This window comes from Miniopterus schreibersii (assembly GCF_964146895.1).
Source record: "Miniopterus schreibersii genome assembly, chromosome: 11".
Taxonomy (NCBI): Eukaryota; Metazoa; Chordata; class Mammalia; order Chiroptera; family Miniopteridae; genus Miniopterus; species Miniopterus schreibersii.
In genome coordinates, this window is record NC_138111.1 from 26607640 (window position 1) to 26735946 (window position 128307).

General features: G+C 39.6%; 1 protein-coding gene and 1 pseudogene across 8 annotated transcripts; both read left to right on the forward strand.

Moving 5' to 3' along the window:
* Window positions 1-3873: 3873 nt before the first annotated feature.
* RNF38 (ring finger protein 38) lies at window positions 3874-107787 on the forward strand. 7 transcript variants are annotated; one of them, XM_081152284.1, is made up of 13 exons: window positions 3874-4186; window positions 45129-45199; window positions 69720-69869; window positions 76715-76908; window positions 83796-84009; window positions 88852-89019; window positions 90367-90537; window positions 92786-92947; window positions 93265-93371; window positions 95491-95575; window positions 98704-98825; window positions 102820-102919; window positions 104295-107787. In XM_081152284.1, exons 1-13 carry the CDS (start codon window positions 3940-3942, stop codon window positions 104355-104357), a joined length of 1854 nt encoding a protein of 617 aa, XP_081008410.1. In that variant the 5' UTR covers window positions 3874-3939; the 3' UTR covers window positions 104358-107787. The 7 variants fall into 7 exon arrangements, with proteins under 7 accessions (XP_081008410.1, XP_081008411.1, XP_081008412.1 ...); XM_081152285.1 differs by lacking the exon at window positions 69720-69869; XM_081152286.1 differs by lacking the exon at window positions 3874-4186 and having other exon boundaries at window positions 69720-69767.
* A 3532-nt stretch (window positions 107788-111319) lies between these two features.
* On the forward strand, window positions 111320-113407 carry LOC308564282 (small ribosomal subunit protein uS2 pseudogene; annotated as a pseudogene). Its single transcript has one exon. The product of its transcript is annotated as a small ribosomal subunit protein uS2 pseudogene (transcript).
* The last annotated feature ends 14900 nt before the right edge of the window (window positions 113408-128307 follow it).

Here is a 128307-nt window from a genome sequence, read left to right on the forward strand (position 1 = left end):
TTCAGTATTTCCTTATAATCTCTCTTCTCTAACCCCCACCCCCTCCACCAACAAATTGCAAACCATGCTGGAAGACAAATACATGTGATAGGTATGCTGGGCTTGAAAGTGAAATGAGAAATGCAAATCAAAACCACAATGTGATACCACTTCACAACCAACAGACTTGCTAATATAAAAAAATAAAAAGAAGTTGATGAGGATGTGGAGAAATTGAAGCCCTGTGCATTGCTGGTGGGAATGGAAAATGGTGCAGCCACTATGGAAAATTGGTGGTTCCTCTAAAAGTTAAGCACAGAATTACCACATGATGCAGCAATTCCACTTGTCAGTGGAATTCAAAAGAACTGAAAGCAGGGACTTGAAAAAATACTTGTACCCCAATGTTCATAGCAATATTATTCACAACAGCCAAAAGGTGGAAGCAGCGTAAAAGTCCATGGATAGGTGGATGGATAAACAAAATATGGTATATACATACAATGGAACGTTACTCAGCTTTGAAAAGGAATGAAATTCCGGTGCATGCTACAACACGGTTAAACCTCGAAAACATTACCCTAAGTGAAATAAGCCAGACGCAAAAAGACAAATATTGTATGATTCCATTTGTATGAGGTACCTAAATAGGCAAATTTGTAGAGATAGAAAGTGGAATAGAGGTACTGAGGGCTTGGGGGAAGGGGAGAACGAGAGTTATATAATGGGTACACAGTTTTTGTCTGGGATGATGAAAAAGTTCAGAAAATGGATGGTGGTGATGGTGGAATAGCATTGTAAATGTAGTTGCTATGAACTGAATTGTGTGTCCCGTCCCCTCCCCCCATTCACATGTTGAAGTCCTACTCAGTAATGTGATAGTATTTGGAAATGAAGCCTTTGGAAAATAATTAAGTTTTGAGGTCATAAAAGTGGGGTCCTCAAGATGAGATTAGTCCCCTTATTAAGTAGAGACACCATAGAGCTTGCTCTCTTTCTCTCCCTACCATGTGAGCATGCAGTGAGAATTTGGCCATCTACAAGCCAGGAAGAAACCTCTCGCCAGAAACCAACCATTTTGGCACCTTGGTCTTGGACGTCTAGCCTCCAGAACTGCGAGAAAATAAATTTCTGTTGTTTCAACCAGCAGCCCATGGTATTTTGTTATGGCAGCCTGAGCTAAAGCAGTAGTTAATGCCACTGAATTACATACTTGCAAATGGTTAAAAATGATAAAATCGTGTTATGTATATTTTAATCACAATTAGAAAGGAAACAAAATGTGAAATGGGCAATTCTGCTCTCTTGCCTCTCCTCTATAAATCTCTGGATGCCAATCTCAGAAGGACATTAGTAACTGTACAGTAGTTACTCTAGTCCAATTCCCTCAGTCCTTCTGCCTTATATGGATGAGGAGGGTGAGGGTCACAGAAATGAACTGGTTTAACTGGGATCACAGTTCTCTGTTCCTCTCCTGTATGCCCCATCTTTAGAAACGGCACTGCTATCAGCCAGCTGCTTGAGCCCCAAATCTTTGCTATCCTCGATTCTCTCTCATATTCCTCAACAGCTACATGTCTTGGTGATTCTGCCACCTTCTTGTTTCTCTATTCCTACCATCTTTGCCTCAGTTTGGATCCCTTTCATCCCTTGCCTAATAACTTTTTAACCAGTTTTATTGCTTCTCTTCTTGTTCCCCTTCAATCCACAGCAGCCAGAGATCTTTCCAGAATCCAATCTGATGGTGTCATTCTCTCCCTAAACGCTTTAATAGCTTCCTTTACTAACTTGGGTTAAGTTCAAACATCTCAACATGGCATTCAAGACTTTTCATGGTCATCTGCTCTCCTGTTAACTCTCCAGTCTGATCTCTTCTCCCCACTCATCACCCAGGCTGTACTCCAGCCCCATTAAACGTGTGGTTTCCTAAACACATCATACCCATCTCTTTTCCTGACCATTGCTGGAGGGTGAAAATTTTCAGAGCTAAAGGTCACAGTCCACATGGACATGGTCCATTCTTTCTTTTGCAGCCCTTAATTGGCAAGATGAGGTGGCCCAGGGCCTGGCCTGGCCTGGCTCTCCCCTTTATTTCTTCCTGGCCTGCAAGGCAGCTTCAGAGGACTCCTTTGGTTACTGAATAAAACTGCTTGCTTGCCCCTTTTCTTCTAGGGCTGGTGGGCAAGGCATCTGACTAAATTAGAGTTGTTAAGAGCTGAAACTGGGGTTTGAGCTTTGGGGTGGCAATAGAGCCGATTTTGTTCAAGGCTGCTGAGACCTGTCCACGGATTGAAAAATGCCACAGTTTACGGGTATTCTACAGTGGACTGAAGCCCCAAGTAGTAATATGATGTTACCTCTGTGACCAGAAAGTCAAGGATGGGATTCAGGAAATACTAGGTTCCTTGGCCAATAATAACCTTAATATCCTCACAGCCCATTTCCCCCCAACCTGTTGCTCTACCTGGTAAACTCTTATTCATCCTTAAGTTCTTATCTTCTAAGAATATATCTCACCATTATCCTCCAAGGAGATTGTAAACTCTTTGAATGCCTGGGTTATGTATCTTCGCCATTGTATCCCCCACGGCCTAGCACTGCTGATGACTGTCTGAGTGAAAGATCGTGCACTTAGGAAATGTCAGGGTACAGTTTGAAATGTTTGTTGCCGAAGATTCACCTACACTTCTCTCTCATGGGGCCAGCCTACTACTGTAGCACTTTGCCTTGTCAACTTGTAACTCACTGTCTGCTCAGTCCCCAGCTGGTGGCTGCATGTAGGGAAAGGCTGAGGATAATACTTTAGTGAAATGATCTCGTCAGCAGTTTAGCTGCACCCTCACCCACGTGGCTGTACTTACAGGCACTCCTAGCACATGGTTGAGTTTGTGTTTTTTTCTCTCTCTCCTCTATGGCTTTGATATGAGAGTCAGGGAAACATGAAAAGGAAATGGGTTCAGTGACCAACATCACATCCAAGAAGAAGAGGGCTGCCAAGGGGGTCATGAATCTGCAGAATTCTCTCATAGGAAAACTGTCAGCACAGCTCAAAAGCCTTTCCTCACCTCACAGCCTCTCCCTCTTGAGAGTAGGCCCAGCTGGGTCGGATGGTTTCCTGTAAGTCTTAACGAGGGCGTTTAAACAAGTAAGAAAAAGGAAGGGAAAGTCAGAGAAAGGGGCGAGGGGCCCGGGCTGAGCCAGGCGGGCCTCTGCTCGTAATTCAGGATGGTTTCTAGACTGAGACAAGGCACCTCCAGCCGGTCCGCTCTGCCTCTGCTGTCCTCTCGGGGTCCGCAGGGACTGATTTATCACTGAGACGGAGCCTAAGAAGGGAAGAGAGAGTTTCTCCCCGAAGTGTCTGAAAGGGGGAAACTTTGAGGAAACAGGCAAGAGCCCGCGAGGAGGCTGTGCCCACGGTGTGGGGAGGACGAGGAGAGGCGGGAGGCAGAGGCAGCACGATCGTGGAGCGGAGGCCGGCGAGCGGGCGTGCCCGCGAACCGCAACTCCCCGCCGAAACCCGGCAAACTCGCCGCACGCACCCCGGCGCCGGGGAAGCGGCGCGGCCAGGCCTGGGTCGCCCGACGCTCGGCTCCGGAGGCCAGCGGCCGCGCCCGGGAGGCGGAGCAGCCCCCGGAGCCGGGCTCTCGGGGCCGGCGGACCTCAGCCTCCCCGCCTCCGCGAGCGGCCGCCGCAGACGAAGCCCCAGCGCACCGCCCGGCCGGCCCCGGAGCCGCCGCCGCCGAGGAGCACGCCGCTCATTGGCGGCGGCTGCGCGGCGTCCCCGCCCCCTCCGTGTCCCCGCCCCCTCCGCCGCCGCCGCCGCTTCCCGGCTCCACCTCCTTCCCCTCCGGGAGCCGCCTCCGTCGCCGCCACCGTCGCCGCTGCCGCCGGCCCGGGCCCAGCCAGCGCCCGCCGCGCCGGAGTCGAGTCGCAGCCGGAGCCGCTGCCCGCGGCCCCGCCATGAGCGGAAGCGCCGCCGCCGCGGTCGCTGCCGCCTCAGCAGCCGCGGCCGCCGCGCACTTCCAGCCCCAGTCGTCGTCTCCCAGGCCGGGCCCCGCGGAGCTCGGGCCCCCGCGCCGCCCGCGCCCCCCACCGCCGCCGCCCCGGCCCGAGCCCGCCGCCGCCGGCCGCCTCAGCCCTCCGGGCCACGGGCCTCTCCGGGCGGGCGCCCAGGGTGGCGGCGCCTGCGGCCGAGCGCCGGGAGCAGGTACGGGGTCCAGGAGCGGGCCGGGCGGGGAGGGGCGTGGGTTCGTCCCCGGGGTGGGGGGGCCCGAAGGCGGGCGGTCCAGCCGGTCGGCCCCGCGGAGGGGGTGGAGCGTGGTCCGGGTCAGCTTTGTCCGGCCCGGAGCCCCAGGGAGCCCTGCGTCCCCGCCGCGCGGCTCACAAAGCGTTTTCCCACCCGGTGGGGAGCCCCCACGCCGGTGGCGGCCAGGGCAGGACCCCTCGAGGTCTCCTCTAGGCGGAGGAGGAAACTGAGGCTTACCGAGGGAAGTGACTTGCCCAAGGTCACATAGCCGCCGGGAGTCGTATCCTGGCCGGGACCCAGGGCCACCCTGGGCCGGCGCGGGCCCCGAGCTGGGGGGGCTGGGAAGAGGAAGAGCCCCCCGCTTCCGAGAACCGGGGGAGATTGATCCGGGAGGCGGGGGCGCTAGGCCCTGGTCCCCAGGCACGCCCACCCGCGCCGTTTGGGCTGGCTTAGGAGAAAGAGGCTTTTGCGGGTGGAACGGAGCAGCGGCAGGGGCCGCTTTGGGGGCTCGGCGGTGCCCTGGGGAGCGGATTTGGGGAGCCGCGGAGGGAGATTCCGAGGGATGGTTGTGATCTCCGGGAACAGAGCTTCTTGCGTGCGTGGGTCAGAGCTTCGGAAACTTCTCATCGCGGGGACCGTTTGGCGTCTGCCAGGCCACCTTGGCCACCACTGCACGGACTAGACCAGTCCCCCTGGGATTGGTGGGAGGGAGGGAGGCCTGCCTCCTTTTGTGGAGACTCCCGTAAGGTGTCTTTTCCATGAAACGGCCCGAGTTTCGTTCATGCCCCAAGAGAAGCGCACATGTGGTCTTAGTAAAGGCATGCCTGCCACAGAAGGCGCAATGAGTTTTCCCCCGGTGGTCTGAATCCTCAAACTTGTAGGACCTCCAGAGAAAGACGAGCTCTCCCAGGCCTGAAGGGGAAAGGAAAGGAGGCGGAAAGGATTGGGAAAAGTCACCGGCTCGCCTGGCATGTAGCGCAGGACCACGTATTGCCTGGGAGTCCCATTTTTTCTTTGGGCTGGTGGTCAGGTGGGTTGTTTTTACTGTGGATGCATCTTGCAAAGGGAAGGAGGAGAGGACTTGGAGTTCTGGAGGGGGTGGGGGGGAGCGTGCTACGTGTTGAAGGCAATGAGGAGGGGTCCTGAGGAGCTGGAAAGTAGTAGCTGTAGAATGGGGGAAAAGGAGACTGTATTCAGGGGGAGGGGAGATGAAAGGATGGCTGAAGGGAGGGGACAGGGTCTAGTCTAGGAGAAAGATTGGGATGTTTCAAAGAGGGAGCCAAACGTGATGAGTTTGAAAGGTGTCTCTTAGAGGTGAGTGGTATCTCACAAGGTTGAGTAATAGGTATTGGTCTGCAGTGACTTCATTTCTTTAAGTAGAGACTGTTGGGAGTACTTTTATGTAAATGTTTTAGCTTTCGCACTCCCCACCTCCATTCTCTCTCCTGTTCTAAGGCTGCAGGCCCATAGTAGTGTCTTGGAAGTAAGGCTTGACAAAAGGGGGAAGGGAAGACTCATTAGCAAATGCATTAATGAGGGCCCTTTGTCCAAGATGATTCCTTGTTTAAGTCTGCTGTTTTCTTGTTGCCCTCCTGCACCTCAGCTTTCCAGCTGTGGTGGCTGTTGGCAGGGTGCTTTGGGAAGAACTGCCCCGATTCAGACAAGATGAGTTAGATTTTTCTAAAAAAACTGTGTGAGAAGCACATATTTCACAGATATATATATATATATAAAAGCATGAAAATTTATTTGTCAGAGACTTGCAATCAGGGAAATGCAAATTGAAACAACAGTGAGATGCCGTTTTATGGCCATCAGATTGGCAAAACTTAAATGCTGTGATAACAAAGTGTTAGTAAGGCTGTAGAGAAATCAACTTTTAATACTGCTAATGGGAATGTAAATGGCACAACCATCTCGGAGAGTAATATATTGAAGTCTAGTTGAAAGAAGGCAAAGGTACCTATTTACTCAAAGTGTTCATTTCATTTCTGGTGTATATTCTAAGAAGTCCCTGCACAGTCATCCAAGAATATAAGTATAAAAAAAGTACAAGAATACTCATTGCAACTTAAATATCCACCAACAGGAGAACACATAAATTGATAGATTGTCCCACACAATTGAATATTATATAGCACTGTGAAAAATAAACTATAACCACATACATTAAAATAGTTGAATCTCACAAACTTAACACCAGGTAGAGGAACAAGTAACAAAATTGTTGCAGAATGTTTCCACTTGCATAAAATCTGAAAATATGCAAAATCATACTGTTTGTGGTTGTGTACATACATGGTAAAAGTAAAAAAACATGTGTGGTATGCACCGAGAGGTCTCCTGTTGGATTCCCCATTGGCTCACATGCCTGGGTTGCTGGCTTGATCCCAGGTGGTGGGGAGGTGGCCCATTGATGATTCTCTCTCCCCCTCGCCTTTCCTCTCGCTCTAAAAATCAATAAAAACATATTTTTAAAAAAACATGCATGGTAATAACTAACACCAAATTCAGAATAGTGATTATCTCTGGGAAAAGAAGATGAGGAATGGGATTGGACAGGGGCACACAGAGAGCTTTATATCTGTAATATTCTATTACTAAAAAAATCTAAATCAGATAATTGCAAATTAAGATTTGCTTATCTTGGGTGTAGGGTACAGAGATATTCATTGTATATTTTAAATATTTTCAGATCTTTGAAATATTTTCCACATGCAAAAAATGTTCTTGTTTATAGAAGCACAAGGATTTTGCCCCATAATAATGAAACTAGCCACAGGCTCCAGTTCTGTACAGCCTATTAAGGTATGCAGGCAGGTGATGCTTTTCTCACCTGCTTCTGATCTGTAAAGCTAAGTTTTGTAATCGATGACTTTTATTTTGGAACTGCTGATAGGCTGGATTTCCCAGTGTTTCTAAACTTTCTAGTGAACCTAGGTCAGCAGTTTCAGCTTTGTCAAAATATAAGTACTCCAGTACATTTTGACTAGCAGATGTAGGGGGGGATGGGAAACCCCAGGAATCTGATTCTGAGAAAGCTCCAGTAGATTCTGATGCCCACTAAAGAATGAGATCCACTACCTTAGGCTTGGATGAGTTGTGCTTCATCTCAGTTTTGTTCCAGTCTAGCTCCCAGGCTGCCCTCTATTGCTCCTCCTGCATGACTGGGATTAATTTGGACTCATGTGATACTTAGCTCTTTTGTAGGGCATAAAATAATGATAGGGATGGAAGCCATTGAGTGTTAAACCCTTCATAATCCATTTTGTCTATTCCTCTTATTTTTATGTAGGTAGCTAAGAGGCCCACTGCCCACCAGGGCTATTTAGCAGGTTTTACAAACTTTAGCCACATGTGTCACAATATATGGTTTTATAGTTAGGATAGGAGGAGCAAAAAAGTGTCTAAACAGAGAAAGAAAACTAGTAGATTTGGTGAAAGTGAACTCCCAAAGGTAAAATGTATGTCATCATGCCTTTCTTTGCAGGTGACAGTGATGATTTGAGTGTTTTATTGTCTGACTTGCAGCTGAAGTTCAGCTATTTGAACCTATAGTCAAAGATTAGGGGCTTTAGGAAACAACTGATTATCCCTCAAGATGGAAGAGTTCCTTTCTCCCAAATTTGCTAGTTTTCCTTCTCTGCTAGATAGACCCTTTTTGCTCTAGTCCTAATATGTTTAGGAATTAATTTTTTAAACAAATGTGAGGCTTTCTGGTAATGAAATTTGGGAAATGCCTGTCTTCTTTCTGAAAGTCTACTTTGGGGGTGCGGTGTTACCCCAATATACTTTTGCAGGGCTGCTGTGCAGGGTTGTATAGGTTGTGCCCAGTACAGGGCACCTGTTTTAGGTGGTATGTGGGAGTGTGGGAGTGGAAATCCATTCTGTGCTCCACTTACCAATATGAACACTTCTTGTGCAACTGTGTCCCCTCAGAGACAGGGGTACCCTTTTCTTATTTATTCTCACAAAGTGCTTTATGACGTAGCGTGGTAGCTTTGGAACTATAACTGTGCCACTCATACTCATCACGGGCTCTGCAAAGAGGGCTGGTTGGTACTGGGCCTGGGACTCCAAGCATTTTCTCTTTGTGAACTTTTCATGGGAAGGGACCCACCAGCCCTGGTTTCCATCACTGTGCTCAGTTGAACCAAAGAGTTAAGCTTAACATTGTAAAATTTGTTATGGGGCTGGAGAAATAGTACAGAATAAACTACGTAGAAAATAGCATCATTTATGGAAAGACAGAATGAGAGAGAAATCATTAAAAAGACAAAGCATCTGGTAAGTGAAGGAAAGCCATGCACCACATTTGCTCCTGCATTCTTACAGTGCTCACTTTGAGGGGGAAATACAATTTTATTTTCCTCTTCCTATTTGCCCCTACATAGCATTTCTGAATTTCTTAAGACCTGAGGCTTTTTAGCCAATTTAAAAAATATTTACCCATTTGTATTTTCCATTAAGTGGTTGTTTACAATTCCTGCTGTTTCATTTTTTTCTTGGAGAGAGAAGAGGGGGGAGTGCTGAACCGAGGACAAGACTGGACTTCCTACTGCTTTTGCAAATAATGGCAGTGTGTTTTTTAGAACAGTTGTCATGGAAGAGTGCTGTTCTGCAGACTCAAGGGAGAGGTACATTTGAAGTGTTTTCTGTTGTCCTTTTTTATTATTATTTCAAAGCATGATTGAGGGTGATTGAGAGTTCCATTGTGATTTTGCTGCTGTCTTGAAGGAATTTTTTAAAGAAAATGTATGTAAATTAAACAAAAAAGGCTTAAAAATAGTCGTGCCCACACAAAGAGAATAAACAGTTCTCACCTATAGGCCTTACCTAAAACAGTTGCAGTTTTTTTTCCTGTTCTGCTTAAATGAATATTAGTGCTATTCTAGGGACTGCTTAGAATAGTTAACTGGAGTGATGTTGGGCAGGTAGAGGCGGCGAATGGTGGACTTATACTAGAGTTTATCATAGTTCCCTCTAGTCATGGTATGGAAAACTTCATCTGCTTTTGTGGAGGGAAAAAGTATACAAATAAGGGAGAGAGTGTGAATTTGATATATATATAATCATTTGACCCTCTTCAAAGAAAAAAAAGAGGGAAGAAGTGTTAAGAGGAAGAAATACATACATGGAAGAGAGAGTAGCAAGCAGTTAAGCAGTAGATGTTTTGTAGTGCTTTGGGGACATTTCTTGAGTTGAAGTTACCTGTCTGTATCGGTTCTGCTTCAGCATCTTTGATTTCACTGTCTGCAGATGGTGCTCTCTGGCCTTCAGTCAAAACCAGTTTTATTGTCAAAAGCTAGAAAGTGAGCAGTTTTGAAGACTAGAAGTAGTAGGGTAGGCTAAGTAAAACGAGTATTCATTTCATAATCACTTTTACAAATAGTTGGGACTGTCATAATTAACAAAAGTATTTTTCATTAGGCTTTGAGGCTATCTTTTTTTAAAAATTTGTCTTTAGTGTTGAAAGTATTACACATGCCCCCCTTTCCCCCCCCTTTGACTCCCTCTACTCCACCTCAATACATATTTGAGCACCTACTGTGTAGCAGTAATACCAGTACTAATCAATCACTGATTCACTGGAGTGATGGCCTTCATTGTCAGAGACTTCATTACCTGAGGCCCTCAGAACATTATCGAGACATGAGCTTCAGCTGTTGCTGCCCCCCCCACTTTTTTTTAAAATAGAGCAGGGAAGGGAAAAGGGAAGAGAAACATCAATGATGAAAGTCATTGATCGGCTGCCTCCTGCACACCCTCTACTGGGCGCTGAGCCTGCAACCTGGGCATGTGCCCTAACTGGGAATCAAACTTTGATCTCCTGGATCATACATAGGTCAGTGCTCAACTGCTGAGCCACGCCGGCCAGGCTTTTTTTTTTTTTGGTACTCACGTGAGGATATTTTTTCCATTGCTTTTCAGAGAGAGGGGAAGGGAAGGAGGGAGGGAGAGAGAGAGAGAGAGAGAGGGAGGGAGGGAGAGAGAGAGAGAGGGAAACATTGATGTGAGAGAGACACATGGATTGGTTGCCTCCCACATGTGTCCTGACCAGGGCCAGGGATTGAGCCTGCAACTGAGGTACGTGCCCTTGGCTGGAATTGAACCCAGGACCCTTCAATCCACAGGCCAGTGCTAGCCACTGAGCCAAACTGGCTAGGGCCTTTTCTTCCTTCTACTCCTTGGACTTCTGGTCTTGGTGTTGATCTACCCATCTGTCAGGACAGGCCCCATCCCATGCTTCTCCCATGGGAGGGGTACAGAGGCTTTGCAGAACCTTTTGGCCAGGTACCCAGCAAATAAAACCACTCAAACAATATTGAGCCAGACCTGAGGGCCACCATAGTGGTTCCAGTTCCCTTCCTTCATTGCTGCCTGTGTTGCCACCACCCACCCTTTGCTGTGGAGCCTGGAAGGCGCCCCCCTCACCCCCAATCATACAAAGAGGCTTTGTGCTCTGAGGATGTTCTAAAGGCGGGATCACTGTAATTATAATTCCCTAAGCACAACCAAGTAATGGGGGCAGGCAGGGTAAAGATGGTATCCAAGTACTTGTTGGTAGGGAGAAGTCAGGCGGGATTAAAAATTATCTGGAGACAGTACCAAAATGGATAATGGAGCGTTGTTGGTATTGCTGACGGGAACATGTTTAAGTGAATACATTTCAGGGTTTTAAAGTCTAATACTTGTAAGTTTTAAAAAGCACAAGACAGCTGTAACTTTTCTTTTTTTAGTCTAAAATTGTACAGTTACTTTAAAAGTACATTAGAAGAAGGTGTGTAGAAGTCCTCATCTACTTTGCTTTATGATTCGGTTGCCAAAATGATTAATTGCCCAAGAAAGCCTCATAAATAACTTTATTATACAGGGGTGTTCTTACTGATCTGTGTGTTTGTGTGTATGTATGTTTTAAGTTTCTAAAAATAAGCACTAACTGACATACTTGAGAAGCTGGTTTTCCCCTACTGCCACCAGAAAAAACATCAATTAATCTGAGGATGTAAACTCTTCTATCAATCATCCTATGTCGTGATGTGCTTCAGAGCTCTGTTGGTATCCTTTAAGTGAACACTTTTTTTTTCTTACTATGTTAAAATGAACTATTAGTGTATTACTCTTACTACTGTCTCAAACATTTTTTTTTTAAAGAAACGCACCAAACAATTGACTGCAAAGGTTATCTTTATACTTTAGGATACTAGACTCCAGTCCCCCTTTCTAAAGGTGAAGGGAAAGGGCTCCTATTTGTTATAATTAGCACTGACATCTGTGGTGAGTGAAGCAGCCAGGTAGAGTGTGTGTACTCCATGGAAACCTACAGCTACTGTGAGCTGGCCTCTTCTCTAATTACTTGTTGGAATCATGTCAGGAGTTGGACCTTTATTTTTACTGTGTAGCATGATTTTGAGGAAATCTACCCTTTTTATTGACAAATAAAATTGTATATATTTAAAGTGGTAGTTTGATATATGTCTACATTGTAAAATGATGTTAATAAATCCATCACCTCACAGTTACCTTTTTGTGTGTGAGAATGTTTAAGATCTGTTCTCTTACAGCAAATTTCAAATATACTAGACAGTATTAACTGCAGTCACCATGCTGTACATTAGATCTTCAGAACTTAGTCATCTTATAACTGAAGGCTTGTGCCTTTGATCAACATTTCCTCATTTCCCCCTTTCCCCCATTCCCCAGCCCCTGGTAACCACCTTTCTACTGTTTCTATGAGTTTTACTTTTAAAATTTTTTTAAAAAATATTTTTTAGATTCCACATGTAAGTGAGATTATACAGTATTTGTCTTTCTGTTTCCCTTAGCATTATGTCCTCCAGTTTCATCCATGTCGCAAATGGCAAGATTCTTTTATTTCTCACGGCTGAATAATATTTCATTGTATGTATATACCACGTCTTCTTTATTCATTCATCTGTCAGGTACTTAGGTTGTTTCCCTGTCATAGCTATTGTGAATAATCCTTTTGTGAACATGAGAGTACAGATATCATGAGAAAATCTACCTTAAATTTATCTTAACGTAGGACTACCGGATAATCCATTACAAAGACATTGCCCGGGTAATCATTTGAAAAGACTGCCAATTTGACAACTAAATTTTATGAAGTTTAAAAATATATAAGAATCAGCTTTAAAAGGTGACCTGGCCAGTTTTTATATTTTTCATTTATTAGAGCAAGTTGACCTAATCAGGAATAAACTATTATATGAAAAAATATACACAAGGATTCATTTTATCTGCTTTAAATGAAAAGTAAATTTGATCCCCACCCACCTACCCTCACTGTTTTAGGCAAGTATATTGATCAACAGTGACTTATATTTTAGCTTAATAATAAACTGTTATTTGGCTACTTCATTTGCTTCATTTCTAATATATATTTCCTTTGGGGAGTCACCTCTGACTCTTTTTACTTCACTGTTCTCTTGTGGCCACTAAATGATAAAACATTGAGTGCCTACTATGTACCATGCACACTGAGGATTTCAGGTATGATTCACATATGCAACAGTTCAGTGATAGATTCTGACAGTGTGGTAGCAGAACAAATGCATTTTGGGCCCTTGCTAACCCTTTATAAGAGGACAGAGAATGTCACAATTGCATTAATGGCAGCAATATGATTTAACGTTGATAATTAACATTGCAAAAGCACAGATCTAATCAGATAAAAAAATTAAGTGGCTGCCTTTTAAGTAAAAGAAACATTTGGTCTGGCAGTCAGGGCCAGCACAACTGGGTCTTCGTTATTCCAATCTCTCTGTTCTTTCTCCTGAATATTATTGTCCTGGGAAATAGAATTTGCTGTTTTCCAAAGGTGTATCACTTTTTCACCTCTGTTCCTTTGCTTGTTACTTCAGCTTGGAATGGCTAGCCTTCTGCAGTTTTTCCAAATCCTACTTATTTTTTAAACCTTTTTTTTAGAGGGAGGGAGGAAGGGAAGGGGGGAGGAAGAGAGGGAGAGGGAGAGGGAGAGGGAGGGAGAGGAGCAGAGTGGGGAGGGGAGGAGAGAGAAACGACGATTTGTTGTTTTACTTATATATGCATTTATGTTGATTTTTGTATGTGCCCTCACCAGGGATTGAACCCGCAACCTTGGCGTATGGGGACAATGCTCTAACCAACTGAGCTACCTGGCCAGGGCCCTAATTATTATTATTATTATTAATTATTATTATTTTAATCCTCACCTGAGGATATGTTTTTATTGATTTTTAGAGAAAGAAAGAAACAGAGAAACATTGATGTGATAGAGAAACATTGATTGGTTGCCTCCCATGCACATCACCAATTGGGGATTGTACCTGCAACCTAGATATGTGCCCTGACTGGAATCTAATCCGCAACCTTTTGGTATATGGGACGACACTCCAACCAGCTGAGCCAGCTGGCCAGGGCAAATATGTTGGATAATAGTGGTCACTTTCTATATGCTTACTGTGTGCAAGGTTCTGTTCTAAGTGCTTTACCTTGGTTAATTAATTTTCACCACAATACTCCGATGCCATTATTCTTACTGTGCAGATGAAGAAACTGGAGCACAGAGAGGTTAAATAACTTGCTAGAGATGATGCAGCTATTAAGTGTTACCTGGGATATGAACCCAAGCCCTCCTGTTCCAGAATGTGTATTTTTAACCTTCATGCTTTACTACATCTCATTTTAGGTGGTCTAAGCAAACTTGGCAGTTAATTTTGGTTAGCAAAAGATTGAGTATAAAAAGTGGTCACTGTTTTAGCCACTAAAGAGAATTTCAGTCTTTAGTTTACCTTTGCTCTTCCTGAGAAATTTTTCCTTTTTTTTTAAAATTTCTGAATTATTGTGTTAGGATTACTTAATTGATTTTTTAAAAGTAAGTCATTACTTTTCACAAAGTACCTGTATTGTGAAGTGGGTTCACTTCAGATCAGGCGTATTTAAATCCCTTCTTAGAAAATCTCCCACGTTTTATGATTCGGAACTTACCTGAGTGCTTGTTTGGGCTCTTACACAGATACAGAACTTCTCAAGGAAAAATTTGACCCTACTCAGAGGAACTTCTGAATCCCACCTTTTTGTGGATATGGGTACCCCTCTTCCCCCGCAATCAGCACAAGAATGGATGTTAGACTTCTTGTTAGCCTTTATTTCCGTAGTCAACTGATTTGTCACAAGCTAAAGCATAAACGTATCCCTTTATTCAGTGGCATAGAATATGGACATTTCAGGTTTCAGTTGGAGAGCCTGATGTTGGGTTGATGCTGTCTGAGACAGAGAATCATTTCAGGAAATAATACAGCGTAGGGGTTCCCAAGTGAACTACTTCAAAATTGGTTGGGATGCTTGTTAAAAATTCTCTACCTTTAGGTAGCCTAAAGTTGGAGTCATAAGATTGAGTGTATTTTCTCATAAGCAGTTATAGATGGTGTTTCTAATATTTCATCTATATTATGGGCTTAATAGGCTTTGGTGAGCCATCCATTTAGGAAATGTTCTATGGCAAAATGGGATGCTAAGGTCAAAACAGTATTTATAGACTTTTGGAACAGAGCCTGTTTTTGAGTGGAGTCCGCCAATTCAATCTTTTTCTCCTACTTTGCTTATGGATACCTAGAAAGGAAAAAGGAATTCACTTTCAAATTATTAAGCAATATGGAATTAATTCATAGGAGGGATATATTCTTTTTATTCAGGCAGGATAAAAACTGATTTAGATAATTGAGGAATTTCGGCCTGTGTGCTTATTTAAGAACCTTAACCTCAGAACATACCTAGAGTTATATGTTTTGGGGCTCTAATGGAAGACATTATTGTTGAGTATCTTTGCTTTATATCAAGAACATGAATTATGAACTCTTGTGATCCAGTGATTTAATGTTTCTATTAAAAAGTGTACATATATATTGTTGAAAACAAGTTGTTACTATTTTGTGATATTTTTGAGCTTTAAATAAAAAATTATTTAAAGTTATGTGTGCTTAAAAGAATTAACCCAAAAAAACAACAAAGGCAGCAAATAAAAAGATTTGCCTTATTAAAATTAATTTGTGTACAACTCATGAAGTAAATTTCTATGTTGAAATCCAAGCTAAAGTCAGAGTTTGACTCTAGAAGGTAATAATATTGTGCATATTGTGAGTCTAACTTTTATTTTGCATTTTTAAAAATTGATTTTAGAGAGAGAGGAAGGGAGAAGGAGAGAGAGAGAGAAACATTTTATCAGTTGCCTTTCATAGGTACACATGCGCCCTCCGATTGGGAATGTCCTGACTGGGAATCGAACCCATGACCTTTTGGTGTACGGGACGATGCTCCAACTAATTGAGCCACACCAGCCAGGGCTGAGTCTAACTTTTTGGAGAACAAAATCTTTAAAAAAAAAAAGAACTGCCTTAACTGACAAGTGATTTAATATAAACAATTCTGTGAGGTAGAAATAGAAATCAAACAGTTTTACCTTACCAAAATCTGTTTATAGCACATTTGAGATGCAAACATGTTTCCTTTCAATATAAAATTGTTTGACGGAATAGTTATATTATTTTTCCTGATACTATGTTATTTAAAAACCCAGGGCCCAAATTTAAGGCTTAATTAAAATACTCTTTGTTTCTGTGGAAAAGTTATCAAATTGAAAAGGGGCTTTGATTCCAACATTTTTTAGGAAGGGAGAGGCAAGTCAAATTGGGTATGGGCCCCTTAGACTTGACCATCCTACTTCCTGGGTCAAGAACGCTCAGAGAGAGGGGGGCTGTGTTGCCTTGGGGCGGGGCTTAAGCCTGATAGGAACTAGAAGTGAAACTGGAAGTGCCTTAAAAAGCAGATCGTAGTATAAGGCAGAGTCAGGCTGAATTGAGCAGGTACAAATGTGTATGTTGTTCCCGTGGCAGATTTCCTGAGAAAGTCAACAGGTTTTCAGTTGACTAAGGACAGATCTGAGACTGAGGAAAATGAGAGAAGAGCAAAAGGAGGAGGCTGAGGCAGGTGCCTTAGGTTGCAGGTTTTGAAAGAAAATTTCTGAGCTTTTGAGGGAGCAAGCAGGGAGGTAAAGGTGGGATTCTGGTGCCATTTCCCCCTCCCCACAAGCTGTGTGGAGGCTGAGGCTACAGCATGGAAGTGGAGGGTACATACACTTGTAGGTGTTGGTAAAGGTATTCTGGAACAGAAAAGGTATATTTCCGAGGTTTGTTTTAAAATGGTGGTAACTGCCAGAGGGAAAGGGTGTGGGGGAAGGTGGAAAAGGGCAAAGGGGGGATAAATGGTGACAGAAAGAGACTTGACTTTGGGTGGTGAGCACACAATGCAGTATGGAGATAATGTCTTACAGAATTGTACACTTGAAACCTGTATAGTTTTATTAATCAATGTCACCCCAATAAATTCAGTTTAAATAAATAAATAAAATGATAGGTCCCCATTACAATATTAGCGATACAAAGGTTAGCTAGTTGTATATAATTTTATTATACCTGTGGTTAAAATTGAAATTCACTTATTTTAAAAGAAAAATGAGAACTTATGCTATAATACTGACAGATCTAAGAGCAATAAATTTCCAGGTTGGTTTAATGGTAGTTATATGCTATCTCTCAGGCACAAAAGATGACACTGGTAACATGCTCCGCCTAACTAGGGCATGCGGTGATGGTGTTTTTCCCACAGGAGTGATAGATTCAAATTCAGAGAGATTAAAAAACCACTGGTCTTTCTGCTAGCCTCCTCTCTTCCCAGCCCTAGAAACCACTCGTACATAACTGTGTGTGGATGGGTCTGGGTAATATGGATTGGGGTTAGTTTATGGCTCTGAGGTCGATTGTTGCTGTTCACACTTTACTTATGTATCACCTGGGGATCTTTTTAAAATGCAGATTTCTAGCAGCAGCACTGTTTCTGAGCTTTTGGTTCACCTCACTAGGGTGGGGCTTGATATTTTGTATTTTAAACAAATTCCTAGGTGATGGTAATGCAGTTGGGGTAGGGGGGCATATTTTGAGAGTCCCTGGGATACAGTATAAAATAACCCTGAGGAGAATCAAACTATCCATCTTGGCTTCTTGAGCATTATTTTATAACTGAGCTGAAGATGGTGAGAAAAAGTTTGCAGAAAGTAATAGAGTAATTAATGTTGTTCCTGTTAAGCAAATAATACTTCATAAAAAAATTCTGTCTTTATTGTGATAAGTATGTGTCTTTGTCTAGAAGAAAATCAACACCAAACCCCACGAAAATGATTATAATAAGGATGATTACTTCTGGAGAAAGATCCAGGATTATGGAGGGTGAGATTTTAGTTTTCTATGTAAAGTTTTAATTTTTAATGAAGAAATTTGATTTGTATTTATGTAATTAAATTTATAAAAAGGTAAAAGAAATCTGTGCCAGTTTTCTTCAGTATACTTCAGATCTGTTCTCCACCCCTCTCTAGCTGGCTCTCTGTCCCAGAGAAGGTGCTCCCAGGCCCTCTGACTTCTTGTGTTCAGCCCTAAGAGGAGATTGAAGGGAAGGAGAAGAAAGAGGTCAGAATATTTATCGCCCCTCCTCTCAGGGGAGCCTGAAGTTCTGTTACCTGGGTTCTGGTCATTTCTGTCTCCTGTCTTTTTAGGGGACCAGAGTGATAGTTTCTCTTCCATCCCCTGCGGTATCTGTAGACTTTACCTCCTAATTTTGTAATTATTTCTTTTATAATAACCCCCCTTCAGATTATATTCTAATTTGAGTTTGCCATCTCTTTATTATTGGGACCCTGGCTGGTGGACTCTCATTCCTATTCCTCTCCATTATAATCCTGTAGTGACAGTACTGTTTTGGTATGGTGTATCCTGCCAGACATTTTCTCTATATAGAGTGGCTCTTAAATAAATGTATATATTTAACATACAAGGGATCATGTGTACTTGATAGTCTATACATTTTTTTGTAATACTATATTATGACCATCTTCTACATAAGTATAAGAGAGACACAGAGAGAGAAACATCCATCAGCTTGCCTCCTGCATGCCCCTTACCGGGGATCAAACTCACAACCCAGCATGTGCCCTGACTGAGAATCGGACCAGCAACCTCTTGGTTCTTGGGACAGTGCCCAACCAACTGATCCCACCGAGCAAAGCTCTACCTCCTTCTTAATAGCAGTGCAGTATTCCATTATATTCTATATGGACTTTCCATGATTTAACCAATTCCATATATATTTAACATGACATTTTAAATCATATACTGAATTTCCATTAGTACTTAGATCTATTTCTGTACTCTGTTCTGTTCTATTGATCTGTGTATACTTTGGCACCAACATTACATGTTTTTACTTATTGTAGCTTTATATAGATAAATGATTGGTAGGACAAATCCTTGTAGTTTTTTTTTGTTTTTTTTTTAACCCTCACCTGAGGATATTTTTTCCATTGCTTTTTCAGAGAGTGGAAGGGGGAGGGGGAGAGAGAGGGAGAGAGAGACATCAATGTGAGAGAGACACATTGATTGGTTACCTCCTGTTCACATGTTGACCGGGGTTCAGGATTGAGCCTGCAACCGAGGTACATGCCTGTAGCTGGAATCAAACCTGGGACCCTTCAGTCTGCAGGCCAACGCTCTAACCACTGAGAAAACTGGCTAGGGCCTTGTAGTTTTTCTTATTTTGAAGAAAACTTGGCTTTTATTACTATTTTCCCCCTTCTAGATAAATTTTTATTTATTTTTAAAATTATTTTTATTTTAAAATGTTTTTCTTGATTTCAGAGAGTGGAAAGGAGAGGGAGAGAGAGATAAAAACATCATTGGTGAGAGAGTCATTGATCGGCTGTCTCCTGCACGCCCCCTACTGGGGATCTAGCCCACATGTGCCCTGATCAAGGAATTGAACTATGACCTGGTTCATAGGTTGATGCTCAACCACTAAACCATGCTGGCCAAGCTCTAGATACATTTTTAAAAAGTTTTTGTCAGGATTACAAAAAATCCCATTGATACACTGATTGGAATTGCATTAGATTTATTAAGCTGATTTCTTCACATTGAGTCTTTTTATGTATCAACATTTCTTTCTATTTAACTCTCTTTTTATGTGCTGTAGTATTTGCCAGAGTGAAGTTTTGTGATTTAATTCACATTTGTCAATTCAATAGTATTTTATATTCTTCTTGCTTTTGACAATGGGATTTTTTATTATTATACTTTTTGAGTTTTGCCAATGTTAGGAAAAGCTGTTGACTTTTATACATTTATTTACAAACTTATTTCCCAAGCTTTGTCATTTAAATAAATTTTTATAGATTTTTTTGTGGGTATTCCAATTGGACAACTCTATTATTGGCAAATTTTGCTAATTTAGACTCCTTTTCAGTCTTTTCCTCTGTTATTTTTTTCTTATTTCATCTGCTGTGACATTCAGGAAAATGTCATATACTCAACTTTAGTCTAATGCGGCTGCATCAGGTGCGCTTCGCTGTTCGTTGTGGGCTTGACTGTGGATCTGAAACCTAACAAGTTAAAGAAGTATTTTTATTTATTAAGCATTTTCTTAGAAAGGATAAGTTTGTCAAATGCCTTTAAACACGATTACCTACCCTTAGAGATTATTTCTCTTGACCGGTTTATGTGCTGAGTTATATTAATCAATTTTCAGTGTGGAAGTATCCCAAAATTTCTGGAGAAAACCTCATAGCTGGATTGATTTGTTAGTATTAGGGCTTTATTATATATGCACAAGAGAGAAGACCTGTAATTTTACTCTCTTTTGCCATCCTTGATAGCAGGATTTTGGTATCATGGAAAAATCATCTTTTTGGGAGGAGGGGCAGTAATCATTTCTATTTTGTTTTTTTAGAGTTTCCATTCAGTTTTCTTCATTTTTTTTGTCGGGGCGTGGGGGAGGAGGGAAGTAGTGAATTTTGGTGAGTTAGGTTTTTTTCGTAGAAAATTAAATCCTTTTCCAACTTTAAAAAAATATGAATGAGTTCATTGTGTTCTTTTACTTTTTTTTTTAATATGTCTTTCTTGATTACAGAGAGAGGAAGAGAGAGGGAAAAGGAGAGATAGAAATATCAATGATGAGAGAGTCATTGATTGGCTGCCTCCTACACACCCCCACTGGGGATCGAGCCCGCAACCCCGGCATGCACCCTGACCAGGAATAGAACCGCAGTCTCCTGGATCATAGGTTGATGCTCAACCACTGAGCCACGCTGGCCGGGCTTATTCTTTTTAAAATTTTCTTTGTAAATATAATTTTATCAGCTTTCTTAATCAGCTGTATTTTTAAAAAATATGTCTTTTTAATTGATTTTTAGGAGAGTAAGAGAGAGAAACATTGGCTGCCTCTGGCAAACACCCCAACCAGGGATTTGAGCCTGCAACCTGGGCATGTGCCGTGACTGGGAATCAAACCGTCTGTGCACAGGATGTCACTCAACCAACTGAGCCACATTGTGGACAGGGCTGTATATTTTGTTTTATTTGATTAGGTTAAGTTCTGTTTCTGCCTATTTCTTCATCTGTAAAATAGATATGATGAAGATGAGCTGATGTAAGCAATCAAATGATGGTTACTATAATTAAAAAAAAATGATTGTCTTTTATTCTTGGATTTATTGTTTCTCTATTTTTGTATACTGATTCAGGAATTTCTTTTCTCATCTTTATTCTTTCTGTATACTTTAAATTAAAAAATTATATAATTATGTTCTCATTACAAAAATAGACATTGCAAAAAATTTAAACATCACAGAAATATATATCAGAGAAAAGAAAAGTTTTTTTATTTGAATTTATTCTTAAGAGATCAGTGAGAACAGGTTGGTATGTATACTCATGTGGGTGTGTGCTTTTTTACTATGCACATACATATACGTGTGTATACGTTATAAAAAGTGGGACCATACTATACTATATACTGTTTTGAAACTTGAATTTTTCCACTCCATACCTTGGATCTCTTTCCAAGTCAGTATTTATAGATCTAGTTATTCTTTTTAAAAACCTTTCTTTGAAATATGATATATATATATATAGAATCATGCACATCTTGTAAGTTTGCAGCTCACTGAATCATCACAGTGTAAACATACAATGTAACCAACAGTGAGATCAAGAAATATAATAGTACAAGTACCCCAGAAGCCTCCCATTGTTTCCCCTACCTCAGTCTTTTAAAATATTTAATAGCTTTATTGGTATATAATTCATATTTCATGTAATTCACTCATATAAAGTGTGCAGTTCAATGACTTTTGGTATATTCACAGTTGTGCAACCATCACAACTATCTAATTCCAGAGTCTTTTTATCACCCAAAAGCAGCCCTGTACCCATTGGTAGTCACTCATTTCCTCCCACCCCAACTCTAGGCAACAATGATTTAATTTCTGTCACTGCAGATTTACCCATCCTGGATCATTTATATAAGTAGAATCATATAATACAGTCTTTTATGACTGGCTTCTTTTAGCATAATGTTTTCAGGTTCATCTATGTCGTAACACATATTAGTACTTCATTCCTTTTTATCGTCAAATAATTTTCATTGTATGGATATACTGCATTTTATTTATCCACCCATCAATTAATGGACATTTGTGTTGCATCCACTGTTGGACTATTATAATAGTACATCCACTATTGGACTATTGTTATGAATAATGCTATGAACATTTGTGTACTCCATTTTGCACTCCATTTTGCATGGACTTATGTTTTCATTTCTCTTAGATATACACACACAAGTGGCATTATTGAGTTACCAAAGTGTTTTCCAAGGTGGTTGTACATTTTATTTTACATTTCTACCAGCAATATACGAGAGTCCTAATTTCTTCACATTCTCATTAATATTTGCTGTTACCTGTGTTTTTTATTATAGCCATCGTACTGGGTGTGCACTGGTAGTTAGTTCATTGTGGTTTTGATTTGCATTTCCCTAATGGCTAATGATATTGAGCCTATTTTCATGTTTTATTGGTCCATGTAGATTTTAAAAAGACTTTTAAAGTTTCTCTAATTGTCAGGAGCAGAGCTAAATAGTATCTTTTGTGTCCTCATAATATTTAGACAAACATTTGAGTACACCTATATTTCTTCACTTTCTTTACTTTTTTCTTTGTAAGTTTAATCTGGAGTTTTATTTATTTATGTTATTTTTATAGGTTACATATTTTCTTCTGAGGATGATTTTTTAAAAATGTCATGCAATTATGTAACCAGATTTATAAGAGTAATGTAGATTTATTTGTATTTTGAATTGTTTTGCTGTTGCCTTCCATTCTTAGCTAGATAAGAAATGTAAATCAATTCATTGGATTCATTGGGAGAGTACTGCACTTACCAGGACATGTTTTCATAGATTCTGTATAGAAGTGTTACTGGTCCAAAGTCTGTGTGTCTGACGCCTTGAAAGGCCAAAATTCAAAACACCAGAGTATGATTGAGAAGGCACCAACCAAGAAGATAGGAGTCCTAGTAGTTCCTCAAATCCATCTTAAGAAAGTTCAGAGTTCAGGCTTCTTTTATGTCAAGGGAAGAGAAAATGGGAGGGGCTGTTTTTGTAAAATCTCAAGCCCCAAGCAGAATTCCTCTAATGATTAGCATGTCTAAAGCAGAAGCTATTATTAGTCTGAAGGCCATGGAAACAACATGGGCTTGAAATAGATGGAGTCAGAGACGCTGAGCATTTCACTATTACAGGAGTGCTTGAGTAGATGATCTATGTGACTGATAAACCTGACTCAAACATTTCAAAGGTATGATTAAAGTTTGAATTTCATCGACATAATCCATAGCTTTGTTTGCTTTTAACTCATCAGGAGTTTCCAGGTAATATTTTCAGTCAGTTATCCCTCTAGGGAGAAGAGCCTGAGGTAGGGCGTTTGCAGAGAAAGATGATGTAGTCTGTTTCTTGGTGATCAGAGAGATGAATAGGAAAACCAGATGGACAGACTGGGGAGCGTGGTTCCATCATTTGGGAGAATCACTTAATTCCAGAACAACGTACCTATTCGTCTTTGTTCAAATATAATAGGTACATATCTTCATATATACCACTGTTCCCTCCATGACTTCTCTGAGTTATTAGAATAATTTTTGTTCAGTGTACTTTGCTTTACCCAAAAGGTAAACAGTTTGTATTGAAAACTGAATGGAAATACTCCTTGAGGAGTCTATAGGGAATGGCTCAGAGGATGATATTGTGAATTTTCCAAGGCCTAGGGGCTAGTACTCAATTTCATGGACCCAGAAACTGGTCTTTTCTTGCATGACTATGGGTGATCAGACTGTCACTGTCTGAAAAACAGAAGGCTGAATCCAAACTGAAAGTACCAGCTTAATAATTTGTAATGTGAAAGGGCCTTTTAAATGACTTAAATGCAACAAATAAATATGAGTGTCTGCTGCGTACCAGACTTACTTACTGGGTATACAATAGTAACAAAAACAGGTAAAACCTCTGTTCTTATGTAGTTTACATTCTGGTGACATGAGATAGACAATAACAAATATATAATATGTCATAAAGGTGATAAATGCTAAGATAAATTGAGTAGGGTAAGGAAAGATAAGCAGAGAATGAAAGGAGTCAGTTTTGTTTAAAACCATTGATCAGCCCGGCCAGTGGGGCTCAGCTGTTGAGTATTAACCTGTGATCCAGGAGATCTTGGTTCAATTCCTGGTAAGGGCACATTCGCAGGTTTCAGGCTCGATAATCCCCTGTGGGGGCCATGCAGGAGGCAGCCAATTAATGACTCTGTCATCATTAATGTTTTTATCGCTCTCTCCCTCTCTCTTCCTTTCTCTGAAATCAGTAAAGATATATTTTAAAAAATAAAGTAAAATAAAACCATTGGTCAAAGAAGACCTCTTTGCTGTGGTGATGATTGAGCTGAGACCTGAAGGACTATGCAAGTACAGAAGCCCTGAGGCAGAAGTGTGCTTGCTGTGTTTAGGGAGCAGGAGGGAATTTGGAGTAGCCATAGAGAATATATTGGCAGGAAGTAGGGTGATGACCTTCTAGGTCATTATAAAGACTTCCTTTTGACTTCTGCTCTAGATGAAATTACTCAGTATCAGTAGAGAAGTGATGATACCCATTCCCACAGCAGGATCACTGTGACTGCTATACTGAGAATGGGCTGAAGAAGGATAAGGGTTGAAGTAAGAAAAGTGGTTATGAGGCTGTTTTAGTAGAGGAGGAGATGAGGTGAGAAGAAACACGTCAGAAGCCAAGTCAGAACAGGCTGCTTGGTGTAGTCAGTCCCCCATCAGCCCTCATCAGCTTGACCCTTTCTATTTCCTGAGACAACTACATCATCAATGACATTGAATGACCAAACCAAGGGACACTCAGATCACATCTCACTGCATGTCTCACCAGAATTCTCCATAGAATTTACCCTCTTTCTTGAATCCCTAACTCTTGGCTTTTGTAATCTCATAAAACTGGTTTTCCTCTCACTTATGTGTATATTTTTTGTTTGTTAGCCCTATCCCTCCAATCACAGGTTTGAGTTGCTCAGGGCTTGGCCTTGTACCTCTGTCTCTTTTCTGGGTTCTTTTCCTTGATATCATTTGTTCCCAAGGATTTTAAATATCATTTATATGCTGAGAATTCCCAATTTTATGTTTTACAGGGAGCTCATATTTATGTGTTGAAAATTAAAATGTTTATCCAGCCAAAACTGGGGATAACTCGGTCCCGTTCAAGTCCCCCCCCCCCCAATTTTTCCCATCAGATAATGACATCCAGTTGCTTAATCCCTGAACCTAGGAGTCATTGTTTGGCACCTGTGTTTTTCTCCCATACCCCTTTCCCCCATATCCTTCACCAAGTCCTTTTCAACTCAGCTCCAAAATGTATCTTGTATCTTTCCATTCCATTTCATTCCCTCCTAGCCATCTCATCTATCCCACTGAACTACCACTCTGTCCTTTCAACTGGTCCTCAAACTTCTCTGGCTTCCCTCTGGTTTTCTCTGCACAGCAATGAGAGAGCTTTTAAAAGAATGGGTCACATGACTACTTAAAACCATTCATTGGCTTCCCGTTGCACTTGAACTTACCAAGCTTTTCCTTTCCCTCTCATAAGCTGTTTTCGCTGCATAGGCTACTTACTGCCCTTTGAGTGCTCAGTTCCTACTCATCCATTAGCTCTCAGCTTTTCTGAGGCTTTTCTTGGCTACCCTGTCTAAAGGAAGTTCTATCTCTCTGCTTTCTTGTTGCACCCGGTTTTTCCCTTTGTAGCACTTCCACAATCCACAATTACTCATTCATGGATATACATATGTGGCCCAGACACTTGTCCCTCTAGGTCTGCAAAGACAGATGAGTCTATCCTTTGCCAGAAAAGTTTGGTCTTGGTTGTAACTGATCACAAAGAAAGTACATTCAGAAGAGGCTGCAAATAATTTTTCACTTTGTCTTGGGTGAGTTCCCAGAAGCTCATTCTCCTTTGATCTTTTTTTTTTTTCTAATCCCTTCCCTTTCTATTCTGATAACCTTCCTTTTGCCCAAGACTGGGAAGATCTTTGACAGCTTATGTTGAAGCCTGGGTTGACTTGTTCCTGGCTCTATCCAGTAAGGTAGTTTTTAATCATCATATTCTTCAAAACTGAACATTTATTTAGAGGGCACACCAAGCCCTCTCTCTTATTTCTCCATCTCCCCTAATATAACTTTGATGTTATCCTAATGTACCTCCTCACAAAGAGATTGGCATTGGGAAGAACAGAGGGAATGAAAGGGACTGGGGTCCTCCTGTCCTGCCCTCCCTTTTATTTTTAATTTTTATTTTTAAAACATTTTATTGATTTCAGAGAGGAAGGGAGAGAAACATCAGTGATGAGAGTCACTGATAGGCTGCCTCCTGCACACCCCCTGCTGGGGATCAAGCTCACAACCCGGGCATGTGCCCTGACTGGGAATCAAACTGCAATCTCCTGGATCCTAAGTCGATGCTCAACCGCTGAGCCACGCTGTCCTGGCCCTCCCTTTCTTTTAAATTGTCTTCTGTACTAGACTATAAGCAGCATGAGGCAATAATCTGTTTCCTGTGTTCATCATCACGATTTACCTGGCACATGTGCAGTGCCTGGCACTTAGTAACTGCTCAGTACATATGCACAGAATGGAATTGGAGCACAAGCAGGTAGCTCATCTGACAATTTCATCTAGGTGATGGCAGGGTATGAGCTTGATGGAAAATCTCTTCCTCCCAGCAGTAAATGCCTCTAGTATCCAGAATATTTGTTTGTATACTCCCTTCTACCCCCAACTGTCTCTGCGCTGGGTAGAGCTAGACGACCAAAGTTTGGGCTCAGAAACTTTTACATTGCTGATTGCCACCTTCAGGTGGCTCTTTGCTTCTTTATATGTGCTCATGTCACTGATTAGACTTGTTGCTTCTGCCAGACCAGTGTTCCTGGGCCTAGGAAAAGCCTGTTTTCTACCACTGTGTTTTGATTCACTTAACTCTCTGGATCAACCCAGTTCTTGGGGTGGGGAGTGGGGTGGTGTGCCAAAGGCACTTGCGCACGTGCGCGTGCACGCACACACACACACACACACACACACACACACGTCACTCCATTTATTCCAATATGTATGTGTATATAATAGCTTCACTAAACCAATTTAGATAAAAGTTCTTTTTATACCTGCTTCTGAATTTCCTTTTAGTTGCTTAACTTTGGATTAGGTTAATTTCTTCCTTCGTATGGTCACTTATGCTAGAGAAGTAAACAGTTTTGCAAACTGAGAACAACCTATTTTTAATACTTTACTACCTTTTTGTTTGCTAGACACCTATATGGAGTTGTGAAGAAGGTGCGTGGATAATTAACTCTTTGTGTTTATACTAAACAATTATGCTGTGCCTATAAATGGGAGAATTGGAATTTCTAGTATATTTATTGGTCATTACCGTTTTTAATCTTCAACAGCATCTTGTCAGTTGATCATGATTTTAAGAAAACACAAGAAATTTTTTCTAAAAAATAAAGTTGTGGTCTCTAATTGGAAGCACTGATTTGGACCTGAGGTTAGTTTTCATATATTAAGAGGTGTGGTTTTGGTGAATGGATTTAATTCTCTGCCTTTTAAGATCTAAAAAAAAAGGGCTTTATATATGTGTGTGTGTGTGTGTGTGTGTGTGTGTGTGTATCATTAAGCTCAGAATTTCCCCATAAGTGTCGGATATCAGTAGCCTAAAAATACATTGGTGTAAAACAGAGCATTTGTGCTGATGTTAGTTACCAATCGCTATGGAGAATCTTGTTCACATATTTCCTAAGTATTCCTTTCTCCATTTCCTTTTGGGAAAATGTTAAAATCAGTTAAAATTCATTCTTTGCATTGCACATGGTAGTAGAAGGTGAATATGAAAATAAAATTCCATAAACCTCTAAAGTGAACAGTATTTAGTGGTGGTGGGAGGAAAGGAGGATTTCTGTGTAAGCAACATACAGTGTTTTGAGTTAATGTTTTATGTGGTCTGTATATAATGGAGTATGTATGTGTACACACATACATATGTATACACACACACACACACACACACACTCCCCCCCCCCCCATACATCCAGGGTTTTAAATATAAAGGAATTCTTCTTTTTTTGGAAAACACTAAGGGGGTTTGTGGTCAAAGCTTATAAAGCCATGATAATGGGTTTATTCTCAAAATACTAAATCTCAAAGTACCAAAATGAGGGCAATCCCCCATCACTGATATTTGACAGAGAGGCTTTCTTTTGGACAAATAAAAGGAATTAATACCTTAACATAGGCTAATAAATTTAACCCTAAGAAATGGTAGTACTCAGATAAAGTAATTTCAAGGAGGGTTTTTGGTAGTTCATGGATGCTGAAGGCCCTTGATTTTATGGACTCCCCCATGTCTCTACCCCTTCCCCTATCTTTTCAGAGTGTGGCCATGAAAGACAATCTTGCTTTCTTGCCTTTTTTCTTTTTTTTTTTTTTTTAATCCTCAGCCAGGGATATGTTTATTGATGTTAGAGGAAGGGAGAGACAGAGAGAGAAACACACAGAAGAAATATTGATTGGTTGCTTCTCGTATGTGTCCCACCTGGGACCAAACCCACAACCTGGATATATGCCCTGACCAGGAATTGAACCCGCAACCTTTCAGTGTAGATGACGCTCCAACCAACTGAGCCACACCGGCCAGGGTGCCTTCTTTTCCTTTTTTTCCCTTTTTTAAATGTCTTTATTGGTTTCAGAGAAAGAAAGGAAGAGGGAGAGAGAGAGAGAGAGAGAGAGAGAGAGAGAGAGAAACATCGATGAGAGAGTTGTCGTTGATCCTTCCGTACACCCCTGACTGGGGATCGAGCCCGCAATCCAGGCATGTGCCCTGACCAGGAATTGAAACACCATCTCCCAGATCCTAGGTTGATGCTCAACTGCTGAGCCATGTCCGGCCGGGTGGTGTCTTCTTTTCTTAAAGCTCTCTGGTTAGGAGATGAAATGTGGAGATAAGTCGATTGGAAGATATAGTGGACTTAGTGTATATATTGTGGACTTCTCTCCTAGTCTTGCAACCAGGGAACTTTTGGTCTCTCAGGATTATCATCCTATTGAGGTTCTGCGTTCCAGAAGGGTTGGTGTGTGTGAAGAGAGCAAGCCCATGACCTTTGTTGTTGAGCATGCTGCAGCCAGCAGTGAGCTGCCTTGCCTGAAAACTGTTTTACTAAAAGCAGTGATTCTGATCTGATAAAGCCATACATTTTCTCTCCTAACACATGCATGTATGCACATGCATGCAGAATTTTGTGTACAGTTTAGTGAGTTCACAGACCTCCTAAAAAGTCCATTGATCAATTTTTTAAAGACCTGTGGACTGCAATTTGAGAACCTGTGCCTTAAAGATTTACATCAACAAGGCTTATAAAATTTGTACATAAAAGCTTTCAAGTTATTCTGAACACAGACTTTTAAACTGTTTTAATAAATAATATCTACCCATTTTGCAGACTTTCAAAATCTCATGGTGTGAGTACAGCTCTATTGAAAGGATAGATGCATGTCCTTCTCTTATAGCTCAGTAAAAAAGAGTTAAAAATTATTAGATCAGTTGCCAGTTAAATGGTTTAAATTCAATGAGAGAATCTGATTAAAGCATATACTACTCTAAACCGTTACCTGTTTGCTATGCGTGGTTCTGCAAGATAGTTTTATCATATATTTGGTTTAAATGCATTTAGTTCCTTTGAGTTTAGTGCCTCTATGCTCTGGAAGAAAGCCAGCACCTGTGATAAAGCTGGTCCTACCTAAACAAGTTTACCTAGCAGAAATCAGATTTCAGTGTGTTATTCCTGGAAGGACCAGTGTTTGTGAATTTAAAGAATTTGGGGAAATTTTGGCTTCTTTAATGGTTTTATCAGCTTGTCTCTTACTGTATGGTAATCTTGCACAGAAAATAAGAATATAAAAGATCCTGTAGAAATTCAGACTCTAATGAATAAAGCAAAAGAGACCTGGGGATGATTCATCGACAGGTCCACATTGTCCAACTATGTTTGACCAAGTTTATCATTGAGTATCAAGAGAAGCCCAAGACCTAACCACCACCACCACCACCAGCAACTGTGAACCACCTTCAGCATCCATTCTGTGCTTGAAGGGGGCTCCCAACAGACCACGAGAGGCCTCTTGCATCAGCTTAAAATAATAGCCTCTTGCTCAACCTGCCCTGTAGGAAATGATAAATTGAGTGAGGTTTTCATTCTCCTGCAGCCATAGTGAAGAAGGATGGCTGTCTCTCCTTGGTTCAAGTGTTAGAATTAGGAGCTGGAGTTCACTCAGAATAATGCTGTGCATTATTGTGTCTCCTCTCCACCCTCCTTAGTAGCTCATCACCACTTGTATAGAGCGTCTCCAGACTTTGTTTCTTGTCCTTGACAGTAAACGGTATTGTCTCCCAAAAAAAAGGAAAGAAAAGAAAGAAATTTCATCCAGGTGGATATTCTATTCCCTATTAATGCTAGAAAAATTAAAAGTGACTGTACTAAGTTTTCTGTGATCTGGTCAAATGGCAACTTATGAAAGGAAAAAAAGGGTCAAGGAAAACAAGTGCAGCTTTAAACAGACTTATCTGCCCCTTAGCTTCTTTCTACTGGAGATAGTTGAACGTTGACTCCTTTGTATAATTGTGCTTACTATTAAAGAAACAAACCCTTCTTAATTGAGATAAAGTACAGTACTGCATTGCAGTTCCTCTGAATTTATTTCTGCATACATGTGAGAGTTGAATACTGATAAACTTGATTTTTCACATTTGTAACTAATGCGGTTTAGTTGGATACAACACATAGTTTCTGTTAACTAGCATATATATGTAATCTTGGGAATCTGACTTACAGGATTTAAAATTAACGTATAATTGGTACTTTTATTGTGCATAAAGTATTTTCTCACGTTTTAAAAATACTTGAAGAAATACAGTATTTGTGCAGTACTGATGTATGAAGTGCAACAGTACTGATGTATGAAATGTTTTCTGGGGTTTAAAAATATGAAATCTAGCCCTGCCTGCGTGGCTCCGCGTTTGAGTATCGACCCAGAATCCAGGAGATAGCCCTTTGATTCCAGTCAGGGCACATGCCCGGGTAGTGGGCTCGATCCTCAGTAGGGGGCTTGCAGGACCCTCTCATCATTGATGTTTCTCTTTCTCTCTTTCCCTCTCCCTTCCTTTCTCTGAAATCAGTATATATATATATTTTAAAAGAAATCTATACACAGTGTTTATAACATTGTAGGCACAATTTTAATACTTGTTCTGGAAAATTTCAAACATGTATAGATGTAGAGAAACTAGAAGAGTGAACCCCTGTGTACCCATCACCCAGGTTCAACAGTTACCACATTATGACAATTTTATTTCATCTACATTTTCACTTATTTTCCCCATACCTACCTAGGATTATCTTTGAAACAATTCCCAATGTTGGGCAGCCATGACAGTCTGTTGCCACCTGATGGCAGCATATCATAATTTGAAAGTTCTTAAATCTCTTGAGAATATAATTAAAAATAAAGGTAGGGAAATGGGGAGTTAGTGCTTAATGGTTACAGGGTTTCTGCTTAGGGTAATGAAAAAGTTTTAGAAAATAGAGAGTGGTGATGGTTGCACAACTTTGTGAATATAATTAATGCCACTGAATTATACACTTAAAAATGGTTAAAATGGTAAATTTTCTGTGCTGTATATTTTACCAGAGTAAACAAAAAGGACAGTCTCATGACAGTATATGATAACATATAAATACATGCAGAGATTCAGTAGTATGGTTCTTATTTATTTATTTATTTATTTATTTTGTAGTATAGTTCTTGTGAAAAGAACTAATATGTATTTTTCATACTATCTTTTTTGGGGAGAGGAAGACCTAGATCAGCCTTAAAGTCAGTGAGCTTCCAAAATTACTTTGAACAGCAAAACCATGGTAAATAAAACATCAAACTCCTTGTGTGTAGTGAGGGGTCTAGGAAACTTCCATCTAGTTTAGCAACCTCCCCTGCTTCCACCCAATTCTGGGGCCCCTAAATGTTTTAAACTATGGCATATCTCCGAGCAGCTCCTTTATACACCAAAAAGCCATTATTATTCAGTTATAGAAGAGATCCCGGTTATCAGTTGGGTGTTTTCATTGGTTTATCAGATCAGGTCTGCTTGAGTCTGAGGTAATCACATACTCAGCACTTCTTGTGCTGGGGGGAGGGTGTAGGCACTTCCTAGAGAGGATTGTAAATTATGAGAAAACGTGCATAGTGTTCTGGGTTCAAAGCTGAAAGGGATCTTAGGTTATTTAGTCTTTTTAGAGATGTGAAAACAGTTCCAGAGAGATGGGTCGAACAGTGCCGCACAGCTAGTGAGTGAGTGGTAGAGCTGTGCACTTGGTACTATAGCACCACTACTTTATAGCAAAGGTCTATCAAAAATGAAAATGGCTGTCAGCATATGTCTAGGGACAGGAAGAGTATTCATTCTGCTTTTTTCTGTCTCATGTTCTTTTACCTGATAATTGTGATGTTCAATTATTACAACTAACATTTGGAAAATTCAACCAACTAGAATATGCTGTTCTGAGAAGTCTGCTTAAGAAGGTTCTGCTATATTTGGTCATTTCAGTTTGCATTTGCATAGTATAATACTTTGATATGGTCTATTACAATGAACACAAACATAGTAGTTGGCAGGGAGATGGTTTGGGGTAGTAGGTCACTGACTTTGGCTTTAAGACCTACTCTGCCCATGCTCTGCCATTAACTTTCTGTATGTCCCAGGGCAAGTCGCTTCCTCTCAGTGGGCCTGTTTTATGCTCAATGTAAACTGGTAGAGATAGATTTGATGAGTTTTAAGGGCTCCTTTCAGAGCTGTTGAGCTGTATTATATGTAGGCTTCAGTATTGCAGTGAAGAATCACCCTCTTCCACGCTTTTAAGTATAAAGAATTCACCAGGTATAAGCTGCTGCTCTTGGTTGTCCGTGACGGTAGTTATGCACACAGTGAAAACAAACCCAATTATGAAGTTCACATGAGTGAATTTTTATTTAGGTCTCTTAATACAGTTAATACATATTTTGAGTGTTGAAATCTCAAGCTTCCTCTTGGCCTGGGTCCTATGGTCATTGGATTTGAAAACAAAATAGAAAGCAAATGGTTGTTGGCAAGACCACTTCCTTTCTGTGTTTATATTTCTGTTACTTATTCAGTAGTTATTTTGAATACTAAGTATGGTAAGAGGGCTCAAGAATTCAGAGTCTGTAAAAAACTTTCATTTTCTTTGCTTCTTTGGAGCCTTATTCCTTCCCTTATTTATTTTAGCAGGTCATTTGTACTGAATATTTACTAGCTTCACATGCCAAATACCCACACATCTAGGGCTTGAGGAGGGTAGCTATTTGCTGTTAATTTGGAATCCTTCAGAGATAGCAGAGTATTAGAAATTTGTCTTCTGAATTCATAATGAATCATCTCTTTCCATCTGCGCAGTGAGCACTGGGCTGGGCTTGGTATATCAACATGTGTAAGTTGTGGCTTCTGCTCTGAAGCAGCTCTTGGTCTAGAAGGAGAAGCAAAGCATTGTGTGATGTGACGTGTTACGCAGAGGGCTATGGTAGCACAGAGGAAGAGTGTCTAAATCATGCTGTTAGTCACAGTGATGAGACTCTGGAGTCAAAATTTCTAGCCAGACTCAATCACAGGAGCTTAATCAGTCTAACTTGATGTGTATTTAAACTTAATATTAACAGTCAGTTTTTAGATTTCATTTTTATTTTAATACAAAGAAACAGTTTCCAAAACATTTTCTTATCTCAGGTTTTCTTTCCATTAATCACAGGGGAGAAAAAAAGCATTTCATATGAACTGTTGTATATATTCATATTGTCCTCAATTTTTAGAGATTGTTGGGCAAATCCTCACTGTGTATATGAATCCTTTATATTAATCCCTTGCCCTTTTACTCCAGAAACAGAAAATAACCCTCCATGTGATAAAAATCTGCAACATTGCCAGAGTCTGTACTAGAAGGGCCAAAAGTTCTGCCTGGAGGTGGTTAGCATAGTGAGGGCTTTGGGAGAGCTAATCCACAAACTCTCAACATGAGCAGAGGTCCAGTCATGCATATGGACCACACAGAACTGCATGAGAGTTTTTAGTGCACCACAAAGCTTGGTAGGCTTTCCTGTGCAAGAGCCAGAACTTTGGGAGAAAGTGAAGGAAAACAAAAACTAGATTAGAGCAGAATGAGTGTGGGAGGACTAGACAATTCAAGTCCTTTATGTTGCACTGTGTGGACTGGTTCCGTGTTCCACCTCAGGGTGAAGTGTTTCAAGCCTGGATAAGACTTGGAATGGAGAAGAATTTTAGTACATCTTTTCCTAGGCTGTCATTTCAGGTGACATGTTGAAGTTTTGAGTTGTTTTTGTAAAGGAAAGTGTTCACTGGTGATTTGTTGTTTTTGACACTCCTTGGAATCAGCTGACACTCTGAAGTACTAAGTTGGAAACCTGCATTAAAGAGTTGTAGCCTGACTTTCAGAGAGCCACATGCCTTCTTGCTTAAGGAAAGTCTTTTACCAGCAAGTTCTCTCTCCCACTCCCTCTCCAGGTCCTTCTGGTCTATGGTTCGACTCCCTTGTTTTAGCATGGACTGGCTGCTTACACTGCCTCTCATCCCAACTCCATAATTTATTTGTAAGCATCTCTATACCAGTGTTGTAGGTTCCATTGCTTTGATACACATGACAACCAGTTATACAGTCTCAAATTGTGTGCAAGGTCTGACAAAGGATTTTTTAATTTGTAAATTATTAATATGAAAAAGAATGGAACAAAGAATGTCTGTTTAATTATGCAATTAACAAATAACCATTATTAAAAAGAAAAAAATTATGTGAAAACATACTGTCTCAAAATTCAGGACACATGGCCATGAAACCTACTTCTTATAAGAAGTTTATTGTCTGTTTCCCTGACCGTATTCAATTTCTCTACCATGTTCACATTTTCTCAGAAAGCATTTCATGATTAACTTCTTCCCACCTGGATTTTTTCTGTTCTTTGTTTCTAGTATTTTGTGTTTCATGTTGATAAGCTGTCTTTAAGTGTTACTAAGTCATATCATTTGTGAGTACTCCCTCTATTATTTTAGGGTGGAAGTATCATGTTATAATATCCTGTCCTGTGATAAGAAAGAGCGGGCACCATGTGTCCTGGATCGGCCAGTGTAGCCTAGGAAATTTGAGTCTTTGTGGTCTATGCAGAATTTTCTGGGTTCTGGGGGATAATGGGTTAACTAGAGTATAGCATAAATGATCTCCAGAGATAGCTGTGAAGAGAGAGAGGAGAATGGTCCTTAAAGCTGCAGTATGAAATTCTGCTTAATTTTCAGTTTTGTAAAGAGTACTAACAGCCATAGGGTGGGGGAAAAAATTCAGATTTTCCCCCTAAACATTTTTTCTTCTAAAAAGCTGAACTATAGTTGTATTTGTAAAGCCAGGGTCTGTCTGATTTTAACCAGGGAATATATAGGTAATTTTGTTAGTTTACAATATTTTCTCACCTACAGGTTCCCCCGGTTCTTAGAAATGGCAGTTTAAGTATTTTGCTACGAAAAAGCTGCCTGCTTACTGTCCCTTCTAGTCCTGTATTCCATCAATGAATTTCTAGTGAATCATTCTTTGGACACTTTCCAGTCTTGATTTTTAGTTGAACTTCCTGTTTATCACTATGTATTTAGCTACCACAGTGAACTCTTCTGCCTTCATAATTCACTATCTTTTTGTGTATTGCTTTTCAGGTACTTCGGTTGCTTTGCTTTTATTCATGTCTCAAATCATGATTGGCAAACTGGCAATCTGTGTATCAAATCTGGTTTGCTGACATATATGTATATATATATTTAAATATATCTTTATTGATTTTAGAGAGAGGAAGGGAGAGGGAGGGAGGGAGATAGAAACATCAGTGATGAGAGTCATTGATCAGCTTCCTCCTGCACACCCCCTACTGGGGATCGAGCCCGCAACCCGGGCATGTGCCCCAACTGGGAATCGAACTTCAGTCTCCTGGATCCTAGGTCGATGCTCAACCGCTGAGCCACGCTGGGTGGGCTGTTTTTACTTTTTAATGTAAATATGTAGCAGCATTGGCAGTTTTCTTATTCTTGCAACTTTAATATCTTTGTTTTATCACCTTTGTGTAAAAAACCTGTCTTTGAGTTTTATACCATGCTTCCCTTTGCCCCTTTGTTTGTGGTCATCTTACAGACCTTTTCCTCCTCCTGCTTCCCTCAGTGTACGGGAGATTGTGTCATCTGGTCCACAGTGTTGCTGTCCTCATTCTTAAGTGTTGCCACCACTATGATTGTGGATAAGCCATTTAATATTCCACCCTGTAGGAGCTTAAAATCTACTTGGAGATAACAAACATAGTAAATAAAAACAGTAAAAGACTTAAAAATAACATTTTAAGTAATCCATAGAAGAAGTGGCATAGGCCTATGTTTGAGAAATTGTTAATCAGATTATATAAGGAGTTATTTGAAGGGTGGTAAGTTCTTTTACCCTGGATTCCTGTTTCTATGTGGAGGGACATCATTTCATGTAATTAATTCCCTTGGCCTCTCTGTACCAGTGGAGGAATGACCTAGCTCTCAGTCCCTGTTCTCTTTCCCTTTCCTGGGGAGCCAGCCACCTGTAGCCTGTCTCTTGTTTTTCCAGAAACAGACCTTCATGTGGGGAGACATGTGGTTTTCCAACTGTGACTGTGATTGTGTGGGTGAACTGGCTCAGTTCTGGGGTGCAGTTTTAAGAAGCCCATTGTTGCTATGCCTTTAAGTTACATTTTAAAAATATGGGCTTTATCTATAATAAAGCCTGCAGTTTAATCTCCATCTATTTGACTTTTTTGTCTTCTCTATTATTCCAAATGTGGGTGGATAGGTAGATGGGAAGAAAGGATTTTCTTTAATCTCCTAAATCCCGATAGTAAACATTGCTAAAAAGTACATGAGGAGGTGATCCTTTTTAGCTTTTTTGAGGTTTGAGTTGGGTATTGAGAGAATGGCAGGTAGGATTTTAAAGGTGTGTTGACTTGGGAAAATCTAGGCAGATAAAGGTGAGTTCAAAGAACAAAGTTTATAGGTGGTTTGAGCAAAGGCTTTGGTAAGATGTTGGTAGTAATGAAACTAGGAGGATTGGCTAGGGCCCTGGCCGGGTGGCTTGTTTGTAGTTTTGTCCCATATACCATAAGGTTTTGGGTTTGATTCCCCGTCAGGGCACATACCTAGGTTTTGGGCTTGATCCCTGGTCAGGGTGTGCATATGGGAGGCAACTGATTGATGTTTCTCATGTTGATGTTTCTCTCCCTCCCCCTTCCTCTCTCTCTGAAATCAATAAAAACATGTCCTTGCATGCAGATTTTTAAAAAATCTGCTAATAAAAGTTAAAAAAAAAAAAAAGACTGTCCAGGGTAGATTGTATATGGTTTTGCATGCCTGATTGACAAATTTGACTTTTTTTATCTTGTAAGTAGCAGACAGCAATTGATGGTTCCTATGTAGGAAAATGACAATGTTAAGGTGATGAATTAGGAAAGAGTTATGAATTGATGTTTTAATATAGTAAATACCTAAAAGAATGTTATCATTAATGTCTAAAAATAAGTCTGCTTGTGGGATTTTCTAAGAACAGGCTAACATTCAGTGGTAACTAATAGGCTAAATCTAATGTTCATTGTATATCAGTTTGGATGTGCAAATGATTTAATATGCTAGGAGCCCTGGCCAGGTGGCTCAGTTGGTTAGAGCATCATCCCAATATGCGAACGTTAAGGGTCTGATCCCTGGTCAGGGCGCATACGAGAAGCAACCAATGAATGCATGAATAAGTGGAACAACAAACTGATGTTTCTCTTTCTCTCTACCCCCCTTCCTTTCTCCCTCCTTCCCTCTCCTTCCTTCCCTCTCCTTCCTCCTCTCCCTCTCTAAAATCAATTTTTTAAAAAAGTGATATGCTAGGAAATAATCTTTCTTGAAAGTAGTCATTCCTTAAGTAGCTGTGATTTCTTTGAACAGAAGACCACTTCGCAGGCTAATTTAGATGGACTTGAAGTCATCTTTAAGCAGAATATTAACTTCCCAAAGCAAGGCTTTTTGAAGGAGGTGTACAAGTTTTTTATTGAAGAGTGTTTATGAATGTGTTAGCCCTTCCAAAGTGTCTGGTAAAATTAAGTGATCAGAAAAATAGTTTTGGAATCCATCCTAGTGATGTAATTCAATATTAAGAAATATTTGGCAGAGTAATTTAGTAACCTCGAACAGGTAAAAAGCCTGCAAAATGAAATTACATAAATGATATCTTTACTTATCACCTGACATTCATAGAGAGGTTGGCTGTATTGCATATAGATGGCTGAGGCACAGTAGGTGTGCCTGTCAGCATGGGCAAAGACCATTAAAAAAAAAAAGTCTTTATTGATTTCAGAGAGAGGAAGGGAGAAGGAGAGAAAGAGATAGAAACATCAGTAATGAGAGTCATTGATTGGCTGCCTCCTGCACACCCTGTATTGGGGATTGGGCCACAACCTGGGCATGTGCTCTGACCGGTAATCGAACCTCAATCTCCTGGATCATAGGTCGATGCTCAACTGCTGAGCCACACTGGCCAGGCCAAAGACCATTTTATAGCCTTAGCCATACAGTTCAAAATAGAGAAGGGAGCTCTTACATTGTCCTTTTTCTTTCTCATCATTTCTCCTACCACCTTCTCCCCTGTCCACACCAGCACTCTGTTCTTTCACCCCTTGCCTCTATTGTGGTTAAAGCAGCCATACCCAGCTTTGCCTCTGCTGTGTTAGATCGGCTGGCAGATGGAACCAAAAATAAGTCTGCTTGTGGGATTTTCAAGACTGTCACGCCCTGAGCTACTTTAGAGGGGGAAAAAAAGTTTTGGATAGGAAGGTTAAATCAGTATCGGGTGTTATATTAAGTGCTTTGTGAGTAATTTTCATTTTAATTATACAAGTAATACCTTTTTGTTATTAGTTTTAAATTATGCACATAGTGCTTTATTTATAGAGGATGCAAACAGTACAAAATATATAAACACACCCTCAGTGCCATTGTTCTTTTCAAGGATAATTACTGTTAATAACAGATTTCCAGATAAACTGGACTTTATTATATTTATTTATTGTTCTGCAACTTGTTTTTTTTCACTTAACAATGTACCTTGGTAGCCTTTCCATGTCAGTAGCTTTCAGGAGGGCTGTTATAATACGTAGATCAGAGGAAGGAATAATGATTTATTTAACCACTTTCCTACTGATGGATACTGATAAGACTTTCCCAGTTACAGAGTATGCCAGACAAGTTTTGGAGTTACGGAAGAAGGAGGTTGATACTGTTAACTGTTTCTATTGCCATATTATAAGAATAAACACTTACTAACCCCTTTTGTGCCAAACACAGTGCTAAATTCTTTACACACATCATATAAACTTTGGAACAACTTGTGTCAGATGTTACATCTCTTCCTATGTAAGCAAAAATTTGGGGCTCACATGCCTGTGGTCTCACAGCTCATGAATGGAAGAACAAGGATTAAAACCCATGCCTGTCTCATGGCAAAGTCTCGTTTCTTTCCCATGTTATATTTCTAGGTCTAAATATATTATTAGCAAGTAAATGTTTTTTTCTGCCAGTGATGTTATTAAAATAAGTTTGAATATGATTTTTGTCCTATGAAAATTCACTCCTTGTTGATTTGTAGTCTGTGGTCATTGTTCTGTCCTGTCCACCACCACCCCTTTCTTTTTGTGGATAGCTGTATTCTGCATAGATTTGAAATTTGGCACTATGAAGTGGCCCCTCTGGCTCATTTTACCTCCATTTCTTTTAGGTTTTGGGTTAGAGAGTATTTGATATAAATGGCCGTGTAGCGGTATTCAAGGCTGAAATTTCTAATAATAACTCTTAAGCTTCTAATGACCGTGTTGTAAAACTTCTTACTTCGTATGTTGCTTTGCCTTCCCCAAGGCCTGTGACACTCCACGGTAGCAGGAGAAAGAGAGGACATCTCTACCCAAGCAGGGGAAGATTTTTTCTTTCACTTGGGAATGGCATTTACACTAACCCCGCCCTCCTATCTCTTTGGCTTTGTGGAAGTAAACATATCCTAGAATGAGTGTGCTTTCCTACTTCCCGGCCTTTTGCTCAGCTCAGTGAGATCTCTACTCTGGACTGAACCTCTTCTTGAATGTCCTAAAACTCTTCCTGTTTTAAGTGTGTATTGGGATAGGTGAGAAGGAAGGAATCTTGAATACTTTATTTTAGAGTAGTGAATTTTAACATTTTGGGAATCCTGGACTACTTTGGGATCACTAAAGGAGTAAATATAGATAGAAAAGAGAAATCTGAGGGTTGAGCCTGTAGAATCGGGTGGGGAACACTGGTCTGGCCCTGCCAAGGCAACTGCAGGCGAGACTCAAAATTCAGTAAATCTAGGAGCTTTTGTCATAGCTAATTTTTAAGTTGATAATTTTGTACGGCCCGCAAATGATGTTATAAATATCCACATGGCCCTTGGCAGAAAAAAGGTTCCCCACCCCTGCTAGATACTGGGGATATGAGGAGAATCCTGCAAAATAGGACTGAGAAGTTGCAGTCAGTGATGTAGGAAGTTTCCGAATTAAAGGGTTTCAGGAAGGTGAGTGGAGTCACCTGGGTCACATGCTGCCATAGACCAAGAAAGATGAGGGTTCAGGATTAACTGTTGTGTTTTGCAGTGTGATGGTCTCTGGGAACATGACAAATAGTGACTCAGCTTTACATCACTGCTTTGCCCCTCTGGACCAAAAACACTCACTGATATTCTTGGCAGTTGCTTTGTTTCAGGCGTGACCTCTTTGTGTTTCCTAGTTTTAAACTTTGGGCTCTATATCCTGACTTTAGTTCTCACTTCTGTTCTCTTCCCTCCATTCCACACATTTTCCTGACTCTTCCCAAGGTGTCGTCTCTTTTCCCTTACAATGCTTCCGATCTAGTTTGTTCCTTTGGTCCCAGCATCTTCTGCTTCCTAAACTGGGTTTATAACCATTTTTGGTGTATATCGGGGACTCCTTTGGTACTCAGATGAAGCTTATAGACTAGACCCCTTTCCAGGAGAACATTTTTAATTGCATAAAATAAAATACATGAGATTACAAAGGAAACCAGTTATACTGGAATGTAGTTTTCAAACTTAAAAACTAATTTGTGATAAAAATATACTTGCATCTTTATTAATGCATTAAATAAAACATTCTAGCAGTGGGCCTAATAGTTATTGTAAACTCATAGTAGTGGCAAGTGTGAGTGATATTTCAGTGTACCTACAGCAACTGTATTATAATATATGGGTTTTATTAGTGACAAAGCCACAGGCACTGTCAATACTAATGTGGTTTGTTGCTGTATTCATAATGGAGTGAATTTTTGCATTTCAGTTTCAAGTTAATGAGAATAAAGGTACAATTTTATTCCCGTGTAAGTCTTGGGTCCCAGGGTAAGAACCTAGAGTGAGATCTGTAATACTGGTGTGAACAGATGATTGAACAGGCCACCAGCTGGAAAAACAGGCCTTGTTTGCATGGAAGCATACTTCCACTTTTACCCCCTGGCACCTACCAGGCATCATTTGCATGGGGAGGGGAGAGGATTCAGACATGAACTTTATGCCTTGAGTAGAGGGCTCAATTAGGTTCTTGAGCAGGCATAATAACTTCATAAAATGTATTTGAAAAAAAATCGGAACGCTTGTAAACACTGTCATTTAATGTAATATGTTTGGCTGTTCTGTTCTCTACTAGATTCAAGTTTCAAAAATTGGCCCCTTTGTTCTAGTATACAAGGTACTTCATTCTCTGATTAGTTTATCCAAACTGCCTTAAAATCTGTATTTTATTCTTCAGAAGTTCAGTTTGAGCTCTCTGTTTACATCCTTTGTCCTGTGGGGCAGGGACTGCTGGAGAGGGAGGCTGGTGCTTGTGTGCATTCATTCACTTCTAGGATGCTTCTGCATTGTTTTCCAGCAAATGGCCCTTCCCTTAGTGGCAAAGGAGTGAGTTCTGATATTCCGCATAAAAGGGCAAAGAGAAACCCTGCTCATTTTTACATTGGGTTTTTATGTTTCTTAATTGAGGCTTTTGTGTTTTTAAAAAAAAAATTTTATTGATTTGAGTGACAGAGAGGAACATCCATGTGGATTGAACCTGCAACCTGGGCATGTGCCCTGACCAGGAATTGAACCGCCACCCTTTCGTGTATGGGACGACATTCCAACCAACTGAGCTACACCAGCCAGGACTTACTGTTGAGTATTAAGAGTTCTTTGAAGCCCGGCTGGGTGTGGCTCAGCGGTTGAGCATCTACCTAGGATCCAGGCGATCGGGGTTCGATTCCCGGTCAGGGCACATGCCCGGGTTGCAGGCTCGATTCCCAGTGGGGGGTGTGTGCAGGAGGCAGCCGATCAATGACTCTCTCATCATCGATGTTTCTATCTCTCTCTCTCCCTCTCCTTTCCTCTCTCTCTGAAATCAATAAAGATATCTTTAGGTAAAAAAAGTTCTTTGAATACTTACAGATGCCAGTCCTTTATCAGATATGCGTTTTGCAAATATTTTCTATTGGTCTGTGGCTTTGTCTTTTCATTCTCTTAACAGTGTCTTTCACAGAGCAGAAGTTTTAAATTTTAATGAAGTCCATCTTACCAATTTTTTTTCTTTTATGAATTATGCTTTTTGTGTTGCATCTAAAAACTCATTGTTAAGCCCAAGGTCATTTAGATTTCTTCTGTGTTATCTTCAAGAAGTTTTGTAGTTTTGTGTTGTACATTTAGGTCTATGACCTATTTTAAGTTAATTCTTGTGAAAGGTGTAAGGTCAGTGTCTAGGTTCTTCCTTTTTTTTGTATGTGGATGTCTTTTCATTTATTTTTAATACTCAGAAGAGGTTTTTAAGTTGCTAAATAATGTATGTTATCATCTTTCTAGCTCTCATGGAGTCTAAGTTTTTAGCGATGGTCCCAAGTAATGTTCTTTCCCACAGTCATTAGATGGTATTATGTGAACTGTTTCCAGCACAATTTCATCTTTCTTAAACTGTGTCCATTAGAAACACACATGACATGATATGATATGTTAAATACAAGGGTTGCGTGTAAGAATAACATAATGTCTGTTTTGGTAGCTGTTGGTAGGTCTCTAATGCATACTTATAACCATCAATTCTTATGGTTCTTTTCCCCAGTATAACTTTAGTATTAAATAATACTAGATTAATAGGAGACTGAAAGTATAATTTTTACTAACTCCTTGAAACACATCTACCATATTTTTGACACAATGGTTTATGCTGTGATTTGATTTGTCCTACTATCCCAGAAGATTTTAATATTTGGGGAATTTTTATATATTCTTTATTCTAAATCATGTTTTTGGAATATGTTAAATGATCTTAACTAATACCAGTACCAGAGGGAACTCTATGATTTTTATTATTCTTATCCATAATTGTACCTTTTTGGCAACTGTACCTCCTCCCCCCATTCGTCCTTCCCAGAATTGTTATCCAGTGACAAAAACTTGCTAAGCTTATCAAGAAGTTTATTTCTGAAACATAGAAATTGATAATAAATGTTAACAAATGTTTTTTCAGCATCTTTTGATGTGATGAAACTTTTTAAAAAATATCTTTTTATTGATTTCAGAGAGAAGAAGGGAGAGAGAGAGAAAAAAACATCAGTGATGAGAGAGAATCATTAATCGGCTGCCTCCTGCACCCCCCCCCCCCACTGGGAGTCGAGCCCAAAACCCAGGCATGTGCCCTGACCGGGAATCGAACCTCTATCTCTTGGATCATAGGTGAATGCTCAGCTGCTGAGCCATGCTGGCTGGGCATGATCAAACTTTTTAAAGTTGTTCCCCCCCCCAATACTTTGTTGATAAATTTTCTTCTATTGAATCAGATTAAGGAATCAGGCTTTCCTTAGATAAATATGAGTAGATTATGGTGACACTTTAATACATATGTTGTCACTATGCTGTATATACTTTATGCTGCAGTTTTTATAGTATTTTTATTCTTGTGTTTGAATGAGATTAATTTGTTTTCTTATTTTAATCCTTTTTATATTTTATAATCGATGTCATGTAAAGTGAGTTGGGAGACAACATTTTATACTGGGTAGGTGAGAAATAGTCACTGTCACTGGGATTATTGTATCTGTACATTTAAAGAAATTAACTGGTAAGCCTATTTATATTTAGTAAGGAGTTTTTATCCTTTGAAGTTTAAAAAATAATTTTCCCTGCTATTGCCAATTTAATTATTTTCTCATTTTCTTTTTATGAATGCATGAATAATACTTGATAGAAATCAACCTTTAAACAAGTCTAAAAGTAATTTCAATAAGTATGAAATAAAAATTTTTAATATTTAGAAGAAAGGTGTCAAAGTTTAGTTGGCAGCATTCTTTCTCATTGGCATATGGAATAATTGGACATCTGATTTGATGGCATCATAAATTTTACAAAATATGGTATTTGTCAATGTAATGTCCACAGGGGTAGCAGTAGGATGCCCTTTGGTTCATCTAAACATTTACACATTCAGACTGGTAAAAACAGCGTAGACCTCACTGGGCACCAGTTGTTTCAGAAGGGTACAGGATAGAAACTGGAACTTGTCAGTAAGACAGTTGATTTTTGAACCACCATTTTTCTGTATGGTATGAAGTAGGAACCAAAACTTTTTTCAAATGACTCATCAGTTCCAATCATTTATTGAATAATCATTTGTTTTCCTGTTGGCTAGAAATGTCACTGTTATCGTAGAGCAGTTATTAAGAGATAGTTCTTTAAATTAACAAATGGTTGGGTATGTCAAAAGTGTATACTTTTAGAGTAATAAAACCTATTTATAATCATGATTTCATATTCTATTATTTATATGCTGAGAATTTATAGGGTCAGGTTTTTCCCCTCTAAATATGTATAGTCGGAAAAGGAGTATACTTTTTTCTAAAAAGAAGTTTGCCTTATTGAGGGCTGTTGTGCTTATTTAGGTGGACTGACTTTGAAAGCTAACCACTCAGTATAGCAGAAGGTGGTGAATTAGGGTTTGAATAACAGGGTTTTAGTCTTAGACCTGCCACCTCACTGACTGCTACTTTGTGCAAGTCAGCCTTTCTGTATTTTGTTCTGCTGAATTAAACCACTAATAATCCTTGTCCTGCCTACTTTTGAGTATTGTTGAGAATTAGATGGGATAATGGATTTAAAAGCACTTTTAATTGGGAAAGCAGTTTAAATGTAAGGAATTATTGCATCTTAACTTTTCCTCCCTTTCTCTTGTAGGTAGTGTTGGTGCTTCTTTTCAGTGCCAGTCCATCCATCACGACCACATTTGTCATGATGACAGTGACAAGGTGAGGTCCGTGTTGATGTTTACCATGGTGAAAATGCATGCTGCCCTTATATGCTGGATCCACTTGATTAACACTGGACATAGGGCCAGGAGAGTTTTGAGATACAGAGGGCTTTGCTAGTTTGTGTGTCAGATTATTAAACGGCTTCAGAAAACTTGAGGATGTGGGCTGGACTCTTAATAAACCCTCCATATCCTTACCCCCATCCCTGTCCCTGTCCCTCTGCTTCCTCTTTTCTTGCACAGCCTGAATGGATTCCCTTAATATATGAACAAGTGCTCCAAAGCTGATAACTTTCTCAGCAATTTGTGTCTGTTTCCAATTTGAAATGTCTTAGACATTCCAATTAGGTTCATTTTCATAGGTGGTTGTGTTAGGTTATGATTTCTTCTCATGCTTACTTTTTTGTTTTTTTGGGGGGGGAGGGGGGACACTGTTTCCAAAGCCCAGTTTAAATGTTGAGGATTGAGAATAGAACCTGTCAAATTCATGCAAAACAAACAAGCAAACAAAAACCTAATGGTTTTTGTTTCATTTTGGTGTTTTGCTTCTGTTTTTTTTATTTCTAAGAAACTTGGTCTTTGGGGGCTTTCCAGTACTCATCGGCACCCTTCATGGCCTAGCCCTTGCAGTAGATACTAATGTAGGCTTAGTGTTTGTAACATCTGGCTGCTGCTGTTGGATGGGCTTAAATTTAGTCTTTTCCATCATCACTTTCTAGTGGCTTCCTTCCCATTTCCTGTGTCTCATATGCAGGAATGTATCACTCCCTTGATAGTTTCCCCAGGCAGACCAATCCAGGTGATCTTTTTCTCTGCTGTTTTAGCAAGATCCTCCTCCCTCATCCTGTTGGAGCTCAATCAAGAAGCTGGTTGATCATCGGGATTTTCCAAATAGCTTTCTTCGTTCTGTGTGTTGATCTCTCTATCTTTGTGAGCTTTGCTCAGACATTTCATTCTGTTTACAAAGAGAATAGTATGGTTGTAGCATTCCAGAGTCTCTTATTATTACAGTAATCCAGAGACATGAGTTTAACTTTAACTTCTTTTACAAGCAAGCCAGTGAAAGGAACTTCTAGACTATGTATATAGTTGGCTCCGTAAACTTCAGTATACCACAGAGTTTAGAAATAAGCATTTGCAAATAAGACTGATGGTAGAGGGAAAAGGCAAAATCACAGTAATATCACAATTTTGGGGGGTTAAATTTTCTTTCCCCTATTAAGTATAATAGGCCTCTATCCATTTGTTCATTTACAGTGGGAAAGCCAAATTCTGTCTCCTGGTTTTTAGAGTCTGGAGATGAGATTTCTGTCCACCACTGCCAGATACTTTCTACTTTAAAAAAAAAAAAAAAAAAAGGTTTTCCTCCTAATTTCTGAATCTTTGTATGACTGATTTTGTGCTTTTAAAAGATGGGATTTTTTTCCTGAAATACATAGGGAAGGGAAGTTTTTTCACTTAATCAGTAGATCAAAGAACTTTCAGAGATGCTCTCCTCTCTCTCTTGCCTACTATGTGCTACTTGGGAAATGGATTAGGATCTCTTGACTATATTTATAATTTATTCAACTGATTTAGTCAGTAAAGAATATTTATTGATTGGCACTTAGGTAATGCATCATAATACTAAACAAAGATTGCTGTTTTTTTCATGAGTGTACAGTCTAACTGGGGGAAGCGGACAATAAAATAAATGTAATAGATAAGTTATATAGTATGTAACAATAAGCACAGTGGATTAAAGAAAACGTAGAACAGAATAAGTGAGATGAGGACCACCAGGACTTGTATAGTACCAATTGCTTTGAATAGGATCCTCAGGCATCATTCTGGGGAGTAGAGTGGTAGATAGCATGTTTAAAACAGCTTCTGACATTTCTTTGTCAGAATGGGTATTGGTTTCGCAAAAACAAAAATGAACCTGCTGCCCGATATATATGGCTTGGATGTGTGCTTGCCTCTCTCTTTCTCCCCCCCACCCTTCCTTCCTCCCTCCCTCCCTCTCAGAATTGAAGGGGTTGTAGAGCACAGTTAAACCGACCCCCTGTGGGAGAAATGACTTGTTCAGGAGTCACCCTACAGTGCTGGGGCTATTCCAGATCTTCCATCCCTGATACAAGCCAGGTAAAATAATTCCTTAGCTGTTTTGAACACGTTGTCAAAACACATGTTGACGCTTTGCTTATTATCCTCACGTAGCTTCCAGGCATGGCTCGTTTCTCAGATTTGGAAATAAAAGGTGATTTTTCTTGAAAGTTTCCTCAATTTTAACTAATCTATGTGTGATTGGGGGTGGAACCAGGGTTCAGGCAAGGAGAAAGAAGGCCAGTCCATTTTGGGGATCTTTCTTCCACAGCCTTGGGAGTGGTGGCAAGTCCCCAAATTTTATGGCTTGGTCTGTTTTCCAGCTTAAGTTTCTCTGCTGATGTACATTGGCTTGTAGCCTATACTGCTGGGAAGGAGCTGATTCTAGCTCTGAGGTTTACTCTTAAATACTGTGAATTGCAAACTCTTGTACTTATCAGCTTATATTGGGCACAGCAATTCATACAAGCCTTCCAGCAATATATTTATATTCATTCATAGTGCCATATCCCACAGTCTCCAGGTAGTGGACACTTATTATATATTTGAGTTTCTACTATATACCAAACACTATTCTAGCTAGGCATTGGGGACGGTGCATTGAACAAAACAGATGGGAGTCCTTACTCTTGTGGAGCTTACTTTCTGTAAGTGGGTTAGGAACATGGTGAGACAATAAATAGATTGTTAATTGGTCATTTGTGCTATGAAGGATAACAGGGAAGGGTTACAGGAGTATTGGGAGAAGGTTGCCTTCTAAAATGGGATAGTCACTCCACCTTTTGAAATAGGGTTTGTTTTATCCCTATTTGTAGGTAAGGAATGTGAGACATAGGTTAAGTAATTCACCCGAGGTTTACCCAGTTAGTAAGTGGTAAAGCTGGGATTTAGATCCCTGCTGCCTAGTTCCAGAGTCTATACTCTGCAACCTGAAGAAATCCATTTCTAGTTTAGCTTCACCCGCTCAACTATGCCATGCCCAGAGAAAAATATATCTGCAAGTGGAGAAGGTCCTCGTGATTCATTGTGAAAACACGCCAGTTGGGAGGCAGTCTTTGCCTGTCAGTGTTTTGTTGCCTAGCTCCTTTTGGCCTCCGTTGTGATTCATGACTATATGTTACTCCAGGCTCCTCTAACCTGACTAGTCGCCCTGCCCTGCTTCATACTCAGAATTCTGTGCTTTGTAAGAAACCTCACACTGTGCATTGTTGCATTGTTGCATTGCACTGATCAAATGTGATGGTTATGTAGAAGTACTTTAAATGTATAAAGTTAACACAAAAATGTGATTGTGATTGCATGTTTATGTTTCACCTAGATATTGAAATATTATTCTAACTCAGCTAATGTCAACTTGGGAATAGTCACATCTTCATGGTGAGAACAAGCTTGACGGGGAATAGGTCTGTCCTGAGGATGAAACAAAATACTAAACAGTTTGATAAAGGGAGACTATTTCTTCAGGTGAGGCCAGTCAATTTGTGGCCTCAGTGGTACACTTTTCTAGAATTTTTTCTAAACTGCATCTATGTGAAAGGCAACTCGGAGCAGAAGTCTGTTCTGGACAAAACTTCCTCATTGTAGCCTTCGGTCCATTTCTACAGTAGAAGGCATTAATCCAGTTTGTGTAAGAGGTAATCCCATGCACCTGCTTTCAGGGAAGGTGGGGAATGTGCTTCTGGTTTTTCTTCCGTGACTACTTCCTTTTATCTTAATCTTTTAAAGTTTTTAGTTGTTGTTGTTTTTTTAATTACATGTTGACTACAAAAAGATATGCAGCACTACCTTTGCTCCCTCTCCCCAGTAATCACAACAATTGGAATTTTAGTAATAACGGTATTTTTTAAAGTTATATTTGTATAAAATAGTTTTCATCTTTGCAATCAGCATTTTACCAACAGAAAATGTGTATGCACAAAACAATATACTCAAGTCACAAATATACAAACACATTTGACTCTTAATTCTCTAAAATGGATAACTTATGTCTTGGTAGACATGAAATCATGCTGAAAAGGGAGGGAAAAATAAGATCGCTAAGAAAATGTGACTTAATCAAACTCCTTTATCCTATGAAGTGTTCTCAGGAAGCAGCATGGAAAGAGTATGCGCTTTTGAGTCAGAGACATAAATTCTAATCCCACTTATTGCCACTTTGCTTTAGGCAAGTTCTTTAAGCCTCATTTTTGTCACCTTAAAGTAGGACTAAATAGACACATCCAGTCATGGTTGTATAAGATTAGCAATAATAATACAATCAATATTGTTGAGCTCTCTACTATGTTCCAAGCACTTCTGTAAGCATTCTGCATTAAATCCTCTATCTACCCAGTTATGAGGTGAGCACTGTTACTATCCACATTTAAAGATGAGGAAGAGCCCGGTTGGGCGTGGCTCAGCGGTTGAGGGTCAACCTAGGATCCAGGTGATCGGGATGAATTTGAAGCAGGTATCTCCAAGAAGGGACAGACCGGTGAGCATGCCCTGCAGCCTTACACACTGGGTGTGAAACAACTGATTGTTGGTGTTAACAAAATGGATTCCACCGAGCCGCCATATACCCAGAAGAGATACGAGGAAATTGTTAAAGAAGTTAGCACCTGCATTAAGAAAATTGGCTACCACCCTGACACAGTAGCATTTGTGCCAATTTCTGGTTGGAATGGTGACAACATGCTAGAGACAAGTGCTAACATTGCCTTGGTTCAAGGGATGGAAAGTCATCCGTAAAGATGGCGGTGCCAGTGGAACCACGCTGCCTGAAGCTCTGGATTGCATCCTGCCACCAACTTGTCCAACTTGTCCCTGTGTCTGCCTCTTTAGGATGACTACAAAGTTGGTGGTATTGGTACCGTCCCTGTGGGCCAAGTGGAGACTGGTGTTCTCAAACTGGCATGGTGGTTTCAGTGAAGTGAAAGTCTGTTGAAATGCACCATGAAGGTCTGAGTGAAGTTCTTCCTGGGGACAGTGTGGGCTTCAGCATCAAGAACATGTCCGTCAGAGATGTTCATCGTGGCAATCAATGTGGCTGGTGACAGCAAAAATGACCCACCAATGGAAGCAGCTGGCTTCACAGCTCAGGTGATTATCCTGAGCCATCCAGGCCAAGTCAGTGTTGGGTATGCACCTGTGCTGGATTGTCACCTAGCTCATATTGCTTGCAAATTTGCTAGCTCAAGATTGATTGTCGTTCTGGGAAAAAGCTAGAATATGGCCCCAGATTTTTGAATCTGGTGATGCTGCCATGGTTGATATGGTTCCTGGCAAGCTCATGTGTGTTGAGAGCTTCTCTGACTGTCCTCCCCTGGGCCATTGTGCTGTTCATGACATGAGACAGTTGCTGTGGGTGTCATCAAAGCAGTGGACAAGAATGCAGCTGGAGCTGGCAAAGACAGCAAGTCTGACCAGAAAGCTAAATGAATATTATCCCCAATACTTGCCACCCCAGTCTTAATCAGTGGTGGAACAACGGTCTTAGAACTGTTTGTCTCAATTAGACAGTTAAGTTTAGTAGTAAAAGACTGGTTAATGAGTACAGTGCATTGTAAAACCTTCAAAAGGAAAGGAGAATGTTTTGTGGACCATTTGGTTTTTTGTGTGTGGCAGTTTTAAAAATCAGTACTTTTTAATGGAAACAACTTGATCAAAAATCTGTTACAGAATTTTGAGACCCATTTTGGTCAACACTGTAACTTTCTGTTATACTGCTTAGGTAAAAGGCTTAAGAGTTGCGCATAATCTATTTCTGATGTTATATCTGCTGATACTTTAGAATTGAATAATTCTTTTAATGTTTTTTCTGAGAACTTTTTTTTTCTTTTCATTTTGTCTTTTTTTAAAAAAGTATATCTTTATTGATTTCAGAGAGAGGAAAGGAGAGGGGGAGAGAGAGATAGAAACATCAATGATGAGAGAGTCATTGATCGAGCCCGCAACCCGGGCATGTGCCCTGACCAGGAATCAAACCCTGATCGCCTGGATCCTAGGTCGATGCTCAGCTGCTCACGCCCGGCCGGGCTCATTTTGTCTGAAGGGGAGGAATCATCTGTTTACATGGTGAATGCAATGGGAGGGGTGTCTGTTGGTGTAACACTAAATAGGTTAGGACAGGTAAATAAAGAGTAACTTTGTTTATGTGTAAGCTAGTTCATAAAGGTCAGATTCTGTTACATTAAAGTCCACGTGCTACATATAAAACTTAGTAGTTACATCAGTATTGAGTACATTTGTTGGTATGTCAAGTTTTAGTTTTCCAGTTTTACTGGAATGTGAATTCACATTTACAAATATGAGGTAGTTTAAAAAAAACAAAAATGAAGCTTAAATAGTATCGAGCATTGTTTTGCTACAGTTAATTGTATCTAGATTTCTAGGAAAAAGAAATGATACTGGAAGTTGGGAAAAAACCCCAAAACAATACCAATTAGCAATCACTCCCCATTATTCCACTACCCCTACCCCCAGCTCCTAGCAATCACTAATCTTTCTGTTTCTGTGGATTTGCCTATTCTGCACGTTTCATATAAATGGAATCACACAATATGTGGCTGTTTATGTCTGGCTTCTCTCACTTAGCATGATGATTTCAAGACTCATCTATGTTGTAGCGTGAATCAGTACTCCTTTCCTTTTTTTTTTTTTTAAATATATCTTTATTGATTTCAGAGAGAGGAAAGGAGAGGGAGAGAGAGAGATAGAAATATCAATGATGAGAGAGTCATTGATTGGCTGCAGCCCGCAACCCGGGCATGTGCCCTGACCGGGAATCGAACCCTGATCACCTGGATCCTAGGTCGATGCTTAACCGCTGAGCCAAGCCTGGCCGGGCTCCATTTCTTTTTATGGGTGAATAATATTCCATTGCATGGATCTAACACATTTTCTCTTTTCACTAATTGATGGATATTTGTTTCTTTTCCAAAGTGTCCGTACCATTTTGCATTCCAGAAAATGTGCCAACACTTTTTGTAATTTAAATTATAGCCATTGTAGTGAGAGTGAAGTGGCATCTCTTTGTGGTTTTAATTTGCATTTCTTTAATGACTAATGATACTTATTATATTATATGTTTATTGGTCATTCCTAAATCTTCCATGGTCAGTTAAGAAAAGCCATTTAAGGATCTTTGATTATTCTTGCTACTTGTGCTTTAAAAAAACATTAAATCTCCCCATGCCTCCAATTATGTAGTTACATGTGTCCATTATGGAAATCTGGGGAAATATGTAGAAATAGACTATGTCATAAGCAAACTCACCATTTTTTAGTGATAATTACTCTTAACATAGCATCTTTTCCCTCAAATTTTCCTCTGTATTCTCTGCATGGTTAAAATAAAACTAAATTGTTCTAATTATCTGTGACTCTGTATTTGGTTACCCTAAAACTCAGTGGTGCAAAGCATATCTTTCATGGTTCTGGCATTTCCTGTGTTCAGCTAGGCGGCTCTCTTGTGTGTGTAGTTTTCTCATTCAGTTGCAGTCAGATGGTGGTTGAGGATGAATCATCTTGATACATGTTTGATGGTGGATGCTGGGACTTCCACTGTGGCTCTCGGCCTGTATGTAGCTTGGGCTTCTCACAGCATGGTGGCTTGATTCCAAGAGCAAGTGTCCCAAAAAGACCAGATAGATGCTGCATGACCTTTTATGACCTAGTTTCAGAAGTCACAAAGTATCACTTTCACCAGTCACAGGCCTGCCCAAATTCAAGAGGAGAGAACATTGATCCTACCACTGGGCAGAAATGTCAACATAATGTTGTAAGAAGAGAATGAAAGGCAGGAGAACTTACTATGGCCATTTTGGAAAATAAAATCTGCACACTATAGCTACTTGAAACATCAGTTAAAATGGCTGCATAATGTTCCATCTTAAGGCTCCATGGTAATTTAACATGTCTTTAATTGTGAAGCTTTAGATCATTAAAAAAAACACCACCCCACTCTTATGCATTTATTCAGCAAATATTTATTAAGTGCTTATTATGTGCCAGGCACTGTTGAGTCACCAGGATACAATGGTGAGAAGACTGACAAGGAAGATCCTTGTTTTCCTGGTGTTTATTTTTTGTGGAAGAGGCAGAAAATGAACTGTATGTGTAAACCAGTAAGTAATCAGATGCAAGTGCTATGCAAGTAATTGGGCAGTTGGCTTCTCTAGATTAGATGTTAGGAAGGCCTTTAGGCACTTAGGCTAAGATATGAATGATAAGAACGAACACATTTGAGGGAGAGGGAACAGCTGTGCAAAGGCCCTAATGCTAGAAAGATTATGCAAACAGAAAGAAGGCTGATACCCGCACCAGCAAGGTGGAGGAGAGTGGGCGTGGTATGAGAAGAGGCAGGCTCAGGCCAGATCATATGGATCTTGGTAAGCCTGGGAAAGAACTTTAGATTTTATCTTGCTGGTTATGGGAAGCATTTGGAGGGTTTTAAGCAAAGGAGTGACATGATCTGGCTTGTATTTTAAAAACACTCCTTTTGCTGCTGTGATAAGATTTTCTTTTATAGTTGTGGTAAAATATACCTAACATAAAATTTCTCACTTTAAGCTTTTTTTTTAAAAAAAAAAAGATTTTAGAGAGAGAGGAAGGCAGAGAGAGAGAAACATCAATGTGAGAGAAACATTGATCGGTTGCCTCCCTCACGTTCCCTGACTGGGGATTGAACCTGAAACCTTTTAGTGTATGCTCCAACCAGCTGAGCCAACCCGCCAGGGCGCCATCTTAACCATTTTTAAGTTTACAGCTCAGTAGTGTTAAGTACATTCACATTGTTGTGCAATAAATCTCCAGAACTCTTTTCATCTTGCAAAGTGGAAGCTCCATATCCATTAGACAATAACTCTTCATTTTCCTCTCCTCCCAGCCACTGGCAACTACCATTCTACTTACTGTTTATATGGAGTTCAGTGCTCTATGTACCCCGCATAAGTGGAGCCATGCAATATTTGTCTCCTTGTGACTGGCTTATCCCGCTTAGCTTCATATTGTCAAGGTTCATCCACATTGTAGCATACATCAGAATTTCCTTTCTTTTTACAACTGAATAATTTCTGGTATATGTTTATAGTATATTTTATTTACTCATTCATTCATGAACTTGTTTTTTTTTCATGTTCTGGCTATCTTGAATAATGCTGCTAGGAACATGGGTATTCAAATATCTCTTTGAGACCCTTCTTTGTGGTATGTATCCAGAAATGGAATTGCTGGGATCATTTCTATTTTTAATGTTTTGAGGAACCACTATACTGTTTTCATAGCAGATGCACCATTTTACATTCCCACAAGTGCACAATGATTCCAGTTTTTCCACATGCTTGTCAACGCTTGTTGTTTTCTGTTTCCTTTTTTATTTTTTTTAAATAGTAGGTAGCCATCTTAGTGGGTGTCAGGTAATATATCATTGTGGTTTTGATTTGCATTTCCCATACTTTTTTTCCTGTTTGTATGTCTTCTTTGAAGAAATGTCTATTCAAGTCCTTTGACCTTTTTAAAATCAAATTTTATTATTTTTATTGTTCAAATTGTAGGAGTTCTTTATATATTTTAGATAGTAAGCCCTTATCAGACATATGACTTGTAAATATTTCCTCCCATTTCATAGATTGCCTTTTCACTCTGTTGATTGTGTCCTTTGCATAGAGTTTTTATTTTGAAGTAATCCAGTTTATCTATTTTTTTCTTTTGTTGCCTGTCCTTTTGGTGTTATATCCAAGAAATCGTTGCCAGATCCAATGTTATGAAGCTTTTCCCCTATATTTTGCCCTAAAAGTTCTATAGTTTTAGCTTTTATGCTTAGATTTTTCACTCATTTTTGTATTTCAACATAAGAAACATTCAAACCTGTAAAGAATTTTTGTGAGTTTATTTGAGCCAAACTGTCGACAATTGCTGGGAAGCAAAATCGCAACAGATTGAGAAAATGTTACAGAGAATGGCAGTTTTACAACTTATTTTATACATTATAATCAAAAGAAGAGACATAAGTGAGTTACATGAAATCCATTGGTGATAGATTAGGGAGTTGGGAGAAAGCAAAGTGGGGGGGGGTGTGCTCTGGGATTGGATAAAAGGTAAAATGATAGACACATACTTCTTTTACATAGATGGGTACAGGATAGCTAACAGTCAACAATTACCTCAATAACAATGAGGGGATTTGTGATCTCTGCTCTGTTGCAGTACCTGTGCTTTGATGTTCCAAAGGTATGTTATCATAGATGCAAAAAGACAATAGACAGGCTTAATTAAGGTGAAAATTGACCTTTGTTAGGGAAGATTCTAGCCTAGGACATGACTACCCACCGTAAATTGCTTGTAGTTAAAAAGTTGTAATTTCAGACCATCCTTGTGGTTGTTTTAGGTCTCTGAGTTTGTAAGGCCATCATGCAGACTTTCTTTGAGCTTGTCAGGTTTAGTATGTGGCCCCTTTTCATCCACAGCATATAGAAAAAGGTAAGAGTCTTCTGTCTTTATTGTTTTGCATATGGATATCCAGTTTTCCCAGCACCAATGTTGAAAAGACTGTTTTTTCCCCATTGAATGGTCTTGGCACCTTTGTCTGTATCATTTGATCATATATTCAAGGGTTTGCAGGCTCTCTACTGTATTCCATTGGTGTATAATATATATCTTTATGCCAGTACTACAGTGTTTTGATTACTGCATATTTGTAATAAGCTTTGAATGATCTCTATCTTGAGCCTAGATTGCTGGAGTAGAATTGAATCAAAGGATATGAGTAGCACAAAGGATTCTTTCCCCAGAGTAGCTTCATCTTATTAGGTCCTTTTAACTGGTTTTGGTGGAAGGAGGGGAACTTTTAAGGGAGGAGAGTGAGCATAGCTCGCTCGCTTCAGGAAATTTTGAAATTTATTTGTTGTGTCCTTGTTCCTCCCTTACTACCCACTCTGTTTCTTTGCCCCATTTCTCCTTGAGAATTTACCTATTGATAAAAACACTAGAAATACCACTGCTGTGAAGTATTTACATATCATTAAACTTTTTATTGAGCTCTTGCCATGTGCTAAACCCCTTGCCAGAGTCAATGAGGCTTAGTCTATAGCTTCAAGGAGTTTACTGTCTAATGGGCAAATAAGTCAAGTAAATATGTATTTGCAAGCTAGGAGGATTAATGATATTTTAGAACAGAGTAGAGGCCACTAACTCAGCAGTAGTGGTTGATGTTGGAATGAGGCTACAGCCATGAGACTTGGAAGTGGATATGATGGCAGCACAGCCCTGTTTCTGACAGTGGCAACAGTGGCAAACTGCCTCCTTGAAGAGGTTGCAGACTTCTAGCAGGAAGGCCATTCTCTGCCCAGCGCCTTCTTGGACAGGGCAGGGCAGGGCCCAAAAGTGTGTAGCTTTTCTTTTCCTGGCATTTTTCCTTCATGTGCATGGTTCTTCGGCATCTGGACAAGGATTCTTTATCTGCAGCTCTTCAAGTCATGCCTTTCAACATGTTAAACCAGGAGATGCCCCTCCTTCCTTTTCTGTTTCTTCACTGTCAGCCAACGTTCTCCCAATATGAATGTCAGTAATATACAAAGGAGAAATGGGACCTGTCCCAGAGGAGCTTATTACAGTTTAATAGGGGGAAATAGACACTTAATAAATACTGTAAGGTGTTGTGATACAAGTGTGTAGAGGGATAAGAAACCTATAGCCTATGATCATCTCTTCTGTATAAAAGCCCTTCAGATAAGTATTATTTAGATATTCTTTGATGTCTAAATGAAAGATTGAGCACAAAACCAAACTTTATATTTACTCTTGGGCAGACTACTATTATTTAGATAAAATTTGTAATTTTTGTTTATAATAAAGTGTACTTGAAAATGTATTTCCAGCAGTAGTACCCTTCAAATTGACAAGATTGCGAGATAGTTTTCTAGAAGCAGATTGTGAGTTTCCAAATGAGGAAAAGACAGAATATCTAACAAGAAATCCATAACTATTAAAGAAATTTAATTTCAAGTTGACTAACCAGCAAGTTCTACCAAACATTTAAAGAAAGCATAACGCCAATTTTACAGAAACTCTCCCAGACAATAGAGAGACCACTCCCTGATTTCATTTTCTGAGGCTAGCATAATCTTTGTAACAAAACGTGACAAGGACATTACAAAAATGTAAAATAAAAGCTCGTCTCACTCAGGAACACAAATATAAAAATCCTAAACAAAATATTAGCAAACCAAATCCAATAATATGTAAAAGGGGCAATACAATAAGATGTGTTTTTTAAATTAGAAGGTAAAGTTGGTTTAACACCCCAACACCAATCAGTATAATTCACACATTAATAGAAAAATCATATAATTAGCTCATAGGTACAAAAAATTTTGATAAAATTAAACATCCATTTATGATAAACTTTAAACCAAGTAGAAAATAAAAGAGAACTCCCTTAATTTGCTAAAGAGATTACAAAAAAGCTACTGCAAACATACTTAAATGTGAGATGTTGAAAGTTTTCCTGTTTTGAAATAAGACAGAAATGTCTGCTCTCACTATTTAGCACTGTACCAGAGGTCCTCACCAGCGCAGTAAATCAAAACCAAAAAAAGAAAAAGAAAAATTTGTTGGAAAGAAAGATAGTTGAATAATCATTATTTTCTGCCAATATGATTGTATGTATAGAAAATTCAGAAGAATTAAGATAAACTAGTAATAATTATGTATAAAGCCTAGAATAAACCTAAGAACAAAAATGTGCAAGATCTCTACAGAAAACTGTAAAGCATTATGGAAAAAAATTAGTGATTCAGACAATGTAAGGATGCATCTTGCTCATAGATACTCAATATTGTAAAGATATCAGCACCTCTTATATCATCTCTGGATACATGGCAACCCAATCAAAATCTCAGCTGTTATCAACAGCTATTAGAATGGTATGACACCAGGGTAGACAACCCCAGTGATGAGACACATTTTAAAGAACTTCAGTATTTTCCTATGTGGTAAGCAGTGTATGGGTATACAGGTTTCCTCTGCTATCTTAAAGTAAAGCATTCCTATGAAACCTTTCGTAAGCCGAAATGGTGTAAAGTGAGGAAGTGATTACCTTAGGACACATCTTGCTAACAAATGCACAAAATAAATCGAGATAAAGCACAGATACTCAGATACAGTTCAGAGCAACGGCAGCTTGCTGCTGAGATGCTGAGTGTAGCTGCCCTGGAAGAAGCTTGATGGTGCCACTCTTGCTGCTCAGGTGCACACTGCTGTACTCACAGCAGAAAAAACGCTGCACCTTGTTTTTGCTAAATCCTCTTCAGATTCCTTTTGGTTGGCAGAAACAGGCACTAACGTAGTTCTTTTGTGAAACTGGGGAGGTTCGGGCATGGCTCAGCGGTTGAGTGTCGGCCTAGGATCCAGGAGATTGAGGTTCGATTTCTGGTCAGGGCACATGCCCAGGTTGTGGGCTGGATCCCCAGTCGGGGGCGTGCAGGAGGCAGCCAATCAATGACGACTCTCTCATCATTGATGTTTCAACTCTCTCTCCCTCTCCCTTCCTCTCTCTGAAATCAATAAAGATATATATATTTTTTAAAGTGAAGGGGTTGCCCGGCCAGGCGTGGCTCACGGGTTGAGCGTCAACCTAGGATCCAAGCTATCGGGGTTCGATTCCCGATCAGGGCACATGCCCAGGTCGTGGGCCCAATCAGTGACTCTCTCATCATTGATGTTTCTGTCTCTCTCCCTCTCCTTTCCTCTCTCTGAACTGAATAAAGATATATTTAAATAAATAAATAAATAAATAAATAAATAAATAAATAAATAAATAAATGTAAAGGGGTAGCCCAGCCAGGTGTGGTTCAGTGGTTGAGCATCGACCTAGGATCCGGGAGATTGGGGTTCGATTCCCAGTCAGGGCACTTGCCCTGGTTGCAGGCTGCAGCCGATCAATGACTCATCATTGATGTTTCTATCTCTCTCTCTCTCCCCCTCTCCCTTCCTCTCTCTGAAATCAATAAAGATATATATTTAAAAATAAATAAATAAAAAGTGAAGGGGTATAAACCAGGCTTTCAAAAAGTGGGGGATACTGTATTTTTATTTTAGAAGTGAGGGGACTTAAATGACTTGGGTACCTCAGGAAGAAGTTTTTAGTAGTCTTTCGCAGTTTTCACATCTGTTGTGAAAACCAGTTTTAAAGGGCAATCTTGGAGTCAGAATTCTCAAGAAGTTCTTTTTACAAGCAACTGTTCCTTCAAGTGCTGTGCTATCTCCTAGCCACATGTGCCTAAACTGATCCTGGTCATCTCATTAGTTGTACTAGTCTCATTTCAAGTGCTCAGTAGCCATATGTAGCTTGTGGCCATCTTTTGGATGGTGCAGATGTCTAACATTTCCATTATCGCAGAAAGTTTTATTGGACACCTCTCTAACAAGGATTCCCATTTTTTTGGTCAGACATGAAACAAAATTATAGGTGGACCGGAGTTGAGCAACTGTTCTGGTATAATTGGCTCACCTTAAAGCTTATCTTTCGGTGTTTATTAGCAGGGTACCAGATTTTTTAAGAAAATCAATTTGAGAAAAAATTGCAGTACAAATTTCAAACTATCCAGCCTTGAGGAGAGGAAGGGAGCATGGTTTTACATCTAGGCAGACTTCTTGGGTTAAGCCCTAAGAGCCCAGATAGCTAAAATCTTAACCATTTGAAAAGGGTTCTCAAGGAATTTGCCTCACAAAGGGAGAATCAGATAAACTGAAGCGTTAGGAACCCTGGTGGACTGTAGTAGATTTTTGCTGCTGAGATTCAGCACTTGAGGAATCTGACTCTTATGATTGGACAACTCTCAAATGGTAATTTCTCTTCCCTTTCCCAGTATATGACCCCCCTTTCCCCTCTCATCGCATAGCCCATATCCAGGTATACAGGAAAAACTGTTTCAGGATGGTATTGTGTAAGAAAGCTTGTGTAGCTGAGATTCTGGTGGAAGATCTGTAATGCCAGGTTAGTTCACAGCAGTAGAGGAGGAGTTGTGAGAAATTCACATTAGAAATGTATTGCATTAGATGCATCTAAAGGTGTGGCTGAGATTTATGACTCTTTACCATGAAATGGAAAATAGAAATGTTAAAAATTTGGTGTAATCATCTCCAAATTGGCTGCTTTGTTAGACTGGCAGAGAGGGCTTTGAGGGAAGAATGAGCTATGTAACTGGGATATTTAATGGTGGTTGGGCCTGGGGGAGGGGTTGTGTTCATAGGGGTTGTTATCTCATTCTAGCTTTTCTTTGTCAAGGAATTGTAAAAGCCTTTAATGTTACTGCTGGAATTTTGATTTAGCAGTTGCTAAGCACCTTCAGTTTTGTTTCAAGCTGTAGGTTTGGACCTTGAGATGGTTACTGAGTTAAAACAGTGTTCCAGTGCTGAGCCTGATCTGGGAGACAAATGTATACAGATAATTACCATATTCATACATAGAGGTTCAGAGGGTCCTGGAACATCATTTTTGTCTGATTTTCTAATTTTCTACTAGAAGCAGCCTGAGGCCTAAACCGGGAAGGAGACTGGTTTAAGTAACGCCAAAAGAACTACAATTCATTTTCTGTTTTCTCCCCCTGATAGGACCACTGTAAAATACCCTCCTTGAAGACATCTAGTTCCTGTCTGCTTAAAGCCCACTTCTTCCATAATGGCCCCTTCACTGCCGTCCTTTCCTCTGATACCACTTAAGTATCTTTTCCTTGTATTTATTGTGCTTTTTATGGAAGGTCTTACTTCCTCTTTTATTTTTTAAAAATTTATCTTTATTGTTGAAAGTATTACAGATGTTCCCCTTTTCCCCCACATTGACTCCTCCTCCCCACTTCCTGCCCCCGCCCCAGGCCTTTACCCTACTATTAGACGCCTGTGTCCATGCGTTATGCTTACTTCCTCTTTTAGATCTTGAACATGATCAGGTCACCAGGCCAGCTTCGATCTTCGTACCTATCTCATTTCCCATTCTCAGCAAGGTCTGAATAACTGTCACTTTTTAATTAAGCCTTACAGCCAGACAAGTTGGGTTCCAACCTGCTTGCTCCATTGTGAGACACCTTACCTCTACATCAGTAAAAATTCCTCAGGCCACATGAATATATATTGTGAATTTGAGTGAGGTCGGTTACTGTTGACTGCTGAGTTTTGGAGGTGGGAGGCACAGACGGGCAGCAACAATTTAGGTAAAGTGTACGAATTGGGAGGCGCAGCCCGCCCACTGTCCCGCATCCGAGTGAGGGAGGCGGGACGGGGCGGGGCTGCGCAGGGGCGTGGTGCGCGGTCTGTTGCCGGAACTAGCCCGAGTTGCGCCAGGACTCTAGCAGCCCCGCCCCGCCCCCACCCCCGCTCGGGGTGGAAACAAAGGGGGATCCGTGCTGAGCTGAGCGGAGGGAGAAAGAGGCGGAGCGTCTGTCGGTCTCACGCCCTGGGCCCGCTAGGTTTGTTCCCAAGAGGGGGCGGGGCAAGAGCGATCCAGAATCCAGAAGTGGGAGGGCTGTCGCCTGCGCGCGCAGCCGAGCGTAGTGCGAGCGTAGTGCGCCGGCGCTCGTGGAGCCTGGTCCTCGAGCAGGGTGGCGGGGTGCAGCGGGAGGGGCAGCTGCCCGGGTGGCTAGGGCGCGGGGGCGGAGAGCATGGAGCCCCCGAGGCGCTAGCTCGCTGTCAGCTCCGGGCTTGCAGCCATAGTTTCCTGGCGCAGCCCGTGTGATGGTACCGGGAGGAAAGAAGCATCCTGACAGCGCCTTGGTTGAAGCCTGGGTTCCGGGGGTGAGGAGGCCTGGGGACGAGAGATCTGGCGAGCTGGTCACTGGCTGGGCGAGTGGTCACAATAGGAGACGGCAAGCCAGCTGGGAGCCGCGGGAGCAACCCCGCAGGGCGGAGCCTTCCCTCGCAGGTACTGGGAGCCGCGGCCGGCCGTTGGTTCCCGCGCGAGAGGGCTGGACGGCGGACCTGCAGGCCGTTGGGACCTGCAGGGGCCGCGCGGCCGAGCGGAGGTGTGGTTGTCCGGTGTTCGGAGGGGCGCGGCCGGGCCGGCGCTCTTTGTTTCCCAGGCGGCGGTGAGGAGGGCACAGCCAGCGGGAGCTCCGGCCAGCTGCCCCTGGCAGATGGCCTTGCTCTCTGGCTACCTCCCTTTTTGCCAAGGCGCAGGTGAAATGATGTCACCCAGGAGAACGCGGAACCAGTCGGAAGGGACCTCTTTCGCGTCCTTCTGCCGCGGCGGGTTTCTGGACAGGCTGTGTTTTGTTCTCAGGGGATGAAAGTTCTTCCTTTCAGGGCTGAAGAATGAGAGAGGTTGGTTTTGAACCAGGGCTTTTTCAAATTATTGAGGGCTAAAAAATAAAGTTTACATTTTCGTGTGTAGGACTTTAAAGGGACCTCGCTTTTTCTTTGTGCTGCAAAAATGATGTATACTGTTATTCAGTAAAAGTTGCGTATGCTAATTCTTCCATCATAAATAGAAACATGAATACATTGTATAAATTGCATTTTTTTTCCTTAATGAGGCGCAATTAATGTACAAAAATTTAAGTATATGCCGTTTTAGATCCTATTTGGCCTTGATTGCAGTATGGTTAACATATTTACCGCAAAATTCCTTTAAATAGCAAGCAGCCCTGGTAACTAGGCATAAATTTTTTAAAAATCCATTCACACAATTTTTATGGAAATCAGAACAGTAAGAATCTAGGGACAGTTGGAATCAAGGTAAAATTGTTCCTGTTTTTGGAGAACACGGTTCTAACAGAAATTGGACTTCTATAGAAGTAACAATACGAGAACAAAATACAGGTTTCAGATCATTGTGAAGCTGGGACGTACCTGCAATCAAAAGATGAAATTAATATCTGGATTTTCAAGTGGGAATTGTATCACTTCATGTAGCCCTTTCTTCAGTTTTTGCTGGCTTATAAATTTACTCTCATAGTACCTTTCACTTTTTGAAAACCTATTAAACCTTAAATCTATTTATTGTAGGGCTTCAATTTTAAGTTGATTTCTATCATTTTCTGTAATGCTTATTTCTAAGAGAATTTTTGGTCTTTTAGAAGCTATAGTTGAATCATTTTTGCCACAGACTAGCCATGTGGGCCTCAGGTCTTCATCTGTAAAATATGAGAGTTGAATTTAAGTGATTTTCGTGGTTTATCCACCTTTGATAGCTTCTGTAATTCTAGAAGGTAGTTTGTGATTCTGTATTTGTTGAAGTTTATATACCCATCTGTTTTTATAACTAAATTAGGTTGGCAAGTGTTAATCTTAGTAGATATTGGTAATTTACTAGGGCAGCCTGGTTTTTGAAAAAGAGTGGACAGAGGATGTTAGATAAAACTGAGTCTGTTAGCATCATAATGTAGAGTGTAGTTCTATTGTCTCTCTGCCAACAGCTTTGGATCAGGCTTTTAGTTACATTTTATTTGTGCTCATTTTTTACTTTTTTCCCAAGGCCATGGGTGGGAAGCATGGGTAAAAATCCTTAGGTAAAAATCTCCAAAATGATTGATCAGCATGGAAAGATTATTGATCGAGATTATCTTTGTCTTCTATTAACAGTCTACTCCATCTATTTCTCTCTGTGCTGCCCCAGTTTTGTTTAGGCCACCACCATTTTGTAATTCATTTTGCTGGAAAGGTAGTTCTTGATTAATCCTGTGATTATTCTGGAGTGTCTTGGTCTACTTACTGGTTTTTTGGTTATTTTACTATTAATCGCCTCTGTTCATTTTCACTTCTATTTTGGTTAACTCAAGGCTTGATTTATTTGAGAGTTTACAGATTGTAAACACACATTTGAACCCAATAGTTCTAGTTTGTTCAGCAGATGTTAAATTCCTAATGTGACATTGCCTATCTGGACGAGATCAAGCAAATATACAATAAATCAGTGAGAAATTTGAGCAAATAGATGAAGAAGGTCCACGCATACAGTCTCCCCCCACCTCCATATGTCTTTTTATGTTCCTTTTTAAAGGATTTAAACACTTAACATTTCCCCCTCTATTTGAATACCTTACCTCTAACCCCCTCTGTTAGGGGGCCTTAATCTTCATTTTTAGTTCCTGTTGAATTGCCTCACTAGACTGAATCTTTTTGAGGGCAAGGTCTATTTCTTTTTCCTCATTGTATTGACAGCATCTAGCACATGGTAGATGCACAATAAATATTTGAATTAATTATGACTTATTTAATAAGAATCATCAGCTCAGTCTCATTTCATCTTTTTAAATACACAAGTTTTTCATTGATTTGGACTGGTCATGGTCCGAATGTCTTCCAGATCCATGTAATTCTTAAAGCTAAATTTGAAGAGATACTTTAGAATCAATTAAGAGGTTACCAGTGTAAGTAAAATGATTTTAGATATACTTCCTTGAGGGGAGAATAATCATTGTGCAGGCAAATCTGGATTGTGGAAGCAAAAGAAACAATTTATTAAAAGAATGTGTAACTCTTATTTTTCCTAATATTTGTGTTCACCTTCTCAGTACATGTAATGTGCCTACCTTCTCCCCTCCTTCCCATTAATTTATGAGATTGTGAGGTGGGGGGAGGGTAGAGTGGAGCCTTTTGGCTACTTTCACCAATCCTGGCTCTGCTCTGCTTCCAGAAAGACATGGACCCTTAACTTAAGAATGGGAGTAGGCCTGGCCGTGCATGGCTCAGTGGTTGAGCATCGACTTAGGGTCTTAGGTGATTGGGGTTCAATTCCCGGTCAGGGCACATGATCAGGTTGACACTTGATCCCCAGCAGGGGGTGTGTGCAGGAGGCAGTCGATCAATGACTCTAATCATTGATGTTTTTATCTCTCTCTCTCCCCCTCCCTTCCTCTCTCTGAAATCAATAAAAACATTTTTTTTTAAAAAAGGGAATAGTTTGTTTTTAAAAGGAATTGCCCCACTGCGATACAGTGATGACACCCCCTTTCCCGCCATAGGTAGTACCAGTCCTTGAATGATTTAAGGACTGCATAGTAGTCCACCAAGCATGGATACCATAATCTTACTTAGCAAATAACTTACTTGTTAAGCATTTGGGTTACTTCTAGTTCCCTTTTAAATTGTTGCTGTTAATGTGCTGTGATGAATATATGTTACATACGGTTTTTCCCATGTTTTGGAGTATAATTTGAGAATTTATCAGAGGAAAGATTACGGATTCAAACTTTTCAATTAATAAAACCTACCTGATTACTTTCCACCCTGGAAGCAGTGAGACTATTTGGATAATTTGAATTTGACCTCTTCATTTTTAGGTGCCCAAACTTAGGTACAGGAGTAAAGGACTAGGGGTCAGCACTAAGCGCCTGACTCCTTACCTTGTTTTGTTTTCCCCTTCTTCTGTTAGGCTGTAGTTTGAGTGCTGCTGACCAGTTGATATTATAGCAAGTAACAGTGAACATTTTTTTCCTTTTTCTGGAGAGTAATGTGACTATTTTGGAGAAAGCCGTTTGGGCCTTTGAGCAATTTATTGTGTAGAAAGCACATTACTTAATACACCTACGTATCCTGTGCCTCACCTTTATGAGAAAAATGTAAATGAATGAAGAAGGAAGCTGTAGTCAAACTATTTTGGAGGAAGCAAGTTCTGGCACAATATCTGGACCTAAGTCCTATGTTATTTTTAGCACAATAACTGATAATAATTCCTGCACTCTCGAAGACAAAGGTTAAATTCTTGGTTATATTATGGTTACCAAGACAGGGAAAGGCCACATTAAACAAAAGATGTCTTAAAATAGTAATGCGTTGGTACTTAAAAGTGTTAAATAGTTTTAAATAACTTTAGTTTTGTGAAACATTGCTTTTCTCAGTTATGCTGGGTGGATTAGTTATACAGTTATATGTAAATAAACATTAAAAATGAGAAGTGTGTGAGTTGCAGGTTTAATCCCATCTCAGGGATGTTCTCTTGGCATGAATTTTTAAATATGTGAGTTGCAGGTTTAATCCCATCTCAGGGATGTTCTCTTGGCATGAATTTTTTTAAATATAAGTTGCATTCTGAGAGAAGGCTGAAGTTACTATGTCTTTGTAATGTTCAACACTTGCCTTGTTAGAGAAAAATAGAATTGTATCAATTTTCAGATATACTATAACCTCAGTAATTTTTACTGAGGGAGAATTAGGGCAGTAGTGGAAATTTATGTCAAACAGTTTAGAAGGAAACAAATATATTTAAAATACTTGATATAGCTTTAAATAGGCCTTGCGGAATAATTGTTAGTTACTAAGCCAACTGCATTATAAAGAAGAATGTTACTTTTAAAATTCTTAAACTACAAGGTGGTTTAGTGGGGCTCAGTATGAACCTTAGAGGCGATATAGACTTGCCTTTAAATTATGGTTCTTAGTATTTATCAGATGTGTGGCTTTAAGAAAGTCACTTAACCCTGACTTGCACTGTGTAAAGATCAGAGCCCAGTTCATTTCCTGGCATGAAGTTAGCTATTACAAGATTGAGATTTTTAAAACTGCTGTATTGTTTAAAGATGTCTTAATTTATATCTTTCATAAATTAATATAGCTAAAATTCTGGAGAAGAAAGTTTCCTTTGCATGTGGTACAGTAATTTTTATTTTTAATATGTGTGTGTGTGTATGTTTAGTTAGTTTTCTATTGTGTAATAAATTACCACAAATTTAGTAGCTTAAAACACAAATCTGTTGTCTTACACTTTTCATGGGTCAGGAGTCCTGGTATGGGTTAGCTGTGGGGCTCTCTGTTTAAGGTCTTACCTTATCGGAGCTGTGATTTCATCAGAGACTTGATGTTCTTTTCTCTGCTCACTTGTTCTTGGTTTAATATGGTTCTTGTGATTTTTCTTGCTAGCTGCCTGGTGACCACTCTCAGCTCTTAGAGTGCTGTCAGGTCTCTCCCACATGGCCCCCTTAGTGTGCCTTCTCACACATAGCAGCTTAGTCTGCGGGTTTGACAGCAGGATCTCTTCAGGAAGGGCTCTGTTCCTCTTTTGAGGGCTTTCTTTGATTAAGTCAGGCCTACCCAGGATAATCTCCCCTTTGTGATTGACTAACTTAAACCAACCGACTTAGAATTATGATTACATCTGAAAATCCCTTCACCTCTGTGGAGGACTTTGTCTAATTTAGGTCATGTGATTTAACCTACTCACGGGAATAAAATTCGCCCGTATTTACAGTCCTGCCGATACACCAGGGAGGGATGGGTTATACAGATGCGCACCAGAGGTGGGAGTCTTGGAGGCCATCTTAGGTTCTCTAACGCCCCCACACGCAGTGATTGTGTATGATTTTATCTTATCCAGTGGCGGCATCTGGTTTTGATCAAACCCATGTATCATTTTTGTCTCAGATCTGTATTAACTATAGGAATTGAATATAGCTTTTCTCCCTTGTGTTGTTTTCTCCCTTTTTATAGACAAATGGAGCTTCTGACTAAAGGATGTTGTGAGTAGGAGAGGAATATGCTTCAGAATTATTAACTGTGGCCATGGCAGCCAGGGGTTGCTAGTTTCTTACGTTTTCAAAGGAAAAAGAATGAAGGAGAGCAAACCTGATCCTCTGATTCTGTTTTCCCAGCCAGCTACTTGCAGGAGCAGTTTGTAAGAGTGCTATTCATACAGACTGCTTTAGGTGTGATAGTTGAAGGCAGATGGCCTTATTAAAATAACTCTTCAGAGGTACTTCCTGTGCAAATTAAAAGCTTAAGAAGATTGCAAAAAGAATGTGAAACCATCATAGAGGAACAGACTGTTTTGAGAGGAAAGAATTGCCAAAATGGTAAAAAGAATGCCTTAGACTGAGGAGTCAGGAGTGCTAAAACACTTTTTCCTATGAAATTTTTTCTTACTCTTACCCTCAAATAAACCCAGGACTTTTACCTGTATTCTAATTTTTCCTGTATTATGGCATTTAAAACATTGTCTTATAGTTGGCTACTTGCATCTTTTTTTCAAAAACACACACAAAACTAGAGTAAGCTTTTTGAAGGTGGGATTCATGTTTTATCTTCCTAACTTAACTCTTTACTTATAGGAGATAGTAAATAGTCCTTGATTCAGCAATTCGTACTTCATCATAGTGGTAAAGAATATTATAACATTCGTGTTTGTAGTGCAGAGATAAGCTTTAAATTCATGTTCAGAACATTTGGTGTAGCAGTACTAATGAATTCAAAAGTTACTGCCCTCAAGTGTTTTTCATTTACTCCTAGGAAGATCTTTGGAAGTTTGCTCTTACCAACAGGCATGGCTATCTGTTTACCAGGCTCATAGCAAACCAGAAACAAAAATTTATAAAGGAGCTAAGGAAGTTTATTATAGCAGGATTATTAATATATAGCATGCCACTTCATGATCTCTGTTTGCCTTACTCTCTGGCTACTTCCTTTCTGACCAGCCTTACTGAACATTTTGCAGTTTCCTGACTGGACTGCTATCTCTTGCCACTTATCCCTCCATAGCACCCAGTACCTACCATTATCATAGAAAGATGATACTCTCTATATTGTAGAATGATTTGCTTTTATTTATTTCTTTTTTATAGCACACACTTCTTGAAGGTAGGAAACCATGCCTATCTTTTTGGTTTATTGCCTGTCACAGAATAGACACTTATGTAGGGGAGTGAATGAGGCAATGAGGCCCTAAAAACAAGACAGCCTTAAAGCACATGGTCTTCAGTGTAGGGGCAGGCAGGTCCACAAAGCCTCACCCCCGAGGGGGCAGTTCACTCCACAGCACTGTGGAACAGGTGATGCTTGTGACGTCTGTGATTTAAAATGCTACAGATTAAGTATATTTACATATGAGTTTAAGGGGATTAACCTGCAATCAAGTCATGCATTTAAAACATTCCACTCATTTACTTGAGGGCTTATGATCTGGCCTTTTATTCCTTTGGAAAGTTGCTAAATTTGTGCTGAATAGAGGTGAGATTACCATGGTCTTGTTTTTTATGCCTATGATCGCTATAGAAGTTTTGCCACAAATGTTCTGTACTTATTCATCATCTTTTGTACAATCATTTGGAAGTTTAAAAGTAAAATGAGAAAATATATTTATCTTAGTTCAGTTGGACACTTACCTTTCAGTATGTAAGAGATACAATTTTTACCTCAGGTTTTCTTAGCATAAAGTCTTGTCTGTATCCTTTAGGATTTCAGAATTAATACCAACAAATATCAATAGAAATTATTTGGGAAAAATAGGAAGGAGTCTGTGTTCTTGAACAGTGCTGTTTTGCCTTAAATGTTTTTCTAAGAGAGATCTATTGCCAGAGGCAACCGTTGCTGTTCTTAGCATTTGTTTTGATGTTTAAGATTAATTTTTTATTTATTTCCAGTCTCTGCTAAATCAAATACCTAGGAAATCGAGACTGTCCTTCATAGGCATGATTCTCCACATTGGTGCAGCTAGCCATGAACTATCCTTTTCTTCTCCCTCTTTTTCCCAGATATCTCCCGGGGCCAATTCAGCACCTCTACCTGGCCATCCTAACAAGGTGATTTGTGAAAGGGTGAGACTTCAGAGCCTGTTCCCTCTCCTCCCAAGTGATCAGAACACTACCGTTCAAGAGGATGCTCACTTCAAAGCTTTCTTCCAGGTTCTTATATATTTACCCTTTCCCTACACGGGGCTGAAAATCACAGATAATATTCTAGGTTGTTTCTAGGAAGGCTTGAAACAAAATTCTCAGTATCTTCCTTCTTCTTATTTTCTGTTCTGTGTGCAATGAATATTCTTCTTAGAGGACTTCTTAATATAAAATTTTCAGCCTGCTTTTCTGAAGAATGTTTGTCTTCTCTTGAGCTGTTGTTAATTTTTTGACCATTTAATATTCTTGTTTTTTGATCTTTTGGTCTTAATCGCTTGTCCTAGTAGGCCAAGTTCTGTAGGCAAGTAGAAAATATTACAGAATATGTGAAATTGTGTAGCAAAGGAAAAATGGAAGCATATAACATATTTTTTAAAGCTGTCACTACTTATTTGCTTAGTGCTTAGTTATATAGTAATGCATATTTCAGAGAAGAAACATGGTTAGTTGCCTTCAATGACTTTTGATATCTCTGGATAAAATGTGATTTAAAATTTTGTTACATATTAAATGAAAATGAGGTGTGAATGGATTGAAATCATCATTATGTTATTAAAAAGATTATTAAAATATGCTCATATAAATTGTTAACTACTAAACTTTTAATCCATTAGTCCATAGGTACCACAAAGGAAACTCAGTTACAGAATTGATTCTTGGATGCTAGGGTTTTGCCCATGTTATATATTTGTACATGTGTATATAAATCTGAGGTAATGGGAGTTGCTAATCAAGGCTAGAAGTTTTAGATAGAGCCAGCTCATTTTCTGTTTGTGTGGGAGTGGCAGGTTGCAGCTTGGGACTAGTTTTGAAAGAGGAATGCTTGTGACACATTAAATTGGAGATGTCCAGTTTCTGAAGCTAGCTGTGTAGGTGATTCAGGATTCTTCCATCTGGATAATATTCCTTTTTGGAATTTGTGCTAGGTTCTCTGCTTTGCATATATTATCTTATTTTGTTTTTAATAATAAAACTAATAAACTAATCATGGGTGGTTTTCTAGATGAAGAAATAGGCTTGGTCGGCCCATGGACTAAAGGGTCCCAGGTTTGATTCCAGCCAAGGGCACGTACCTCAGTTGTTGGCTTAATCCCTGGCCCTGGTCAGGGCGTGTATGGGAGGCAACCAGTCGATGTGTCTGTCTCACATTGATGTTTTCTGTCTCTGTCCCTTCCACTCTCTCTGAAAAGCAATGGGAAAAATATCCTCAGGTGAGTATTAAAAAAAAGGAAATAAGTTTGGAAAAGCACACCAAGGTGCCCAGTTACATACCTAGCTATTGGCAGAGCAGAGACTCAGATCCAGCTTTTGCTATTTCTTATCTACTATATCTGCCTACTTACTGCCCTTTCGATAATAGTATTTCTTTAAACACGATGCAGTACATGTTAATATGTTTATTGATTTTTAGGGAGAGGGATAGAGAGATTGAAACATCAGTGAGAGAGAAACATCAGTGATCAGCTGCCTCCTGCATGCTTCCTACTGGGGATTCAGCCAGCAACCTGGGCATGTGCTCTGACCCGGAATTGAACCAGTGACCTCTTGGTGCGTGGGTTGATGCTCAACCACTGAGCCACACCTGCCAGGCTGAATGCCATTTTTGATGTAGCATTAGCCTGTAATACCTTGATATTTAGTAGGGGACCAATAAGGAAAAATTGACTTAGTACCTTAACTACCGCCACCAGTAAACAAGTTATTTGACATTTTCTGTGTTTTTTATACTTTGAGACTTCAGGCTTTAACTCAACATTAACTTTAAACTCAGAGAACTGCCAGATGCAATAGATTTAAACCCATGTTTTGAAAATGAAACAGGATATAGAGCTGATTCTATTTGGGTGTTGCGAAGATATTGTTATTTATAGTTCTAATTTAACTTACATCTTACTTTTCTCTAACTTTAGAATAAGGCCCTCAGTGTACTTTGCCCCCAAAGGAGACTGGAGATTTTCTTTACCCATTTACTGCCCTCCCACTGTTCTGCATGAAACAAAATAGTAGATCCTTCTCACGTCCCCTTTGAGATACTGTCAGATACCTTCAACTGATTGATACCAAAATTAGGTGTGATTTCTTAGTTCTGATTATGCTTCTCATCCTTGTAAAATGTAGTTGCCACATTAAAAAGAGAACCTACCCAGCTGTGTCCTAGCCTCAGAAAGTTAATTCCTTAATATACTCATGTTTTCTTACTCTTGGCTTTTTCCCCAAGTTCCTTCCCTCCCAACTCTTTCTACTTTTTCTTCTCTTTAGAATACTTCATTTTAAACAGACTCACCTACCTCTTCCTTTTTTTTTTTTCTTAAAGCACCTCTCTACTTCCTTATCTTAGCTGAAACTAGTATCTTTTCTGAGGACATCATTTTCCCTGCAGCCTTCTCTAGGGGAAAAGAAATTAGTGATTTTTCCCATTCCAAGCATGGGTTTAGGTATGTGGCTGGTAAGTGGGAGGGCCACAGAGGAGAAGGACAGTGTTGATAGTCTCCTGGATCCATGTTTCCGACCCCAGTTTTTGAAAAAAAAGCTTATCTTGTTTTTGATTTCTCTTTGTCATTCATCTTCACTGTTTATGAATTTTTTGTCATTTTCCTTGTTTATTAAAGACTTTTGTAATTAGCTTCTTTTTTACTTGCTTGCTTTATATTGTATTATTCCTAGTCAATATCTTTCCAATTTTGCATGCTTTTTTAATTTTTAAAATTATGAAGTATTTCATATATGCAAGCTATAAAATATAAGGCAACACGTGTAATTTAAAAAACAACAACATCCAGCTTAGAATTCAACTGTTACAATGAAGTTCCCATGTGACCTTCCATATTACATCCACCTGCTGTCCCATACCTGTGCCTTGGGTAAACCTCTGCTGAATTTGTGTTTAATATCCCTTTGCTTTTCCATATGGCTTTCCCACATGCAGTATCCCTCAGTACTATATACTATTTAGTTTCTGAATTTAATATCAATGGTATCATACTTTGTGTATTTTTGTTATTTTGAGATTCATCTATATTGATGCATGTGGCTGTGTTAATCTGTTTCCTTCTTTTAGTATTCCATTTGTTATATGGCTATACTGTAGTTTATCCCCTCTCTTTTTGAGGGACATTTGAGTAGTTTCCAATTTTTCACTATTATTAAAAGTAATGCTGCCATGAATATCCTCGTATGTTTCCTGATGTACATTTAGTTAGTATTTTAATATTTCTCTAAAAGTGATAGCTTTGTATTTATTGCTCAGGGTTTTCTTACAAAAGTGGCACATTTCCATCTCTATAAAAAATAAGCTGTATTTAAAATTAGAATTGAAATGCCTCCTATAATTTTAAAAAAAAATTTAATTTGAGATATAATTGATATACAGTCAGATTCACCCTTTTAGTGTAGAGGTCTGTGAGTTATAACAGATGCATACAGATTGTGGAACCACCACAATCAAGATGTAGAACAGTTTCATCACCCCAAAAAATTCCTTTTTGCTTCTTTGCTATCAGTCCCTTACAGTTTTAAAAATTGGCAGTTTCTGTATTATCATCCAATTTAGCAATTGTGTATTTGAACCCCAAACTTGGTGTGAAGAGCTAACCCATGGTTTAAATTCGTAGAGGAGTAATACCTATTCCAATGACCAATCCAGACCACATAGACATCTCTGTCCTTATTGACTCCATACCAGTGGGCTGACTTTTTCTGGTCTTCTCTTTTATTGAAAGCACACTACATTGGAAATTCTGGTGTGCAGGGGTCTCAGCGATAGACCTTGTCTTTTGTCCTCCCTGGGAACATCCAAAACAAAGCTGGTTGTCAGTTATCCTCTTTCTCTCTGGTCTTTGGTAACTTCCTCTTTGTTTCTGAGTTCAGTGATGCATTTAAAAAGTATTTTTGTGCCATTATTTCTAGATATTTATACTAGGATTTTCACATTTAGTCCATGATTTTGTCACAAAAAAGTCTTTATATCATATCAAAGTTTACAATCTTATATTCTTTTTCTTTTTTTAAAAATTTTATTTATTGATTGTTCTTTAGAGAGAGGGGAGGGGAGAGAGACAGACAGATATCGATTTGTTTCACTTATTTATGCATTCATTGTTTGATTCTTGTATATGCCCTGACTGGGCATTGAACCCACAACCTTGGTGTGTTGGGATGATTCTCTAACCAACTCAGCTACCCAGCTAGGGCTGTTCTGTTCTGTAACTATAACAGTGATCTTTCATGCCTTGACCTCGGTTAATTATAATAATTGAAAACCATTAAATATCCTTCATAGTATTAGGTATATCTATATAGTCATTGCAGGACCAAGTAGCATGTTGGCCCATGAGAAGGAGATGTAGTCTTCACACTATTCAACTCAAAGAATGCTTTAGGTGACAGAATAATATGGATTTGTTTTTCCTAGACTCTCTGATTACCTTTTCCATTTCTTATCACAAAAGAGCCATGTGCTTACATTTTATTAAGAACTTCCAAGTTCTCAATCATACTGTTTTTGCATCCACATTATTTAGGGTATTTTTCTTAGAGTCCTCTGACTCCTTGTTCTAATTTGTAATGATTACTTTTTGTACCTGCCATGATCCTTTTCACTACTACTGTTTATTGGATATCCTGTATTTGTATATATTTCCTCAAATAGAGAAAGAACTTGCTCACACACATTATAAAATCAATCTAGTAAATTTCTCTAAACAAATATGTGAGAAGCAACTTTTTTTTAATCCTCAGCCGAGGACATGTTTTTCATTGATTCTACAGAGAGAGGAAGGGAGAGAGAGAAACATCACTGTGAGAGAAACAGTGATCTGTTCAGCCTTTCTTAAGAACCTTGACCAGGGATTGGACCCGCAACCTGGGTATGTGCCCTGACTGGGAATCGAACTTGTGACCTTCGGTGCTCCAACCAACTGAGCCACACCAACCAGGGCTTGAGAAGCAGCTTTGAGTCTGGCAAGGTCTTTGTTTTTGCCCTCACACTAGATTAAAATAGCTTGGTTAGTGTGTAAAATTGTAGGTTCAATATTATTTTCCCTCAGAGCACTTTTAACTTTTGTTTTCTGTGGAAAGTCTAATGCTAAACTAATTTTTGTTTCTTGGTAGTTTACTTCCTCTTTCCTTTGTTGGAAACTGATGATTTTTAGTCAAGTGTTGCTCATTCTGCCGTCTTTTGTTTGTTTGTTTGAATCAAAATATCTAAATTTCAATGGTTATTTTTCATTTTTTAAGTTTTAGGATTATCAGAACATAACTGATTTTCTTACTAAAAGCAAGGGGTAAGAACAAGTATTCTTTTAATAACACTGTTAAATCTAGGGAGAAAAGGTTAGTGTGCTGCAGAGTTACAGAAGAGTATATGGTTCTAAAAACTATTTTGTTTTAGTTACAATGACATATTTGAAATATTCTTAAATATAGAAGGAAAATGATTTGGTCTTTGGAATATCTCTGTTAAAATCATTCGAGATGATCAGAAATAACCATTTAGCAGTTTGCTGCTTTTCTATCAGTTTAGTCAGTTCTGTTTTATGTTATCTCTTAAAATCTGACGTTGTAGTATGTAGCACCATATACTCTTCAGCTAATATTTTAACATGATTTTTGTGCTACCAGCACGTACCAATTATTTTACGATCAAAAGTGCTGTATTACCCAAATAATTAGAACTCACCAGGAGTAGATTGGATTTAGGAGGGGTTCTCTTAGGAAAATATAACCCTCATCAGACTCTGAGTTAACTTGTAATTTTGACAGTTTTGGTGAGGCTCAGTTAGGAAATTGAGTTGTATGGGGACTCCTGGAGAGTTAATTCAGTTAAGTAATTCATACCAATTTTATAGCTAGTAAGCAATGCTGTGACCCTTGAAAACTTGAGACTATGTGCTAGCACGTAGCATACAGAAGTTTTAAATGACTCATTCTCATGATCTACCCGAAACTCCGTGTATTTCCCAAAATGCTGTGACATACTGGTTAAGAAATGATAATCTAGATCAGTGATTTTTCAACCTTTTCATCTCATAACACTCAGATCCTAATTACTAAAATTCCATAGCACACCAAAAAAAATTTTTTTTTCTGATGTAACAAAAAAAGGTATAATTTTGATTCATTCACACGGGACCGCTATTGTTGTGTCAGCTTTTGTCATTTTTTAAATTTGATAATCTAAAGGAAAAGAGGTCAGTGCTCCTAACTAAATAGTCAGGTAGTGCGTGTTTTAAAAATTATTGTGGCACACCAGTTGAAAATCACTGATCTAGATCTGTTGACTATTTTTTTGTCTTTATCTCTTTTATATAAATCTTACTTTATCCAGGTAACTGTTATTAAAGAAGATAAATGTAATGGCCTTAAACAACAGAAATAAGGATGCTGAGGAGTATGGTTTAGAATAAAGTTGAGGGCCTACTTAAATTATACCCCACCCCTAAATTGATCTCTCAGCTAAGAGTTGATTCCAACGGTTAACTGATGGGAGACATGGAATTTCTTAGTTGAATGGGGATTTTTAAGAGATGGTCAAATACCATACAATTGTTTATTGCCCCATTGTGTATCTTGTAATAGTTGTTACCTGATGAATTTTATGATTATTTTTAAGAAACGGAGTTTACTTTTCATTTGATATTACTTACTGTACATCTCCCTTTCTCTTCTGCTCCCCCCCCCCGCAACTCACCCCAAGCATCTTTTTCTTTAAAAGTATTTAACTTGGGTTAATAGTGTATTTTTTCCCTCCTTTACACTTTAGGGTAAATATATTTAAATATCTATGCATAAACAATAATTTAAAATCCTTAAAAGGTCTTATTCAGTTGACTGATTTTTTGTTGTTGCATTAGCAGAGTGAAGATAGTCCAAGTCCCAAGAGACAGCGCCTCTCTCATTCAGTCTTTGATTATACATCAGCATCACCAGCTCCCTCACCACCAATGCGACCATGGGAGATGACATCAAATAGGCAGCCCCCTTCAGTTCGACCAAGTCAACATCACTTCTCAGGGGAACGATGCAACACACCTGCACGCAACAGAAGAAGGTTAGTCGATTACAATTTATTTCTCAAATTTTTTTCCATTGGTAGATTTTTGAGTCTTTTCTGTAGGCATTTTATAAACACATCAACACATATGTACTTGTACACTCAAACACGAAAAACGACATTACAAGTTTAGACTCCTACATAAGACTGTGAGAGTTCATATAGCTTGTGATCAACAAAGAAATTGAAAGAGGCTACAGTGATTTACCTAAAATCAATCCATACCATTATATATGAATTCAACTACCTTATAGTTGAAGACTTTTTGCAGGCCGGTTTGCAATCCTGACTATGGAAAAATACATTTTATTGTTCACACGGTAAGGAAGTAAGGAGACCCAGAAATGAGCTACCTCTTCTCCACTCTCTATTTCTTCTTTATCTTCTAAGACAGTTGGGAGTGTAATTAGCTTTCTTAATAAAAGAAAGTGTGGACTCTGTTACAAAGAGTCACTGAGGTTTAGTTCAACTCTCAGTCCTCTCTTTCATGGGACTTGGCCTTTGCCTTGCCTTTTCAGGGGAATACATTTCTTCCTGAGCTTCTTCCTCTTTGGTTGTTGTCTGAGGTCATAGATTTCTTCTTCCAGTGAAATAGTGCATCTTTGGGGTGGGACAACTGTTTGCATGTCCAGGTTGTTGATAACCTAAGAAATATTGTTAAATCTTGAGTTAAAAAGATTGTATGGATGGAATGTTTGTGGATCTTCAAAATCTGTATCGTGAGGCCCTAACCCCCAGTGTGGCTGCAGTTGGAGATGGAGCCTCTGAAGAAGTAATTCAGATTCAATGAGGTTGTAAGGATAGGGCCTTGGTCCAAGAGAATTAGTGTTATTATAAGAAGAGATAGTAGAGAGCTCACTCTCTCTGCCATGTGAGGACACTGGGAGAAGGTAGCCACTTGCAAGCCTGGAAGAGAGCTCTTGCCAGAAACTGACCATGCTGGCACCTGGATTTTGGGCTTTAGTCTTTTTTTTTTTTTTTTTTAATCCTCACCTGAGGATATTTTTTTCCATTGATTTTTAGAGAGAGTGGGAGAGATGGGGGGGAGAGAGATTGATGTGAGAGAGAGGTATCCGTTGATTGCCTCCCACATGCGTCTCAACTAGGGCCGAGGATCAAACCTGCAACCCAGATACATGCCCTTGACTGGGAATCAAACTGATGCTCTAACCACAGAGCCACACTGGCCAGGGCATGGGTCTTTAGTCTTCAGAACTGTGAGAAAATAAATTTCTGTTTATACCTCCGAGTCTGTGGTATTTTGTTTTGGCAGCCCTAGGAAACAATACTGAGGAGGTCTTAAAACCACCATTCCTTGTTCCAGATGAGACAGAATAAACCTGTTTCTGAGCTATATTCTGTTGAAACACTAAGACTTTTACATTACCTGGTGAGCATTGATACTTAATTATATGGAAATATTTAAGTAAAATAATCTGTCAACCAGGTAAAATATTTTATAGCATTAAATGTGAGTGTGAGGAAATACGGTTGGTTGTTTCAAGGTTACACCTTAAGCACATGCTGTAATCTTCCCTATTTTATGGTGGAATATATCACACATTCAGAAGAACGTGTAAAACAAGTGTATACGTAAAAGAATCCCACACAATTCTACCCAACAGGTCAGAATAGAATATTGTTAATACCTCAAAAAGCTTCCTTTCTTCCTTCCTAAAGAATAAACCCTTTCCTGTGATTTGTCATCCTTCCCTTGTTATACTTTTTAATACCTATGAATGTATTCTAAAATAGTGTAATTTTGGGTTTTGCCTGTTTTGTTTTCATTTAAATGTATTCTTTAATTTGTTTTACTAAACTTTCTGTTTTCAGTGTGGGTAACAGTAGTTCCTTTCTTTTTGCTGTGATATAATATTTTGTTATATTAATGTACCATAATTAATATACCCACCTGTTGTTGGGTAATGATTATGTCCAGTTTCTTACTATTATAAGGAGTGCTATTAGAAACTTTTATGTACACATTTCCTGGTGTACATGTACAAACATTTTTTTAGGTTATAAGCCTAGGAATACAATTGCTAGGTCATAGGAAATGCTCTGGACTAGAAAGGGAGTGTTAAAAGTGTCTTTTTCCACATGGCAGTAGTAGCTAGCTGTGGGTTCTCAAATCTAAGAGAAGCATCATGCTCTACATTCATGATAACGTTAACAAAGGATAGATGGGGGGGGGGGGGCACTTAGCTAGAAAACCAGCTACTGGGAATCCTGTATTCCACTCAGCAGTGTGTTACTCTCCTTAGTCCATTCTCCCTTTAATACTTCATTGTGTGCTAGATGTAAGCTTAGCTGCCAGATTTTCTTCTAGAAGCAGGCTGTGCAAACAGATGAAATATTCAACAACAGTCTAGCATAATTTCAACTACAAAGGTGATCCACACAAAAAGGCAGTTATAACAGACATTTGAGGAAAACCAACAAAGTGAAAGAAGGGCACTAAACGCAATAAAACAAAGAACTTGAAGAAACAGAACAAACAAAATAGAGTAAGTATAACATGAGAGAGATGCAAGAGGAGATTTATTATAAAAATCAACTAAAAATCTTATTGGTGCCCAGCCTGCACGCTCAGCAGTTCAGCGTCAACCTATTATCCAGGAGATCAAGGTTTGATTACGGATTAGGGCAATGCCCAGGTTGTGGGCTCAATCCCCAGCGGGGGACATGTGGGAGGCAGCCGATCAATGACTCTCTCATTGTTGATACTTCCATCTCTCTCTCCCTCTCCCTTTCTCTGAAATCAATAAAATATAAATAATTAAATAAATATTTTATTGGTAAAATTAAACAATAAATGGGCAGAAAAAGTGTTTTCATTTCTGGAAGATCAAGTGGAGGAACCTTCCCAGAGTGTGGTGTAAAAGGGCAAAATGGAAAATGTGGGAAAGGAAGTTATTATATAGCCCTGGCTGGTGTGGCTGAGTTGGTTAGAGAGTTCTGTGCACGGAAGGGTCTCTTGTTCAGTTTCCGGTCAGGGCACATACCTGGGTTGCAGATTTGATCCCCCATTGGGATGTGTGTGAGAGGAAACCGATCAACATTTTTTTCTCTCTCTCTAAAATCAAGCATATCCTCTGGTGAGGGTTAAAAATAAATTAAGGGTAAATTACTAGAAGAATAGAACTAGAATGTATAACTTCCACACAATAAAACAGATAAACAGCATACATAGAAAACTCAGTTCAACAGAAGATGGGAGGGAACAGCTTTGCACTATTTACAAGTGATGAATCTAAAACAAAATGACAAAATAAGTATCACCAGTGTCAAGTCAGCTGAAATATTTGTCCTGTCTTTTATCACTATTTCTTATTTCTAGATTTTCTCATAAAATTCTTCCTAAATGTTCTACCACAAGGCACACAGAGATTTAATGAGAGGCAATACAGGAAAATAGGAACCAGAATCATAAAGGGACTTAGAGAACTTGGATCTTAATTTGTGTTTGGTGAGTGGGGAAGTGAGAATGAGAGCAAGTGACAACAGAATAAAACAAAAAGGGCCCTTAAAGTTTGTGGGCAGGTGGAGGTTTGTTTTCAGGAGATGAGTGATGCGAGCATATATATTCTATTTTGATTTTATGTTTCACATCTTAACATCAAATAAAGACTTAAAATTGATGGTATATCATAGTTTAATTGGCAACTTTTTTCTTTTTTGTGATACATAAAACAGTCCTTTAAAATACTTTTGCAGGTAGCACCCTTCTAGTTGCTATATGGGATGCTTGCTGCTGGATTCATGAATTAAAGCCAATGAGCTCTTCAAATAAGTAAAATATTTGTATGGATATAAAGATATGTTAGTTAAAGCCAGTTAGCTCTTCAAATAAATAAGTCAATAAAATACTGGTACGTATATAAAGATATGTGTGAAAACATGAATTAGTATGCATAGATAAAATTTCTTGTTCGTTAAAGAGACTAGAAACAGTGATGTGACTCTCGTGTGGCACTGAGCACACTTGGCTTCAAAATATCAGCCACTCTGCAATTAAAGGTTCCAAGGCTCTTTGGAAAGCTGGTTAATTCAAGAACCAATGTAGGGAAAATATAAACAACAGGATATTGTGGTGCCAGATATTAAGGAAGTGCTCAAAAGGGTAAGGACATAGTAAAAGGGCACAGGAGCCAAACTGAAACTGCTCCCAGTGGACAAAGTTGAAATAATTTGAACAAAATAAAACAATAGTGTATATTATAACCAAAAGAATAAAATAAATATCCATGAGCACATACTGATTATAAATAACAGCAAACAAATAAATGGGAGAGATGCAACAGCTCTTCCTTATAGAATTCCAATTAATACATGTAGAAGAAATGAGAGGAATAGAAAATCACTATTAGACTATCCTAATGATTGCTGACACTTCATACATGCGTGCTAAAATTATCGGCAAACTTTTAGTAGAAGCAGATTAGTAATTACAAAGGGAAGAATGGTTTTGTAGTAGGGGGGTGTTGGCAGACACCAGGTTAGCCAAGTGGTCAATGATACATAAATCTGTACCAGTGATACATATTGATGTACTGTGCTCCTTACTATGATGTAGCATCCTGTCCAGTAATGTATAATCTCAGGCAGATCATGAGAAAGCATCAGACAAACCCATGTTGAGGGACATTCTGAAGTGTAAATGTCAATGTCTTCAGAGGTTTCAAGGTCATGAAAGACTGAGGAAATGTCATAGATTGGAGAAGTTAAGTAAAGGAGACAGGATAACTATATGCAATAATGAGATTCTGCATTGGATTTTGAAGCAGTGAAATGGGGGGTGGGGCATTGGTGGAAAAACTGGTAAAATCTCAATACATCCTGTTTTTTAAATGATAGTGTGATACCAAGGTTTATTTCTTAATTTTGATAATTTTTCTATGCTAATGGAAGATATTAGCATGAAAGAAAGCTGGTTGAGGATTTTGTAAAAACTATACTAAAAAATTATCTCAGAAAAAAGACATTTAAAAAGTGAGTTTAAGGTGGATGGCATCGTAAATTCAATGAAGTACAATATGTAGATTTTGAAGGAAAAATGCAAAAAAAGATATGCTAAAAATAAAGGTGGAAGAAATAGTTAATGGAGCAAGAACCTGGGGGATGGTATCAAGAGCATTGTTGAGGAGTTAATGTCACAAAAGAGCATTCCTTGTTCTAAGATTGAGCAGGTGGGAGTGAGAGGAAACAGATTTAGAGGTGCAGAGTAGGACAATTGAGAGAAAGGTGACCTGACCTCAGTACAGATTGCTGAGGCGGTTGTGTGCAGCTGTGTCTATAAGGGGGTTGTTTAGACTCTTTTACCAGTGTGGAATACATTGTAATGAGGCCTGCTGCTTTTTCAAATTGCATTGGTGCTGAGTCATTGTAAAAAGCAGTTGAGATAAATTGTGGAATTGTAGGAAAATAGAAAATGGAAGTCTAGTCAAAATATTTGTTAAATTTGTGTTAAACTATGTAGATGACTAGCACATGGAGAGTAAAAGTGGTTTCCTTTAGTAACCAGATTCTAACTAAAAATTCTGTATGTTAATGGAATATTTATGCTGACACTCTCTCAATCATTTCCATTCTCAGCATTTATTCGGTTACTGTTATATTTGCAGTTGTCAACAAATATTCTTTAGTTATTTCATGTATTTTCTTTTTTTTTAAATAAATATATCTTTATTGATTTCAGAGAGGAAGGGAGAGAGAAACATCAATGATGAGAGAGTCATTGATCGGCTGCCTCCTTCACGCCCCCCACCGGGGATTGAGCCTGCAACCGGGGCATGTGCCCTGACTGGGAATCAAACCTCGATTTCCTGGATCATAGGTTGATGCTCGACCGCTGAGCCACACCTGGCCAGGCTCATGAATTTTCAGTTGTCATTTTGGGCATATAGGAACTATGTCTTTATGTATGTTTTAGCCAAATAGACAAATGTAAAAGTTCCCACTATGCATATGTGGAACTGGCAAAGGTATATACAGGTTAAATTTTGTTATATAATGTTTATTAAAAAGGGGGGGGAATAATAAAATATGAAATTGCTGATATTTGACAATTTTTGTCTATAAAAAGCAGTTTCATACAGTTAAAAAAAATGACAGTGGTTGGCTGTTGATTTCTAAATACTTTCAGATCTGAATACCAATTTTGTTTTCCTTATTTTAAAAAAACATACATTATATTATGTAACAAGCTGATGATTGCCAGAAGGGAAGAGAGTAGAATGAAGGGCAAAAAACGTGAAGGAGATTAGGAGATACAGATTTCCAGTTTTAAAATCAGAAGGTCACAGGGATGTAATGTATGGCAATAGGGAATGTAGTCAAGAGAATTTTGATAACCTTGTATGTTGTCAGATGGTTACTAGACTTAAGGTAATCACTTCTTTAGGTATTTAATTGTTGGATAACTGTTGTACACCTGTATAAGGCAATATTGTATATTAACTATTTTAATTTAATATTATTTATTTATTTTTTTTTAAAAAATATATCTTTATTGATTTCAGAGAGAGGAAAGAAGAGGGGGAGAGAGAGAGAGAGAGATAGAAACATCAATGCTGAGAGAGTCATTGATCGAGCCCGCAACCTGGGCATGTGCCCTGACCGGGAATCGAACCCCGATCGCCTGGATCCCAGGTGAACGCTCAACCACTGAGCCACGCCCGGCTGGGCGACTATTTTAATTTTAAAACATACTTTATTTAAATTTGTAAGTTTTTATAGCTGATGGGGAACTATAGCACTTATTTAATGTTCAAGCTTACCTTAGCATAAACTACTGATGGATTGTAAAGAAAGACAACACAGAATCCTGATACATCACAGCAGTAAACATTATAATGACCTTTCTGATATTTGCTGCGTTGCAGTCCTCCTGTCAGACGTCAGAGAGGAAGAAGGGATCGACTGTCTCGACATAATTCCATTAGTCAAGATGAAAATTATCACCATCTCCCTTATGCACAGCAGCAAGCAATAGAGGAACCTCGAGCCTTCCACCCTCCGAATGTATCCCCCCGTCTGTTACACCCTGCTGCTCATCCACCCCAGCAGAATGCAGTAATGGTTGACATACATGATCAGGTATAGTAACTGAAAGTCCAAGAAATATAGATGCTAACAGTTTGGTGGCACTTTATTGAGGTGGTTTGTATTTTGTTGTAAATTTCTTTTAATTTTACCTAGCAGGAAACAATTTTACCTAATATGAAGCAATTTTAAGACAAGTTCATCCTTTTTCATAAGGATTGAAATGTAAATTTTACACAGCTTCCTTAGAAGAAAGTTGAACTTTAGAAAATTAGGATCAAAATGCTTTGAAAATTTGATAAGAATGTCATACCTCTTGTGAACTTGGTTAAGGAGAAATGGACACATGTAAAGAAGTAGGAATAATTAAAAGACATATCCACACATGAGAAACAGTCACAGAATTTTTTTCAGTTGTAAAATGAAAATAGCACCTATTTCAAAAGAGATGTTGGGAGAATTGAGAGTTAATCCATTTTGAGCACTTCAGCTAGTACAAGTAGTAAGTGCTCAAGTATATTACTTCATTATTAACTATGATAATGAAATTCTATATATAACTCTGAGGAGACAAAAAGAAAACTTAAAGGAAGTTCAGAAAATGACCCAAGAATAATAGGAAAATTGGAATTACCACAGAAGTGTGAAAGCTAATTCTAGATTACAATTAAAAAGGCACAATGACCAGATGGCTTCACAGCTGTTTTTTTAAGCTCCAAGGAACACTCATTTTAATAATAATCAAATGATTCCAGACTTTATTTTTCTTAAGGCAATTTTTGTAGTGATTTTATGAAGCCAGCATAATTCTCATACCAAAAGCAAATAAAGATGGTAATCCCCCCCAAAAACTAGAAAAAACTCTCAAATACATAAGGCTTTCTCAACAGATGTTTTAAAAATACAATCTAGCAATGTAGCAAAAGAATAATAACCTATAACCAAATAAGATTTATTCCCAAGTAAGAGGATAGTTTAATATGAAAGTATATTACGTCAAATAACAGAAGGAAAACCATACATGGTTATATCAAAAGATGTTGAAAAGTCAGTTAAAATTTAATAAAAACTGGAAAAAAACAGAATAAAAAGGAATATATTTAAGTAAAACTAACAGCAAGTATCCTAATTGGTGAGAGACAAATCAGCAACCACAGAGATGCTTACATTACTCTGTCCATTTTTATTTAATGTTACATTAGAAGTTCTACCAAATGCAGTTAAGATAATATAGTAATTAATGGATATAAAAAATTTAAAAAATAATTCTTTCTTACCCTCATAAAATTGTAGAAGAAAACACAGATTCTGCTTTGAAAGATTTTGATATGGTGCCTAAATACAAATTAAATGTACAGAAAGCAGAAATTTATTTTGATCAATTGATGAGTAGATACAATATGTTATATCCATACAATGAATATTACTAAAAAAATAATAAAGTACCGGTTCATGCTATACCATGGGTTAATGTTGAAAACATGCTAAGTTAAAGGGGCCAGTCTTAGAAGGCCATAGATTATTGTAGATTCCATTTATATGAAATGTCTAGAATAGGCAAGTTCATAGAAACAGAAAGTAGGAATAAACAGTGATTACTTATCATTAATAGAAAAGTAGAATAAATAATTTCTTCATACCATGGAATGTAATATTACAAAGATTTAATTAGAATTATGCCAGGAATGTGAACAATATCTGCAAGATACTGAGCAAAGGAGGCAAAATCGAGGGGACAGTGTTATGTCCCATTTTGTAAACCATGATTAAATATGTGTATGTTGGACTATATGAACACAAAGAAAAATATGAAATATATATACTGGACTTGGGGTGTGTGCGCTAAAGTGAAGGGAATGGGAAGGTGGTTAAGGATGGAATTAAAGAAAGAAAAGGAAAAGACTCAGAAGAGGTGAGATCTCATTTAAGACAAATTATATGTTGGGTGTATATTAATGAGAAATGAAACAATTACGTATGTATATATTAGAGCAATCCAAGATATAGAAAACGTTAACAATAGCCATGGCAGAAATTAAAGAAATGATAAAATGCCTGTTTTTAGAAATGACATCTGAATTGTCTAATCTCTTAAGAACCGATAATTTATTAAGTTCCAGTTAAAAGTATTCCAGATCATAGTAAAAGAAAGCTTCCAAGTATATTTTATGAAGCTTGCATAACCTTAATAATGAAATCTCGTAGACAGTAAGACAAAACTGTCAACTAGTTTCCCTTTTGAATACAGATGCAGATGTTTTAAAAATAAATTATAGCTAGTGATGTAAAAGAATATTAGAATTATTGAAAGAATTAATGTTAGAGTTTATTCTGGAAATGGAGCATAAGTTCAACATTAGGAAGTCTTTCAAGGTGATTAATTCCAATATACTGAGAAAATATTTTGCTAATAAATGGAAATATATATATAATGTAGTCATTTCTGTAGTCAAAGGTCTTAAATGAAAATAGAGAAAAATAATCTATTGATAATGTAACAAAACCCACAAACTTAAAAGAGAAAGAGAACTTGGAGGAATAAATTTAGTAATATCTTTATGAAGAAAACTAATTTTTTGAAGGATAGTGCCATAGTATTGAACATGTGGTGGCATAATGTTCTAGTGGAAACAACCTTAATAAAAAATTATGTGTCCTTTGTAAAATAACATAACCTTTAACACAAATTAATATAAATCAGGATATCAGTGGGGTTTCAAACTGGTTAAAATTATATGAGTTTATTTACATAAGAATAAGTGTGTAAAGATGGCCAAAAAATAAAATGAGAAGAAAGTATGGTAATGAAAAGAATTTGTCTTATTAGATGTTAACCTTTGTAATAAGATACTATATAGTTATTGAAACAGCACAAATTTGTCATGAAATGGATACTGGTGTATGTGGGATGTTACTAAATGGGAAAATGATGGTATTTCAGTTCAGAGGGAAAAGGATGGTTTAATAAACGGAACAAGTATAATTGTAAGGAAAAATTAGAGCTTTGCTTTACAGTATTAACAAAAATACTTTAGTTGGAGTATAAATTAAATATAAAAAATAAAAGTATTAGAAAGTTTAGGAGCATACATGTACAGGGTGGGGCAAAAGTAGGTTTATAGTTGTTCATATGGAAAATAATACAATAATTAATAAATGTTCCAAGAATAAACTGTTTCACTTACAACTGTAAACCTCCTTTTGCACCACCCTGTATAACTTCATAAAGGAAACTACAAAAGCTACACTTAAACTACATTCAATAAATAGATTATGGAAGAAAAATTTTCATTAAAGCATTTAGCTTTAAAAGATAAAACATAGACTGGGAAGTTTTTTTGATTTTTTTTTTTTTTTTTAGGTTTTACACATGGCAAGCAATAGGTGCTTATTTCTGTTTTTTAAATTTTCTTTTTTATTGAATTTATTGGGGTGACATTGGTTTGCAAAGCCATACAGGTTTCACATGTACAACTCAAAACATCATCTGCACACTGCATCATGCACCCACTGCCCAATAGGTGCTTATTTCTAATTTAAAAAAAAACGATAAGTGAATGTACATACAATGTAATAGAAAATGGGCATTGAGCAAAGGATATAGATTACTTACAGAAAAAGAAATCTGAATGGTTAATAAACATATTTTAAAATGTTCAACCTCTCTAATCAGAGAAATGCAAATATAAAGCAAGTATGTTGATACTGTTTTTTTCATTCTTCAGGTAACCCAAGTATATCTACATTGAGTGTAGGTGTTGGGATTGTAACTTACTCCATCCAGCTATTTGCAAAAGTTTAAAATACATTTATCCTTTTTTAAAAAAGAAAAAAAAAGTTTTTCTTTATTTTAGAGACAGGAAGTGAGAGGGGGAGAGAGAAACATTGATGTGAGAAAAATCCATCCACTGCCTCTTGCATGCACACCCCCTAGTGGGCATTGAGTCCACAACCCTGACATGTGCCCTGACTGGGAATCCAACCAGCGACCTTTTAGTGCATGGGACAACACTCGACCAACTGGCCGCACTGGCCAGAGCAATACATTTATCCTTTTACCCAGTAATAACTCTGAAACAAATAAAGCTACTAATATGTAAGAATATATATTCAATGATATTTTTTTTAATTGTATTTATATTGGCAAAAGAGTGAAAACTTGAATGTCCATTATTAGAGGAATGATAGAACTGTGTTAAGTGAGTTTACTTGAAAATCTGGCTAGTATCAAAAAGAATGATTACATTTAACTCACTTGAAAAGATATCTATCAATTGAAAAATAAGTTGCAGGGTAATATGATCTCATTTCTATTAAGAAAACAAAAATAAACATGATGACAATTTGTAGGTAATCATGCTTGTGTATGTTCGTAGGCTCATGGAGAAAGATGTGAAGGATATGTTATTAACATTGTCCTAGGATAAGTAGAATGAGAATAAGACTGACCAAAAGAGAAGGAAATTATTTAACTTTTAAAAATACTGTTCTTTGTTGTTTCTCTAGTTGCAATGAAACAAAAATTTTTTTCCTGTTGGATGTGGCCAGGTATTAGAAGATGAAAGCTGTCCTTTTCCCAAGTTTTCTCTTTAGAAAAGTTTTTAGTAGTCTAGAAGAGTTAAAATAGCAACTGATTCTTTTCCTGGACTTTTTAGGAAATCTTTTTGAAGGAAGAGTTTAAGTTTATTCCCAGTTCTGTGGGCATCATATAATACTCTTGAAACAGACAGCTTTTCTATCCAATGACATAGAATAGTTTAGTTGAAACTGTTGAAGAAATACATTGTGAAAATCTGTGTACCTGAGAATCAATAAATGACCAGATTTTGATTTTTAATAGTTGATGTTATATCCAGACAACCAAAATTTTAATGTTTTGTTTTTCTTTCCTAATAGCTCCATCAGGGCACAGTCCCTGTTTCTTATACAGTAACAACAGTGGCACCACATGGGATTCCGCTCTGCACAGGCCAGCACATCCCTGCATGCAGTACACAACAGGTCCCAGGATGCTCTGTGGTTTTCAGTGGACAGCACCTCCCTGTCTGTAGTGTGCCTCCTCCAGTAAGTCTGTGCAATCCCTCTTTTTTTTAAAAAAAAAAAATATATATCTTTATTGATTTGAGAGGAGAGGCAGAGACAGAGATAGAGACATCAATGATGAGAGTCACTGATAGGCTAGCCCACAACCCGGGCATGTGCCCTGACCGGGAATCGAACCCTGATCGCCTGGATCCTAGGTTGATGCTCAACCACTGAGCCAAGCCCGGCCGGGCATGTGCAATCCCTCTTTAGAATGGCTAAGTGTGTTATATAAGTAAACAAAATTTAAGAGACTGCCTTCTGTAGCTTTTCACTTCCAACTAAAAAAGGCTATTTTATTGCAGTGGCAATCTCAATAGCTTCGTTATAGTAACAGTTTAATAAAATTAGCTTTAAATTTTGATATATTTTTACATTAATTAAATTATACATATTTGAATATCCTGAAGGTCAAAGCATGTTCCTTTGTATATCAGCACAGTTATAATTAAATCTTAATTTAGGTTGGCTGTGGAGTATTAACATAGGATATTGGACTTGTTAGTAATAAAGTCTAGTTAGTGATCAGCAGTAATAGTCTCAGAAGTTAATGGGATTTAACAGGCACTTCAAGTGCTTGGTCTATTTATTCCTCAGTATAAGAAGCCTGTGATGAAAATGGTATCCCTCATTTTCTAGATGATGAAATGAAAATGACTTGCTTACAGAGACAGTATGAGAGAACAGGGATTTACACCCACTTCTTTCTGCCTTTTAAACTTAATCTTTTAATCTACCAACCCTCCCTCCCCCCCATCCATCCAGTGTCTCTATTTCACAAATGGGGTTGCTGAAATCCAAGAGATTTAAATTACTTGTCTAAGGTCAATTATGTTTTCAAAGTAAAGCACTTTGCTAAATTTATTAATACAACCCTAATACGTTTGTTTGAATGTGAGATTAAAATGAACACACATCAACAAATACCAGCCCAATTTAACAGAATAATTTACCCAAGCTTGGTTTCTCAGTTATTGAGAAGACCATAAATCACTTAGTTGTGAATTGGGCTCCTATAAATATAAAAATCTTAGAAATAAAAAATTTCTACAAGATTAAAAAAGAGAGCTTCTTGGAAAGCAGTATCTGCCGCATCTTAAACCAAGTAGAGAGAGATTCCTCCCATTTCATAGTTAATAAGGCTAAAGTAAAAGTTAGGTGTTTTGACTGGTTTGTAAGAACTATATAAGATACAGAATAATTACTAGTTACCAGTATTTTACTAATAGTTACAAACATACACTAATATTTCATAGTTAATATAGGTTATTAAAACATTCTGGTTCGATTTGGGGGGATATGGCAATAGCATCTCGGTTTCTCTTACAGATGCTGCAGGCGTGTTCCGTTCAGCACTTACCGGTCCCATATGCTGCATTCCCGCCCCTTATTTCTAGTGACCCATTTCTTTTACATCCTCCTCACCTTTCTCCTCATCATCCTCCTCATTTGCCACCCCCAGGCCAGTTTGTCCCTTTCCAAACACAGCAATCACGATCGGTAGGTATTTCTACTTTTATGTCTTTAATATTCACAGAATATTTAGACCTCAAAGGTAGATTAATTTAGTAGATATAAGTTGTTACCATTTAAAAACTATGCCTTGGGCATTCTTCTGGTTCTTAAAAGAATTAAGGAATCCAAAGGCATACAAATTAATATAGGTAAATTAATCGAGAGTTATCTTGGTTTCTTAAATTTCTAGTTATTTTATGTAACTTGTGTGACTTAAATATGTTCCTCATGTCTGCAATCCTTCAGGAAGTAAATGTGAAGAAAAAGTCAGTTTTCCTGTTTTTTTCCTTTTATGTATTTCTAAAATGGAAAATGAAAATATTATAAAATTGTCTATACTTGTTAGAATAATTTAAGTTCATTTAGGCAAGTAAAGTAATCCTCTGAGCCTCAATTGGTTGTTATGAAGCCTGTTTTTCTACTCTGTTCTTATGAAAGGTAGATGAGATAGTCTGTTAACATAGTTAATTCTGTCCTGGGACTGGAATATAGCTGAGAGGCACAGGAAGAAGGCCCAGTTGTTTTGGGATTGCCCAAGTTGAACATCTGAATATCAGGCATTATGAGAATAGGAGAGAGAACATATGAAAATGGTTAGAGTTTAAGATTTCAGCCCTGTGAAAGGAACTTGACAGTCTGTTCTGGTAGAGCCTAACCATCCTTTACTAAGGGTTTATGTACCATGCTGGGGCACAGGCAGGGATGAACCTACCTGGCTGCTCTCCTGAAACTATAGAAGTCAGTTATGACAGAAGTTTCATCCAAAAAGTTAAAACTACTTCTACAAGAAAATCTTTTATTAGAATTGGGACAGAATTCATGCCAGGTTGTTCCTTAGCTTCCAGTACCTGGGAATTCAAAGTTAAAACAAAATTTGACCATCACTCATATCTGAATTTGGAATTATTTAAAAGGTCCAGTCACATAGCCAAATCAGAACTTGTGTTGTCATAGTGTCAGCACTTGTGATTTCTTTCAAGCCTGTATAAACTTTCAAATTAAAGTGTTAGTAATTGTATTTGAGTAATATTCTCTATAACTGAGGGAGGAAGTCAGACTAACATTTAAGAATATGCTGAAAACATCAATACAAAATGTGTACACAAATGTCCTTAGCATTATTCCTAATAGCCAAAAAATAGAAACAGTGCAAATGCCTATCAGCTGATGAATGAGTAAACAAAGCATGGTGTATCTATACATTGGATTATTATTCAACCATAAAAAGTAGTGAAGTGTTGATACACAGATTACAAGATGATGAGCCTTGAAAACATTATGCTAAATGAAAGAAGCCAGATACAAGGGCCATAATATTATGTGGTTCTGTATATATGAAATGTCCAGAATAGGCAAATCTATAGAAATGGAATGTAGATTAGTTGTTGTCCAGGGCTTGGGGAGGACTGAGGAGAAATGGGTAGTGGACTGACTAATGAGGGGGTAAGGGGAGAGGAATGTTCTGGAATTAGATAGTGGTGAATATACAAAAATGAATTGTACTCCTTAAGGTGAATTTTACAGTATGTGAATTATATCTCAAGAAGCTATTTTTTAAAAATTCCACATGCTATGTGCTTACATACACTGTGTTCTATGTGTTACTTATATATTGTCTCAGTGGTTTCAGCACACTTTCAAAATAGGCTGTGAAAGTATCGGTTCTGTAGATGACAATATTGAGGTTCGAATTAAGTAATTTATCTAAGTCACATGGCTAATTAGTGACAGCACCAAGAATCTATCTGATGTCAAAACCCATAAACTTTCTACTACAGCGTAATGCCTACTATATCTTAACCCATTTAGCCCTGGTGCTGATTTATAAATAGGTATACACAGTGTTCAACTTCATGTTAAGTGTTAAGTGTCTGAAAATCCTGTGAGTAGGTCAGTGTACCGTATGTGTTTTAAGTAATTTTAGTCATGCAGTTGGCTTACTACATGACTCTTTGCCTTTCCTTCTCTCATCTTAAGAGAAGGCTGAAACAGTAAAAGAAATGTATCCTTTAATGAATAGTGGAAATGTTTAATGACATATTTTGGAGACTTTTCTTATTGAAATTCAATTAAAGGCAAGAAGATTTTACTCTGTCCACGTGTATGAATTTAGGTTTATGTGAACATCAAGAAATGTATGACTTTAAAAATATTGGGGGTGTGTGATTTTTATTATTATAGCAACATATCTAAACACTGGAAGTACATTAGTTTGCTTTTTTCCCCCCCTCAGCCTCTGCAAAGGATAGAAAATGAAGTGGAACTCTTAGGAGAACATCTTCCAGTAGGAGGTTTTACTTACCCTCCCTCAGCCCATCCCCCAACATTACCTCCATCAGCTCCTTTGCAGTTCTTAACACATGATCCTTTGCATCAAGAGGTGTCCTTTGGAGTAGTAAGTTTCCACTCAATGTTATTTATTTTTTGCTTTGATAACTTGCTTGTTTTGAGTTCAGTTTCAATGTAACTCTGCATGTTTAGAATTTTATATTGTTGAAATCATTGGTGTTGGAAAATTGTATTTAGAAACATACCTATGTTTTAAACTTAGTTATTGCATCTATGTGAACATTTAAGAAATAGTAAATACCACTTGAACATTAAAGAACTTTCTAGGCTTTTTTTTTTTTTTTTTTTTTAAGAGACTTTGACCGATTAAATATTTATAAAGGTAAATGATCTTAACTTGTTTCAACATTTTTTCTCCTACAGCCTTATCCTCCATTTATGCCTCGGAGGCTCACAGGACGTAGTAGATACCGATCCCAGCAGCCAATACCACCTCCCCCTTATCATCCCAGCTTACTACCATACGTGTTGTAAGTTCTTTCTTATTTTAATGAGTCCTAAATTTTGACATTCTTGAGATTCTCTTTCCTTTATGAGTATCTTCTATGTGGTGTATAATTTAGAGAGTGTTAGATATTTTTTTTTATTTAATGTTAAGGGGTTGGGGTATGGGACCATTTAAGGGTGAAAGAAAGAGTCAAGGACAAGAGAGAAGTAGGGGAAGAAATTTGTGAGCCAGAAAATAGGTTTACCAAATTTAAAGGTAGAAAAGTTTAAAATTTTTGCAACTTTTACAACTGGCATCACTAGCTATCTTCTTTGATTATCCAGCTTTTGATGCCGCTGCTTCTCTCAAGGGAAGAGAGAAAGATAAGATTTCTGTGCCTTAGAAATACTCTGTTAGAGGCCCTGGCTGGTTAGAGCATTGTCTCATTAGGCCAAGGTTACAGGTTCAATCCCCAGTCAGGGCACATACAAGAAGTAACCAATAGCCTGGCTGGGTGTGGCTCAGCAGTTGAGCATCGACCTCTATGATCCAGGAGATCACAGTTCGATTCCTGGTCAGGGCACATGCCCCAGTTACAGGCTCGATCCCCAGCAGGGGGCGTGCAGGAAGCAACCAATCAATGACACTCTCATCATTGATATTTCTCTCTCTCTCTCTCCCTCTCCCTTTCTCTCTCTGAAATCAATAAAAATACATATATAAGAAGTAACCAATAAATGCAGAAGTGAGTGGAACAACAAGTCAGTGTTTAAAAAAGAAAGAAAAAGAAATACTGTTAGGATTAAGTTTGTAACAGAAGCACCCATGGGTTAAACATGATAGTTCTTTATTTCTCTCTCATGTAACGAAGTTCAGAAGTAGGCAATTCAGGTATGGTTTGTTTAGCCCCATAGCTCTAAGGAATGGTTCTGCCATCCTGTCGCTTCCTGTGAAATAGTTCTCAGGTTCCAGCTATCACGTCCACATTCCAGCCAGTAAAAATGAAAGTGGGTCTCTCTGCCTACCTGCCTCCTCTCAGAGATACTTTCTAGAAGTTGTACGTATTACTCCTGCCAAATCCCATTGGCCAGAATTTAGACTTATGTCTATAACTACCTGCTAGGAAATCTAGAAAATGTTGTCTTAGGGTCATGTGCTTCTATTACACTATTTTGATTATTGTAGTCTTAAATCAGATAGGATGTCTCCCAACTTAGTTCTTAAAATGAACCATATAAATTTCAAAATCAGCAAATTAGTTTCTACTTTAAAAAAGGCTTGCTGAAGCAGCACAGTTTACAATAGCTAAGATCTGGAAACAGCCCAAGTGCCTATCAGTAGATGAGTGGATAAAAAAGCTGTGGGATATTTACACCATGGAATACTGTGGTGTAAAGAAGAAGAATCTCGTACCCTTTGGGACAGTGTGGATGGACCTGGAGAGTATTATGCTAAGTGAAATAAGCCAGGCAGGGAAAGACAAATATCACATTATCTCGCTTATATGTGGAATCTAAAGAACTTAATAAACTGATGAACAGAATAGATTCAATGACATGGAAGCATAGATGTGACTGACGAATGTCAGAGGGATGGAGGAGGGCAGGTAGGTGGAGGGGGAGAGAGTAACCAAAGAATTTATATGCATCTATGCACAACCCAAGGACACGGACAATGATGGGGAGAGGGACTGGGGAGGGGGAAGGGACGGGGTGGAACGGTTCATTGGGGAGAAAAAGGGACATCTGTAATATTTTAAACAAAAATTAAAAAAAAAATTTTAAAAAAGGCTTGCTGAGGTTTTGGTAGGGTTTGCATGAAATCTGTAGATCAGTTTTGGGAGAAAATTGACACCTTAATATTGACTTGTCTAGTCAGATTACAGAGTATATTTTTCTATTCTTTTAAAGTTTATCCTAACAGTATTTTTACAGTTTTTATTATATAGGTCTTGCATATGTTTTGTTGAATTCATTCCTAATATTTTATGTGAATGATATTTTTTTAAGTGTCAGTTTTTAATTGTTTATTGTTAGTGAAGGCAGTTTTTTTAAAGGGTTGCCACTGATTAAGCCTGACCGTCTGTCCCTGTAGCACTGTCCTTGTTCTTCCTGTTCATAGAAGTAATGTATCAATGCTAGTGTTGATTATTTTCACTGCAGATCAATGCTTCCAGTGCCACCTGCAGTAGGCCCAACTTTCAGCTTCGAATTGGATGTGGAAGATGGAGAAGTAGAAAATTACGAGGTGAGTAGGTGAACTTTGAGTTAAGTTGGGGAGTATTGTGTGCATAAAATGTATTCTACTCAACTCATTCATCTAATTAAACAGTATTAGGTGAATCCTTTGTACATCTCAAGATACAAATACGTTTAAAAAAAGTATAGCACCCTTAAGGATATTTTGTCATGTACCACACAGCTCTGATAATGAGACAGACTTTTGGTGCTCTATTAGAATTACATACAACTCATGTGGGAGAATGTAAATGAGAAAACAGTGAATTATGAATAGATGTTCTCAAAGATTTTGTGGAAGACAGAGATGTTTGAGCTGGTTCTTGAAGAATGGGAAAACTTTTTTGTGCATAAGGTTGAGGCAGGAAAGTGCTGGGTATTCTTGAGGAACTGCATACAGTCTGTGGCTAACGTGAGATTTGACTGGAAAGCTCAACTGGTTGTCCTTGAGTGTCCTGCTAGAGAACACTAGGAGGAACATCACAAACACAATCTTAAAGCACCTTTGTTTTGTTTTCTAAATGCTTGTGGAAGAGATCAGGCCAAATACTATCCTTCTGTAATTTTCAAAATGCCATTATATCACTTGCTTTCTACATATATAATCACACTGCAATGTCCTTTGGCTTCGATTCCCAGATTTCTTGAGAGAGAAAGGTGCTATAATAATTTCCTGATTTTTGTTTCTAGAACACTGTGTTAGTTTTGTACAGAGCAGTAAGAAAAGGAGTTCGGCTCTAGCCGGTTTTGCTCAGTGGTTAGATCGTGGGCCTGTGGACCGAAGGATCCCAGGTTTGATTCCTGTCATGCATGTACCTTGGTTGCAGGCTCTATCCCTGGCCCGAGTCGGGGTGTGTACAGGAGGCAACCAATCAGTGTATCTCTCTCATATCGATGTTTCTCTCTCTCTCTTCCATTCTCTCTAAAAAAAGATCAATGGAAAAACATATCCTTGGGCGAGGATTAACAAAAAAAAAAAAAAGAGAAAAGAAAAGGAATTCATTATCTTTTAGGTATTCTGCACTAAAATTAAGTCTTATTTCATGCTCTAAAAGGACAGCTCTTTGGTAAATGGATTATATACATACCAATGGGAAAAACAGTGATCCTATCCCAATGTAAGAAAAATATTTTGTATTTGGCATTGGAATCCCTTTCTAAACTGTATTTTGGATTTAATATGTTTGATCTTCTGCAAAGTCATACTTTAATCCAATCGAGAAAATCTTGCTTGCTTTTCTGGTTTTATCTCAGAGAGTATGCACACCTATAACACTCCCTAGTCCAGAGTGCTCACCATTTTTTGAGTCTACCCTATACATTGTTGCCTATGTGCTTTAACTCCCTTGATCTTTCTGCCTAATTACTTTTTCCCCTTCCTCTACATTTTGAAACATAGCCATCAAACTACATCTATGAAAGGCATTTCTAGTCCGTTATCAGATCTAAATGTCTCTCTCCATCCTTTTTGTTCTTACAATGCCAAATAGAATAATCATGCCCCACCTTCAGTTGTCTTGCCTGCTGGGTCATGTAAATTGTTGAGGGCTTGATTATCATTACATTGTCCTTTCAGTAAGGGCTTAATGAACATATCTTATTGAATATAAGTGTCATATTTGTGTTAGTTGACCTAAGTGTCCTATAGTATGTACAGTAGAGGAATAATAGATAGAGATAAGCTATATCATAAATTTTATATGCTAATTGTAATCAGCACCAATTAAATTTAACAATTTACTATCCTAGCATTTAGAAGGACTTAGGGGCATTCATGTTTACAAAGGGGGAGCAATTTATTTTAGGTGACCCAGTTCTTCAAAAGAAGCTGTATGTACCAAAAGCAGTGTTGTGGCATCATCGTATTAAAACATAGCTATCACAGCATTAGTTACTGAGATTTTTTTTGAGAAATTGTTCTGCTCAATACCTGTCATCTTTTTTTTGTTACCCGTTCTCTTAACTCTGTGGCAGCCTGTAAAGGGGGAAAGCAGCACATAAAGGGCTGTCTGATTTTAGAATAAAGCAAATGAATAATTAGAGCCATTGAAAACTGGGAGAAAGGAGGTACTTATATAAAATCAGTAAGCAAAATAGCTGCAATATATTGAAACATCAGCTATGCTAAAATTCATTAATTCATAGTGATACTTAAAAAGAAAAACAAACCCAAAACCTCAGTGTTCTTATTCGTCCTGCACTATATATATGAGTTATAATACTGAATGTAGTTTGGCATGGGGTAATGCTCAGCATAGAAGTATTTCATCTAATAGATGAAGAAAGAATGATAGAATTAGAATATGACCATTTTGCCATCTTTAATAATTAATGAATCTAGGTAATCCTCCATCAGTGGCTGCTAACATAACAACTAGGTATGATGAGCTATGATCAAAATACTCAAATCCACCAATTTATAGGAAATACAGGGGACAGGGAAACTCAAGTCAGGGTGGGGAGGTTCAGTCAAAGTTCAGACTGGGCATTTCTACAGGCCATTGACTTGTTTTTGTCAATAAATACAAAATTTAAAAACGATACTTGACATATCAAACAATGGGAATACATGGATTTATTTGGATCCTGATTTGAATATTCTTACAAGTATTTTGAAAGTAATTGAAACCGTCAGAATTATAAGGTGTGGTGATGATGTGATTTTATTCTTTTAAAAAAAAAATTTTGTTTTTTAAAGTGGTGGTTTTCAACCTGGGGATAGTTTTATCCCCAAGAGGATATTTAGCAACATCCTGAGATATTTTTTAGTTATTACAATGCGGGGGGGGCTGTTACTGGCATTTAGCAGAGAACAGCCCCACATGATAAAATTTTATTCAGCCCAAAATGTCAAAAAGGTTGCAGTTGACAGACTGTTTTAAAGATACACAACAGAACTATTTTATTAATGAAATACCATGTTTTAGTTTTCTTTGAAAAATAATCTGGTGTTTAATAGGTGAAATAAAATTAGCCATGGATTGTTGAGCCTGAGTAATGGGCATATGGAATTTCATTATACTGTATCTCTTCTTTTGTATGTATTTAAAATTTTCCACAATAAAAACAGTTTTTAAAAAATTAGTACAATAGAAAAATTTAAAGAAAATTAAAATATGTCTCCTTTTCCATCAATAGGCCCTTTTAAACCTGGCAGAGCGACTAGGAGAGGCTAAGCCACGAGGACTGACTAAAGCAGATATTGAACAACTTCCTTCTTATCGGTTCAATCCTAACAACCACCAGTCAGAACAGACTTTGTAAGTACATTTTTCTAACATCACTCTGTGTTAAATTTCCTTTTCTACCTTTATGAAATAAAAGCTTGAGAGTCACAGATAAAGATAAGTAACCTCTTTTTCATACTCTAGGCCTATGTTGTCTAGTTAGGTAGCAGCTAGTCACATGGGCTGTTGAAATAAAATTAAAAGTTAAATTTCTTAGTAGCACTAGCTAGTGATGCTGTATTGGAAGACGTAGAACATTTCTTTCACTTTAGAAAGTTCTATTGGAGAGCGCTGTTCTGGGTTTTTAGGTTTCCTGGAAATTTTTTGGTTTCTAATTCAAACGGCAATATTTTATATATGATTGAAAAGTCTCATACATGTAAGGTTTAAGGTTTTTACCTAAAGATTCTGCTTATTATAGTATCTTCTTTATAGCATAAACTATACTGAGATATAATTCACATTTATAGTGGTTCTATAGTACATTCAGAGTTTTGCAACCATCTTCACAAGCAAACTTATATCATTTTCATCACCCCAAGAAGAAACTCCTTACCCATTAGCAGCCACTCCCCATTTCTTTCCAAACCTCTTCACCCTGACACAAACCTGAATTAATTTTCTTTAATCTCTATAGATTTGCCTATTCTGGACATTTCACGTAAATGGGATCATATAATATATGGTCTTGAGTCTGGCTTCTTTCACTTAGCTTGTGTTCAAGGTTCATCATGTCATAACTTGTAACAGTACTTCATTCCTTTTTATGGCCAAACAATATTTGATTGTATGGATACACCAGATATTGTTTATCCTTTCCTCAGTTGTTAGATATTTGGGTGTCCACATTTTGGCTAGTATTAACAATACTGCTGTGAACATTTATGTACAGATTTCCCTTGCTCCAAATGTAGAGCGTTTCATAAGCCAAAAGGGCATAAAGTGAAGAAGCAATTATCATTAATTCATATGGAAAATATTTTGAGCATTCCCAGCTCCAGAAAAATAACCTACCAAATTATATCAAAAAACACATAAAACTTAAAGTAATGCTAACATACAGTAAAAGCAAGAATGATTATGATAAATACACAGCCTGTATAAAGTTGAAATAATGTATGTACAGTGTAGTTTAACTTATCAGAATTGGGAAGACTCAGAGCACACGAACTGGCTGAGAGGTGTTGCTAATGGTGTGTTGGGCTGAGTCATCGGAGGGGAGGTAGGAGATACAGGAAAGGAAGAGGATCATCTGTTAACATGTCATTGTCTGACTTCATCATGGGAAGCAGGTCACCGACATCTACACCTTCTTGTCACCTGCCTCAATGTCGAGGTCAAGGTTTGTCATCTGCTATGGCTGATGTATGATTTTTCTATTATATAATTTGTAGGCACTCAAAATATCCTGCAAACCTGCCCTAAACCTAGGTGCTCATTCAAAGTCATACTTTTCTGTAATCATTGCAACACTGTCCATTGTATCGAAAATATCACACAAGTGCTTCATGTTCAGTTCTGGGTTACCTGACTTCAGGCTTTTCACTTTTGGTTTGGGTTTTATGTGTGACCTTTCCTCTTGCAATTGCATGATCTCTTCAGAACCAATAGTAACTTCAGCAGCTTTCAAGATTCTTTCTCTTGCCCCGCCAGGCGTGGCTCAGTGGTTGAGCATCGACCTAAGATCCAGGAGATGGCGGTTCGATTCCTGGTCAGGGCACATGTCCGGGTTGCGGGGTTGGTCCCTGGTTGGGGGAGTGCAGGAGGCAGCCGATCAATGACGACTCCCTCATCATTGATGTTTCTATCTCTCTCTCTCCCTCTCCCTTCTGCTCTCTGAAATCAATAGAGATATATTTAAAAAAAGATTTTTTTCTCTTTGCGAGTAAATAGTATGAATGGTGGATTAAGGCAGGTTCAACAGACACAGTGTTTTAATTTTGTTCACCCCAATGTAAATGCTTAGTTATGTCTAGTTTTACACTAAGCATCCTTATAAGCTCTCTTAAGTCTTTTCAGATACCTTAGGACACATCTTGCTAACAGATGTACAAAATAAATCGAGATAAAGCACACATGCTCACAGACACATTTCAAAGTTGTGGCTTGATTCTGAGATGCTGAGTATAGTTCTTTGGAAAGGAGCTTGGCAGTGCCACTCTTGCTGCTTGGGGTGCTTGCTGTAAAATAAATACTGAGTGCTAATTTTTAATATACTTTTTTTTGGTAAAAGCAGAAAATCCTCTTTAGATTTCTTTTGGTTAGCAAAAACAGGTACTAATATAAGTCTTTAATGAAAGTGAGTGGCATCGTGCTAACTTTCAAAAAATAGGGCAATACCTCTGTAGTTTTTCTGTGGATATGTATTGATTTCTTTTGGGTACCTAGGTGTATTGGGTCATATGATAACTCTGTTTTTGAGAACTTCTAGTTTTTCTAAAGTGGCTATACCATTTTACATTTCCACCAGCAATATACAAAGTTTTAATTTATTCACATCCTTACTGATGCTTATTATTGTCTGTCTTTTGATTCTAGCCATCCTAGTGGGGGTAAAGTGGTATCTCATTGATGTTTTGATTTCCATTTCCCAGATGACTGGTGATTTTGAGCTCTTTTACTCTACTTTATTGGCTGTTTATATATTTCTTTGGAAAACTATTCACATCCTTTTTTCCATTTTTAAATTTTTTTAAAAAGTTTTTGAGTTGTAGGAGTTATTTATATATTATATATACAAGTCCCTTACTGATTTTCAAAAATAACTCCCATGCTGTGAGTTGTCATGTTGTTGTTTTTTTTACTCGATATATTTATTGATATTAGAGGGGGAGGGAGAGAGAGAAACATTGATGAGAGAGAAAAACACCTGTCTGTTGCCTCCCATACATACCTCAACTGGGCATTGAACTCACAAACTAGGTATGTGCCCTGACCAGGGATTGAACCTGCAACCTTTTAGCAAATGGGACAGTGCTCCAACTGAGCACCCTGCCAGGGCTTTTTTTTTTTTTTTTTTTTTTTAATATGTCTTTATTGACTTTAGAGAGAGGAAGGGAGAGGGAGAGAGAGGTAGAAACATCAATGATGAGAGTCATTGATAGGCTGCCTCCTGCACGCCCTCTACTGGGAATCAAACCGTGACCTCCTAGTTCATAGGTCGAAGCTCAACCACTGAGCCTCGTCAGCCAGGCTGTTTTTATTTTCTTGATGTCTTTTGAAGCACAACTTTTTTAAAATGTTGATGATGTTCCATTTACCTATTTTTGTTTCTTGTGCTTTTGGTATCATCATAAAAGAAACCATTGCCTGCTTTGAAGTCACGAAGATTGACTCCTGTGTTTTCTCCTAAGAGTTTAATAATTTTTAGCTTTTACATTTAGGCCTTTGCTCCATTTTTTAGTTAATTTTTGTGTTAATTTTTGTATATCATGTGAGGTAGGGGCCCAACTTCAATTTTGTTGCATATCGCTATCCAGTCATTCTAGCACCCCTTTGTTGACAAATACAGTACCTCCAGTATTAGGACTGGCTTGGGCCCTGGCCAGTTTGCTCAGTGGTTAAAGTGTTGGCCCACAAACCAAAGGGTCACGAGTTTGATTCCTAGTCAAGGGCATGTGCCCGGGTTGCGGGCTCGATCCCCAATAGAGGTGGCGTGCAGGAGGAAGCTATTCAATGACTTTCATCATTGATGTTTCTCTCTCTCTCTCTCTCCCTCTCCCTTCCTCTCTCTGAAATCAATAAAAACTTTTTTTAAAAAAAATGTTTAAAAAAAATTCTTGGGTGAGTATTCAAAAAAAAGAACCTGGCGTGGATATTAAACCAGAGATTTTCTTGATGATCTCTCAGTAAAGAAAAGCACTTTTACTAAATGTCTTAATAATCATGATTTTTAAAATTTTGTCTTAAAATTTAAATGACATTTTGATAAGTGAAATGGTAAGTGGGTTTTTTCAGGCTTCAGTAGTCATAACAAAATAGAAAACTACTTGGTTTTATGGTTAAATGACTTGTTTGCTTTTTTTAGGTGTGTAGTATGCATGTGTGATTTTGAGTCAAGGCAGCTACTTAGAGTTTTACCCTGTAACCACGAGTTCCATGCCAAGTGTGTCGACAAATGGCTGAAGGTAAAGTGGATGGCATCTGAGAAGAGAATAAAATTGAACTTTCTTTTTATTGAGCATAGTTTCATGTAGAGTAAGTCCATCGTTGGTGGAGGGTGGGTAAGGAGGTAAAATTCAAGCACTGCTTTCAGTATGATTTCTGATCATGAAGAGAAATATCAGCAAAAATGAACTACAGTCATCATCATGGGCATGATTTTGTAAAACCTGAAAATTGGTTATCTGTCCTTGATAATCAGTATGTCCTAACTTTCTCGTGGTATATATTGGCAAGACCTCAACACCTTAGGCCAGTTTCCTCTAAGAGTTTAGAAGGGGACCTCACTGGAGCTCCTTTGTCAGACATTTACATGGGGACAAACCTCTAGTGCTTTTAATTCTGACCTTTGTAGATGTGAAAAAATTTTAAAAGTCCAAAGGACACAAATTAGTCAACTTTATGTTGTATGGGATTTTTTTCAGAGTATTCTTTTTAGGAGATAATACTGGGTTAGATAACTTCACAGTTTGGTGAAAAAGACAGATGAGCACAGATTAAGGGTACCCAATTTAGCCCCAAACTGCATCCTGAAGATGAAGAATCTGAACTTTTTAGAAAAAGAAAGCATTAAATACACACAGCCCTGACATGTGAGAACAGAGAATAATTAGAAAACCACAGGTTCCATGTAGTTCATAGCTAGAGTATGCGAGGGAGAGAGTGGCAAGAGGCAGATGTTCAGAGATGTAACTAGCAACCAGCTTATTGTGAAGTCACTGAAATGTGAGGGAGTTTGGACTTGATTTTGAAAGTGATGTGGGAAGGATATGATTGAGATCGTGTTTTAGATCACTGGTCACTGTTTAGAGAATGAACTACAAGAAATTAATTTCTGAGACAGGCAGATGGAAAAAGGATATTCTGAGCCACATGGAGAATGAATAGTGGCAATTAAATGAAAAGAAAAGGGCTGATTTGAGAGCTATCGTAATAAAGAAATGAGAGTATTTGATGAATAATGGGTTGTAGAAAGTAAGAGAGCATGTGATACCTACTATGTCGCTGGCTTTAGCAACTCAGCAAATGGTGGTGCCATTTGTTGAGATGGAGTTTTTTAAGCCAGTTGATTAAATTTGTCTGAACTGGTGATGGATAATGTTGTCTATATGGTGAAAATGACCCTTTAAAAAAATAAAAAAATAAATCAATAATAAGCTGTTAAGTTTTTGTGGTTTAATGGGGTATTTTTAAAAAAGACAGATTAAATGTTTGCTTTATACCCTCTTAAAAGAACAAAGGATGTAAAAACCACATGGGTAGTAAAAAGAGTTTCATTGCTTTTAATATGTTTCATTGTGTAAGTCACAATTCAGACAAGTTTTCTCTTTTGTGTTTTAGGCAAATCGTACTTGCCCAATTTGCCGAGCTGATGCCTCAGAAGTGCATCGGGATTCCGAATGACCAACCTAAGAGCACAAATTTAGTTTGGGTGTTCCTCTTCACATGTATATACGGACTATCCATTGAACTTAATCTGTGTGGCTTCCAGCCCTCCCTTTACCAAAAGGGTCAATGGACCTTTCTTTGCACTGTGTGACTTAATCAACTATAAAAGCTTACAATTAGTCTTCATAATTATGGGATTGTTATACTAACCGTGTGATTGGAACTCCAAAGACTTTTTCTTTAGCTTAATTTCGTGTGTGCACTAACATTCCCTGGTTTTTGTGTGATCATTCCGAGTGTTGCTGCAAGATTACAGTGGACGTGATCTTTTAGCATGTGCTTTTATAAAAAGTGGTAGCTCCAGATGATATAGCAATCTACCTTATATAGAGCCTTCAGAAACTGTGAGTGGAAATGAATGCAACGTATGACTGTTGGTGATAAATGTATCTCTGTGTGTGAGAGAGAGAGAGTGTAACTACTTGTGTGAGGGCATGGTAGCTAATGTGTGTGTGAGATCCTATATACCAGCATGTACCAAGAATGTGTGTGTAGTTTTAATTATGCTGCAATGTATAATCTGGTGTGTTATTTAAACAGCACTAGTACTGTACACTGGTTTTTCCCTTGTGTTTGCTGTTGCACACTGATTGCTAAGGGTGCATCAATGACAAGGATTGAATACTCCATCCCTTTCCCTCCCAGTGAATGGAATGAGAAAGCCTTCTTCCTTTGCTTCAGGCAGCTGTCACCTTCTCTTCGTTGGTGGTCCAAGTGGGTCACTTAAGAAAAAAAGTGTAACAGATTCTCACTCCATGAACCTGATTTTTTTATTCTGTTGTGAAAACTTTTTAAATCTCCCAACTTGCTGTTTCCAAAAAGAAGGTGCAATATCATACATCATCAGTTAGCAATATTAGCATTTCAATCAGTGATTTGAATGTTGATACTTTCTTGTTTTTTCTTTTACATTTCCAGTAAGCTTCTTACAGGAAGTACTTGTGATTTTTTTTTTTTTTATGTTTAGATTTGTAGTCTATTCTGAAGATATTTGAGTAATATATTTCTAAGAATACCACTGGTCCCATGAAGTCTCACTTTCTTGACTTCCAACAGAAAAAAATCTGTTAGCTAACTCAGCTTGATTTCTGGTATGTGTTCTTTGTTCAAGCTTCCATAGGCAACTAAGTTGTTTTAAGAAAACCGTATTTGTTTGTGTTAATTCACCTGCCACGCTCCAATTCTGAAAGCTGTCTAGTTGTTATTCTCTCAGTAAATGTGCTTCTCATCAAAACCCTCGTTTCCAGGATGGATCAAGTGCTGTGACAGCTCTAGTTCCTTAGACCTGATGTGCTTTGATGTTTTATTGCTTTTCTTTTTATTTTGTTTGAATGAGAAAAATTTAATATAACAGGTGTCCAGAATACTTGCAGTATAAATGAAAATTTGATTTTTGTATAAAAAATAATGCTGTAAAACAGGAATTGACCTTCATTTAGTTGATCTGAAATATTTCACTATATAGCTGTGTGAGTTTTTTTAATAGATTCATTGAACATAATGCAGATTGTTTAAATTCAGTTTTTCAGCAGTGTTTAGATTCCTCTCTCATTCTTTGTGTGCTCAACATTGTCTGCCTCTTCCCTGCAATTGATGTCATTGCTTTGCAGTAGCACAAGCTGTGTAGTTCCAGTCAGGACTGTGATGATTTGCTGCCAGCCTCAATTCAGCTTTCAGTTGGCTCTGTGTCGGTTTTCTACTCAGACAGTGTTAACTACTTATTACTGCCATGCTACTTGCCTTCCCTTGAAGTCTCTATAAGCTCATCACAGCTTAGAGTTCAGTAAAGTCAATTTACACAGAAGCACAATTTTGCCCTTTTCCAGACACTGTTGCCTCTATCTAGCCATACAAATAGAATTTTGCATACTTTCTGTTTGCCCCTGTTATTTGTCAGTGCATCATAAATACATCTAAACAGTGGTAAAATGCACACATTACTTTTAAATCATTAGGATATCCCCCACCTATTCCTGATGAATAAAAAGTTTGTTAAAGACCAAAATTATTGGCATAATAATCAGCTACGTTACAAATCACGTATAGTTTAATCTTTATTTTTTTTAATTAAAAAATCATGTTTAAAATGGCAAAAGCCCATCTTATACATAAACTTTTATATAGCTGCAAAAATTTTTTATCTGTACAGATCTAACATAACACTACTACACTCAGTATTCATTTTATTGAAGCATGCAAGAAAAGCACTTTTTCTAATTTATATAGATACCTAATTAACAAGGCACATTGTACTAATGACTAGGAAAAGTAGCTCTTTCTTCCTTCCCTCTGACGATGAATTTTTGTCATAATATTTCTTTTCCAGTAAATTTTTGAGAGGCAGTTGGCAGTTTAGGAGGCAGCAGGGTCTATTGGTAAAATTCTGAATTGTTGCACTCTTGTAACTGATCTCTCTTTGGGAATGTATTTTCTTTGCATGGGGCTCTTAGAGATGTGTGCAGACTTGCTTATTAAGTGGTTAGTACATATTAGGAGTATACATGCATGTGTTCTGAACCAGCTCAGACTAGCCACAGTGAGCAGCTTTGTGGCTAGCAAAAGAGAAAGAGCAGTTGATTTGTGCCCAGCTATTGTCACCTTGGGTGATGCACCGGATAACAGGCAGATGCTGGTTTGTTGCCTTCTTCCTCTTTCCTCCTAAAACAATATTGGCTTTACCATCTTAACTCTGCTGTGGGGTTTGGTTTTTTGTTTTTATTTTTTGTTTTTATGCATGAATTATCATCTTTGATTTTTTTTTTTTTTTTTTTTTGTGCCTGCCGTCCCCACCCCACCCACCAAAACAGAACAAAACAAAAAATAAGTCAAGGCCTCCAGGTATCGAGATCTCATTAGGATTTTCTGTCCTGGTTTCTTCTTCTTTTTTTAGTAAAATATAAAAAATGTGGAAGCATATTTAGATTTTATACACTCTCTCGAATGTGATTTGTTAAGATTCTTAAATTTGGGCCTCTTAAATATTTTGAATGAGATCAATAACTTACTTATGTGAGTATTTTTCATAGATATCTTTAGGCCTTCATTAGGAACCTACTTCCCCCCTGTTGGTACATTGGGTTACCTCATTTTGCTGTTTGTTTCAGATTATGAAAGCTTACAGGGGTGTTTTTTGGAATCATTTGCTGAGTCATTTCCTCAAATCATATTCCATTGTATCAGTTAACATAGTTAAATGTATGTATTATAAATATCTGTAACCAAATCATTTGAAGGCTTGATAAATTTTTAACAAAGTTTGTACATTTTTTATGAAAGTTACTAGTAATGCTTTACTAAGTAGTGCAATGAATTTTTATTTTTAATCCCTGTGCCCAATTTTGGAGTTGAGAGGGTTGTTGGTAATAAATGTATGATGTACACTTAAGACATTTTGTTGTGTTTATGTTGCTGTGTTAGGGAAGGGTAGGGGTTGTGTGTGCTTGGAGGGGTGTGTTGGGGATTCCAGCAGAAAGATAGAGCTGTTGAACTGTTAGCAGCTAGATTCAATTTTTAGAGTATAGTTCAGATTTTGTTTCTGCATTTGTGTAAACATCTTAGAAACACAAAGCAACTAACATTATAACATGTGGTATATGATTATGTAAAAAGGCCAGAAAGATAGCCAAGTTAGCCACATATGTGGCATAAGCTTATTGAATAGTAGAGAAACATAGTAGGTAACAATTTCTTTTTGTACATGTTAACCATAAGATGCAGGAAATAAGATTATAATAGATAATTGAGGATATTTGACCATATTGGTGACAGCTTACATCCATCTTATTGTCAACATAATAAAGGAAAGAGGAGCTTCTGCTTGTCATTTTCTATACATGTTTGTGTAATTCCTTTGACTAAAAAGGAAGAAAGTAAAAGCAATCTACTTATATATTCTGTGTTACTTAAGAAAGAAAGTAGAAACAATATACAAAAATAATTGAAGCTAAATAATAGGTTCCAATTCTCTTCTGTCTTTCAGGAAACAGTCACTCTTTGCCTTAACGGAAGGTAATGCCCTCGGACTGGTCCCAGTACTCAACTGACAGAAGCATTCAGAAAAGTGACCAGGTCCTGACTGTTTCCCTCATTTTTCCAGCATATTTGAAAGAGTGTTTGTGTTGGACCTTGAATGTCTTAAGAAACCCAAAATTCGTGCTGTCTTACGGCAGCGGCGATTACTGCTCAGTAAATACCCATGCACTCTGCCCCATCTCTCTACCCACAGTAAGGCAGGGAGGCCCATTCAGCTGGCTCTGACAAAAGGCCTGTAAGCATAGGCCAAGTGGGAGAGACACATTGACTGGTCGTATCCCACGTGTGCCCCAACTGGGGGCGGGGAGTGAACCTGTCACCCAGGTACCTGCCCTTGACCAGGAATTGAACCCCCACCCTTTGGTGCACAGGCCTGCACTCTAACCACTGAGCACACCGGCCAGGGCGAACATTATTCTTGATACCCCTAGACTTAATTTTGCAGTTGCATGCCTTAATAAACTACAGGATGAGGAGAAATATTTTACTCTGTATAGTTGAGTACAACTTGCTGCTATATTCAATACGTAAAGAATAAATACATAAAAAGCAGACTTAGTTGCTATGAGCATCATACAGCTAGCTGCCCTTGTTTGTTAGAATATCCCTAATCTGACGTTTGCTTAGCACCCTCAGGGTTCACAGCTACTTAAATTATTGTAACTTGCCAGTCAGAAACCTGGACATTCTGAAGAACTGAGTCAAACTCTAAACCCTCACTCCTATCGAGTTGCTCTACAGTGCACATGCTCTTAACCTGTTCATGTGGCTCTGCCTCCCAAACTGGCAGGCGGGAAACACAAGAACAAGAATGAATTTTAAAAAGTCAACAGTGACACCCAGGGATACTGAGTGTCACCATACAGTCTGAAAATGTGCTGCAGAATTAGCCTGGGTGTTTCCGGCTATAGAGGAAGTGAGTTGTTCGGGAAGGAAAGAACCCACATTCCCTTTAAACCTCTGGTCCTTGGTCTACACATGGAAATAGTATAGCGGCTGGTTAATAAAAGGACCTGTAATATTGACCAACTTTCTTGGTAGTTAAAATCTGATAAAGAAGAGTTCTCCAAATATGCCAGGATACATTTCTGACTGCAAACTTAACCCTCTTTAAATATGTCTGTTGATTTCAGAGAGAGGAAGGGGGAGAGAGAAACATCAATGATGAGAGAGTCATTGATCAACTGCCTCCTGCATGCCCCCTACTGGGGATCGATCCTGAAACCTGGGCGTGTGCCCTGATGGGGAATTGAACCACGATCTCCTGGTTCATGGGTTGACGCTCAACCACTGAGCCATGCTGGCTGGGCCAAAGTTAATCCTCTTAATAACATTTCTGTAGTCTGTGCAAGCAATATGGTATCCACATGTCGTATTTTGGTATTTTTTCTCTCCCGCTTTTGGACATGTTAATACTGGACTTTAGATAAATCAAAGGAAAATAACCTTGACTTATCGAAATAAGGCCAGCCTTGCTGAGAAAAAATGCATTACTATCTTTGGCAATTCAAATTCAGGCTCAGAAGGGCCCAGTTTTTATGTCAGTAAGAAGGAAAATTTATTATTGTAATCCCAGAATACCTAAAAGAAACTTGGACCATCTATCTAATCCAAGCTACCAGATTTTAGTTGGGCAAACAAGTCAGAAAGGAAAAAGTGAGTTCAAAGTCAATTTCTGTTCCCCACAAAATGAGATTTGAGCTTTTATTGAGCACCAGCTTGTGCCAGGCAGCTTCAGATTCAGGAGTTTGGATATTTAGTGTGTTAACTTCCCAGGGCCCCCATAACACTACCACAACTTTAGGGGCTTAGAACACATTTATTCTCATAATTTCTGGATGCCAGAAGTCCAAAATCAAGGAGCTGGTTTTCTCTGGAGGCTCTGAGGATCTGTTCCATGTCTTTCTCCTTAAAGTTCATTAGCTTGTAGACACAAAACTCCAATCTCTTCCTCTGTCTCTATGTGTCATCTTCTCCTGAATGGAACTGAGAGACCTACGTAGAGGTCAGCTGTAGGGTTACCTTAGGAAAAGCCAGATTTGTCCTACCTCAGCAAATCATTTTAATCTATTCCAACAAATATGCATTACTATCTTTGGCAATTCAAATTCAGGCTCAAAACTCCAGCATTTCTTATCATAAAGCATGACCAAAATAATTTTGACCTTAAAAATGTTAAAGGGACTCATTCCTTTATCTTCAGCTCATTCTTGCAACCAAGAATAAACCGCAAATTGTGTTACCGCAAATTGACTCAGAGTAGCACAGCTTCCTAGTATACTTTTGAAAATAACTATGGAAGTTAACTAGGAAATGTACTGTCAGGTAAGGAAGCAATTAGCAATGTTTTTTGGTTTTTTTAATTTTATTTTTGTTTAAAATATTATAGGTGTCCCTTTTTCTCCCCAATGACCTGTTCCACCCCGTCCTGTCCCCCTCCCCCCCAGCAATGTTTTTAAAGGTGGATAAGCATATGGGAACAAACCTGCAACCTATGTTTCAGATGTGCAGTTTGATTCATGATGGTTCCTTTGCTGAATCAAATATGATGAATCTTGAAAAAAACATGTAAGTGAAGCCAGACAGAAGGCTGCCATATGATTCTATTTATGTAAAATGTCAAAAGCAAATATCTAAAGACAAAGTAAATTAGTGATTGACTAGGGCTGAGGGGATAGGAGGAGGGTTGGGAGTGACAGCGAAGGAGTGTGGGGTTTTTTGGAAGTAATGAGAACATTCTAGAATTGTGATAGAAACACAATTCTGTGAGCATATTGAAACCCTTTGACTATAGCGGGTGAATTGTATGGTATATGAATTACATCTTAAAGCTCTTTTTAAAAAAACATAAAATATACCCACCAGAATGTCTATAATTAAAAAGATTAACACCTTTCCGCGCTACCCTGAGGGGGACCCAGATGCCTACGTAACTTACAGGGAAACTTACAATGTTCGGAGCCCCTGGTGTCCTGCAAATGAAGGAGGGTGTCCTCAAATTCCTTGCAGCAGGAACCCACTTAGGTGGCACCAACCTGACTTCCAAATGGAACAGCATATCTACAAAAGGAAATGTGATGGCGTCTACATCATAAATCTGAAGAGAACCTGGGAGAAGCTCCTGCTGGCAGCTGGTGCCATTGTTGGCACTGAAACCCCGCAGACAGTCCTACCGTCGGAATACTGGCCAGCGAGCTGTGCGGAAGTTTGCCGCTGCCACCGGAGCCACTGCTGTTGGCTGGGTCTTCACTCCCGCAACCTCCACCAACCTGAGCCAGGCAGCTTCCTGGGAGCCGCGACTTCTGGTGGTCACTGATCCAGGGCTGACCACCGGCCTCTCACAGAGGTGTCTTATGTTGTTAACCTGCCCGCCACTGCTCTGTGTAGCACAGACTCTCCTCTGCGCTTTGTGGACATTGCCATCAAGTGCAACAGTGAAGGGGCTCACTCAGAGGGTCTGGTGTGGGTATGGCCCAGGCAGTGCTGTGCGTGCGTGGCACCATCTCCCATGAGCACGCATGGGAGGTCATGCCTGATCTCTTCCTCTACAGGGATCCTGAAGAGACTGAAAAGGAAGAGCAGGCTGCTGCTGAAAAGGCTATGGCTGAGGAGGAATTTCAGGGTGAATGGACTGCTCAGCTCCTGAGTTCACTGCTGCTCAGCCCGAAGTCGCTAACTGGCGCAGGAACCCTCTGCCTGCTCAGCAGTTGCCTACTGAAGCCTGGAGCGCTCAGCTGCCACTGAAGACTGGTCTGCAGCCCCCACTGCTCGGGCCACTGAATGGGTGGGATCAACTACTGAGGGGTCTTAGCTGTTCTTTCACAAACTCAGAATGGAAATAAGGTTGACAGAAAAATAAGGAGTTAAAAAGATTAACAATACTGTATGTTGGTGAGTATATGAAGCAACTGCAATTCTCATACACTTGTTGGGAATATAATTTGGAATGACCAACTTAGAAACCTGCTTGCCATTATCTGCTAAGGTTAAGCATATTCTATAACTCAGTAATTCCTAGGTATATACTATCCAACAGAAATGTATGCCCCAAAATGCATGTACAGGAATGTTCATAGCAAACTATCATAGCCCCAACTGGAAACAACCCAAATTTTTATCAACTATTAAGTTGATAAATTGCAGTTACATTTTACAGTGTTATTTTATACAGCAAAGAGAAGGAACTAAACTACACAGCAACATGGACTAATCTCAACAAATGTATTGACTAAGACACAAAAGAGTACATACTGATTATTCCAATTATAGAAGGTTCAAAAACCAGTAAAATGGATCTATGCTATGAGGTGGCATGGAAGTGGTTATCCTTGGCAGGGACTGTAGGAGCAGAGGGGACAAGGGGGCATCTGGGCTGTCAGTTATTTTCTGTTGACCTGTGTGCTTGATTATACAAGTGGTTCAGTTTGAGAAATGTGTTCTATACTTATACTCCATGACCCATTTGAAAGAACTACAGCTATACAAAGTATGCGGGCAAGTGAATTTTTGTCATCTTAAGTGAGCCATACCAGGTACATCGATATCCCCAATGTTGCATCACATAAAACCTAAACAGGTTCCCGAAATCGACCACCACCTCATCCCAAAACATTTTAAACTTGCTTTTTAAGTTAAAGAGAGTGAGAGCAGCAATAATTTTTCTAGAAAATTGCCTTCATGCTAATGTACAGGTGGATTGATGTGGTTATAAATGTCCAAAATGTGCTTTAATGTTATTTGCAGAAAGAAAGCAAACCTGTTTCCGAGTGCAGGATCACTACAGCTCAGAGACTCATTCCTTCCTGAGCAATGTTGTATTTATTCCATACCGAGTAGGACTTCTAAAAGTTTAAGTGGTTTTTGAATGTTTCCCTTAACTGTTCTTCCCTCCCTCCCTTCTTCCTCCTGCATTCCTTCCCTCCCTCCCTCTTTTTCTTTCTTTCCTGTTCTAAAATGCAACTTCATACCCTGGCTGGTGTAGCTCAGTTGGTTGTGATCCCCAGTCGGGGTGTGTGCGGGAGAACCAATCGATGTTTCTCCCTCTCCCTTCCTCTCTGCAAATCAATAAAAACATAAAAAAAAAATAAAATGCAGCTTTCTTTAGCTTTAAAATTAGGCTCTCTCTCTATTGACCAAGACCGATTCTTGCATATGAACTTGACCCTATGCTCCTTCCACATACACACAGGTGCAGTGAGACTGGAGCTACTGTATCTGCCAGTCACCTGCCCCTACCAATCACAAGTTTCCCAGTGGCTTCCTAAATGCCAAGCTGAGTGAACACATCCCAGTTCTTGTCTTGCTGGACTTCTCTGTGGTGCGTGACCCTGCTCGTTTTCCTTCATTTTTGGGAGCTGCGTGCCTTGGGGTTTCATGACTCCTCATTCCATCCTTGCTTCTCTCTCGAGTTTCTTCTCTCACCTGTCTTGAGTGTTTCTTTGTTCGACCTGCGCTTTAATGTCAGGGCCCCCTAGGACTTGTTCCTCAGCCTCTGGTTTTCCCATTCTGCACACGCGCTGGAGTGATGACATCCCCTCCTACTGATTCAACTGTTGGTCAGTTCTCGTGACTCAGGTGCATATCAGCAGCCCCAGCTCCCCAGAGCTGCTGCCTGTTTCCAGCTTCCTGCTGAACTTCCTCCTGAATTTTCCCTCCCGAACATTCCACAGACACTCAAGCTCAGTGTATGCAAATGTGAACTCATCAAATTCCCCCAGAACTTCCCCTGTATCCTCTGTTTCCATTGCTGCCCCACCGTGCACCCAACCTCCCCAGCCAGGAACAGGGAAGTCATCCTTAACTCATCCGTCTCCCACCACCTCTCCGTCTTACCAGTTGTTCCTTTGTCTCCCGTTTCTCCACAGCCGTAGTTCAGGTTCCGTCATCTGCCTTTTTAAGGTCATGCTTCCAGCTTTGCAACACCCCCACCCCATCCTCATATTCAAACCTTCCCACAGTCTCCAAAGTGAGTCACAGTACAAATCTCACTGGCTCCCTTCACCACCCATCCCACCCATAGCCCCAAACCTTTAAATCGCTTTCCATTGCCTACAGGACAAATGCAGTCTTACTAGCATGTCCCCTCTCCAACAAAAGCCCTCCTTAGTCTCCTGATTGTGGCTCCTGCCTCAGCGATGGCTCAAGGCCCCCTTGCCTTGTATTTTACCCCCTAGCAGCATCAACCTGCTTACAGTTCCCTAGACATGGTGCTCGCTCTTTCTTCATTTTCTCACGCAGACACCTCTGTCTGGAAAGCCTCTTCCTCCCCTTGTGTCTCTTCTCTTATGACTCAACTCAGGTGTCACCTCTTGCAGGAAATCCATTCTGATCCCTGTAAGCGGGGTCAGATACTCAACCACTCCAGTAACAACCTGGGCTGAGCCATTCCCCTTCCCTTTTCCCAGTGTGTAATCAGCATTTATTCTTATGGGTTTTCCACTGGCCTGTGAGTGTCTTGACCTGCACTGATGGATGTCTTTATTTTAGGGCCTAGCACAGTCTGGTATATGACAGGGGTTCAAGAAATATTTCTTGAGTGAAGGAATGAAGAGTGACTCCCCAGCTGGAATGGTTAGGTGGCTGGTGGGAAGAATCAGCCAAGGAATGAATCTTGCAGGAGGAGCAGGTTTTGACAAAAGTGAGGATGGGAGAAGGGAGTGTGTATGAAAGATGAGGATCTGGCCTTTAGACACCCAGTGAGGTTCACACACAAGGGCAGATGTCTGTAGGCAGTGATTGCATGACTAGGTCTGGAGCCACTGGGTGCTAGAAACATTCACTGTATCAGCTCAGATGAACAGACTTCAAAAGGAAGTCCCCAGGGCTGGTTGGGGTCCAACTCTACTTCCGCTAGGAAATGCAGCATGCTGACTGGGGCCAGGTTCTGCGTGGCCCTGAACAGTGGGGAACAGACACCCCTGTGCTGAGCCATCCAGAGGGGTTGCTGAGGCTGCCCATGACTCCCAGTCCTGAGTGAACTGCTCTTCCTGGATTTGTGTATCGAATGAGTTAGATTCAGGTCACCATGAACCCAGGTCGGGTGAGAGCTGTGTCCCACATACCTCATGCAAAAGGAGACCACAGTCAGGAACAAGCCCTGAACTGTGCGCACAACACAAACGCCATCAGCTCCTTGACCACCCAGGATCCATCAGGGCCGATTGTCCAGAGAGGGCCTTTCCGGTCCTCCAGGGGCTGGCTCGTCATGACTTCCTAGGAAATCCACCACCCAAACCCAACCTGGAACCAAAGGCCATGGTGGAAGAAATGCCCTAGAATTTCATCCAACAGCGATGTAACAGGAAACAGATCCCTCCAACTATTTCATTAAGGATTCTCAGTCCACTTTGGGGCTGCTTGGACATGATGCCCATGGAGAGAGGAAAAGTAGGAGACCAGCAGAAGTCAAAGGCCAAAAGCTCCTTTCATAGCAGCCACCTGCTGATTGGGTGCCCCTAGAGGTTTGCTCCCTGTCGCTCCTCTGCGAAAAAAGCACTGCCGCTGGGTTATCCACTGTGTTCATCCAGCCTTCATTAGCTGAGCACCACCTGGAGCAGGGCCAGGAAGCAGCCGTTCTGTATGATGTCTCTCACCCCCTGCGGAGTGGGTGTGCCTTCTCCAGGATTTTGGAACAGGAGGAGAAAGAAAAGGACTGATTTAAGTGGCAACTCCTGCCTCAAGCTCTGAAGAAGTGCAGAAGGTCTGTTTGCAGGAGAGAAGACTGATGTAGAAACACAGAGATGAGTGGAGACGAAAGAAGAGAATCTTGATGGCTCTTCAGTCCCTGACTCTCATCCCACTTGCACCTCAGCTCTCAGGCTCCATGAGCCACCCTTGATACTTGTGACAAACTTCCCGAGTTTTGACTCAGCTAACTCAACTCCAATGCGTTGAGGAGTCTCATTAACACCGGGAATGTGCCATGAATGAGCTCTGAGCCCAAGGGTAATTTGCTTAATCTCTTTGGGCATAGTTCCCTCATCTGTCAACTGAGGATAATAAGATGCTTCCCAGGATCAAAGGCACTAAAATAATTTAGTGCAAGTGGAAGTGCCAACAACAGTACCACCCACATGCTAGGCTCTTACCGGATGCCTTTCCCAGTTAATCCTTAGGAGGCCAAAGGCACCCCTTGAAGTCCTGGAGAGAAGATTCTAGAATCATTCACACATTGGTGATGGTAGTTGAAACCCAGAATTGAATGAAAAATCAGTTCTTTAGCCGCCTCCCCCCAAAAGAGTACGAGGACATTACGTGTCTTCTAAAACTGAAGACTCAGCATCTGTCTCTGGACAAGGTAGGCTCTTGGGTTTGCAGATCTAGACATTTTGTCTAATGAACATTTCCACTGCCTGCTGGGCACCCATCCCATCACTCCTTCCTAAAAGTCCCTAGCCACCTCTTCCTCATACACCCCATGTCTGCAGGAGGCAGCTGACCTCAGTCCTAGCCTCAGGGTGGGCCCACGTCAGGGGGGTGGGCAAAGCCAGTGAGCACCTTCCATTCCTCTGTGTGCGGTCAGGGCTTTGAGGAGGCTCCGTGGCCTAAGCAGTGCACAGTAAGGTCAGTCTCCAGATTCTTTCTTGGAATGTTGCCTCAGAAACGCTCTGGCCCGCGGATGGAAACATGGAAGTATATATCCCTACAGGCATGTGGGAAACTAGCCCCAGGACCGAGCTGCCCACAAGAAAGCAAAAGATCATTGGAAAGGAACGCTCCTTGGTGTGGATGTCTGCATCGAGCAATCCGGGGTCCACACTCCTCTGACTTCTGGCTATGGGAGCCAGCAAAGCCCGTGTTCAATTCGTAAATGGCAGAATAGTGTCCTAACTGGTATCACCCCACAAACGTCTTCTGGGTTCATGATTTCATAAATAGAGCCATTTGTTTGAACAGTGCCAGTTTAAGCGGAAGCATCACTGGTATTTGAGATGAAAGACCCTTTGTTCAAAATTTTCCCTAAACAGTGGCGTTCCCAACCAATATTGTTGTGTTCTTTTTCAAATTTTTAAAAAAATGTATTGACTTGAGAGAGAGAAACATATGCATTCATTGGTTGATTCTTGTATGTGCCCTGACTAGGAATTGAACCCACAGTCTTGGCATATTGGGTTGACTCTCTAACCAACTGAGCAACTGGCCAGGGTTCAGTCAAAGTTGTTTGTTTATTTGTTTGTTTTTTATCTCCTGGCAGCTCCTCCAATTACCTGGTTTTAGTCGTCACTCAGTAATGACCTGAGCCTCTCAGGCACCTCAGAACTCAGCACGCCCAGACCTGCACTTGTCCCCTCCCCAAACCTTTCAGCCTCCGGTGCTCTCAGGTTAGGTCAACAGCTGCTCATCAGCAAAACCACTCAAGCTGGCCAAGTCAAACAAGTCTCCTGGTGTCCTCCACTTCCTCACACCTACTCCCAATTAGTCACCAAGTCACAACTGTACCTCCTAGTTTCTCTGCTCTGCCCCTTTCTCTCTGCCTTTTCCCCCTCATTACCCTGGTTTAGGCTCTCTTCTTTTCTCTCTTAATTACCAATCTATTGAACCATAGTTATTGCTTTTTCTGATAGATTTTTTAAATAGAAAATTGAAGTCTTGCTGGATACCCAGCATGTTAGATAAAAAGGAGGGGTCAAAACTGTCCCACTTGTCATTAAATAGTCTTTATAAAAGTGATTTTTAATAGCAGGATAACAATCCATTGTATGGGCTATCAAAACTCAAACTCCCATCCACTGTTGACCATTTAGATTGCTCCATGTGGTCTGTGAGAATCCTTGAGGATCTAATTCTTTTTCCCTTTGAATCCCCCTCCATATAGCAAATCTTGACATGTGATTCCTTTGCTGGAGCCCCTCAGGCCTCACCACCACCTAGATCCAGGGCCCTTAGCATGGTCCCCAGCACCCTTTGGCCCTCCCTGCCTTTCAAGCCTTGTTTCTTACTACTCTCAATTTTGCATTTTACACCCTAGAAATAGAAACTATTTGTGATTTCCCTACACACACACCGTGATGCTTCGTGCTCCAACTTCTTTCCTCATGCAGCCCGCGCCCGAGATCATTTCCCCCACTGTTCTTTGCCTGGGAAACTTCTACTCATCCACGGAGGCTCAGCCCAGGGGTTGTTTCTCCCAGGAAGGCCTCCACTCCCATCTCTAACATAGTACTTTCTACATAATAACGCTACTACCTCTGATTATATATTTTCTCCATCACTGACTATAAGTTGGATTTTTAAGGTCAAGGGAGGTGACTTACTCTCTTTGCGTCTCTGGCACCCATCATATAGTATATATTTAATAAAGTTTTTAAAAACCAAACTGATCAGAGCCGCTTAAAATAACAAACATTTATTCTATCACACAGTTTCTGAGAGTCAGGAATCCAGCAGTGGCTTAGCTGAGTAGTTCTAGCTCGAGGTCTCTTACGAGATTATGACCAACCTGCCAGCTGAGGCTGCAGTCTTTGCAGACTTGACTGGGGCTGAAGGATGTGCTTCCAAGCTCATTCATGTGGTCACTGGCAGCCCTAGTTCCTCACCTATGGGCCTGTCCATGGGGCTGCTTAACATGGTAGCTTGCTTTTCCCAAAGCAAATGATCAAGTAAGAAAGAGCTCAGGTCCTTAAACTTAATATTGGAATTGACATGCCATCCCTTCTGCCATATCGTATTGGTCACACAGACCATCCCTGGCACAATGTGAGAAGGGTGTGGAGGTAGGATCATTGGGGGCCACCTTGGAGGAAATGTACCACAGCAGCACCTTTCAGGGTGTCGCCAGGGCATAGGGGAATGGCAGAACATCCCCAGGGGAGTAGGGGAATGACAGGCATCTCCTGGGCACGGAAGCCCTGAACAGCTCACTGCAAAGGAGACGTGCTTGATGTCTCCCAGTTTATCTCTCTTATATTAAGTACTGAATAATTACATTACATCAAACTTTTTTTCACACACGCACCCTGAAAACAAACCATACTCCATCAATGAAAGCCGGTTAAAAAAATGATGGTACATATGACTGGACATTAAGATCGGATTCTTTCTCTCTGTTTCAACTGAGACCCTAGATGCTTAGTGCCCCTACATCCCGAGAGGGGGGGGGACCACATATGTAGGATGGGCTAAGATGCCATAAAAACCAGCTTTGCTGGCATTAATGCTCACCCCACTCAACCTACAAAAGTACTAAAGGCTGGAGAGCTATTAGAAGTTATTAGAGTGCCGAGGCCTCCGCCTCCCGCCCCCGTACTCCCCCTGCGGCGGGAGAGATGCTTCCCCGCACCTAAAGCCGTGTGGGAGGACTGTTCAGGGGAGGCCTGGAGGGCTTACATGTGCCCCTGGACATTGGGGGACAGCGGGGGCGGTGTCTACCTGAGGGGGGTGGAGCAGGGGTGCTGCACTGGCAGGAGCTGCCCTCGCGGGGACAGTGCTGGACAGCAAGTGTTCAGACGGTGAGCCACCTGCACTTGAAAGTCTAGGACATAAACCGGCATCTTTGCAGAAGGGAGCGGAATTAGGAATCAAAAGGAGTGGGAAGGAACTACCTGATGTTTTAACCCAAATATTTCTATATTTCCCAAAATAAGTATGTTCATATGTTACCAAAAAGCCCAGGGGTAAAGGAATAAAAAAGTACATACAATATACACATAAGAACAAACTGTTTGCTCTAGGAGGCAGTACTAGGAAAACATTATTTTCAAGGATTTTATATTTTTGTTATGTTTGAATTTTTTACAATAAGCATGTTTTATTTTTAGAAGCAGAAAACTATCCAAAGACAGCACTGAATGAATGAATGAATGAATGAATGAAAGCTACCAAAAGAACAAGCTTCACATCCCTCTTCTTTTTCATTTAAACACAGAACTGACTAGCTGGGTAGGTCTGCAGCTCACAATTCATTCCTCTGCTGCGGAAAAGCCGCCAGCTCCAGACTCCTTTTCCCTGCTGCCCTTGCCCAGGAAGGGGCTCCAGCCAGGACTGCGAGCAGGACTGTTTTGTACCTCCATTAGTGTGACACTGGCACCTTGAGAGTCCTCTCTGTGCCTGGGGAGGCGTCCACCGCCTGCTCAGGCCTCACTGCTCCTCAGTTCTCCGTCTGAGCCCGGCTCCCGGACGCCCACCTGCCTGCCTCCTTGCACTCAGGCTTCCTGTGCCTCCTCCCTCATCCCCAGTGCACTGATCTTCTGGGGTTGCTTCACTTTCCAGTGGGGAAACTGAGGCACACTAGGACAAGGGAGTTAGCCAAGGTCAAGCCAGGGGTTAAAGGCAGGGCCAGGGCTGGGACCCAGGTTTCCTAGTAGCTGGTACCATGTTTTTTCCATGAGTGCTTCATGCAAGGGGCCTTTTCCTTCCTCATCCCCCCAACCAGCAATGCGCCTATTTACCTATTTGCACTTCAGCAAGTAAAGGGGGGGCAGGGTGGTGGTGGTGGTTGTTTACAGCACTGGATTCCTAGGAAAAATGAAGAGAGCACCCTTTCCTTCCTCTGGCCCCATGTCAGCCTCCGCTTTGCAGGCTGAGAAGCCTGGAGGCCCCGTCCACGGCAGTGATCTTCCCCCACAGCCCGCTTCTCCGTCTCCGTATCTGCGTGTCAGCTGGGGAGCAGGGAGCTATCCCTGGGGCAGCGGACCTGGTGAGGGAGCCCGCGGCCCACAGCCAGGCAGCCCCCAGGTAGTGCTCGGGCAGTTCCGCCCGCAGCAGGCCCTCCCTTCTTGTCCACGCCCCTTCCTCTTGGCTTCTGCCCACACCCTTCCCACCCCCAGGACTGACTTAGGGAAATGGGGTGCTCCAGAGCCAACTCATCCTTGACACGTGGCCAGTCTCCTTAATGAAGCAGGGAAACCGCAAAGTTCAAGTGGATGTTTAGAACTGAGCTTGGCTCACATGCTCAGTGATCAAACAGCAGTGAAGTCATCTGCCTTCTTGAGGGAATTTTTCAATAGGGGCAGCTCCCTGGCAGGTGGCAGGTGGCAGGAGTTAGGAATGGGCTGGGAGTTTTAAACATACAGTTGCTGAGTCTGCAAGGAGCCAGCTGGCGGAGTGAGAGAGACCTAAGGACAGGGCTGAGGTCTTTGAGCCTCTGCTGGTTCAGCTCTCACTCACAGGCTTAGATTCGGGGGTACAGTGTGTTAGGGCGGGGGGTGGGGAGTGTCAGGCATGACCTTCCTTTTCTCTGTCTCCAGGGCCTCCTCCCATCCTCCCCCATCTACATCCTGTTCTAAGTTGACCCAGGGCAACAGACATGAGCAACAAAGGGCTTTGTGTCTTCTGAAAAGGATATTGAGACGGAACTCCACAGAGCTCATGTTTTCAGAACCTCCCTTTGCTGGCTGCTCTCCTGGGTTCTTAACCTTTCCATGGGCCATAAATTCACTCTGCTGGCAGAACCGTGAAGCCTATGGACCCTTCTCAGAATGAGGTTTCTAATGCATAAAATAAGTACAAAGACTATAGAGGAAATCAGTCATAAGGAAATACAGTTGTCAAAATGTAAACACTTGTGTGATACAGAAAATAAATGCTACTTTATTAATGCACTAAACACCACAGTCTAGCAGTAGGTCTGCCAATGGCTGTGCTTTCGAAGAAGCGGTGAATGTAAGTGAAATTTCAGGCCTCGGCGACAATTGCAATGTGATGTAAAAGTACCTGTGATTCTAGTTGTGACAAAGTGATAAATTCTCTAATACACGATGGTTTGTGACCTACATTCTTTTTAAAAATATATATGTTTTTAGACCTGCCGCCGTGGCTCAGCAGTTGAGCATCGACCTAGGATCCAGGAGATCACAGTTCGATTCCCAGTCAGGGCACATGCCCCGGTTGCGGGCACGATCCCCAGGGGGAGAGTGCAGGAGGCAGCCGACCAATGACTCTCTCATCATTGATGTTTCTATCTCTCTCTGCCTTTCCCTTCCTCTCTCAAAATCAATAAGGACATATTCAAAAACAAAAACAAAAACAGAGCAGCCAGTGGAGCCTCTGATAGGGGAACTTTCCAAAGCTGCCAGTGCCCAGCAGGCGGCAGGGCACTCGCCTGGCCTTCCTCTCTGATCCTCCAGGGCTCCACCTGGTGCACCCCAACAGGAGGGGCTTCAAATGTCATTTGGCAAAGATTTAATACTGCTTTCTGCAGCACAGACACTACTAACACTGGAGAAAAGGATCCAGCCCTAGACCTCTCCCTGCCGAGGCCAGACACGCGCTCGTGTTTATTGTCTCCGTGTCCTTTGAACATTAATCAGAAAGCCTCTTTGATCAGATGAAAGGTCGCACTATCTCCTGCACACAGAGCTCCAAGGTTGGAACAAACGCTTACCCACAAAAGGCAGATAGATGTCTGCTTCTGTTTTCTTTGCAATGATCAGACAGACCTCATTCTGGGTGGCCCATCCGGCCCCCCACCCACACCCTGGTCACCCTCCTCCAGACTCTGAATCAAAGTGGCCTCAGGTATTTCATTGATTCATTCATTCATTCTTCACCCATCCACCAAATACTGTTGAACGCATAGGTATGTCTTTCACCCGGCACTGGGCAGATGAAACCAATCTGGGCTCACAATCATTGCATTCTTTTTTCTTCTTCTACTTTTATTAGTATTTATTTTATGCTATAAGTTTTTGTTTCTTCAGTTCCTCTGAGATCTTTTTCTTCTGTGCAACCTCCTTTTCTGGTTTAGGGACAACTTGCTCTTTTTCAGGAAGGATCCTCTCGGGGGCGGGGGGGGGGGGCAGGGGGAGCGCACTGTGGGTCAACCGGGCCGCGCTCTGTAAGTTCTGCGCTGCGTCTTGGGAGCTTCATTTACCCGGATGTGTCAGTGACCAGAGAATCCACATCTAAACCCTTCAGTTCAGCGTGACTCTCTGCATTTTTAAGGGTGTGCAGCAAAAACTGAGCACTCTTTTAATGCCACTGACCCTGCCCCTGCCCCACTGTTTGGCCTGGGCACACCCACCAACTCCACCATTGTAACGACAGAGTGGCCACATCGGCTCCTGTAAAACGACATCCTTAGGTATTTGGAGGCTTTTTGAACACGCACACCCTTGATGGCCTGGGCAGTTTCACGAAGTGAACAGAAGTGTGGAACCTCTTGATTTGCATGATTTTGTGAGGTTTTCTGGGACTCGTGAACCATTTTCAGGGGCCACCTCAGGCTGCTTTCAGGAACAGGACAGATTCGCTTTTAAAATGGTCTTAAAGCCGCTTTCTTGGGATGCTTTTTATTTTTTCTAGAACTGCTTTTCAAAAGAAGGTAGCTAGTATCAGAAAGAAATTTATTCATAAGCCTGTGGATTTTGGTTGGTTGCTAGTAAATACAAAACAGAGCTTTAGTTCTGGCCCGAAGAACTGAAGAATGGAAACCTGTCCTCCGTCCCCAGGTGGCCAGGGCCCTCTGGATGCCACAGGGACAGTCCTAATCTACGTTCTCAGGACTGTCCTATGTAAACGCTCGGCTCCAGGAGTTCTGGTCTGGCCCAGCCTTACACCACCCCCTCGGCAGGAGCGGGTCCCGGCCTCAGCCCGGAGAATGCCGGCGGCCCTCCGAGGCCCTGGGTGCCCCCTCCGTGTGCCGCAGCGTTCTCTGCGCTGCTTGTCTGATGATGGCCGTGCGGGCCTTATTACGCCTCTGCATTCTTGCCCTTCTGCATTTGATGTTGCTATGTTATTTATCACTTAGCTATGCCTTGGCCCTCTCTCCAAGTTCTGAAGATGCCGCTTTATAGCATTTCTTGCATCTGAACTCCTATTTCCAGTTAGCCAAGCCCTCGTCACTTCGTCCGTGAATATAACCATGTATTTAGTGTCAAGAGCCTATTTGATGCCAGGCCTTGTATTTTTTTTTTTTTTAGCTTTATTGAGATATAATTGACAGAATTGTAAGATATTTATAGTGTACAATGTGATGATTTGATAAATGTATACATTATAAAAACGATTTCTACCATTGAGTTAGCTAGCACATCCATCATCACCTCATATATTCACCTCTTTCTTGCTTGTGAGACCACTTAAGTTCCATTCTCTTGGCAAATTCCAGTGACATCACCTAGCGTTATCAATAGAGTCACCATTAGATTCTCAGCCCTTATTCCTCTGATCACTGAAAGCTTGTACTACTCTGTTTCTATGAGTTTGACTTTTTTTTTTAGATCCCACATATAAGTGCTAACATTCAGGATTTGTCTTTTTCTGTCGGGCTTGTTTTACTTGGCATAATATCCTCCAGGTTCATTCACAACATTGTAAATGGAGAACTTTCTTCTCTTTTAAGGCCGACTAGTCTATGGCACAGCCTTTCTCCATTCGCCCGCTGACGGACACTTAGGTTGTCCTGATACCTTGGCTCTTGCAAATAGTGCTGCAGTAAAGAAGGGAGGGCAGATATCACTCGAGACAGTGATTTCCTTTCCTTTGGACATATACCCAGAAGTGGGGTGGCTGGATCATATGGTGGTTCTGTTTTTATTTTCTTGAGGAACCTCCATGCTGTTTCCCACAGTGGGTGTACAAATTGACATTCCCATTAACAGTGTATGAGGGTTCCCTTTTCTCCACATCTTCACCAGCATTTGCTATCGCTTGTCTTTTTGATAATAGCCATTCTAACAGGTCTGAGGAGATATCTCATGATGGCTCTGACTTGCATGTCCCTGGTGATTAGTGATGTTGAGCACCTTTTCATGTACTCGTTGGCCATCTCTATGTTTTCTTTAGAAAAATGTCTATTCAGGCCCTTTGCCCATTTAAAATAATTAATTTATTTATTATTGAATTTATTGGGGTGACACTGGTTAATAAAATTATATGGGTTTCAGGGGTACAATCCTATAATACATCATCTGTATATTGCAGTGTGTGTTCACTACCCCAGGTCAAGTCTCCTTCCATCACCATTTATCTCCCCTATACCCTCTCCTACCTCCCCCACCCCTCTCCTTTGCCCATATTTTTAATTGGGTTATATGGGCTTTTTGCTATTGAGTTGTACCTCCTTGTGTATTTTGGGTATTAACTCCTTATCGGATGTATGGGTTACAAATATTTCCTCCTGTTCCATAGGTTGCCTTTTCATTTTGTTGGTTTCCTTTCCTGTGCAGAAGCTTTTTAGCTTGATGTAGTCCCACTAGTTTATTTTTGGTTTTGCTTTTGGTGTCAAATCCAAAAAACCATCGCTGAGACCAATATCAAGAAGCTTACCCCCTATGTTTTCTTCTAGGAGTTTTATGGTTTCAGGTCAAGGCTGTAATTCATTTTGAGTTGATTTTTGTGTGTGGTATAAAGATAGTGGTCCAATTTCATTCTTTTGCATGTGACTGTCCAATTTTCCCACCATCATTTATTTATTTATTTTTAAATATATCTTTATTGATTTTAGAAGAGGAAGGGAGAGGGAAAGAGAGAGATAGAAACATCAATGATGAGAGAGTCATTGATCGGCTGCCTCCTGCCCGCCTCCCGCTGGGGATCGAGCCCCCAACCTGGGCACGTGCCCAGACCGGGAATCGAACCATGATCTCCTGGATCCTAGGTTGGTGCTCAACCTCTGAGCCACACCCAGCCGGGCCCACCACCATTTATTGAAAAGATTGTCCTTTCTCCATTGTATTCTTAGCTCCTTTGTCAAAAATTAATTGACCATATATGTGTGCGTTTATTTCTTTACTTTTTAAATTGAATTTATTGGGGTGACATTGGTGGTTTCAGGTATACAATTTTACAATATGTGTGAGTTTATTTCTGAGACTCTATTCTGTTCCATTTGTTTATATATCTGTTTTTATGTTAATGTCATGCTGTTTTGATTACTATAGCTTTGTAATATAGTTTGAAATCAGAAAGTGGGACGCCCCCAACTTTGTTCTTCCTCAAGATTGCCTTGGCTATTTGGGGGTTTTGTTGTATTTAGATTTTGTATTTATTTCTGAATTGGAATTTTGATAGGGATTGCACTGAATATATAGATGGCTTTGGGTGGCCCATTTAGAAACTACTACTTTGTTTGGTATAGTGCTGTGGGACTCATGGGGGCAGGCCCCCTTGGCTATCAGAACGAGGTAGTTTGGGGCCTGTCCCTCAGATGACAGTCTTAATGATAAGGGAAAACTCAGTCTAAACTGGCCAACAGTCTCCCAACCCCCCCCCACCCCAGTTTCCCCTTCCTGCACCCCGCCACTTTCCCACACGCGCCAAACTAGATAGGTTAGCCCCGCCCTCCTTCCACAACATATGCGGGAGCATGTACGGGATATAACTTCTTGCCCGATTGTGCTCGGGGCCCAGACTTTGGACTTGGACTCCTCTGGGCCCGCTGGCATAAAATAAACCTCCTGAACCCCGAGCCTCCGAGTGCTGCTTGGAATTTCCATGAGGTGAACGTCTCCAGTTCCGCAACGTTAAAAGTTGCGGTGCTGTATGTGTGGTCCAAACTCTTTGCTCCTCACAGGTAGTGAAATCACCTCCTTTTAAAAATGAGGAAATAGAAAACCAAATTGTGGAAGTGAATTGTTCAAGGTCACATAATTTGCTGGGTGTAATGTTCCTTCTTCCCAACCTAGGGCTTTCATTTGGAAAAAATTAACTATATGTGTGGATTTTAGAAAAAAATTAACTGCAGGTGTGAATTGTAGAAAAAAATTAACTATGCATGTAGATTTTAGAAGACGAGACAAATGGACTATTAAGTCACTACTCTGACTTACACCCAGAAAACAAATATGCCCACAGTGGTTTATGTAGTAAAGAGTCTGTGCTGTAGGAGGTCAGAACTGTGCAAACATTATACTCCACATCAAACAGATGCCTGAAATTGCAAAACAGAAGCTCAAAAGTTAGGTGGCTTTTTATTTATTTTATTATTATTATTTTTTAAAATATGTCTTTATTGATTTCAGAGAGAGGAAGGGAAAGAGAGAGAGATAGAAACATCAGTGATGAGAGAGTCATTGATCGGCTGCCTCCTGCACACCCCCGACTGGGGATCGAGCCCGAAACCCGGGCATATCCCCTGACCGGGAATTGACCTGGATCCTAGATCCTACATCAATGCTCAACTGCTGAGCCATGCTGGCCAGGCTTAGGTGGCTTTTTAAAGTCACACATACAATGAGCTTAAAAAGTCTGATTTTTTATTATGATTGGTTTACCCATTCATCCAGTGTTTAATTTATTCATTCATTTAGCTAATATTCCCTAAACATCTCTTAAAGAGCTTACTTCAGTCAAGGAGACAGAAATGTAAAAAGTAAAATCAACGTAAGACAGAGTGAGCTAACTGAAAGAGGCACCAGTACAGAATTATGACACAAAATACTAATATTGAAAAAATAAGAATTATGACAGCATCCAAAGGAATCATACTAACTAACTTCTCCTGGGCACTCACTATGTTCCAGGCATCTTCTACGTGCTTTGCATGTATCAATTTATTTAATGGTCACAAAACCCTATGAGGTGAGCAGTAGTAGTCTCTCAACATTTATATTAGAAAATTCAAGCACAGAATGGTTTTGTAACTTGCCAAAGATCACAAAACTAGCGAGTGGATTCAGGAAGTCGGGCTCCACAGCCTGCACCTGTCATCCTCTCACTAGAGCTGTTCAGGAGACAAACAAATGACAGTAACTTCTAACCAGAGGGATCTGGAAGGCTTCATGGAAGAGAAGACATTTGAGCTAAGCCCTGAAGGTGCAGGAAAAGAGCATTCTGTATCGGGAGAGCAGACACAGATGCAGAAACCCGTGTACTGGGGGTAAGCATCCGGCGTGGCTGGGGTAGGTGGACAGCAAGGAGCGGAGGGCGAGCTCTCTGATAAGTTGTCCTCACACTATTCTGAAAACACTGGAAAATCAAAGAATTTTTTTTCGAG

Bases quoted from the DNA above. Each gene is read 5' to 3' on its own strand.
- RNF38 (XM_081152284.1), top strand. From the start codon at position 3,940: ATGAGCGGAAGCGCCGCCGCCGCGGTCGCTGCCGCCTCAGCAGCCGCG. The intron at 4,187-45,128 runs GTACGGGGTCCA...TTTCTCTTGTAG, and splicing joins CGGCCGAGCGCCGGGAGCAG to GTAGTGTTGGTGCTTCTTTT. The intron at 89,020-90,366 runs GTAAGTCTGTGC...TTTCTCTTACAG, and splicing joins TCTGTAGTGTGCCTCCTCCA to ATGCTGCAGGCGTGTTCCGT.